The sequence below is a fragment of the Scyliorhinus canicula genome, chromosome 16 (genome assembly GCF_902713615.1).
Source record: "Scyliorhinus canicula chromosome 16, sScyCan1.1, whole genome shotgun sequence".
In the NCBI taxonomy this organism is placed as follows: Eukaryota; Metazoa; Chordata; class Chondrichthyes; order Carcharhiniformes; family Scyliorhinidae; genus Scyliorhinus; species Scyliorhinus canicula.
The window spans coordinates 80,950,229-81,094,407 of NC_052161.1; the positions used below are offsets into that span (position 1 = coordinate 80,950,229).

Consider the following 144,179-nt stretch of genomic DNA (forward strand, 5'->3'; position numbering starts at 1 on the left):
GAAGAACGTCCTGACCATATTCGGCATAAAACAGAACTTCCACATTGCGTATCACCCCCAGTCAAGCGGGATAGTAGAACGCATGAATCGGACCCTAAAATCGACCCTGAGGAAGATGGTACAGGAGAACAATTCGACTTGGGATTCAGTGCTCCCATTCGCACTAATGTTCATCCGAAATACAGTTTCATCATCTACAGGTTTCACCCCACACACACTCATGACCGGACGCCCTATGATAGGATCAGAATTCCTTTTAGGACTGGACATGACCAGCCCAGAAGTCACACATGAGAAAGCAGTCAAAGAATTAGTTGAAACTGTGAGGTCTGCACAGTTAGCAGCCGCAGTAACATTGGGAAAACGACGAAAACAGAGTTTTAACAAGAATGTACACCCCACAGAGTTTCAGGTTGGGCAACAGGTTATGCTATCTGTTTATAACCCCAGCACGTTTTTGACTCCTAAATTTTCCGACCCGTACTCAATTTCGGACAAAATCAGCCCCTCAGTATATCGGATAAAGTACCCCAACGGTAAGACTGCGTGGTTTCATATTAACCAACTGAAGGCTCATGGAACACAGTCAAACCACTCGCACCATGTCCTACTCGATGCAACAGAACACCTCGCCCCGCCCACAAGAGACACATTTCCACCCTCCCCTCACAGACCAGTTCCTCATCGGACTCGACCTCGACTCCGCCCACTGACTCCAGACCACGCCCCGGAACGCCCACAAGCTGCCACAGCAGAGACAGTGACTGTGAAACTGAGGACAGCCGCAGCACTCCACCCTACAGCCCCCACTTCAGCGACTACGACCCCGACTCCAGTGACCCCATGGAGATCACCTACATTAAAAATCCGGACCCACACCTACACCCACCACCCAACACTGACGACCCCGACAATGCTCCTTCAATTTTAGACCCCACGATTTGGCACAGGGACCATTCTTGGCGACTTGTCCGCAATGACGAGAGTGACCCCGGTCACACAATGCAAAGATTGCATGCCTGATCCATACAAGGGTATAGGATCCAGGAGAAGAGGAGGACTTGATGTCTGACTCCCGACACGGCAACCCCTTTGCGACCCTGTTCGCAGAGACTGAGGAGAAGTGAGGTGTCCAGATGATGTAAAAGAGGAACCGCTTGAGAGAAGCGATGTCCTTTCTGATGGAACCTGCACGGATGTTTGTTTGTTTGTATGTTAAATGTTTGATTGGAGATTGGCCACTTACTTTTCAGCTGAAAAGCTTGTGACCACCTCACATGCACGTTAGTTTGTCCGCCGAAATTTCGGTGAACTTCACTCAATTGAAATATCCTCTGCAGAACCGACAATGTTCACGACTTGTCTTCTGTTTACAGATGTTGGAGCATCTTGGCTCCTCCCTTTTTTTTAGGTGCCCCTCTATTCTGGGAATAGAGGCTGCAATTCCACTACGACTACATTCTTGCCCGTTCATTTCAGGTTGCTCAGGCAGTGGAGAAACGGCATTGAGGACCCGCCCTGTCTGAGGACCCCCCTTTGGTCAGCTAAGCTCGGCTACAGCACAGCATGCCCTACCCGGGGATCCCATACAAATCTTACCCGTAGCGGCCCACACGCAACCCATTCGGATATCTCATTTCTAACCTTTGGTTTCATTTTTGTTTAAGGTGGCCCTTCGGTCGCCATCCCATATGCTATTTACATCCAGGAACATTCGGATGGTAAATCGCAAAACCTGCGAGACGGCTCGCAGTGGCAAAGTTGTTAGGTGTATGTCTGGTCCTAAATTCGCTTTTGAAAAAAAAAATGAGGGGAGTCACAGGGTGTGACTTGGCCATTCATTTAAGGGACAATTGGAATGAGAGGACAGATACACTAACATTCCAGGTATTAAACGAATTATTGACAGATACTATGCTTGATCCCATAGCTTTCGAACAGTCGAAGGAAGGATCAGAGCAAGATCAGCAATACAAAAGGACAGAAGGAAGAGAAGGAAGAAGACCACGATGATAAACTACATGCTTTTAGTTACTGTTTTTGTATTTTTGCGCGCGGACGCAAACCATTTTTCCCCTATGACCCCCGCCGTTAATGTTTCCCACACACCGACTTCTCAAAGCCCAGTAATGAACAGCAAGGATCAGACCTGGTACATAAAATTCATGAACTGATACTCACTTTCGTATGTCATTGAGTCACTTTTGGTGATTGCAGTTCTCTGCATCATAGTGCAGACCCTCAGGATGAGGAAATAAGAACATAAGAACATAAGAACTAGGAGTAGGCCATCTGGCCCCTCGAGCCTGCTCCGCCATTCAATTAGATCATGGCTGATCTTTTGTGGACTCAGCTCGACTTTCCGGCCCGAACACCATAACCCTTAATCCCTTTATTCTTCAAAAAAACTATCTATCTTTACCTTAAAAACATGTAATGAAGGAGCCTCAACTGCTTCACTGGGCAAGGAATTCCATAGATTCACAACCCTTTGGGTGAAGAAGTTCCTCCTAAACTCAGTCCTAAATCTACTTCCCCTTATTTTGAGGCTATGTCCCCTAGTTCTGCTGTCACCCGCCAGTGGAAACAACCTGCCCGCATCTATCCTATCTATTCCCTTCATAATTTTAAATGTTTCTATAAGATCCCCCCCTCATCCTTCTAAATTCCAACGAGTACAGTCCCAGTCTACTCAACCTCTCCTCATAATCCACCCCTTCAGCTCTGGGATTAACCTAGTGAATCTCCTCTGCACACCCTCCAGCGCCAGTACGTCCTTTCTCAAGTGAGGAGACCAAAACTGAACACAATACTCCAGGTGTGGCCGCACTAACACCTTATACAATTGCAACATAACCTCCCTAGTCTTAAACTCCATCCCTCTAGCAATGAAGGACAAAATTCAATTTGCCTTCTTAATCACCTGTTGCACTTGTAAACCAACCTTCTGTGACTCATGCACTAGCACACCCAAGTCTCTCTGAACAGCGGCATGCTTTAATATTTTATCATTTAAATAATAATCCCGTTTGCTGTTATTCCTACCAAAATGGATAACCTCACATTTGTCAACATTGTATTCCATCTGCCAGACCCTAGCCCATTCACTTAACCTATCCAAATCCCTCTGCAGACTTCCAGTATCCTCTGCACTTTTTGCTTTACCACTCATCTTAGTGTCATCTGCAAACTTGGATACATTGCCCTTGGTCCCCAACTCCAAATCATCTATGTAAATTGTGAACAATTGTGGGCCCAACACGGATCCCTGAGGGACACCACTAGCTACTGATTGCCAACCAGAGAAACACCCATTAATCCCAACTCTTTGCTTTCTATTAATTAACCAATCCTCTATCCACGCTACTACTTTACCCTTAATGCCATGCATCTTTATCTTATGCAGCAACCTTTTGTGTGGCACCTTGTCAAAGGCTTTCTGGAAATCCAGATATACCACATCCATCGGCTCCCCGTTATCTACTGCACTGGTAATGTCCTCAAAAAGTTCCACTAAATTAGTTAGGCATGACCTGCCCTTTATGAACCCATGCTGCGTCTGCCCAATGGGACAATTTCTATCCAGATGCCTCGCAATTTCTTCCTTGATGATAGATTCCAGCATCTTCCCTACTACCGAAGTTAAGCTCACTGGCCTATAATTTCCTGCTTTCTGCCTACCTCCTTTTTTAAACAGTGGCGTCACGTTTGCTAATTTCCAATCCACCGGGACCACCCCAGAGTCTAGTGAATTTCGGTAAATTATCACTAGTGCATCTGCAATTTCCCTAGCCATCTCTTTTAGCACTCTGGGATGCATTCCATCAGGGCCAGGAGACTTGTCTACCTTTAGCCCCATTAGCTTGCCCATCACTCCCTCCTTAGTGATAACAATCCTCTCAAGGTCCTCACCTGTCATAGCCTCATTTCTATCAGTCGCTGGCATGTTATTTGTGTCTTCCACTGTGAAGACCGACCCAAAAAACCTGTTCAGTTCCTCAGCCATTTCCTCATTTCCCATTATTAAAACTCCCTTCTCATCCTCTAAAGGACCAATATTTACCTTAGCCACTCTTTTTTGTCTTATATATTTGTAAAAACTTTTACTGTCTGTTTTTATATTCTGAGCAAGTTTACTCTCATACTCTATCTTACTCTTCTTTATAGCTTTTTTAGTTGCTTTCTGTTGCCCCCTAAAGATTTCCCAGTCCTCTAATCTCCCAGCAATCATTGCCACTTTATATGCTTTTTCCTTCAATTTGATACTCTCCCTTATTTCCTTAGATATCCACGGTCGATTTTCCCTCTTTCTTCCGTCCTTCCTTTTTGTTGGTATAAACCTTTGCTGAGCACTGTGAAAAATCGCTTGGAAGGTTCTCCACTGTTCCTCAACTGTTCCACCATAAAGTCTTAGCTCCCAGTCTACCTTAGCTAGTTCTTCTCTCATCTCCTTGTAATCTCCTTTGTTTAAACACAAAATACTAGTATTTGATTTTACTTTCTCACCCTCCATCTGTATTTTAAATTCCACCATATTGTGATCGCTCCTTCCGAGAGGATCCCTAACTATGAGATCATGAATCAATCCTGTCTCATTACACAGGACAAGATCTAGGACCGCTTGTTCCCTCGTAGGTTCCATTACATATTGTTCTAGGAAACTATCGCGGATACATTCTATAAACTCCTCCTCAAGGTTGCCTTGACCGACCTGGTTAAACCAATCGACATGTAGATTAAAATCCCCCATGATAACTGCTGTACCATTTCTACATGCATCAGTTATTTCTTTGTTTATTGCCTGCCCCACCATATCGTTACTATTTGGTGGCAGATTGACTACTCCTATCAGTGACTTTTTCGCCTTACTATTCCTGATTTCCACCCAAATGGATTCAACCTTATCCTCCATAGCACCGATGTCATCCCTTACTATTGCCCGGATGTCATCCTTAAATAACAGAGCAACACCACCTCCCTTATCATCCACTCTGTCCTTCCGAATAGTTTGATACCCTCGGATATTTAACTCCCAGTCGTGACCATCCTTTAACCATGTTTCAGTAATGGCCACTAAATCATAGTCATTCACGATGATTTGTGCCATCAACTCATTTACTTTATTCCGAATACTACGAGCATTCAGGTAAAGTACACTTATGTTGGTTTTTTTACCTCTGTTTTGAATCTTAACATCTCCAGTTTTATTCCTTTTGTTATTACTGGGCCTATTCACTGAGCTCCCCTAAGTCACTGTACCTTGTACTGTCGCCCTTTTAGATTATTGACTATGTCTTCTCTGCCTTGCACTTTTCCCCTTACTTCCTTTTGCTTCTGTCCCTGTTTTACTACATTCCAACTTCCTGCATCGGTTCCCATCCCCCTGCCACATTAGTTTAAACCCTCCCCAACAGCTGCCCAATACAAAATGGAGAAGGAGAGCCTCCCGCTCTTGCGCCTCAACCATTTACAGAGTACAATCCCCTATTTTCGGATTCCACCAATCCCCCCCAACCCCTTGATGTATAATAAAAGATTTAATTTAATACGATCTGTAAATAAAGATTATTGCAGATGTATTATAATGTTCTGCGCTCGACTGCCGAGTCAGAAAACGAAATGTAAAGATACTGTTGTATGAATGAGTAAGGGTTTAGAATGTTATAGGATGTTTAAATGTGAGATGAGAATAGTTTATTGCGATAGTTAGAGGTACCCGATTCGAATTGGTAATGCATGTCCCCTTTGACATAGCGCCAATCAGAAAATGTTAGTAAAAAGTTTTTTTGCCATAGTTGAGGAAAGAATAGAAGCCATGGAACTCGCTGAGGTCAGGGAACACAAAGACACCGTACTTAGGTGATCCTGCATGATTTCTCATGAGGATCACAAGGAGGGAGTGTAGCCACCTGGGGTGGCCACTGCCCAATACAAAATGGAAGATTGCAAGGAATGCAGGGAAAATGGACATGTTGGAAAGCAAGCAGCTTGCAAGGCGATTGTATATTGGGACGACTGCAGAAACCAGATTTGACTGGTGCAGAAACCAGACAACACTGTGAAAAGAAACCAGTTAACATACTAATGAGGCAATACCGGGCAAGTCCCAGATACAATGGACACAAGTTAAGCACAAATCGATACATTCTATGGAAGGCCAGACCCTGTGGCGCCAGTAAAGCCCAAAACAATAGGTCCCAAGAACCGCCCCAGTGACCGAGGAACTGCCCTATGATTGGGGGGTTCAAACATATCGATTGGGAAGAGACCCAATCGATTCTAAGCAAGTAAGGGAGTCCGCCCAAAGGGGCGCGGACCCCCGGGACCTATAAAAGAAAGGTCCCACACATGGTTCAGTCTCCTGTCTCCTACTCCAGCCATCGAGCAGCAGCCACCAACAAGTGCCTAACGACGACCGCTACCAGAAATATGCACTCCTGACCCCCTTTTCAATTGATAACAATCTGAAGTCTGCAGACCAGAGCAGAGCAAGAGGCCTTGTTCCCTGACCCAGCAGTTCCTTCGAGATAAGTATTAGTTGTTTAGCGGTAGGAGTAAGTTTAATCCTTTAGTGTGTGCATGGGTAGTTATTATAATTGTATTATAATAAACTCTAGTTGTTTGGACTTACTAATTGGTGTACGGTTTTATTGCTTTGAACTTCACCTTGAAGCTTGTGGCGGTGTCTTAACGGCACCTGGCGACTCCAGAGCTTAGAACAAGAAACAGCCAAATTGAGTGTTAAGCACACTCAGCCAGAACGAGCAACAGTATCCAGTAAATAGCAGAACACTTAGGAGCATTGACAGACAGAGAGATCTGGGCATAGAGGTCCACAGGTCACTGAAAGTGTCAATGGAGGTGGATAAGGCAGTCAAGAAGGCTTACGGCATGCTTGCCTTCATCGGTCGAGCATTGAATATAAAAATTAGCAAGTCATGCTGCAGCTGTACAGAACCTTAGTTAGGCCACGCTTAGAATATTGGGTACAATTCTGGTCCCCAAACTACCAGAAGGATGTGGAGGCTTTGGAGAGGGTACAGATGAGATTTACAAGGATGGTGCCTGGTCTTGAGGGTATTAGCTATGAGGAGAGGTTGGATAAACTCGGATTGTTTTCACTGGAACAACAGAAGTTGAGGTGTGACCCGATAGTAGTTTACAAAATTATGAGTGGCATGGACAGGGTGAATATTCAGAAGCTTTTTCCCAGGGTGGAAAAGCCAATTACTAGGGGACATAGGTTGAAGGTGCAAGGGGCAAAGTATAGAGGAGATGTGCAAGGCAAGTTTTTTTTTAGACAGAGAGTTGCAAGTGCCTGGAACTTGTTGCTGGGGAAAATGCCAGAAGCAGGTACAATAGCGACTTTTATAAGGCATCTTGACAAATACATGAATAGGATGGGAATAGAGGGATACGGACCCTGGAAGTGCAGATGGTTTTAGTTTAGATAGGAATCATGATCGGCTTGGAGCGCCGAAGGGCCTGTTCCTGTCCTGTTCTATATTGTTATTACACTGCATTGAAGGCAATGTGGCCTAGCTGGATGCCCAGGATTGATGCACATTATGGGCTGAATGAACCTCTGCACTGTAAGGATTCTATGGTTCTAATGTCATAAATTAATTTTAATCAAAGAGAACTTCAGTCAAGCCTTCCTGCTGCTGGTCGTTACCCAGTAACATGGATGTTAGGAAAATAATTAATCAGCAATGTCCTCCGAATATCCTGTTGAGTGTCACTATCTGGGCTGATGCAGAGTCAGAGCCAGTGACACCAGTCACAGTGTACATTATAGACATTGAATTCAAGTGTAATTGGATACACTGGCAAAGACTTTATTGAATATAGAGGAGATACATTTTTCTGGATGGTATAATACATCTGAAATAACAGTACTTAAAATATTTCAATTTTTTCTTGATATCAGTCACAGACATGCAGGTAAATATTTGGCATTAACTGGCTTTAACTGTTCTCAGGCACTTTACAGGAAACTTTACCCCTACACTGTACCCTCACTGACAGTAACTGCATTGCAGTACAGGTCAGAGTACAGGCCCCAGTACAGTGCATGCTCCTTGGGAAATGAGGTGGGGTCCCCAGTGAGTTGGGGGAGGGGGAAAATGGTGAGGGAGATCAGAGATAAAAGACTGGGCCCTGGGCTCAGTGCTGTGTCTGCAATGCAGACAGAGAGAGGTTATATTGCTACCTGGAGCAATGCTGGGAGTTGGAACGTGCCACTTTTTTTTTACACCAAGCAAAAACAAAAATTATTAGTGAAACAGGACCATCACCAAACTTCAAAGAACAAAGAATCGGTATGCAAAAGGCTGAAAATATACAAACAATAAATATACTCTCAACATCTGTTCTCATCAAGCATTTGTCTGTTATGTTTGAAATGGAGGAGGTGAAATCTGATCGAAGCCGATTAAGCATCTGTACAACAGTAATTCCTGGGTTTAAATAAATCCACCACCATGCACAAGTACATACAGAACCATCAAACCAACATGTTGCTCAGTGTAGATTTTTAGTGCATAAGTTCAAACAAAAAATTGCAAAATGTGCAGTATAAAAAGCTAGCTTTAGAGTTCCAGTGTTTGAGAAACCATTAGTGACCTGCAGAAAGTTTAATATCACAAAGAAACTGTGGGATCACGCATAGCGACCATGTCTGTGGGAACAGAGATCTCGCTCACTCTTTCCTCATATTTCAGGCTGTTGAGCAGAGGCCTGTGGCTCTGGTGATTCCAGACGCTGATGGAAGTTGGTTCGTTTCCTCAACTTCTCGGGAGCTTTCCTCCACAGTACAATCTCCTGTCAGGGAATTAAAACAGACAGTTGAATGGCCAGATCCAAGATTTTCACCATTGATTTTTTTCTTGCTGGATGAGAGCCAGCTGGCAACACTGTACAAACATCCATCCATCCATCCACCCAGTATGAACCCAGGATCAGTGACAGACTATTTAATCAATAGGACTATTTAATCAATAGGATGCAGAGCTGGGCTGAGAAGTGGCAGATGGAGTTTAACCCTGACAAGTGTGAGGTTGTCCATTTTGGAAGGACAAATATGAATGCGGAATACAGGGTTAATGGTAGGGTTCTTGGCAATGTAGAGGAGCAGAGAGATCTTGGGGTCTATGTTCATAGATCTTTGAAAGTTGCCACTCAAGTGGATAGAGCTGTGAAGAAGGCCTATGGTGTGCTAGCGTTCATTAGCAGAGGGATTGAATTTAAGAGCCGTGAGGTGATGATGCAGCTGTACAAAACCTTGGTCAGGCCACATTTGGAGTACTGTGTGCAGTTCTGGTCACCTCATTTTAGGAAGGATGTGGAAGCTTTGGAAAAGGTGCAAAGGAGATTTATCAGGATGTTGCCTGGAATGGAGAGTAGGTCATACGAGGAAAGGTTGAGGGTGCTAGGCCTTTTCTCATTAGGAGAAGGATGAGGGACGACTTGATAGAGGTATATAAGATGATCAGGGGAATAGATAGAGTAGACAGTCAGAGACTTTTTCCCCGGGTGGAACAAACCATTACAAGGGGACATAAATTTAAGGTAAATGGTGGAAGATATAGGGGGGATGTCAGAGGTAGGTTCTTTACCCAGAGAGTAGTGGGGGCATGGAATGCACTGCCTGTGGAAGTAGTTGAGTCGGAAACGATAGGGACCTTCAAGCGGCTATTGGATAGGTACATGGATTAGGGTAGAATAATGGAGTGTAGATTAATTTCTTCTTAAGGGCAGCACGGTAGCATTGTGGATAGCACAATTGCTTCACAGCTCCAGGGTCCCAGGTTCGATTTCGACTTGGGTCACTGTCTGTGTGGAGTCTGCACATCCTCCCAGTGTGTGCGTGGGTTTCCTCCGGGTACTCCGGTTTCCTCCCACAGTCCAAAGATGTGCAGGTTGGGTGGAATGGCCATGATAAATTGCCCTTAGTGTCCAAAATTCTATGATTAACCTAGGATAAAAGTTCGGCACAACATCGTGGGCCGAAGGGCCTGTTCTGTGCTGTATTTCTCTATCTATCTATAATCACAGTCCTAGGCCAATATTTATCCCTCAATGTCACAAACAGATTATCTGGCCTTTGTCACCCCGCCTCGCCAGGTCAGTTTTTGGGAGTTTTGTGCGTGCGTATAGGCTGCTGCATTTCTAACAGTGACTACCCTTCAAAAGTAATTCATTGGCTGTAAGTGCTCAGAAATATCATGAGGTTACAAAAGGCACTATACAAGTGCAAGTCTTCTTTCCGCGTTGAATTTTAGAGGATATGATGGGGTGTGTGTGTGTGTGTGTGTGTGTGTGTGTGTGTGTGTGTGTGTGTGTGTGTGTGTGTGGAGTGGCCATTGGAGGGTGCTAGTCACAGGCTGATAGAGAATCCGGAGTACAGCTTGGTAAGAAACAGTGGCTCTAAATATCATTTCCAAAAATTAAGTGGAAAACTGATAGCAGAGGACTGGAGATGAAAAGTATGACTCCCCTCGCCAGGTCAGTTAGTTTGAACTGTTGTTGAAGAACTACAAAAGTTTATAATACAAAATACAGGGATGGTGCAGGCGGGAGGGATTCAGATTTCTGGATAACTGGGGCTCTTTCTGGGGAAGGTGGGACCTCTATAGACAGGATGGTCTACATCTGAACCTGAGGGGCACCAATATCCTGGGGGGGAGATTTGTTAGTGCTCTTTGGGGGGGTTTAAACTAATTCAGCAGGGGCATGGGAACCTGGATTGTAGTTTTGGGGTACGGGAGATTGAGAGTATAGAGGTCAGGAGCACAGATTTGACTTCGCAGGAGGGTGCCAGTGTTCAGGTAGGTGGTTTGAAGTGTGTCTACTTCAATGCCAGGAGTATACGAAATAAGGTTGGGGAACTGGCAGCATGGGTTGGTACCTGGGACTTCGATGTTGTGGCCATTTCAGAGACATGGATAGAGCAGGGACAGGAATGGTTGTTGCAGGTTCCGGGGTTTAGGTGTTTTAGTAAGCTCAGAGAAGGGGGCAAAAGAGGGGGAGGTGTGGCGCTGCTAGTCAAGGACAGTATTACGGTGGCGGAAAGGATGCTAGATGGGGACTCTTCTTCTGAGGTAGTATGGGCTGAGGTTAGAAACAGGAAAGGAGAGGTCACCCTGTTGGGAGTTTTCTATAGGCCACCTAATAGTTCTAGGGATGTAGAGGAAAGGATGGCGAAGATGATTCTGGAAAAGAGCGAAAGTAACAGGGTAGTTGTTATGGGAGACTTTAACTTTCCAAATATTGACTGGAAAAGATATAGTTCGAGTACATTAGATGGGTCATTCTTTGTACAATGTGTGCAGGAGGGTTTCCTGACACAATATGTTGACAGGCCAACAAGAGGCGAGGCCACATTGGATTTGGTTTTGGGTAATGAACCAGGCCAGGTGTTAGATCTGGAGGTAGGTGAGCACTTTGGAAACAGTGACCACAATTCGGTGACCTTTACGTTAGTGATGGAAAGGGATAAGTATACCCCGCAGGGCAAGAGTTATAGCTGGGGGAAGGGCAATTATGATGCCATTAGACATGACTTAGGATGTGTTGGTTGGAGAAGTAGGCTGCAAGGGTTGGGCACACTGGATATGTGGAGCTTGTTCAAGGAACAGCTATTGCATGTTCTTGATAAGTACGTACCAGTCAGGCAGGGAGGAAGGGGTCAAGCGAGGGAACCGTGGTTTACCAAAGAAGTGGAATCTCTTGTTAAGAGGAAGAAGGAGGCCTATGTGAAGATGAGGCATGAAGTTTCAGTTGGGGCGCTTGATAGTTACAAGGAAGCGAGGAAGGATCTAAAGAGAGAGCTGAGACGAGCAAGGAGGGGACATGAGAAGTCTTTGGCAGGTAGGATCAAGGAAAACCCAAAAGCTTTCTATAGGTATGTCAGGAATAAAAGAATGACTAGGGTAAGAGTAGGGCCAGTCAAGGACAGTGGTGGGAAGTTGTGTGTGGAGGCTGAGGAGATAAGCGAGATACTAAATGAATACTTTTCGTCAGTATTCACTCAAGAAAAAGATAATATTGTGGAGGAGAATGCTGAGACCCAGGCTATTAGAATAGATGGCATTGAGGTGCGTAGGGAAGAAGTGTTGGCAATTCTGGACAAGGTGAAAATAGATAAGTCCCCGGGGCCTGATGGGATTTATCCTAGGATTCTCTGGGAAGCCAGGGAAGAGATTGCTGAGCCTTTGGCTTTGATTTTTAGGTCATCATTGGCTACAGGAATAGTGCCAGAGGACTGGAGGATAGCAAATGTGGTCCCTTTGTTCAAGAAGGGGAGTAGAGATAACCCCGGTAACTATAGGCCGGTGAGCCTAACGTCTGTGGTGGGTAAAGTCTTGGAGAGGATTATAAAAGATACGATTTATAATCATCTAGATAGGAATAATATGATTAGGGACAGTCAGCATGGTTTTGTGAAGGGTAGGTCATGCCTCACAAACCTTATCGAGTTCTTTGAGAAGGTGACTGAACAGGTAGACGAGGGTAGAGCAGTTGATGTGGTGTATATGGATTTCAGTAAAGCGTTTGATAAGGTTCCCCACGGTCGTCTATTGCAGAAAATACAGAGGCTGGGGATTGAGGGTGATTTAGAGATGTGGATCAGAAATTGGCTAGTTGAAAGAAGACAGAGAGTGGTAGTTGATGGGAAATGTTCAGAATGGAGTTCAGTTACGAGTGGCGTACCACAAGGATCTGTTCTGGGGCCGTTGCTGTTTGTCATTTTTATAAATGACCTAGAGGAGGGCGCAGAAGGATGGGTTAGTAAATTTGCAGACGACACTAAAGTCGGTGGAGTTGTAGACAGTGCGGAAGGATGTTGCAGGTTACAGAGGGACATAGATAAGCTGCAGAGCTGGGCTGAGAGGTGGCAAATGGAGTTTAATGTGGAGAAGTGTGAGGTGATTCACTTTGGAAAGAATAACAGAAATGTGGAATATTTGGCTAATGGTAAAATTCTTGGTAGTGTGGATGAGCAGAGGGATCTCGGTGTCCATGTACATAGATCCCTGAAAGTTGCCACCCAGGTTGATAGGGTTGTGAAGAAGGCCTATGGTGTGTTGGCCTTTATTGGTAGAGGGATTGAGTTCCGGAGCCATGAGGTCATGTTGCAGTTGTACAAAACTCTAGTACGGCCGCATTTGGAGTATTGCGTACAGTTCTGGTCGCCTCATTATAGGAAGGACGTGGAAGCTTTGGAACGGGTGCAGAGGAGATTTACCAGGATGTTGCCTGGTATGGAGGGAAAATCTTATGAGGAAAGGCTGATGGGCTTGAGGTTGTTTTCGTTAGAGAGAAGAAGGTTAAGAGGTGACTTAATAGAGGCATACAAAATGATCAGAGGGTTAGATAGGGTGGACAGCGAGAGCCTTCTCCCGCGGATGGAGGTGGCTAGCACGAGGGGACATAGCCTTAAATTGAGGGGTAATAGATATAGGACAGAGGTCAGAGGTGGGTTTTTTACGCAAAGAGTGGTGAGGCCGTGGAATACCCTACCTGCAACAGTAGTGAACACGCCAACATTGAGGGCATTTAAAAATTTATTGGATAAGCAAATGGATGATAAGGGCATAGTGTAGGTTAGATGGCCTTTAGATTTTTTTTTCCATGTCGGTGCAACATCGAGGGCCGAAGGGCCTGTACTGCGCTGTATCGTTCTATGTTCTAAAATGACACTTACCGAAACAGGTTATAAAGGTCTGTCAGCATAGATTTAAAAAAAACAGGTAACTTGGCTAAGATAGAATTATTTGGACAGATACAGTTTACATGAATGTTCAAGTAGTATTTCACCAAATGCAAGGGATCCAGAATAAAATTAATAACCATGACTGCAGTGTGTACCGTCAAAAATGTGCACTACAGCAACTCAACGAAGTTTCTTCAGCAGCAACTCTCAAATTTATGACTAGCACCAACTACTAGGATTAGGGAACATCATCACTACTAAGATCCTCATCAAGCCACACACTAACCTGACTTGGAACTATGTCACTCGGTTAAAAGCCTTTCCCTCCCTCACAGCATTGTGGGTGTGCCTACACAACATGGACTGCAGTGGTTCAAGGCAGCGGCTCACCACCACCTACTTAACTGCAATTAGGGATTGGCAATAAATGCTGGACTTATCCCACAACCCAAAAATAATTTTGAAAGGGGGATTGTGGCCTGTTAGTCAGAAAGATTGTCCCCTACTGGCTAGCCCAGCCCAGAACCATCCCACACACCATGTGACAGAACGAGGCAGGTTGTAAAAGTGCGAACAGGTGTTTAATGTGACAACATACATACAGACACGTGCCCGAGCCCCGATCACTAAATGTGCCCTGCACCCGTACCAACTTAAGTGGTGTCTAATTTTCCAGCCTTATGGGTCCTAACGCTATGTCTAGGTGGATCGCCAGACAGCTTATCAGGAATGGAAGCGGCCTGCTGAGATTCCCATCCTGTGACCCGAGTCCCTGTTGGTAGCCGTCTTCTGGACGACCAGGCCTGGGTGCTGCTCGGGTATCCGGGTGGCGTGGTGCCTCCCTGATCTGCATACTGCTCCCCCTGCCACTGCCAGTCGTGATGGCCCGCTCTCGTCTCAGCCAGGGTCTGCATGCTTGCGGCCATGGAGCACAGAGAGTGGACCACCTCCGGCGGAATTGCAGCACATCACGCTGTGACTTTGACACCTTCTGGGTATGTGTAACCTCCCTCTGCATCTGTGTCACATTGGCCAGTGGCTGGGCAATGCCACCAACCCTCTGTGATGGCCCGCTGTGACCAGGTGGCTCTGGCTGCCTGTGAGAGGACAGCCCTGTCCTGGGCCTCGGCCACTGCCTGCACAGAATACCCCAGGCCTTGGGCATGCTGATCCATAGCCGCAACTCTCGCCCCCAAGGCCTCCACTGCAGGTTGTAACAGTGTTAGTCTGGGTGGCGCACATGGCTGGCACCACCACCTGCTCCTGCACATGGTTGGACACCTCCAGCTGTGCTTGCAGGTGGTGGCTGCTTGCCGACAACCCCTCATGTAGTCCCTGGCTCTGTGACTGCATCTCCATAATCGATGGGCCTGTCCGTTCTCCTCCAAGGTGGACGGCAGGGCCTCAAACTCGGCGTAACTGAATTGTGGGCCACGCATCTTTCTGCTAGCTTGTTGGCTGGGATGGTGTGTGGGGAGTGAAGTGTGTATATGAGGCTGCAGCTTGTCAGCCTCCCGAGTGTCAATTGTGAATCCGGTATCATTTCTCATTGGAATTTCGTGTTCCACCTGGTGCCAATGCTAGCTCCTTAAGTCGCTGAATCGGTTCAGGTGTGGCGCCAGTTTTGCTGTCGTGAAAGTTCACGTATCCTTATCCTACCTCGGTGTCAACACAATCTCAGGAACAGAGAATCCCACCGCCTATGCTTTTTTTCATGCGTAGAATGATCTCTCTGGACTGTCCGCAACAATGCTCGTCACTGTACCTTGGTACACGTGACAATAAATCTAAATCTAAATCTAAATCTGTGGAATAAGGAAATGGAAAACAAGATTTTAAATTGAGTGACTGGACCTTGTTTTGCAATGGTGAACAGAGACAGGAATTCAAAACCTGGCATGACAATTTATGAAATTTAGTTCATCACCTTGCAGCATCAGATTAAATGGCCAAGAAAATCTCACCTATTGAATAAGAATAATCTTTATTGTTGTCCTTACTGTGAAAAGCTTCCAGTCACCACACTCCGGCGCCGGTTCGGGTATAGAACATAGAACACAGAACAGTACAGCACAGAACAGGCCCTTCGGTCCTCAATGTTGTGCCGAGCCATGATCACCCTACTCAAACCCACGTATCCACCCTATACCCGTAATCCAACAACCCCCCCCTTAACCTTACTTTTATTAGGACACTACGGGCAATTTAGCATGGCCAATCCACCTAACCCGCACATCTTTGGACTGTGGGAGGAAACCGGAGCACCCGGAGGAAACCCACGCACACACGGGGAGGACGTGCAGACTCCGCACAGACAGTGACCCAGCCGGGAATCGAACCTGGGACCCTGGAGCTGTGAAGCATTTATGCTAACCACCATGCTACCCTGCTGCCCCTGAGAGGGGCATATAGAGAGGGAGATATATAGAGGGCATAAGAGGCCATAAGAGGGCATATAGAGAGGGAGAATTCAGAATGGCCAGTTTACCCAATATCACATCTTTCGGGACTTGTGGGAAGAAACTGGCGCATCCGGAAGAAACCCACGCTGACACTGGCGCACAGTGTCACTCCGCACAGACAGTGATCCAAGCCAGGAATCGAGCCTGGGACCCAGGCGCTGTGAGGCAATAGTGCTAGCCACTGTGCTACCATGGGGCAGAAAAGAGGTTTCTGCCCTTCCACTGCTTCTCAACTATGTAACCGGTGTGCAACTCTGCTGTTCTGTCAGCAAGCTGGTTGATCATCTCATTCTCACAACATATTCAGAACTAGGGATTGAACCCAATCTGTACAAAATTGTCCCCAGTCACACAGTGGACACCCAATAAGGCTAATTGAAATACCTGTTGTTTGAAATACCGTCTATCTTCTTCATCGACGAGAACCAGGTTTAAGAAGTAGCGCACAGAGAATTTTTTGTTGACGTCCCTCATTGTTGGGGTGAGATCATATCCTGCCAGGAAGAGTCTAATTGGAATGGATTCACCTTCATATACAAACAAAAAGATGTTTACTTTTGAATGAATAAGCCGGCTTTAGATAATATTGCTGCCGATATTTCCATCTCTCCCAAAGGCACTTGGATACAACTACACATAATTGCAATTGCTTCCTCAGAAGCAGTGGGTCTTCACACAAGCCTAGATTGAGGGGCAGTAAACAGACATGTGCTGCTCCAGCAGTAATCGCAGTAAACTGGATTCTGATTAGAAGAGTCTAAACCACTCATGGGTGGGGTGCTCACTGAGTGTGTACGAGTGTGAGAAGGCGCAAGTGGCCGCTTGAGGGGGAGGGCGTGCGAGGGAATGCGCAAGACATTTACTAGTACACAGCAAAGTAACAATCCAGAAAGAATGCTGTTCAGTTTGAGAGTTTGCAAATCAAGTCAACAGGTTTATGAAATCTGCCTTAAACTAAAATTCCACTAGTCCACAAGCCAGACACAACCTGATCAGAGTAACACACCATGGCTCACGTGGAATTTGAACATAACCCAGCATCTCGTTCACAGCTAATTCCATCCCACACTGTTTGTGCATTGAGAGCAATAAATTAATGAACGGCCTTGTGCCCTTCACCAGTCTATCCCACCTGTGTAGCTCTTACTTCCACCATGTAGCACTGGCAGATCAGCCCAGTGAGAATTTTTTATTGCCACCTCTGTGGTCTGCGATAGCACAGACCTTTCATTTTGTTCTTTTCCACCTTCGCCCATCCACATAAAAGCTATTACATTTCACCATTCTGATGAAAGATTATCGACCTAAAACATTTAACTGCTGAATATTCCAGCATTTTCTAGTTAACTATCTGGTCGGCTTTGACTTGTCCCATTATGGAGTTCAGGTTAATGGATTTAAATGGGAAATACACCTGCCTCTTTCTGACAATTTCAAACTCCCTCTGGGATCAAGATCTCATCAAAGCTTCCTCTGCACCGTTCTCTACCAACCCTGGTTCTGAACTGATCAGTCTGTCCAAATTCAATAACTATTTTGAAGTGTATTTTGGAATGTAAATGAGGGAGTTATTTGAATAAAGATTTTATCCCTCACTCTGATTATTTATTCACGAATGCAAAGATCAACAATTCCAAATTAAATTCCACTTTGCCCAAGTAGTAACTGCAGAGCTCCATATTGAATTCTCAGATGAACCAGTCATTCCCATAAAGGATCCCCAAAAGCATTATTCAAACATCAGTATCCAAGTCTGCTCGCAACACATCGTCCCCCGCTCCCCTCAACCAATAAACTAGATACCCAATTTGCAAGCTGGAATCTTGCTATGTGCAAAATGGCTGCCACATTTACCAATACAGCAGTCATGAAATTTAATTCTCTACCATAGAAAAGTTACAGCAGACTTCTGGTGGCGGCCATGAAGGAGTAGGTTGCACATTTGGTGGCTCCCGCCGCCGGGTCGAACCTTTGGACCTTTTCCCCCCGATTTCTTTCTCGGATTTTACTTGCAAAATTGATAGCGGACGCAACTGACTGTAAGGTGGAGTAACATACCACTGCATGGATAGGCAGACCAGGAGTGCTCTCATAAGGAAGAAATGGGCGAACAGAGGCCTGGGCTGAAGCTGCAGCGGGAAAAAGCATGGCGGACGACCGGAGTCCTGGCTCGACAACCCAGCGGTCGACGGAGCAGCTGATGAAGTTTATCAAAGATAACCAAGCAGAAACAGGAATGCTTTGACCCGATTAGGGAATCGATTGCTCGGCTGGAACAGAGATTGGATGCTCAAGATCGGGCGATCCAGAAAGTGGAGAAGGCACTGACCGAGCAGGAGGAACACCAAACAGCAATGGAGGTGCAGGTGGGGATGCTGAGAGACCAGCAGAAAAGGCTCCAGGAGAAGGTGGAGGATCTAGAGAATAGGTCCTGCCAGCAGAACTTGAGGATTGTTGGTCTCCCGGAGGGGTCTGAAGGAGCAGATGCATATATAGTGGGTATGCTCGAGAAGCTAATCGGGGATGGGACGTTCACCTGACTCTTGGAGGTGCCCCGCCCCCCTCCCAGAGGGCGATGGTGGTGAGATTGCACAGGTACCTGGATAAGTAGCGGTGGGCCAAGCAGACACAGAGCTGTAAATGGGAGAACAGCAACGTGCGCATTTACCAAGAAATGCCAGGAGAAGAATGGGATTCAACCAATTAAAGTCGACCCTTTTCAAAAAGAAGGTGAAGTTTGGACTGCTATATCGGGCCCGTTTTTGGGTCACCTATGAGGAGCAACACTTCTATTTTGAGTCGCCCGAGGAATCAATGAACTTCGCCAGAAGGACTGGCAGGGGACTGAGGTGTTTGAACTTTGCTGCAGGTTCACGTTAAAAATGTTTTTGTTTTTGCACTATATTTGTAATGCCTTCTGTATCGATTCTGGAGCTGCAGCGTACTTTTTTATTGAAAGTTAAAGTTTACATTTGTATTGGTGGGGAATTTTCGATGTGGGGTTTTTCTTTTCTTTTTGTTTCTTTCAGTTAACTGGGCTGGGACTGTTTTCTCTTGAATATGCGTGTCCCAGCAGGGGGGAAACAATAGGTGGGAAAATGGGCACCATGGGCAGGCTACCAAGCTAGCTGGGCGGGCTGGCTCACAGAAGTGTAGTGGGGGGTAAGCAGATGTTATGCTTGTTGAAGGGGGCGGTTTTTACTGTGCTGTTATTGAGAGGTGGGGAATTGCTCTGCTGACAGGGGAGGGACTGTTGCTGGGGGACAATAGGGACATCAGGTGGGAGGCTGTCTGTGGGCGGGTGCGAGCTATGGACCGGCCCAAGAAAGGTGATAGCTGATTGGCGGAGGGAGGGGTCACGAAGCCCCCCGACCAGGCTGATCACGTGGAACGTTAGAGGAGCGTGTTCGCGCATTTGAGGGGATTGAAGCCGGACGTGGCAATGTTACAGGAGACGCATCTTAGGGTAATCGATCAGACAAGACTAAGGAAGGGATGGGTCTGGCAGGTATTTCATTCAGGGCTTGACTCCAACACTAGGGAGGTCGCAATCCTGATTAATAAGCGAGTGCCATTTGAGGCGGGAAGAATAGTTGCGGATGTGGGAGGTCGGTACATCATGGTTAGTGGGAAGCTGGAAGGGCTGGTGGTGGTACTCGTGAATGTTTACTGGGATGATGTGGAGTTTATAAGGAGGATGTTGGGGAAGATCCCAGACCTGGACTCGCACAAGCTGGTCATGGTGGAGGGGAGACTTCAACACAGTCATTGACCCAAAACCAGACCGGTCAAGCTCAAGGACAGGCAATGGACAGGGTGCCAGCAATGGCAAAGGAGCTAAAGGGGTTTATGGAGCAAATGGGGGGAGTGGACCCATGGAGTTTGGGCGGCCGAGAGTGAAGGAGTTCTCTTTCTACTCGCACGTACATAAAATGTACTCCCAGATCGACTTTTTCATCTTGAACAGGGCTTTACTGACGGGGCCAGTGGACACCGAGTACTCGGCGATCATGGTCTTGGATCATGTCCTGCACTGGGTGGAGTGTGGCCAGCGCCCGCATTGGAGCTTGGATGTCGGACTGTTAGCAGATGAGGTGGTGTGCGGGTGGGTGAGGAAATGCATCTGACATGGGAGAAGTCTCGGCAGAAATTGTCTGGGAGGCACTGAAGGCGGTGGTCAGAGGGGAGCTGATTTCGATACAGGGAGAAGGGGGTGTCGCTGGGGGAGCGAGTAGAGGCGGCATCATGTAAGGGCACGAGTTTGAGGGCATTGGTAACGGCGCCTCTGCCATTCCCGTCGGCACGGTACTCCACCAGCCCCATGGTGGTGGCGGCCCTGAGAGTCTGGGGGCAATGAAGGAAACATCTGGGAGCGGAGGGTGCTCTGCAATAATTATTGGTTTCCCAGGGAGGCTGGATGGAGGGTTTCGGAGATGGCAAAGAGCAGGGATCGAGAGGTTGGGAGATCTGTTCATAAAGGGGAGGAAAAATTTGAATTGACGGGAGGGAATGAGTTTAGGTACCTGCAGGCGCGGGACTTCCTATGCAGGCAGGTCTCAACCTTCCCGCTCCTGATTCGACTTCCGGGCGACGAGCAGAGCGGTCGCACTAAAAGGGGGGCTCCCGCGGAGTGAAGAGGCCGGGGCGTTTATCTCCACAGCGGGGAGAGCAGGGCAGGGAATGGTACCCCCCCCCCCCCCACCACCCACCCACCCAACAATACGGCCGACAGAGGATCCTCAGCGGCGGCAGGTCCACACACACACACACCCCCCCCCCCCCCCCCCCCCAGCGGCACCAGAGCGCAGGCCAGGAGCGGAGCGGCAGCGACCCGGTCGGAAGCGGGGCCCAGCTTGCGGCAAGAAGGGAGCAGCGACCTAACCACCCCCCACCACCGGGAGAGCGCGGGGTGCGACCAGCGGCGACCCAAAAGGAGCAGCGGGGACCGACCCAACCCCCCCACCGGCAGCGACCACCACGAGGCAAGAACAAAGAGACTCTGAACCAGAAGCCTCTCTCTCTCTACCCTGGGTGAGTGAGGGGAAAGGAGGAAAAAGAGAAGAACTTTTACAAAAAGAAAACTGTTAAAGAGAGGGGAGGGGGAAATATATACATATATATATATTTTTATTACTTTTTTATTTTATTTTATTTATTATTTTATTTTTTATTTTTTCTCTCCTTGCACTCTCTTGTCCCATCCAAAATAAGCCCACCTAAGAGGAGTTGTATAAAAGGGGGAAAATAAAGTAGCAAAGGAAAGGAGGGAGGAGGGAAGAAAAAGGGAAGAGACAAAGAAAGATAGGGTGCAGAAAAGGGGGGGGGGGAAAGAAAAACAAGGGAAGAAGAAAGGGAAGTGGGAGGGAAAAAATGCCAGAAGAGAGCCAGATCAGAGGGGGAAGGGTCACCAGATACAGACCGGGCAAGGGGCGAGCCAGCTCAGGCGAGCGAAGCGGCGGAACAAAAGTATCGCCGCATCGAAAAGAGCTGGACCGACAAGTGCCCTCTCCCCCGGGGCCAGGGGGGAGCGGGAACTGGAAGGCACACTTTACTGAGGTGCTGAGGGAGCAGTTGCAGGTACGCAAGGCAGAGGTGAAGGCAGAAATAGAGGCCGCAATGCAGGCAGCAGTGGCCAGGGCCATGTCAGGGGTGCAGCAGGCCCTGACCAGACTAGAGGAGAAATTGGATACCCAAGGGGAGAAACTGGAAGCCCAGGAGGCGACCATTAAGGAGCTGGAGAAAGTAGCGACTGACGCGAGTGACCGGGTCACGGCCCTGGAGAAGGAGGTGGCGAGACTGGGCGCAACACAGGAGAGCCTGAAGGGCAGAGTAGACGACCAGGAAAACCGCTCAAGGAGGCAAAATGTCAGGATAGTGGGCCTGCCAGAGGGGAGCAAGGGTAGAAACCCCACAGCATACGTGGCTGAGATGCTGGGCAACTTAGTGGGGAGGAAAACTTTCCCCAGCCCACCGGAAATGGACAGAGCACATCGGTCGCTGCGCCCGAAGCCCAAGGCAGGGGAACAACCGAGAGCAGTCATAGCCAAACTGCACCAGTACCGGGATAGGGAGACAATCCTGCGCTGGGCCAAGGAAAATAGAGCTTGCAAATGGGAAGGGCACGCCATCCGAATCAATGAGGATCTTGGGGCAGATATAACTAGGAGACGGGCTGAGTTCAACAGAGCGAAAGCAGCTCTCCACAGGAGCAGAGTGCGTTTTGGTATGCTGTACCCAACTAAACTCTGGGTCACATACCAAAACAGGGAATATTTCTTTACAGCCCCGCTGAGGCGAATAGGTTCGTCGAGGGGCACGGGCTGGAAAACAACAAGGGGGGGTAGGGACGAGGGGCCCCTGGCAGCAGGCAACGACACGCCGACGGGGGGGGGGGGGGGGGGGGGGGAGGCAATGCCAGCCCCCCCACCCCGGCAGGAACACCCAGAACAAAGAACAAACCACTGCCCGAGGGACCGCTCCAGGTGGGAGGCCAGGCCCCAGCACGAGGGAACGAGAGTATTGGAGAAGGGAGAGCAGGCCAGAGGGGTGCAGGGTAGGGTGGGGGAAGAGCGGGCAGAAAACTGTAGAGGCCCGGCAGGGGAGAAGTGAGACAACAACCCCCGAGAGGAAAGCCACCGTACTAGCAGGAAAGCTAGCGCCGGGGGCACGCAACAAAGCAGGGCCGCAGCGCACCCCCAACAGGGGGGAAGGCGCCAGGCAGGGGAGGGGACACCCGTCAAAGTCGGGAGAGCAAACGGGGACAGGAATAGGGGATAGAGGGGCAAAGGAGGGGTATACGGGGGAGGAGGGAAAAGGGAGAGAGACCGGGGGGGGGCCCACACAGGGAGCGAGAGACCGGGGAGGGGAAATGCAGGGACGGAGGGACAAGAGAGGCCAGAAAAGGAACAGGGCTACAGAGTGCCACAACAAAGGGCTCGAAACAAGGAACCGCTGCAAGCACCCACCCAGTACGGTCTGTGGGTGAAGGGGCCCCCCAGAGTGCAGGGGACTACCTGCGTGGTGGAAACACAGTGGACGGCCATGGCGGGTGCCCCCGGGACAAAGGGAAACCCCGGAGCGCAGGGACCCGACCGCATGGGGAGAGCAGTGACTGCGGCCACCCTGGACGGCCCCCTAACAAAGGGAAACCCTGGAGGGCAGGGGCGCGTCCACCAGATAAGTATGGTTAATCCCACAGGAACAAGGGGGCAGAAGCCCCCCACCAGGATAATCACCTGGAACGTAAGGAGATTTAACGGCTCAGTAAAGAGATCCAGAGTCCTCACCCACCTTAGAAATATGAGGGCCGACATAGTCTTCCTCCAAGAGACGCACTTGAGGGAGCAGGACCAACTGCGGGTAAGAAAGGGCTGGGTGGGACAAACCTACCATTCCTGTTATGGGACAAGGGCCAGGGGGGTGGCGATCCTGATCGGCAAGAGGACAGTTTAGGGCGAAAAAGACGGTTACAGACCCAGGGGGGCGGTATGTCATGGTCAGGGGCACCTGGATGGGGCACCGGTAGTTCTAGTCAACGTGTATGCGCCCAACTGGGACGACACGAGTTTCATCAAAAAGACCATGGCAGAAATCCCAGACATAGCGACGCATCGACTAATCATGGGGGGGGACTTCGACTGTGTACAGGATCCAAAGACGGACAGATCAAACCCCAAAACGGAGAAAACCTCAAGCATGGCAAGGGAACTCAGTCACTTTATGGAGCAGATGGGAGCAGTGGACCCCTGGAGGTTCGCCCACCCGGGGGAGAAAGAATTCTCCTACTTCTCCCCAGTACACAACGCTCCACACTACATGGACATGAGGCTAGAGACGGGAAGGGCCCAGCGCCCCACATGGAGGTTGGACGGTGCCTTACTAGCTGACAAGGCCTTCAGCGAAAGGATAGCGCGGGCCATAGCAGAGTACACGGAGAACAACCAAAACGGGGAGGTCTCACCCTCCACGTTCTGGGAAGCGCTTAAGGCCGTACTAAGAGGGGAAATCATTGCCTTCGAAGCGCAAAGAGATAGGGAGGAAAGGGTGGCTAGGCAGAAGCTGGTCGACTCCATACTGGAGGTAGACCGTAAATACTCCGAGGCCCCGAACGTAGAGCTCCTGGCGGAGAGGAAAGAACTACAAAGGAACTTTGACCTGCTCTCCACCAGGAAAGCAGTGCACCAACTCCGCCAGGCGCGCGGGACCCTGTACGAACACGGAGACAAAGCCAGCCGCCTGTTGGCACACCAGCTGAGAAAGCAGGCAGCCACCAGAGAAATTGCGCAAATCAGGGGTACCGGAGGCACGTTGGAAACAGAACCAGAGAGGATTAACAAAACCTTCAAGGCCTTCTACCAAGAGCTGTACACCTCAGAGCTGTACATCTCTCTGCTGAACGCAGACGCCAAAATACTGGCCAAAAGGCTAGAAGACTGTGTACCCGAAGTGGTCGCAGAGGATCAGACGGGCTTCGTCAAAGGTAGACAGCTTACCTCGAACATCAGGCGCCTGCTAAACGTGATAATGACCCCCTCCCATGACTGGAAAGGGATCCACAAATGGAATCTCACCAGTCTGACGGAGGAAGTAAAAAAGGACTTGCAAAGATGGAACACATTCCCACTCTCCCTCGCGGGGAGAGTCCGGACGATCAAAATGAACGTACTGCCCAGGTTCCTCTTCCTGTTTAGATCTATTCCGATCTACATCCCCAAGGCCTTTTTCAAAGCGCTGGACAAACTAATCATGGCGTTCGTATGGGGGGGGGGGGGGGGGGGGGGGGGGCCTAGCCCTCCCAAACCTACAATTCTACCACTGGGCGGCAACAGCCGAGCGACTTAGGGGATGGATCCAGGAGCCAGAGGCCAAGTGGGTGCGTGCGGAGGAGGCCTCCTGCATGGGGACCTCCCTCCGGGCCCTCGCCACGGCAGCACTCCCATCCCCACCCAAAAAACACTCCAGCAGCCCACTGGTGACAGCCACCCTCCAATCCTGGAACCAACTGCGGCAGCAATTTGGCCTGACCAAAATGTCAGACAAGGCTCCCATCTGCAACAACCATAGGTTCACACCACCACTGACTGACGCCACCTTCAAAAGGTGGAGGCAGGACGGAGGGACACTGACAGTCAGGGACCTATACACGGACGGCAGGATCGTAACACTGGACGAACTGACAGAGAAATTTCGGCTAGCCGGGGGAAACGAGCTACGGTATCTGCAGCTCAAAAACTTCTTACAAAAGGAGACAAGGATGTACCCACAACCGTCACGACAGACACTACTGGAAGACCTACTGGACGCAAGTATCCTAGATAAAGGGAACTGTAGCGACATGTATGGCCGACTGGTAGAAAGGGCCGATACTGTACTGGACGCAACAAGAAAGAAATGGGAAGATGACCTGGGGATTGAGATAGGGTGGGGACTCTGGAGCGAAGCACTGCATAGGGTCAACTCCACCTCCACGTGCGCAAGGCTCAGCCTGACGCAACTAAAAGTGGTACTTAGAGCCCACTTAACAAGAAACCGTATGAGTAGGTTCTTCCCGGAGGTGGAGGACAGATGTGAACGGTGCCAAAGAGGCCCGGCCAACCACGCCCACATGTTCTGGTCTTGCCCCAGACTTGTGGAGTACTGGACGGCCTTCTTCGAGGCTATGTCCAAAGTGGTGGGGGTGAGGGTGGAGCCATGCCTGATAGTGGCGGTCTTCGGGGTTTCAGACCAGCCAGATCTATTCCTGGGGAGGAGGGCGGACGCCCTTGCCTTTGCCTCCCTGATCGCCCGCCGTAGAATCCTGTTTGGCTGGCGGTCAGCAGCACCACCCAGAGCTGCAGACTGGCTGTCCGACCTCTCGGAATCTCTCCAAATGGAGAAAATCAAATTTGCCATCCGAGGGTCAGACGACGGCTTCCACAGAACGTGGGAGCCATTCATGCAATTGTTCCGGGACCTGTTTGTGGCCAACGAACAAGAGGAAGAATAGTCGGGTGGCCAAGAATCAGGGGAAATGGACGGGAATCGGGGGAAGGTAGCCGGGGGGGGGGGGGGGGGGGGGGGGGGGGGGAGGGGGGGGGCTACGGGTTCGTTATGGGGGTTTGTTCTCATGGTTTTATGCTTATTTCTTTTTCTTGTTAATTTATTGTTTTTGTATTGGAGGGGAGGGGTTACTGTTTTTCTCTGTTGTGATACAATTTGCTGTTGAAAACTTGAATAAAAATTATTCCAAAAAAAAAGGAAGGACAAAGCCGCAAGCGGCAGTCTGATGGCAAGCTAAGGCCCAAACCAAATTGTAAATAAATGCCTATAAACATGTGCCTCGGCCATATTGGGGAATGTAAAATATGTATGCCGATTAAAGGGGGTGGTTATTATGAAGATGCTTGCCTGTAAATATACATGTTAATTTTTGCGTGTTTTTTTTTCTAATAATTTGTAATTTGTTGGATATAAAATATGAAAACTCAATAAAAAACATTTCCAAAAAAACCTTCCCGCTCCTACCACCAAGGAGGATACAGGACAGGGTAGTTTCCAGAATGTGGGTGGGAGAGGGAGGGTTTCAGACATCTCTAAAGAACTCATGGGGTCAGAGGAAATGCAGACTGAGGAGTTGAAACACAAATGGGAAGAGGAGTGAGGAGGAGAGATAGAGGATGGTCTCTGGGTGGATGCATTGCGTAGAGGCCACATCATGTGCCAGGCTCAGCCTGATACAATTTAAGGTCGTTCACCAGGGATAGAAGACTGGTGCGCAAGGTGTGCGGGAGGACCAGCAAATCATATTCATATGTTCTGGGCAGGGGTTTGCGGATGTCATGTCCAAGGAGCTTAAAAACAAGGGTGGCACCGAGTCCAGAGGTGGCGATTTTCAGTGTCGGAGGATCCGGAAGTCCAGGAGGAGAAAGAGGCAGACGTTTTGGCCTTTGCCTCCCTGGTAGCCCGGAGGCGGATATTATTAGCTTGGAGGGACACAAAGTCCCCGAAGTCAGAGACCTGGCTCACTGTCATGGCTAGCTTTCTCTGTCTGGAGAAAATCAAGTTCGCCCTGAGAAGGTCAATGTCAGGGTTCATCCGGAGATGGCAGCCGTTCGTCGACTTCTTTAGAGAAAATTAACAGTCAGCAGAGAAGGGGGGTTTGGTTTAGCTTAGTTTAGCATGTAAGAAAGTTGGGACCTGTGAGAGAGGGAGGCGGCCTTTGCACTATGTTTATATTTGTATGTATACTGTTTTTTTCTGTTATTGTTACAAAATCACAAATATCTCTAAAATGTTTTACAAGAAAGGTTACAGCACATGAGGCCATTCTTGTCCATGTCAACCAAAGGACACCCAGGTGCCCTTTCTAATCCCACCTTCCTGCACCCGGTCCATTGCCCTGTAGCCTACAGCACTTCCAGGTAATTTAAAAAGAAAAAGAGTTCGGGGTCTCTGCCTCCACCATCAACTCGGGCAGTGAATTCCAGGCATCCATGACCCTCTGCGTAAAAAAGTTCTTCCTCATGTCCCCTCTACACCTTCTGCCATTAGGCTGAATCTATGTCCCCTGATTCTAGAATTCTCCACCAAGGGAAACAATTTTACCCTGACCACTCTATCTTTTTCCCTCATAATTTTGTACACCTCCATTAAGTCACCCCCTCGATCTTCTTTGTTTCAAAGAAAATAATTTAAAAATTACATGTGAAATGTTTTAGTAACTAATGTGACCTACTTCTATCCAAGTTATTCTGCGAAGCATGTTGAGAGGATAAGGTAATATTGAAATGCAGCTGTAACATTTTCCTCTTCCGTTTCTCATTTTAAACAAGCCAAGCGACAGCCACAATTAATGTTCTGCAATATACAGGTTCTCCCAGCAGTAGGAAATCATACTTTAGCCTCTTTTCTTATCCCATCACTTCACCATCACCGGTGATGAGCACGGACCCACCAATATGTCACATTGCTGGTATATAGTTCAAAATAGCTTTTTGCAGTCACAGGCTGAAACTATGCTGTTATGTAGATCTACACAAGTCACTGAAATCCAGAGACCCAGCATCATGTGAATAGCAGCAGGAAGTTTACAAGACAAGGACGCGACCAGGAGTCATAGATGTTTACAGCATAGAAACAGGCCCATGTCACCCGGTTTCTATCACTCAGAAGCGGTATACTAGTATGTGGTCTGGTATGGAGGGCATTAGCTACGAGGAGAAGTTGGATGAACTCTATCTGTTCTCAATTCGGGCCTAGTTTTTCGTAGAATTTACAGTGGAGAAGGCGGCCATTTGGCCCATTGAGTCTGCGCCGGCCCTTAGAAAGAGCACCCTACCTATGCCCATACCTCCACCCTATTTGTACACCTCCAACCTATCCCCGTAACCCCACCTAACCTTTTTTTGGACACTATGGCCAATTGACCTAACCTGCATGTCTTTGGACTGTAGGAGGAAAGCGGAGCACCCGGAGGAAACCCACGCAGGCACGGGGAGAACGTGCAGTCTCCGCACAGACAGTGACCCAAGCTGGGAATCGAACCTGAAACCCTGGAGCTGTGAAGCAATTGTGCTAACCAGTGTGCTAACGTGCTGCTCAAAGCACTTTCAGGTGTTTCTAGTTAAGATAAATATAATACAACACACCTTTAACAGGAGCTCCATCCATTATTTCATACTTGGCAATAGTTTCCGTCTCTGTGGTTGTACTGGGCCCTAATAAAACAAAAGAACACTCATCAGGCAATCAAAATATCCTGATCGCAGACAACAGAGAATAAATGAACAATGCTCTCCTTACCAATACCAGTGATCTCTTTTTTGATCAGCTGAAGTTCCATATGCTGGATTTTGATTCTCACCAACAGGAAGTAGATCTTACCAACAATCACATCCTTCAAGTGATATCTATTAAAGAACCAAAATAACACAGGTCTGAGGACTGGGATGAGTAGCTTTTTTACATATATTCATATCATATATGTACACACACACGCACTTGAACCACTTGAGCAATGCTGTTATATGAATTTCTACTGATGTTTTCTTCTAAGTAATCACATTTATTGTAAACTGGATGAAATTCTAAGTTTTGTATCTTCTGCATTTTGAGATGAACGGGACTGTGTTGAACATATTTGGCAGTGGAAATCGTTAATGTCACAATGCGATAGTCCCAATCATAAGCACAAACTTATGGGGCCTCACGGTAGCATGGTGGTTAGCATCAATGCTTCACAGCTCCAGGGTCCCAAGTTCGATTCCCGGCTGGGTCACTGTCTGTGTGGAGTCTGCACGTCCTCCCTGTGTGTGCGTGGGTTTCCTCCGGGTGCTCCGGTTTCCTCCCACAGTCCAAAGATGTGCGGGTTAGGTGGATTGGCCATGCTAAATTGCCCGTAGTGTAAGGTTAATGGGGGGATTGTTGGGTTACGGGTATACGGGTTACGTGGGTTTAAGTGGGGTGATCATTGCTCGGCACAACATCGAGGGCCGAAGGGCCTGTTCTGTGCTGTACTGTTCTATGTTCTATGTTCTATGACAAAAGTTTCAGATTCTGGGCATCTGCCTTTTGCTGTGAACACAAATGCATAGTAGGAAGTGTTTTGTTGGGTTGTGGCTACTCGTGATGTATGACACCATTACCTAATCTTGGAGAAGTTACCAAGAAATCTTTATTAACATTACTCAACTATATACATATTTACAGCAGAGGGTAAGGGACAGAGAGGACTCCATGGCATGCCCTTACATGTTGGTACCTAGCTCAACACTGTGAACTAAGCACCATTGTGCAGTACTGTACTCAGTTTCAGGTTAGCGCTTAATGTACTGCATCCTTCTATTACACCTTTCCACCACCTCCTTAACACCCACCCCAAAGTCTTTATCTCCTGGATATGAACATAGAACATACAGTGCAGAAGGAGGCCATTTGGCCCATCGAGTCTGCACCGACCCACTTCAACCCTCACTTCCACCCTATCCCTGTAACTCAATAACCCCTCCTAACCTTTTTGGTCACTAAGGGCAATTTATCATGGCCAATCCAACTAACCTGCATGTCTTTGGACTGTGTGAGGAAACCGGAGCACCCAGAGGAAACCCACGCAGACATGGGGAGAACGTGTAGACTCCGCACAGACAGGGACCCAGCAGGGAATCGAACCAGGGACCCTGGCGCTGTGAAGCCACAGTGCTATCCACTTGTGCTGCCCATAAAATATGGACTGACAATATTTACTTACAGCTTGATTTAAGTTGTCTTATCATAAGTCTTGTGTACTTAACTGCACTATTACAAATAAGAACTAACTCTAAACTACTTTGGTTTTTAAAAAATAAATATGGAGTACCCAATTATTTTTTCCAATTAAGGGGCAATTTACCTACCCTGCACATCTTTAAGTTCTGGGGGTGAGACCCATGCAGAAACAGAGAGAATGTGCAAACTCCACACAGACAGTGACCCAGGGCCGGGATCAAACCTGGGTCATCAGCGCCGTAGGCAGCAGTGCTAACCACTGCGCCACCCTAACTCTAAACTACTTTGTGATTAACATTTTAATAGCATGCTTTAAGAGAGTTCATGCTACCCCATCTCCGCACTTCAAGTCCTTGATGTGGTCAAGATGTCATGTCCTCTGCCTTATCTCACTTGCGTCCAATTGAGAGGGTGGTAGGATGTAGGGGTTGTTCATCTTGGTGGTGGATTGTTAGTTGGAGCCAAGTGTAGGCATGGCTTCATGTGCTTTTTCCATTGACGAGTATTAATAATTATAATAATCTTTATTGTCACAAGACAGCTTACATTAACACTGCAATTACGTTACTGTGAAAAGCCCCGAGTCGCCTTATTCTGTTCTGGTACAGAGGGGAATTCAAAATGTCCAATTCACCTAACAAGTACTGTATTGCACTCCGCCTGGCCAGCCTGGTTGCTGTGGTGGTGGTTTAATACACTGAGTGGTGGTCACTTCTTTCTGGGAGAACGGGAGTGGTAACCATCTGGCTGTCAATTGCATTCCTTCTTTTTCCACGTTTCCACTGTCAGTCTTCTGGAGTTGAGGGGCAGCGGTCCTGAGGATGGAGGCAACTCACTGGTTCCAGTGGACTCTGGTTTCATCACACTTGCTGGTAGTTGTTGGGGCTGTGTGTAGTTCGTCATCTGAACTAACTGCACCATGGTCACTGTTGGAGACAGGCTTTGCAAAAAATCATTCTGGCTCTGGCGTCACTTCCACTGGAGGTACTGTGGTCACCCCCTGCATTACTTCGCTGTGCTTTTAGGGAGGGTGTTTCAGCAACAGTGGGTGTACTGACACAACACAGACTATAGCGGTTCAAGGCAGCAGTTCACCAATATTTTCTCACTAGCAATTAGGGATGGGCAATAAATGCTGGTCTCGCCAACAATATTGACATTTTCTAAAGTGCACAAAACTCCCAATAAAGTGACTGTTTCTGACTTCCACCCATAGTGACTTAGTAGACAAACCCTCCTCGATTACCTTCTTTTCTACAGCTGTGATGCACTCTCTAATTAAAAGTGCCATGCCCTCTCCTCTTTTAACTCCCTCCCTATTCTTCTTAAAACCTGTAAACCCCAGAACATCCAACAACCATTCCTACCCCAATGAAATCCATGTCTCTGTAATGGCCACAACTTTGTAGTTCTAAGTACTGATTCATGCTCTAAGTTCATCTCCCTTATTCCTGACACTCCTTGCAATGAAACAGACACACTTTAACCCATTCCACTGAATGCAACTTTGCCCTATCAACTGTCTATCCTTCCTTACAGACTTGCTGCATACTATTTCTGCCTGTTCAACAGCTACCCTATCCTTCGATCCGTAGCTCTGGTTCCATCCCTCTGCGAAACTAGTTTAAACCCTTCCGAAGACCTCTAGCAAACCTCCTACCCAGGATATTGCTGCCCCTCCAGTTTAGATGCAATCCATCCTTCATGTCCAGGTCCCAACTTCCCAGAAGATATCCCAATGATCCACATAACTGAAGCCTTCCCTCCTCCACCAGCCCGTAGCCACATGTTCAGCTGCAATCGCTCTCGGTTCGTTGCCTCACTAGCACATGGCTCTGGTAGCAATCCTGAGATCACTACTCTGCTCATCCTGCTCTTTAGTTTCCAACCTAACTCCCATAAATTACTTTTTAGATCCTCACTTTTCTTAGCTATATCATTGGTGCCAATGTGCATCATGACTTCTGGTTGCTCCCCCTCCCCCTTAAGAATCCTGTAGACACGATCTGAGACATCCCTGGCCCTGGCACCCGGGAGGCAACATACCTTCCGGGAGTCTCGTTCGCGACCACAGAATCTCCGATCCGTTCCTCTAACCATTGAGTCTCCTATCACTATTGCTTTTCTATTCGCCTCCCTTCCCTTCTGAGCTACAGAGCCAGGCTCAGTACCAGAGATCTGGCCGCTATGGCCTTCCCCTGGGAGGTCAGCATCCAAAATGGTATACTTGTTTTGAAGGGGAACGGCCACAGGGGATCCTTGCACTGTTTGCCTGTTCCCTTTCCTTCATCCGACTGTAACCCAGTGACTCTGCCGAAAGTTGTCATCTTTCAGATCAAATATTAAATTGAGGCCCTGTTTGCCTCCTCACATAGTTCTCCCATGGCACTATTTTGAAGACAAGCAGGGGAGTTATGTCCAGTTCAGGCCAATATTTATTCCTCAATCAAGACCATAGAAAATGGTTATCAGCTCTTGAACCTTGGGCGTGGCTACCTCTCTGTAACTCCTCTCTATCACCCACTCTGCCTTCCGGATGATCCAAAGTTTATTCAGCTCCAATTCCATAACGCGGTCTCAGAGGAGGAGCTAGAGTTGGGTGCACTTCCCACAGGTGTAGTCAGTGGGGACATTAATGGTGTCTCTTACCGCCCACATCCTACAGGAGGAGCATGAAACTGCCTTAACTTCCATCTCCTCTGATCTGAATTCCCCAAGAGGTTTAAAAGGGAAAAAAAATTAGCGATTAAACACCCGTAAATCCCTTAAAAAATAAAAATACTGCTGCTGCTCTCTCAAGTGAACCCTCTAAAATTGTGATTCTGCTGAATAATACTGTCATGTGAGAGTACCTTTAAGTGGGTATTCATAAATGGGTGTGTATATAAATATCTGTAGTGAGAGTACCTTTAAGAAATGGGTGTTTACTACTGCAGTGATGTCAGAGAGTGAGTGGAGCTGGGCTGTCTGTCAGCTTTTTACTTTCGTTTTAGGCTGTTTGCTGCAGGGTGTGTTTTTGGTTTCGTTTTCAGTGTTGCAGCTGAAGCCAGACCAAGCAGGTGTACTGCTATTCTCTCTGCCATCAAAAGATTATCGCTTGATCATTTGGTGAATTCAGAATTATAAATGTTCTCAGTAGTCGATGTAAACCTAATGTGCTTCTGTTGAAAGGTGTTTCTTTTGTCTTCTGGATGTTGTTTGGGAAGTTATTAAGGATTACTGAGTCTCATATTACTTAGTGTTGTATTCTTTGGGGGTTGTATCTGAATTGATGGTTGCTGAGTTCATTGATGGTTCACTGTATGTTTTAAAAAGGTTAACTTGAGTTCATAGAATAAACATTGTTTTGCTTTAAAAAATACTTTTCCATTTCTGCTGTACCACACCTGTAGAGTGGGCGTGTGCTTCCCATACCACAATCTATTAAAAGTTGTGGGTCAGGTGAACTCCATGATACACTTTGGGATTCTCTAAACCCTGGCCCATAACAATTCAAATATAGCTTCCTGCCTCCTAGAAAAAACAATTCTTATCTTACAGTACGTAGCTGAGATTCTGCCCTGTGATCAAGGTGGAACTCTGCCCTCCCACTCGGCTCCCAGTCAGCTGCACTCTTTGTAAACTCCTGGCTCCCCTCACACTCTCTGAGGAAATGTAGGAAATGAAAGGAGCACCTTGCTCCCTCCTCATCAAACTCCCTCAGTCACCGAACTCCCACTTCAGCACTCTAATGCAGCCTAAGGCAGCACTCCAGTGCTGTATAGTTACAGTTATAATGTTGGAAACAGGACAGCCAATAATTGATGCTCAGCAAAGACCAGATAGCCTGTTTCTATTATCTTGATTGAGGAATAAATATTGTCTGGAACTGGACATAACTCCCCTGTTAGTCTTCAAAATAGTACCATGGGAGAACTATATGAGGAGGCAGACACTTTAACATTTGATCTGAAAGATGACACCTTCGGCAGAGTTACTTTTTGTGTTCAAGCTCTGGAATGGGATTTGAACCCAGAACCTTCTGACTCAGAGATAAGAGCCACTCGTTCCAAGGACAAGTGCCAGAGTGTGGTGAATTGGGGATTTTCACAGCAACTTCACTGCAGTGTTAATGTAAGCCTGCTTGTGACAATAATAAAGATTATTTTTTTAAAATAAAAGTCGTAAAGAATCAAAACAAAATGCTGGCACGTGCAAGTGTCCCAGAACTGCAATGACTCACTTAGACTTGTTGTATTCAAACTCTATGTGTAAGCAATCTTCAATTCCCACTTCCATTTTGATGGAGTTGTTAACGTCTGGATATGTAGCAAGCTGGTGCACAATTAGATCATATTCCTTCACCAGATCACTCAAGCTCCGCACTATTGTCACTTTCAGGAAATACCTGGAGGGAAATCAATGCAATAAATTAGAACATGGGCTTACGAGTGAAGTGGAATCCCAGAAATCTTGTCAAAATAAAGCTGAAAACCCCAGAATCTCATTAACAAACAGGATGGGACTTTCCAGCGCCAGTTGGAAACAATGAAAAAAGCAATGCCAACACTAACAGCTGTAAATCTCAGGCCACTTCAAATTTCCCACTGCTGGTGTTCAATGTATGAACTCAGTCCCATAATCAGGCCACAGACTTCATCCTGTTTCCCACCTTCGAGTTTCAACATTAAGTGCTGTTGGGTGTTTGATAGAGGAGAGCATTACGACCAAGCATTTCTTTAATGCATACACATGATCAGGGTAGGGGGTCAGTGGTTCAAAAGAAGCCGGACAATTGGCGGTTGTTTTCCAACCAGGAAGACTGTTGCCCTGATGAAGATGTGATGTGGAGATGCCGGCGTTGGACTGGGGTGAGCACAGTAAGAAGTCTTACAACACCAGGTTAAAGTCCAACAGGTTTGTTTCAAACACGAGCTTTCGGAGCACTGCTCCTTCCTCAGGTGAATCCATTCACCTGTGGAAGGAGCAGTGCTCCGAAAGCTCGTGTTTGAAACAAACCTGTTGGACTTTAACCTGGTGTTGTAAGACTTCTTAGTGATGAAGATGGTAAGAAGTCTTACAACACCAGGTTAAAGTGGTAAGATGAACCAACCAAGCCGAATTCAAACAAAGGCCCCTCCTTTGCATGGTCCATTCTAATGTGTGGTTTAATTACTTCAAGGGGCTGATTTAGCACAGTGGGCTAAACAGCTGGCTTGTAATGCAGAACAATGGCAGCAGCGCAGGTTCAATTCCTGTCCCGGCCTCTTCAAATTTAGGATTAAAGCGATGTCAACTGTTATACTGGGCTAAAGACGACAGCTTGACAGCCAATGACATATTTTTGAAATATTGCCACTGCTCTAAAGAACAAAGAACAAAGAAAAGTACAGCACATGAACAGGCCCTTCGGCCCTCCAAGCCTGCACCAACCATGCTGCGCATTTAAACTAAAATCTGCTACAATTCTGGGGTCCGTATCCTATTCATGTATTTGTCAAGATGCCCCTTAAACATCACTATTGTCCCTGCTTCCATCACCTCCTCCGGCAGCGAGTTGCAGGTACCCATTACCCTCCCTATAAAAAAAGACTTGCCTCGTACATCCCCTCTAAACCTTGCCCCTCGCACCTTAAACCTATGCCCCCGAGTAATTGACCCCTCTACCCTGGGAAAAAAGTCTCTGACTATACACTCTGTCTATGCCCCTCATAATTTTGTAGACCTTTATCAGGTCGCCGCTCAACCTCCTTCGTACCAGTGAGAACAAACTAAGTTTATTCAACCTCTCCTCATAGCTAATGCCCTCCATACCAGGCAACATCCTGGTAAATCTCTTCCGCACCCTCTCCAAAGTCTCCACATCCTTCTGGTAGTGTGGCGACCAGAATTAAACACTATACTCCAAGTGTGGCCTAACTAAGGTTCTATACAGTTGCTACATGACTTGCCAATTATTATGCTCAATGCCCTGGCTAATGAAGGCAAGCATGCCATATGCCTTCTTGACTACCTTTTCCACCTGTGTTGCCCCTTTCAGTCACCTGTGGACCTGTACACCAAGATCTCTCTGACTTTCAATACTCTTGAGGGTTCTAGCATTCACTGTAAACCCCTACCTGAATTAGACCTTCCAAAATGCATTACCTCACATTAGTCCGGATTAAACTCCATCTGCTATCTCTCCGCCCAAGTCTCCAAATGATCTAAATCCTGATGTATCCTCGGATAGTCCTCATCGCTATCCGCAATTCCACCAACCTTTGTATCGTCCGCAAACCTACTAATCAGACCAGTTACATTTTCCTCAAAATCATTTATATATACTACGAACAGCAAAGGTCCCAGCATGGAACCCTGCAGAACACCACTAGTCACAGCCCTCCAATCAGCAAAGCACCCTTCCATTGCTACCATGTGGCAGCACGGTAGCACAGGGGCAGCACAAGTGGATAGCACTGTGGCTTCACAGCGCTAGGGTCCCAGGTTCGATTCTCCGCTGGTTCACTGTCTGTGTGGAGTTTGCATGTTCTCCCCACGTCTGCATGGGTTTCCTCAGTGTACTCTAGTTTCCTCCCACAGTCCAAAGACGTGCAGGTTAGGTGGATTGGCCGTAATAAATTGCCCTGAGTAACCAAAGAGGTTCGGAGGGGTTATTGGGTTATGGGGATAGGGTGGAAGTGAGGGCTTAAGTGGGTCGGTGCAGACTCGATGGGCCTAATGGCCTCCTTCTGCACTGTATCTTCTACTCTCTGCCATCTATGACATAGTCAGTTCTGCATCAATCACCTTTGTGACCTCCTCGAAAAACTCTTATCAAGTTAGTGAGACATGACCTCCCCTTCATTAAACCGTGCTGCCTCTTGTAAAAACGTCCACTTGCTTCCAAATGGGAGTAGATCCTGTCTCAAAGAATTCTCTCCAGTAATTTCCCTACCACTGACATAAGGCTCACACGGCCTGTCGTTCCCTGGATTATCCTTGTTACCCTTCTTAAACAAAGGAGCAACATTGGCTATGCTCCAGTCCTCCGGAACATCACCTGAAGACAGTGAGGATCCAAAGATTTCTGCCAAGGCCTCAACAATTTCCTCTCTAGCCTCCTTCAGTATTCTGGGGTAGATCCCATCAGGCCCTGGGGACTTATCTACCTTAATATTTTTCAAGACGCTCAACACCTTGTCTTTTTGGATCTCAATGTGACCCAGGCTATCTACACACCCTTCACCAGACTCAACATCCACCAATTCCTTCTCTATGGTGAATAGAACAGTACAGCACAGAACAGGCCCTTCGGCCCTCAATGTTGTGCCGAGCCATGATCACCCTACTCAAACCCACGTATCCACCCTATACCCGTAAACCAACAACCCCCCCCTTAACCTTACTTTTATTAGGACACTACGGGCAATTTATCATGGCCAATCCACCTAACCCGCACATCTTTGGACTGTGGGAGGAAACCGGAGCACCCGGAGGAAACCCACGCACACAGGGGGAGGACGTGCAGACTCCACACAGACAGTGACCCAGCCGGGAATCGAACCTGGGACCCTGGAGCTGTGAAGCATTTATGCTAACCACCATGCTACCCTGCTGCCCTGAATACTGATGCAAAGTATTCATTTAGTACCTCGCCCATTTCCTCTGACTCCACAATAGATTCCCTCCCCTGTCCTTCAGTGGGCCAACCCTTTCCCTGGCTACCCGCTTGCTTTTTATGTACGTGTAAAAAGCCTTGGGATTTTCCTTAACCCTTTTTGCCAATGGCTTTTCATGACCCCTTTTAGACCTCTTGACTTACTTTCCTTATATTCCACACAGGCTTCGTCTGTTCCCAGCTTTCTAGCCCTGATAAATGCCTCCTTTTTCTTTTTGACGAGGCCGACAATATCCTGGATTCCTTTCAACTGACACTTGAAAGCCTCCCACATGTCAAACGTTGATTTACCGCCTAATATTGTTATAATTAGCCTTCCCCCAATTTAGCACTTTCACCCGAGAACCACTCTTATCCTTGTCCATCAGCACTTTAAAAAACTTACTGAATTGTGGTCACTGTTCCCGAAATGCTCCCCGACTGAAACCTCTGCCACCTGGCCGGGCTCATTCCCCAATTCCAAGTCCAGAACAGCCCCTTCCCTAGTTGAACTATCTACATATTGTTTTAAGAAGCCCTCCTGGATGCTACTTACAAACTCTGCCCCGTCCAAGCCCCTAGCACTAATCTAGAAACAGCAGTAGTCAAATGCACAGAGCAAGATTCCACAAATAACAATGAGATAAATGACCAGATCACGTGTTTTGGAGAAGTCTGTTGAGAGATATTCATCAGGACATCGGAGGGAACTCCTCAGGCTCTTTTTCAAATAGTACCACAAGATATTTTACACATGCCTGATGCAGTCTCTACTTAATGTCTCATCTAAAATCAGCACATCCAGCAATGCAGCACACCATCAGCACTGTGTTGAGTGTTAGGTTAGGATTTGGTGCTAATTCGTAAACCCATAACCTTCTGATTCAGGTGCGAGTGCGACCCACTGAGTCACAGCTGATTATAAACTGCACATTATGAAGGTGAAATTAAGTCACCATAATCCCAGATGACCACCGGCTGCTTTCCCCTTTGAGGAGGAGAGCTGACTGGTGGTGATTTAACTGGAGGTTCATCACACCTCAGACGAGGGGCAAAGATGAGAATGCGGATCCTTCATGAATAACCTCAGCCAGTAAGAGAAACAAACTAGCTGTCCAGCCAGATGAAATAACCAACCCAATATGATAAAGGCACCAGTCATTGCCACAGACACTATTGTGGAATTGTCATAATTTTGGAGGCACCATCACCACAAGACCTCAGCAATCAAGAAGCAACCTAGTGATCTACAGCACAGAAATCTACAGCACAGAAAAGGCACTTCGGCACATTGTTCACCTAACTAATCTAATCCAATCTAATCCTATTTCCAGCACTGGGTCCATGTCTTGTATGCCTTGGGCTTGCAAGTGTACATCTAAATATTTTTTGAATGTTATGAAGGTTTCTGCCTCCACGACTCTTTCAGTCTGAGAGTTCTAGACTCCCACTACTCTCTGGGTGAAAAGGTTTTTCTTCACATCCCCACCTTAAATCTTACCTCCGTCTCTGTCCAGACTGGATAATAAATTCAGTCTCACCAGCATCACGAGAAAGTGATCAAACTTTCGAGGGCTTTGTGTGAAGTGGCCTTGGCCCATAACCCCAATCCTTGTTGCATTTGATGCTGAATTAATCTCATTCAGAAAAACAAGAAAGGTTTGTAAATCCTGGAATGTGCTGTTGTTTGAAATGAAAATCACTTATTGTCACGAGTAGGCTTCAATGAAGTTACTGTGAAAAGCCCCTAGTCGCCACATTCCGGCGCCTGTCCAGGGAGGCTGGTACGGGAATCGAACCGTGCTGCTGGCCTGCTTTAAAAGCCAGCGATTTAGCTGAGTGAGCTAAACCAGTCCCTATTTCTCTGAACTCCCACATTCAAATCTTTCCAATTAGGTTTCCATCTGACACATTACCAAACTCTTTAATCTCAAAGTTACAAATGACATCATGCGTCACTGGTTCAAGAGCAAACATTCCCTCCTAATCCTTCTCAACCTGCCTCCAGCCTTTGCCATAACTGACCCCACACAATCTTCCTCCAAAGTCTCCCCCCATTACAGCCCAGCTCGGTGGGACTGCTAAAACCTGGCTCCATCCTCATCTATAATTGCAGACAGAGAATCACTTGCAATACTTTTCTCTTCCTGTTCTCGCAGTATTACACAGCTAGTCCAACATCCTGTATTGGATGGAGTAGAAATTTCTTAAGATCTAAATGGAAGAATATGGGTAAAGTGACTGGACTAGTAATCCAGTGACCAGGCTAAGGTTTTGGAGACATGGGTTAGTAATTCAGACACCAGGCTGACGTCCTGGAGACATGGGTTAGTAATCCAGAGACCAGGCTAAGGTTCTGGAAGCATGATTTAGTAATCCAGAGACTAGGCTGACGTCCTGGAGACATGGGTTAGTAATCCAGAGACCAGGCTAAGGTTCTGGAAGCATGATTTAGTAATCCAGAGACTAGGCTGACGTCCTGGAGACGTGGGTTAGCACACAGGGCTAAATCGCTGGCTTTGAAAGCAGACTATGGCAGGCCAGCAGCACGGTTCGATTCCCGTAACAGCCTCCCCGAACAGGCGCCGTAATGTGGCGACTAGGGGCTTTTCACAGTAACTTAATTGAAGCCTACTCGTGACAATAAGCGATTTTCATTTCATTTCATTTCATTTTCAGACACCAGGCTGATGTTCTGTGGACATGAGTTAGTAGTCCAGAGACCAGGCTGAAGTTCTGGAGACATGGGTTAGTAACGCCTGAAACATCTAAATCCTGGAAAGTTTAGCTGCCAATCTGTACTTCCCTCAACCAGGTCCCTGTAATGTCAACAACATCATAGTTCCAAGTACTAATCCAAGCTCTAGGTTCATCTGCCTTACCCGTAATACTTCTTGCATTAAAACATATGCACTTCAGGCCACCAGTCCCGCTGTTTTCAGCAACATCTCCCTGTCTGCTCTTTCTCAGAGCCATACTGGCCCTATTCCCTAGCTCTCCCTCACTTGTTTTCACCTTGAATGAGTAGATTGGGAAACTGGAAAGTTAAAAAAGAAAAGAGCAAGGAAAAGGAAAGGAAGACGAGGGGGGGAGCAATACCCCCACCCCCAGCCACAGGAGTGACACAGCCGAAGCCGACGGGGGAGAAAAGGGAGGCAAGGAGGGGCAGGCTGGTGAAAGGCAGGGACGACTACACGCTGAGTGGGATGGCGACAGACTATGTAGAAAAATTTAAGGGAAGGAAAGGACAAATCTTTCTGTATTGTACAGTAAATGAAAATGAATGGCTATGTATCTAATTTTTGAAAAATCAATAAAAAGATCTTTTTAAAAAAGCACTGCAGCCTCACAGTGTCAGGGTCTCGGGTTCAATTCCGGCCTTGTGTGACTATCTGTGTGGAGTTTGCATGTTCTCCCCGTGTTTGCGTAGATTTTGTCCGGGTGGTGCTCTGGTTTCCTCCCACAGTCCAGGGATGTGCAGGTTAGGTGGGGTTACGAGAATAGTGTGGGGGAGTGGGCCTGGGTAGGATGCTCTTTCAGAGAGTTGGTGAAGACTCGATGGGCTGAATAGCCTCCTTCTGCACTGTTGGGATTCTAAGGGATACCCTAAGTGCAGGCCTTCAGATCGCAGAGACTTATCTGCCTTTAATCCCATTGGTTTATTCAATACCTTCTCCCAAGTGATGGTTATTGCACCAAGTTCCTCTGCATTAACTGCAGCTTTTGGAATTTTTAATTTTGAAATGATTAAGATGTATAAAATTATGAGGGGCATAGAGAGAGTAGACAGGAACAAACAGTTCCCCTTGGTGGAGAAATCAATGACCAGGGGGTATAGATTTAAGGTAAGGGCAGGAGGTTTAGAGGGGATATGAGGAAAAACATTATCACCCAGAGGGTGGTGGGAGTCTGGAACTCACACTGTCTGAAAGGGTGGTGAAGGCAGAGACCCTTACTGGGGCCGGTTTAGCACAGGGCTAAATCGCTGGCTTTGAAAACAGACCAAGGCAGGCCAGCAGCACGGTTCAATTCCCGTACCAGCCTCCCCGAACAGGCGCCGGAATGTGGCGACTAGGGGCTTTTCATAGTAACTTAATTTGAAGCCTACTCGTGACAATAAGCGATTTTCATTTCATTTCATTTCATTTTCAGACACCAGGCTGATGTTCTGTGGACATGAGTTAGTAGTCCAGAGACCAGGCTGAAGTTCTGGAGACATGGGTTAGTAATTCAGAAACCAGGCTGACGTTCTGTGGAGATGAGTTTAAGTCTCATAATGGCAACTGTGGAATTTTAATTTAATAAATAATCTGGAATTGAAAACCTAGTCTCAGTAATAGTGACCACTGTGGATCGTTGTAAAAAGCCATCTGGTCACAATGTATTTTCAGGAAGCATATCTGTTATCCTTATCCAGTCTGCACTACATGTGCTCTCCATGGGGTAAGCCAATTAGTTTATGGGCAATTGGGGATGGGCCTTGCCAATGACCTTCCCATATCCCACGAGAGAATAAAGGAACAAAATTGGGCAGACTGAAGTCACAGTCTTCAGTTGTTCCCGAGCTGCCAAATCAATGCCCCTCTCTGTTGAAAGTGTCTTCGGTTGCACCAGACTATTTGCAAACAGTGTGTCATTTATTTATTTTTTTTAAATATAATTTTTATTGGAATTTTTTACAGAAAATATAAAACGTAACGACAAACAATGAAATGCAACAAAATAACCCATAATAACTGTATCAACCCCAGACCGTATCGACTCATGTATCCCATCCCCCACCCCCCCAACCCCAATGAACAACAGAAGAACTTAAAAATTAATTTTAATCAAATAAACAAACATGGTCATCGTCCGCCGCCCCCCTTCTTTTCCCTCCCCCCTTCCCCCCCTTTTCCCTCCCCCCCTTTTCCCTCCCCCCTTCCCCCCCCTTTTCCCTCCCCCCCTTTTCCCTCCCCCCCTTCCCCCCTTTTCCCTCCCCCTTCCCCCCCTCCCCCCTTTTCCCTCCCCCCCCACCCCCTTTTCCCTCCCCCTTCCCCCCCTCCCCCCCTTTTCCTTCCCCCCTCCCCCCCTTTCCCTCCCCCCCTTTTCCCTCCCCCCTTCCCCCCCTCCCCCCCTTTTCCCTCCCCTTCCCCCCCTTTTCCCTCCCCTTCCCCCCCTTTTCCCTCCCCCCTTCCCCCTCCCCCCTTTTCCTTCCCCCCCTCCCCCCCTTTTCCTTCCCCCCCTCCCCCCCTTTTCCTTCCCCCCCTCCCCCCCTTTTCCCTCCCCCCTCCCCCCCTTTTCCCTCCCCCCTCCCCCCCCCCTTTTCCCTCCCCCCTCCCCCCCTTTTCCCTCCCCCCTCCCCCCCCCCTTTTCCCTCCCCCCTCCCCCCCTTTCCCTCCCCCCCCTTTCCCCCCCTCCCCCCCTTTTCCCTCCCCCCTCCCCACCTTTTCCCTCCCCCCTCCCCCCCTTTTCCCTCCCCCCTCCCCCCCCCTTTTCCCTCCCCCCTCCCCCCCTTTTCCCTCCCCCCCCTTTCCCTCCCCCCTCCCCCCCCCCCCCCCCTTTCCCTCCCCCCTTTTCCCTCCCCCTTCCCCCCCTCCCCCCCCTTTTCCCTCCCCCCTTCCCCCCCTTTTCCCTCCCCCTTCCCCCCCTTTTCCCTCCCCCCCTTCCCCCCTTTTCCCTCCCCCCCTTTTCCCTCCCCCTTCCCCCCTTTCCCTCCCCCCTTTTCCCTCCCCCTTCCCCCCTCCCCCCCTTTTCCCTCCCCTCCCCCCTTTTCCCTCCCCCTTCCCCCCCCTCCCCCCCTTTTCCCCCCCCCTTCCCCCCCCTTTTCCCTCCCCCCTTCCCCCCCTTTTCCCTCCCCCCCTTCCCCCCCTTTTCCCTCCCCCTTTTCCCTCCCCCCTTCCGCCCCCCCTTTTCCCTCCCCCCATTTTTTCCCTCCCCCCTTCCCCCCTTTTCCCTCCCCCCTTTTGCCCTCCCCCCTTCCCCCCCCTTTTCCTCCCCCCTTGTTCCTCCCCCCTTCCCCCCCTTTTCCCTCCCCCTTTTCCCTCCCCCTTCCCCCCCTCCCCCCCCTTTTCTCCCCTTCCCCCCTTTTCCCCCTCCCCCCCTTTTCCCCCTCCCCCCCTTTCCCTCCCCCCTTCCCCCCTTTTCCCTCCCCCCTCCCTCCCCCTCCCCCTTCCCCCCCTCCCCCTTCCCCCCCCCTTTCCCTCCCCCTTCCCCCCCTTTTCCCTCCCCCTTCCCCCCCTTTTTCCCTCCCCCTTTCCCCCTTTTCCCTCCCCCCCCTCCCCCCCTTCCCCCCTTCCCCCCCCCCCTCCCCCTCCCCCCCCCCTCCCCAATTCCCCCCCTCCCCCTTCCCCCCCCCTTTTCCCTCCCCCTTCCCCCCCTTTTTCCCTCCCCCTTCCCCCCTTTTCCCTCCCCCTTCCCCCCCTTTTCCCTCCCCCTTCCCCCCCTTTTCCCTCCCCCTTTCCCCCCTTTTCCCTCCCCCCCTTTTTCCCTCCCCCTCCCCCCCTTTTCCCTCCCCCTCCCCCCCCTTCCCCCCCCTTTTCCCTCCCCTTCTCCCCCCCTTTTTCCCTCTCCCTTCCCCCCCTTTTCCCTCCCCCTTCCCCCCCTTTTCCCTCCCCCTTCTCCCTCCCCCCTTCCCCCCCCTTTTCCCTCCCCTTCTCCCTCCCCCTTCCCCCCCTTTTCCCTCCCCCTTCTCCCTCCCCCCCCTTCTCCCTCTTCCCTCCCCCTTTTCCCTCCCCCTTCCCCCTTTTCCCTCCCCCTTCCCCCTTTTCCCTCCCCCTTCCCCCCCCACCCCCCCGGGTTGCTGCTGCTACTGTCCTCGTACCCTATCGTTGAGCCAGAAAGTCGAGAAAAGGTTGCCACCGCCTAAAGAACCCTTGTACCGACCCTCTCAGGGCGAATTTGATCTTCTCTAGCTTAATGAAACCCGCCATGTCATTGATCCAGGTCTCCACGCTTGGGGGCCTCACATCCTTCCATTGTAGCAAGATCCTTCGCCGGGCTACTAGGGACGCAAAGGCCAGCACACCGGCCTCTTTCGCCTCCTGCACTCCTGACTCCACCCCAACACCAAAAATCACGAGTCCCCATCCTGGCTTGGCCCTGGATCCCACCACCCTCGACACCGTCCTCGCCACCCCCTTCCAGAACTCCTCCAGTGCCGGGCATGCCCAGAACATATGGGCATGGTTCGCTGGACTCCCCGAGCACCTGACACACCTGTCTTCACCCCCAAAGAACCTACTCATCCTCGTCCCAGTCATGTGGGCCCGGTGCAGCACCTTGAATTGGATGAGGCTAAGCCGCGCACACGAGGAGGAAGAATTAACCCTCTCCAGGGCATCAGCCCATGTCCCGTCTTCGATCTGTTCCCCCAGTTCCCCCGCCCACTTAGCTTTCAACTCCTCTACTGACGCCTCCTCCGCCTCCTGCATAACCTTGTAGATATCAGATATCTTCCCCTCTCCGACCCAGACCCCCGAAAGCACCCTGTCGCTCACCCCCCTCGCGGGAAGCGAAGGGAATCCCTCCACCTGCCGCCTAGCAAATGCCTTTACCTGCAGATACCTGAACATGTTCCCCGGGGGGGAGCCCAAATTCCTCCCCACCCCGCACCAGACACCTCCATCTCCCTGACTCCCTCAACGCCATAGCCAAAGGTTCAATCGCCAGTGCAAAGAGCAAGGGGGACAGGGGGCACCCCTGCCTGGTCCTACGGTAGAGCCTAAAGTACTCTGATCTCCTTCCATTGCTAACTACACTTGCCATCGGAGCCGCGTAGAGCAGCCTCACCCATTTGATGAATCCCTCCCCGAATCCGAACCGCTCCAGCACCTCCCACAGGTACCCCCACTCAACTCTATCAAACGCTTTCTCCGCATCCAGCGCCACCACTATCTCCGCCCTCCCCCTCCACTGCCGGCATCATAATAACATTTAGCAGTCTCCGTACATTCGTGTTGAGCTGCCGTCCCTTGACAAATCCTGTCTGATCCTCGTGTATCACCCCTGGCACACAGTCCTCTATCCTGGTGGCCAGGATCTTCGCCAGCAACTTAGCGTCAACATCGAGGAGCGAGATAAGCCTGCATGATCCACACTGCAAGGGGTCCTTATCCCGCTTTAGGATCAGAGAGATCAGTGCCCGCGACATCGTCGGGGGCAAAGCCCCCCCCTCCCATGCCTCATTGAAGGCTCGCACCAACAGGGGGCCCACCAGATCCGCATACTTTTTATAAAATTCCACCGGGAACCCGTCCGGCCCCGGCGCCTTACCTGACTGCATTTGTCCAATCCCCCTGACTAGCTCCTCCAACTCTATCGGCGCCCCCAGACCCTCTACCAGCTCCTCTTGAACCCTTGGGAACCATAGCCTGGTCATGAAGCTCTCCATCCCCCCTCTCCCCATCGGAGGTTCTGACCGGTACAGTTCCTCGTAGAAGTCCCTAAAGACCCCATTTACTTCTGTCCCCTTCTGCACTACATTCCCACCCCTATCCGTCACTCCACCAATTTCCCTAGCCGCATCTCGCCTGCGGAGCTGATGCGCCAACATCCTGCTCGCCTTCTCCCCACACTCATATACCATGCCCTGCGACCTCCTCCACTGTGTCTCCGCCTTTCTGGTGGTCAACAAGTCAAATTTGGCCTGCAAACTACGCCGTTCCCCCAGCAACCCCTCCTCCGGTGCCTTCGCGTATCTCCTGTCCACATCCAGGAGCTCCTCCACCAGTCTCTCCCTCTCCTTCCTCTCCCTCCTTTCCCTATGGGCCCGGATGGAGATCAGCTCCCCCCGGATCACTGCTTTCAGAGCCTCCCAGACCATCCCCACCGTGTCGTTGGTATCAAGATACCCCTCAATACTTCCCCGGACCCTCCTACACACCACCTCATCAGCCGGCAGCCCCACATCCAGGCGCCAGAGCGGGCGCTGGTCCCGCGCCTCCCCCATCTCCAGATCAACCCAGTGCGGAGCATGGTCTGAAATTGCTATGGCCGAATACTCTGCATCCTGCACCTTCGGGATCAATCCCCTGCTCAGGATGAAAAAATCTATTCGGGAATAGACCCTATGGACATGGGAGAAAAAGGAATACTCCCACGCTCTCGGCCTCCCAAACCTCCAGGGATCCACCCCTCCCATCTGGTCCATAAACCCCCTCAGCACTTTGGCCGCCGCCGGTCTCCTACCTGTCCTTGAACTGGACTGGTCCAGTGGGGGATCCAGCACTGTGTTAAAGTCTCCCCCCATGATCAGGCCCCCCGCCTCCAGGTCCGGAATGCGGCCCAACAAGCGCCTCATGAGGCCGGCATCATCCCAATTCGGGGCATATACATTAACCAGCACCACCTTCTCTCCCTGCAGCCTACCCTTCACCATAATATATCTGCCCTCCTTGTCCGACACCACCTCAGCCGCCTCGAACGCCACCCTCTTCCCCACCAGAATCGCCACCCCCCGGTTCTTCGCGTCCAATCCCGAGTGAAAAACCTGCCCCACCCACCCCTTCCTCAGACGAACTTGGTCCGCCACCTTCAAGTGGGTCTCCTGGAGCATAGCCACGTCCGCCTTCAGCCCCTTCAGATGAGAAATTACCCTAGTTCTCTTAACCGGCCCATTCAGCCCCCTCACGTTCCAGGTAATCAGCCGGATCAGAGGGCAACCTGCCCCTCTCCCCCGCCGGCTAGCCATAGCTTATCGACAGCTCGCCACGCCTAACTCGTTCCCCATGGCGATAACGCCTCTCCTCTACTCCCCCAGCCCACGCCAGCTCCTTCCTGGCCATTCCAGCAGCAACCCGGTATCCCCCCCCCACCCCCCCAGGCTAGGACCCCTCCTAGCCGCGACGCACCCTCCATGGTACTTCCGTGAGTCAGCTGACTTCTGCTGACCCGGCAGCTCCTGCCAAAACCCATCTCCTCCCGGCATGGGGTCATCTCCCTCTTGCCACACCTCCTTGGCACCGCTTCAGCGTGGGAAAGAAAACCAGTAGAGGCCACGCCCCCACCTCCAGCTCCGCCCCCCCGCCCCGCAGCGCGGACAACCAGAGGAAAGCCCGCGCTTTCACACTGCCACACCCCACCCTTCTGACGCAGCTCCTCAAAATCCATTTCACCCCAACCCCCAGCCCCGTACAGAAGAGAACATATAAGCACATGCCCCCAACGTTCCCCACATACCCCACACCCAACAGACAAACCCACCCGGAAACAGAGCAAAAAGAAAACCAGCATAAAAAAAACACGTGTCAAAATTGAAGAACAGCAACAGCAAAAACAGCAACGGCCATAGTGTGTCCCTTATATGTCACCCACTGACGCGCAGGCTGCAGCATTCCAAATCTGACCTGCTTGGCATGCAGCACCGCCTTCGTCCGGTTGAACCCAGCCCGCCGCTTTGCCACCTCCGCACTCCAGTCCTGGTAGATTCGCACTACCGAATTCTCCCACTTGCTGCTCCTCTCTTTCTTGGCCCAGCGCAGCACACACTCCCGGTCACTAAATCGATGGAACCGCACCAGCACCGCCCGCGGGGGTTCATTTGCCTTAGGCCTCCTGGCCAGCACTCTGTGAGCTCCCTCAAGCTCCAGGGGCAAATGGAAGGACCCCGCTCCCATCAACGAGCTCAACATCGTGGTCACGTACGACGGGAGATCCGACCCTTCCAGCCCCTCCGCCAGGCCCAGGATCCTCAAATTCTTTCGCCTCGTGCGAACGTCCAGCTCCTCCAAGCGGTCTTGCCACTTTTTGTGAAGTGCCTCGTGCAACTCCACTTTCCCCACGAGGACCACGGCCTCCTCCTCCCGCTCAGCGGCCTGCTGCTGCAACTCCCGAATGGACACCTCCTGAGCCGCCTGAGCCCCAAGCAGCTTGTTGGTAGTCGCATTCAGGGAGTCCAGCAACTCAGCCTTCAGCTCCGCAAAACAGCGCAGAAGAGAGGCCTGCTGCTCCTGCGCCCACTTCCACCAGTCCTCGGGTGTTCCGCCAGCCGCCATTTTGTCTTTCTTCCCCCGCTTTTCTTGGGGAGCTGCTGCAGCTTTTTCCTTTGCCCCACTCCGGGTGAGCACCATAAATTATGGGGAATGCTCCTCTAGACACCTTCCCCCACCGGGATTCGTCGAGACAGCGCCGTTTGAGGCCCTCAAATCGGCCCAAAAGTCCTTAAGTAGCAGGAGCTGCGGTGCAGCTTAGCCGCAACTACAAAGCCGATTTTCTGACCGCTCCACTCCTAGTCCAGGCCATCCACCGGTGGAGAATCTGAGAAGGAGTGTTCCCACACGGGGAAAAGTCCAAACAGCACCACTACGAGCTCTTAAAAGAGCCCCAAAGTCCGAAAATAGTGGGAGCCACTGAACGTGCGTCTTAGCTCCGCATCACCGCTACCGGAAGTCCGTCTCCGCTTCTTCAATGGCCTTGGTGAGATCTCTTCACAGTGCTTCCCTCTGCTGCTAGAATTCAGCTTTCATAAAGGCCCTCAGGTCAGCTTGAGACCTATAAGCTGGCCCTTCCCCCGCTTGCATGGTTGCAGAGGCTTTCGTTTGCTGCTGTTCAGACAAATCTTGCACTGTTTCTGAGGGTCTGATAACCAAGAAACATCCTATTCCTGGGGGAAAATACTCCTTGAACCTTCACCCACGCCTTTTCATCGAAATTCCAACCCGTGCTGCCCAAAAAAGAGCTATTTTCTGCAACCTTAGGCAGGAGCTGCCTCTGTGTGCACACTCACTGCATGATGCACACCGGAAGTCTCAACAGTGTGTCATTTATGACCTCGAAACCATACCTAGGGCCATACGTAGGACCATTTATTTTCACCTCCATTTACCGGATTCCCCCTACCTTCGCTCGTCCGCTGCTGAAACAAATACACGATGAATCCAATGCATTCCTAGCCTTCTACATTCTACTCTCCATAAACTTGGAAGTCATCCAAAATTCTGCTGCCCATGTCCTCGTTCAGATTAAGTCCCAATGATGCAGCACCTCTGTGCTCACTGACCCACACTGGCTTCTGGTTAAACAGCAACTCAGAGAATGGTTACACCACAGGAGATCATTCTGCCATCATGTTTGTTTTGGTTTTTTTGGAAGGGCAACTCAATTGTAAAATTCTCATCCTTCCTTGGCCTCATCCCTCCCTATCTCTGGAATTTCCTCTCGCCCAACAACCGGCTGTAACATCTATACTTCACCAATTCTCATCTCTTAAACTCCCCTGATTTTAATCATTCCACCACTTGCAGTGTGCCGTCCACTGCCAAGACCCAAGTTCTATCATTTCCTTTCAAAACCACTCCCTCTCCCTACAGGTCATCTCCAGTGATATCTCCTTATGTAGCTCACTGTTAAAACGTGTTTGATGGGGCAGCACAGTGGTTAGCACTTCTGAGGACACGAGTTTGATCCCGGCCCCGGATTACTGCCCATGTGGAGTTCTCCTCTTATTTGTCAGAACACAAAATGTGCAGGGTAGGTGGATTGGCTACGCTAAATTTGCCATTAATTGGAAAAATAAAAGATAAAAAATAAAAATTGTGTTTGATGAAGCTATTGCAATGTGTCTCGAGACATTGCCAGGGCGTGTTATATAAAAATTGGCACGTCATGCTGCAGAATAAAGAACCTTAATTAGGCCGCACTTGGAATATTGCGTACAATTATGATCGCCACACTCCCAGAGGATATGCAGACCTCTGCCACGCTGCCGCGTGGAAGTGGTGGAAGCAGGGACGATAGTGATGTTTTTAAGAGGCACCTTGACAAATACATGAATAGGGGAATACGGACCCTGGGAGTGCAAGAAGGTTTTAGGTTAGAAAGACATCATGGTCGGCGCAGGCTTGGAGGGCCGAAGGGCCTGTTCCTTTGCTGTTCTTTGTTGTTATTACACTGCTTTAAAGGCAGTGTGTAAACACAGGTGGCAGAATTCTCCGATCCTGAAACTAAGCGTTGACACTGAGACAGGACTCGTTGAATTGGTCCAGGTCCAGGTCCACAACTGTTAAGGGTTCGCACTGGCGAAACATGTTGGAACACAATTGATTCCAATGACAAATGATGCTGGATTCACTGACTTGCGATTTACACTCAGGAGGGAGGCTGTCAAGCTGTAGCTGCATATACATACTCCACTGCCCCCCCACACATCATCCCAGCCAACAAGATGGCAACGAGGAGAGCGGCACCCCATTTCACAGACTGCAAACTCGACTGTGCTGGACACCGTGGAGGAGAGGTGGGTGACCCTCTACCCAGGGCGGGGAAGGAGTGGCAGAGGTGGTCAGCGCCATTTACTGGGCCTGGACACAGGTGGCAGAGGTGGACAGTGCCATGGGCAACACCAGACAGTGGTGTCTGTGTCCCTGGTCAGTTCATCCGAGGTCGATGAACCTGGAGGTGATCCGAGCATTCCGTGCGCGTTCACCCTCGTGCACATATTGTGCAGCCTCCCATGCCTGCTCAGATGCCTCCAGGCCCATGTCTTGACTCCCCCTCCCCCAGCATCCTCCTGGTCAGACAAAGCCTGGAATTCATCTTCCTCCTCCAGCATGTCGTCCATCTGCTGCGCAACGTTGTGGAGGATGCAGCCGGCCACCACTATGCGGGCGACTCGCAGTGTTATACTGGAGGTCCCTCCAGAGTGGTCCATGCATTTTCAGAAGCACCAACAAAGAACAATACAACACAGGAACAGGCCCTTCAGCCTTCCACGCCTGCACCGACCATGGTACCTGCCTAAACTAAAACCGTGTGCACTTACTGAGTTCCTTCCATTCCCACCCTATTCATGTATTTGTCTAGATGACCCTTAAATGGGCAGCACGGTAGCATGGTGGTTAGCATAAATGCTTCACAGCTCCAGGGTCCCAGGTTCGATTCCCGGCTGGGTCACTGTCTGTGCGGAGTCTGCATGTCCTCCCCGTGTGTGCGTGGGTTTCCTCCGGGTGCTCCGGTTTCCTCCCACAGTCCAAAGATGTGCGGGTTAGGTGGATTGGCCATGCTAAATTGCCCGTAGTGTCCTAAAAAGTAAGGTTAAGGGGGGGGTTGTTGGGTTACGGGTATAGGGTGGATACGTGGACTTCTATCAGGTCGCCTCTCAACCTCCGTCGTTCCAGTGACAACAGACCGAGTTTAACTAACCTCTCCTCACAGCTAATGCCCTCCATACCAGGCAGCATCCTAGAAAACCGCTTCTGTACCCTCTCCAAAGCATCCACATCCTTCTGGTAGTATGGTGAACAGAATTATACACAATATTCCAAATAAGGCTGAACTATGGTCCTGTACAGCTGCAACACGACTTGCCAATTTTTATATTCAATGCCCCCACCGTTGAAGGCCAGCATGCCGTATGCCTTCTTGACCACCTTATCCACATGCATTGCTACTTTCAGTGATCAGTGGACATTCACGCCCAGATCTCTCTGCCTGTCAGCACTTGCAAGAGTTCTACCATTTATTGTTTAATTCCTACATGCATTGGGCCTTCCAAAGTGCATTACCTCACACTTGTCCGCTTAAACTCCATCTGCCATTTCTCCGCCCAAGACTCCAACCAGTTTATATCCTGCTGTATCCTCTGTCAATCCTCTTCGCTATCCGCAACTCCACCAATTTTTGTGTTGTCTGCGAACTTACTAATCAGACCAGCTACATTTTCTTCCAAATCATTTATATACACCGCATCTGCAAGATGTGCCAGATCATCGACATGGATACGACCATTACATGCAAGAACACCACCCACCAGGTATACGGTACATCCTCGTGCGATTTGGACAACATTGTCTACCTCATACGCTGCAGGAAAGGATGTCCTGAGGCATGGTACATCGGCGATACCATGCAGATGCTGCTACAACGGATGAACGGACATCGCGCAAAAATCACCAGGAGGAATGTTCCCTTCCAGTCGGGGAACACTTCAGCAGTCAAGGGCATTCAGCCCTTGATCTACTGGTAAGCGTTCTCCAAGGCGGCCTTCAGGACGTGCAACAATGCAGAATCGTTGAGGAGAAACTGATAGCCATGAGTACGGCCTCAACCGGGATATTGGATTCATGTCTCATTACATTCACCCCCCACCATCTGGCCTAGACTTGCAAAATCCTACCAACTGTGCTGGCTTGAGACAATTCACATCTCTTTAACCTGTGATTATCCTTCTCTCCATACGCTCCATCTGGACCTGTAAAGACTTAATTACCTGCAAAGACTCGCATTCAAAGTATCATATTGCATCATTGAGTTTGTCTACAAATGTAATTGTGGAACCCACCTCTTCACTCACCCGATGAAGGAGCTGCGCTCCGAAAGCTAGTGATTCCAAACAAACCTGTTGGACTTTAACCTGGTGTTGCAAGATCTCAACCCAGGCATTGGTACAATGGAAATCAATGATAAGGGAGGTTGGAGAAAGATAGGTCAGATGCGAAAGGAGAAAACATTTGTCAGTTTTCCTATTGATCATCATCCAGCTCTGAGCTGGAACTGGGCAAGGGAGGATGGAGTTCAGTACTGGTGCCTCCTCAAGAGATCAGTTAGTCTCATCCTGCAAAACGCACAGTGTAGGGAGCTCATCACAGATTGGGCAATGGAATTGTCTGGAGTGGAGGGGTGGCTGCAAAGAATCAAATCAAAAACAGTTAAGCTGTGCTGAAAATAATTACCTCAGTCTGACATTGGCCCCTATATACGACTCATATGGCTTTTCCACCTGCATGAATTCAAACTCATAGGTTCGGCTCTGTGTCAGTTCTCCAGGCAAGGCCAGCTCCTTCACCAGGTTCACAAACTCATGTGTGTTACTCTTATCACTAAACAGTTCTGGAACATAGAATAAATAAAGGAAAGTGAAAGGCAGGTTTGCATTTTACACTTACAGGGAGCATTAAGTGTGTCAGTCGGTGGAATGTGAAGCTCACCATCAACAATAACCATCTGGCATTAAAGCTGGCTCCCAGTCAATTGAAATTTTCCTAATTTAGTGAAAAAAAGCTCCTGGGTCGCAGAAACTTGGAAACTTAAACAAACTGGAATTTAATGTTGATGATGGTCATCCTGACAACCCAGATAAGGAGGTATCAATGTCTTAGATTTTGGTATCACACCAAAGTAATTGCTGACTCCTGGTTGCTCTGTTATTACATTAATGAGATTTAGCAGTAAATTGGGGTCACATTTTACAAGCAAGTGAACATTTCCCAACCTTCAGATGACCAGTTGGTCATCACCATTTCCAGGCGAGTGCCCATTGTTCAGGGAACAGTTGCCGTTTCCCTGATACCACCCTTACTTGACCTCTGTGGCCCTCTCATTGTAAAATGGTGACACTTCACACTGACCAGTGAGTTCAGTGACCAGGTAACAGGAGGAAAGAAAACAGACCAGCTCATCAACTCAAGGCAAGCCAGACAAGTTACTCTGAAATTTTTTTGTACCTGTTCACATTTGCTCTCTTTCTCAGTTGTTGCTCCTCCAATGGCTCTCCTATCTCTAAACCTGTACTAGTTTTCCCCCCCTTCCCTCCATCTCGTCTCCCGGAGTAATTTAAAAAGTAAACTTTTTGCTCACTCTGCAGGCCCCACCTCCCTTCCCCAAGTCTGCTTCGTTCCCAACCTTTCTGCCCAGCTCCTCCAAATTCCAATTCATCTGAAAAGCTCTACCCCCATCTCTGCTGACTGACTCAGATGTACCATTAACCTTGGCACCGCTGGGGTAACAAGGTAGTAAAGAGGACCATTTAAAAAGCCAGTTCTAACTGTTATCCAGCGATTCCCACCAAAGGGTGTAAATACAGATAGCAAATGAGAGTGGAACCAATCTCCACTCTTCCCAGTTGAAAATCCTGCTTTCTTACTTCTTGACATCCTGGATGACTGGGTCCAGAAATTGTATCCCGGCACGAGCCAGTGCCTGGTGAGGAGGTTTGGGGGAAGTGAGATTAAACTGGAATAATTCTCATCATTGGGCACTGTAGTTGTGGGCAGTGTAGTTGAAGCCACGTTAAGAGCCCGTTTATCCAGCAGAGCTCAGATGAGGCTGGTGTCGTTCCCTAAACATTCACCCTGAAAGCTATCGTTTAGCTCTGCTGCACCATTACATATTCCAATGTCTTAATGAAATGCAGCAACTTCAGACTATAGGTCCCTATTAAATGTGACAGTCCAACATTTGTATCCCCTTCTGCTCTGCTCCCTTGCCCCTCGCTTCCCTTGCTCCCGATCACTCTCCTGTTCACTCCCTCTGCTCCACCTCCACTCTCACCCCTGCTCCTTGCACTCCCCTCATCTGCTGTGGTTGGTCCTGAACACTCTACAACAAACATCCCTATTTCTAACCTTATGATGGAAGGTCATTGATGGTTGGACCTAGAGATGTATGAGGCAAGTTTTTTTTTTATACAGAGGGTAGTGGGTGCCTGGATCTCGCTGCCGGAGGTGGTGGTGGAAGCAGGGACGATAGTGACATTTAACGGGTCATCTTGATAAATACATGAATAGGATGGGAATAGGGGGATCCGGAACCAGGAAATGCAGAAGATTTTAGTTTAGTCGGGCAGCCTGGTCGGCATGGGGTTGGAGGGCCGAAGGGCCAGTTCCTGTGCTGTACTTTTCTTTGTTCTTTGCTCTTTGACACTACCCAGAGGACCTTGTGCAGTGATGTGCCGGGACTGAGATGATTGAGCTCCAACAGCCTACGACAGAGGGAAATTGTCCCTTTTGGTGGAAGGACCAGAGGTCACCAATTTATGGAATTGGCAAAAGAACCGGAGATAATACGAGAAAAATCTTTTTATGCAGCGAGTGATTACGATCAAATGCACACCCTGAAAAGGAGGCAGATTTAATCATGGCTTTCAAGAGAAATATTGGGTAATTATCCGAGGATAAAAATTTGTATGGCTATGGGTAAAGGGAGTGGAACTAGCTGTGTTGCTTGAGCAGGCAGCCAGCGTGGACATGATGGGCAGAATGGTTCCGACTGTGGTGCAACCATTCAATGATTCAACCTGCAACAGGAGAAAAATTGTATAATTTCCCCTCAGCATTCAATGGTTACTACCACTGCTGAATCCCCTATTATCAGCATCCAGGGGGTTACAATTAATATTGTGATAACAGAAGCAAGATAGAAGCTTGGAATTCTGCAGTGGGTAACTCACCTCCTGACTCCTCAAAGCCTGTCCATCATTGTTAAGGTACAAGAGTCATTAATTTGCCAAGTAACAGCAGTAACACAAATTTAACAAGACATAAGGAGGGCAGCACGGTAGCATGGTGGTTAGCATAAATGCTTCAGAGCTCCAGGGTCCCAGGTTCGATTCCCGGCTGGGTCACTGTCTGTGTGGAGTCTGCACGTCCTCCCCGTGTGTGCGTGGGTTTCCTCCGGGTGCTCCGGTTTCCTCCCACAGTCCAAAGATGTGCGGGTTAGGTGGATTGGCCATGCTAAATTGCCTGTAGTGTCCTAAAAAGTAAGGTTAAGGGGGGGGGTTGTTGGGTTACGGGTATAGGGTGGATACGTGGGTTTGAGTAGGGTGATCATTGCTCGGCACAACATCGAGGGCCGAAGGGCCTGTTCTGTGCTGCACTGTTCTATGTTCTATAACAGAATGCGATCTGCCCAGCAACAGGTAGAAATCTGCCTAGCAACAGCAGTAACCCAGTATTTAAAAGGCAGGATGAGGTGCCCCTTTCCCAGTAATAGGATTAGGTGCGAATTGTCTATTCGTAGAAACAGCTTGCCTTGACAATCGGGCGATCAGTGAAGTATACACATGCCAATTTCTAGAGTCAAGGAATGTGAGAGGGATAGAGTGCCAAATACACAGAATGCAGAATCAAAGGGGAACAATGGTATTTCTGCCAGAACTGTCAGAAGCAGGGAGGGCAGTTTACATTCAACAGCTGAGGGGGCCAATTTTTACATCTAACAGCCTCCAAGTCTTAGAGCCTAGATACTGCAGAAAACCTTTGTAAAGACATTTAAATATCTACACCAGACCAGGAAAAGATATTTCCCAGACTGGATTATCCTTCCTGTATTGTGTGGTGACTATAAGCTGGTTTTGACTTTGATCCATTTCATTTGAATGTTGTGTGGGGGAAAGGGAAAGTCTTAAGGAGTTCAGGAATCATAGATATATTTTGTAACAGGGGTGGGTGTTCTACATAAACTGTGTTTGTTTAGTAATTCATTTACTAAATTGCTTTTGCAAAGTATAATCCTGTTTGTATGTATTTGTCTTTTCTTTAATTTAATAAATAAGTCTTTAATAAATAATTGTTACACAGTAACTGGGCTGTGTATTCTCACTGGGTTTCACTTGACTCCTCACACCATTCAAAAAATAAAACTATACACCCCCATGAACCGGTGTTCCAAGTTGGGACACCCTCGCAGATAACATCAGCGCGGTTTGTGACAAGTCAGGAGTATGATGGAAACTCTCCTCGTGCCTGGATGAGTGTTGTACCGACAATACTTGACATTCGACAACATCCAGGACAAAGGAGTCCGCTTGATTGGCACCCGATCCACCATCTTCAACATTCGCTCCACCAACCACCAATGCGTAGTGGCAGCAGTGTGCACAGTCTACAAGAAGCCCTGCAGGAATTCACCAAGGTCCCTCGTCAGCACATTACAAACCTCTACCTTCTAACAAAAAGGGGAGAGTGCAGGTCCAACATGTTCCCTATGGGGGGAAATGCAGGAACAGTAAGTTCAGGCTACACTGGATGTTTAGAAGAATCTAGGACTGGATAAGGGGGAAGAGAAAGGCTTTTAGCAAGTCCAAAGGGGAAATTCAACTGTGACCCTAGAAGAATATAGGAAGTGCAAGAGGAAACTTAAAAAAGCAATTAGAAGAGCAAAAAGGGGGCATGATAAAGGACTTGTGAATAAGATTAGAGAGAGCACTAAAATAAGCTATAAATATATTAAGGGGAAAGAGTAGGGCCCATTAGAGAACAAGGAGGCAATCTGTGTGAAGCCACAGGACATTGCTAGAGTGTTAAATTGATACTTCTCATCGGTCTTCACTCAGGAGAAGGACTACATAGGTACAGAATTCAGGAAATGGAACAATGAGGACTTTGAGCAGTTTGACATAGGGAGGAAGGAGGTATTGGGAGGCTTTGACGGGCTGAAAAATAGACAAATCCCTAAGCCCGGGTGAATTCCATCCCTGGCTGCTTTGGGAGGTGGAGCAGGAAATTGCAGTGGCTCTGACACAAGTTTTTAACTCCTCTCTGGCCACAGGGAAAGTGCCAGAGGACTGGAGAATAGCTAATGTTGTTCCACTTTTTAAGAAGGGTGCTGGAGAAAAACCCAAGGAATTACAGACCGGTGAGTCTCACGTCTGTGGTAGGGAAACTATTGGAGAAAATACTGAAGGAGAATTAATTTCAATTTGGAAAGGCACAGGGTTGCTTAGGGATAGTCAGCATGGCTTTGTCAGAGGGAGGTCATGTTTAATAAATTTGACAGAATTTTTTGATAAAGTGCTGTCACTTTAAGAAATGTTTTGTCTTCTCAAGTGGCTGTAGTGATGTCATTGTGTGGGTGGAGCTGGCTCTGACTCTGCTTTTTACTTTCGTTTTGAGCTGGAAGCTGTTTTTGGCTCTGAGTTTTAGTTTCTTTTTCAGTCGGAGAGCTGCATTCAAACCAAGGAGATTATTCTGGCCTCTCTCTCTGCAGGCTAAATAATGTCTCGAGATCACTTGATGATTTCAAAGTAATACCTGTTTCTGAAAGGAATGCAAATTTTTGTTTAAAATGGTCTTTGACTTATGGATGTTGTTAGGAAAGTTACTAAGGGTTACCTATAGAGTATTGTATTTTTGGGGGGAGGTATCAGTGTTAGTAATTGATAAGATGTTTACTGTGTGTTTATAAAATGTTAACTGGATTCATAGAATAAATATTGTTTTTGTTTTAAAATACTTTAGATCTCTGTTGCATCACACCTGTAAAGTGGGCCCTTGTGCTCCCCATAACCAAAATCTATTAAAAGTTGTGGGTCAGGTGAACTCCATGATATACTTTGGTGTTCTCTAAACCCTGGCCCATAATAGTGCCCAAGTATGTGGACGAAGAAAGTTGTTGTAGTTTATATGGATTTTAGCAAAGCCTTTGACACGTTCCCACATAGGAGACTAATTGAGAAGGCTGAAGTACATGGAATCCAAGGAAACTTATTGAGATGGATCTGAAACTGATCAGAGGAACAGATGGATCTTGGGGTACTTGTTCACAGATCCCTGAAGATGCCAAAGCTAGTGAATAGACTACTTAAGAAGGCATATGGGACCTTGCCTTTACCAGTCGTGACACAAGAGCAGGGAGGTTATATTGTTTAAGTCACAGCTGAGTACTGTCTGCAGTTCTGGTCACCTCCCCATGGTAAGGAGGCGATTGCACTGTAGGGGGGTACAGAGGAGATTCACCAGGATGTTGTCTGGGATGGAGCATCTGAGCCAGAAGGAGAGACTGGATAGGCTTGGATGTTTTCTTTTAGCAGAGAAAGGATATATGATTGAGGTGTATAAGATTATGAGGAGATTGGACAGGTTATCAGAAGCAGCTCTTCACCTTGGTTGAAGGGTCAATCATGAGGGGGCATAGTTTTAGAGTGGGGGGCAGGAGGTTCCGAGGGGATTTGAGAAAATACATACCATAATCTATTAAAATTTGTGGGTCAGGTGAACTCTATCATACACTTTGGGGTTCTCTAAACCCTGGCCCATAACAAGGACAATTAGGAATAGGCAACAAATTCTGGCCTAGCCGTACTCACAGGTTTGTTCTGGTTCAACAGGAGGAGTGAGGCATTATTGCTGGGTGCAACACTGCAGGGAGACTCTTTCTTCACTACAGCTACCTGACAATGTGGTCTTTGAGTAGAGGGGGCCTGGACACAGTTACATCACGCTGTCAGCCACATTGACATCTCTGTAGTGACCATTCACCTGTGAAATCCAACTACAGAAAATACGAATTTAGATAGGAACTGGTCAACAACTTACCAATTTGCCCAACAAACTCAATTCGAATGCCTTTGTGCTCCAAACGCTTGCCCAGTTGTTTAAAGGTAAGATTTACCTGGCAAAAAGAGGCAAAAATAGAGTCATACAGGTCCACAGTACAAAAAAGGCCCTTCAGCCTATCACATCTGCGCCATTCAAAAACAACCTAAACATTCTAATTCCATTTTCCAGCACTTGACCCATAGTATATCTCGGCATCACAAGTGCATATCTAAATACGCCTTAAATGTTAAGAAATGAAATGAAATGAAAATCGCTTATTGTCACAAGTAGGCTTCAAATTAAGTTACTATGAAAAGCCCCTAGTCGCCACATTCCGGCGCCTGTTCGGGGAGGCTGGTACGGGAATTGAACCGTGCTGCTGGCCTGCCTTGGTCTGTTTTCAAAGCCAGCGATTTAGCCCTGTGCTAAACCGGCCCCAGTAAGGGTCTCTGCCTTCACCACCCTTTCAGACAGTGTGAGTTCCAGACTCCCACCACCCTCTGGGTGATAATGTTTTTCCTCATATCCCCTCTAAACCTCCTGCCCTTACCTTAAATCTATACCCCCTGGTCATTGATTTCTCCACCAAGGGGAACTGTTTGTTCCTGTCTACTCTCTCTATGCCCCTCATAATTTTATACATCTTAATCATTTCAAAATTAAAAATTCCAAAAGCTGCAGTTAATGCAGAGGAACTTGGTGCAATAACCATCACTTGGGAGAAGGTATTGAATAAACCAATGGGATTAAAGGCAGATAAGTCTCTGCGATCTGAAGGCCTGCACTTAGGGTATCCCTTAGAATCCCAACAGTGCAGAAGGAGGCTATTCAGCCCATCGAGTCTTCACCAACTCTCTGAAAGAGCATCCTACCCAGGCCCACTCCCCCACACTATTCTCGTAACCCCACCTAACCTGCACATCCCTGGACTGTGGGAGGAAACCAGAGCACCACCCGGACAAAATCTACGCAAACACGGGGAGAACATGCAAACTCCACACAGATAGTCACACAAGGCCGGAATTGAACCCGAGACCCTGACACTGAGGCTGCAGTGCTTTTTTAAAAAGATCTTTTTATTGATTTTTCAAAAATTAGATACATAGCCATTCATTTTCATTTACTGTACAATACAGAAAGATTTGTCCTTTCCTTCCCTTAAATTTTTCTACATAGTCTGTCGCCATCCCACTCAGCGTGTAGTCGTCCCTGCCTTTCACCAGCCTGCCCCTCCTTGCCTCCCTTTTCTCCCCCGTCGGCTTCGGCTGTGTCACTCCTGTGGCTGGGGGTGGGGGTATTGCTCCCCCCCTCGTCTTCCTTTCCTTTTCCTTGCTCTTTTCTTTTTTAACTTTCCAGTTTCCCAATCTACTCATTCAAGGTGAAAAAAAGTGAGGGAGAACTAGGGAATAGGGCCAGTATGGCTCTGAGAAAGAGCAGACAGGGAGATGTTGCTGAAAACAGCGGGACTGGTGGCCTGAAGTGCATATGTTTTAATGCAAGAAGTATTACGGGTAAGGCAGATGAACCTAGAGCTTGGATTAGTACTTGGAACTATGATGTTGTTGACATTACAGGGACCTGGTTGAGGGAAGTACAGATTGGCAGCTAAACTTTCCAGGATTTAGATGTTTCAGGCGGGATAGAGGAGGATGTAAAAGGGGTGGCGGAGTTGCGCTACTGGTCAGTAATCTCCACAGGTCTACCACCCCATCTGCTCCATGAATGCTCCCAGTTCTTGAGCCTTGCCTGTCTTTTTTCCTGTACTGGGGTTTGATCGGTCGGTCAGTGGATCCTGTGCGCAGTTAAAGTCACACCCCCCCCCCCCATAGTCAGTTGGTGTGTGTCAATGTTGAGGATTTCCGCCATGGTCGAAAATTCTGTGTCATCCCAGTTGATAGCCTACACATTTACCAGCACCACTGGTGCCCTTTCCAGGACACTGCTGACCATGACATACCGTCCCTCGGGGTCCGTAACCGTCCTGGTCTCTGTAAATCTCGTTCTCTTGCTGATCAGTTTGGCTACTCCCTTTGCCCTCATCTGGTAACATGAATGGCACATCTGTCCCACCAATCCTTTCCTTACCAGCAGTCTGTCCTTCCTCAAGTGTGTCTCCTGTAGATGGACAATGTCCTGCTTCGCAGGTGGGCGAGGACTCTGGACCTTTTCACTGGACCGTTAAGTCCCCTTACGTTCCAGGTGACTATCCTGGTGGTGACCTATGTGCCCTGTCCAGCTCGAGGGGGTTTGGAAAGTTTTCCCTCCCAACTAGATTGCCCAGCTTCTTCACCACTGCCATGATCCTATCGCTCTGGTGTGTTGTCGCCTTCTCCAGGTCCAGGACCATCTCGTCCTTCCGTGCCAGGCCATCGCTTCTGTCACCACCTCCTTCACTACCACCTGGAACTCCAATTTGATTGCTTCCTTCATGATGGTCAGTTCCTTTAAGATGCTCCTCCATGTGGCCCACTGTGGGGGGGTGGGACACGCGCACACGCACGCACACACAGACCCGACCTTCCCCTCTCCTGGTTCGCCTGGGCCTCCGTCACGCCTCATGGGGCCGCTGGTCCATCTGCCCTTTGCTCCTGCCCCTTTCCCCCACTTTCTGCCTTCTCGCTGGCTCTTCGAACTGCCGTTTGCCACCATCTTCCTTCTGTGCGTTGATATTCGTGCCTTTTAGGTTGGGGGAGTTTTACGCGGCTTTTGGGGCGAAAAGCTCAAAACATTTCGCTGTTCTGGGTGCAATTGGGGCTGGTTTAGCACACTGGGCTCACTGGCTTTGAAAGCAGACCAAGGCAGGCCAGCAACATGGTTCAATTCCCATACCAGCCTCCCCGAACAGGCGCCAGAATGTGGCGACTAGGGGCTTTTCACAGTAACATCATTTGAAGCCTACTTGTGACAATAAACAATTTCATTTTTCATTTCAATTGAGAAGGGAGCCACCTGATGTGCGTCTGCTCGGCAGACCATCGCCACCAGAAGTCATTGTAAGGCTGCAATGCTAACCACTGTGCCACAGCAGGGGTGGCAGCAAATATATTGAATGCATTGGTTATGATATTTCAAAATTCCCTGGATTCTAGAACGGTCCTGTTGTATTGGAAAAATGTGAGTGTGACGCCCCTATTCAAAAAGGGAGAGAAGCAAAATGTATAGGCCAGTTAGCCTGAACTCTGTGGTGTGGAAGTTGCTGGAATCAATCATTGAGAAGGAGATGACTGAATATTTGGAAAGTCAAAGCCCAATCCACCAGTGTCAGCATGGTTTAATGAAGAGTAAGTCATGCTTGACAAACTTGCTCGAATTCTTTGAGGACGTAACCAGCAAGGTGGATAACGGGGAACCTGTGGATGTGGTATATCTAGACTTTCACAAGGCGTTTGACACATAAAAGTGCCGCATTAAAGACTGACCCAGAAGGTGAGATCACATGGGACTGGGGAAGAGAATTAGTTTGGACTGAGGATTGGCCGAATGACAGAAAGCAGAGGGTTGGGATAAATGCCTGGTTGGTGAACTGTAACTAGCGGGGTGCCACAGGGGTCTGTCCTCGGACCTCAACTGTTTACAATCTGTATAAATGATCTGCAAGCAGGGACAGAGTGTAACATAGCAAAACCTGCAGATGATACTAAAATAAGTGGGAAAACAAGCAGTGAACAGGAGATAAAGAGTTTACAGACGGATAGCGATAAGTAGAATTTAGATTTTAGAACAGTACAGCACAGAACAGGCCCTTCAGCCCTCGATGTTGTGCCGAGCAATGATCACCCTACTCAAACTCACGTATCCACCCTATACCCATAACCCAACAACCCCCCCTTAACCTTACTTTTTAGGACACTACGGGCAATTTAGCATGGCCAATCCACCTAACCCCGCACATCTTTGGACTGTGGGAGGAAACCGGAGCACCCGGAGGAAACCCACGCACACACGGGGAGGACGTGCAGACTCCACACAGACAGTGACCCAGCCGGGAATCGAACCTGGGACCCTGGAGCTGTGAAGCATTGATGCTAACCACTATGCTACCATGCTGCCCTAATGTAACTAATGTAAGTAATGGGCTTAAAATTTGGCAGATGGAGTTTAAAGTGAGAGGTTATCATTTTGGCCAAAAAAGTAGAAAGGCCTATTATTATCGAAATGGAAAGCAGATTCAAAATGTTTCTGGGTAGAGGGATCTGGGTGTCTTTGTTCATGAATCGCAGAAGGTTGGTTTGCAGGTGCAGCATGTACTAATCAAAGGCAAATGGAATGTTAGCATTATTGCAAAAGGACTGGAGTATAAAAGTAGAGAAATGTTGTTGTAATTGTATAGGGTATTGGTGAGACCATAACTGGAGTATTGTGTCCAGTTTTGGTCTCCTTATTTGAGGAAGGATGTGGTGGTATTGGAGGCAGTTCAGAGGAGGTTCACCAGATTGATTCCAGGGATGAAAGGGTTGACATTTGAGGAGAGATTGAACAGTTTAAGCTGATACTCGCTGGAGTTTAGAAGAAGATAGAACTGTACAGCACAGTACAGGCCCTTCTGCCCATGATGTTGTGCCGAACTAGTCTGAAACTAAGATCAAATCAACCTACTCCCAATCATTCTAGTGCACTCCATATGCCTATCCAATCACCGCTTGAAAGTTCCTAAAGTGTCCGACTCCACTACCATAGCTGGGAGTGCGTTCCACGCCCCACCCACTCTCTGGGTAAAGAACCTACCTCTGCCATCCCTCCTATATCTTCCACCATGAACCTTATAGTTATGTCCCATTGTAACAGCTACATCCATCCGAGGAAAAATTTGCTGAACGTCCACTCTATCTATCCCTCTCATCATCTTATACACCTCAATTAAGTCACCTCTCATCCTCCTTCGCTCCAATGAGAAAATCCCTAGCTCGCTCAACCTTTCCTCATAAGACCTACCCTCCAATCCAGGCAGCATCCTGGTAATTCTCCTTTGCACCCTTTCCAATGCTTCCACATCCTTCCTATAATGAGGTGACCAGAACTGCGCACAATACTCCAAATGTGGTCTAACCAAAGTCTTGTACAGTTGCAGCATAACCTCACGGCTCTTAAACTCAATGCCCCTGTTAATAAATGGCTTTCTTCTATAGGCTTTCTTCATGGCTCTATCCACTTGGGTGGCAACTTTCAGAAATCTATGGACATGAACTCCGAGATCTCTCTGCTCCTCCACATTCTTCAGAACCCTGTCATTAACCCTGTAATCCGCATTCAAATTTGTCCTTCCAAAATGAATCACCTCGCACTTATCAGGGTTAAGCTCCATCTGCCATTTTCAGCCAAGCTCTGCATCCTATCAATGTCTCTTTGCAGCCTACAATAGCCCTCCACATTATCCACTACTCCACCAATCTTGGTGTCATCAGCAAATTTACTAACCCAACCTTCAACTCCATCATCCAAGTCATTGATAATGATCACAAATAGCAGAGGACCCAGCACTGATCCCTGTGGTACACTGCTGGTGACTGGGCTCCAGGATGAAAATTTACCATCTACCACCACCCTCTGTCTTCTATGTGATAGCCAGTTACTGATCCAATTGGCCAAATTTCCCCCTATGCCATACCTCCTTATTTTCTGCATGAGCCGACCATTGGGGACCTTATCAAACGCCTTACGAAAATCCATGTATTCGACATCAACTGCTCTACCTTCATCTATGTACTTAGTTACCTTCTCAAAGAATACAATCAAACTTGTGAGGCAAGACTTATCCCTCACAAATCCGTGCTGACTATCCTGGATTAAGTTGTATCTTTCCAAATGATCATCAATCCTATCCCTCAGGACCCTTTCCAATAATTTACCTATGACCGAAGTGAGACTAACCGGCCTATAATTCCCAGGGTTATACCTATTCCCTTTCTGGAACAAGGGGACAACATTCGCCTCTCTCCAGTCTTCTGGCACTATTTCTGTAGACAGTGAGGACATAAAGATCAAAGCCAAATGCTCTGCAATCTCATCCCTCGCCTCCCAAAGAATATCCCATCAGGCCCAGGGGACTTATCTATCCTCAGCCTTCTCAAAATTTCTAACACATCTTCCTTGGAATATCTACCTCCTCCAGCCTACCAGCCTGTATCGCACTGCCCTCCTCAACAACAGGGCCCCTCTCCTTTGTGAACACTGAAGAAAAGTATTCATTTAGGGCCTCTCCTATATCTTCAGACTCCATGCACACGTTCCCACTGCTGTCCTTGACCAGCTCTAACTTCACCTTGGTCATTCTTTTATTCCTCACATAAGTGTAAAAAGCCTTGGGGTTTTCCTTGCTCCTATCCGCCAAGGACTTCTCATGCCCCCTCCTAGCTCCCTAAGCCCTTTCTTGAGCTCTTTCCTAGCGATCTTGTATCCCTCAAGTGCCCTAACTGAACCTTGTTTTCTCATCCTTACATAAGCCCCTTCTTCCTCTTGACAAGACATTCAACCTCTCTTGTAAACCATGGTTCCCTCCCATGGCCATTTCCTCCCTGCCTGACAGGGACATACATATCAAGGACACGCATTATTTGCTCTTTGAACAAGCTCCGCATCTCAATTGTGCCTATCCCTGACAGTTCCTGTTTCCATCTTATGCTCCCCAATTCTTGCCTAATCGCATCATAATTACCCTTCCCCCAGTTATAAACCTTGCCCTGCCGTATGTTCCCATCCCTCTCAATTGCTATAGTGAAAGTCACCAAATTGTGGTCGCTCTCCCACAACCAAATCAAACACTTGGCCCAGTTCATTACCCAGTACCAAATCCAATGTGGCCCGGCCTCTTGTAGGTCTATCCACATATTGTGTGAGGAAATCCACCTGCACACACTGGATAAAAACAGCTCCATCCAAACTATTCGAATTATAGTGCTTCCAATCAATATTTGGAAAGTTAAAGTCACCCACGACAACTACCCTGTGACTACCGCACCTACCCAAAATCTGCATTGCAATCTTTTCCTCCACATCTCTGTTACTGTTTGGGGGCCTATAGAAACCTTCTAACAAAGTGACCGCTCCTTTCCTATTTCTAACTTCAGCCCACACTACCTCGATAGGCAGATCCCCCTCAAACTGCCTTTCTGCAGCCATTCTACTAACCAGGGGCTGGTTTAGCTCACTGGGCTAAATTGCTGGCTTTTAAAGCGGACCCAGGCAGGCCAGCAGCACGGTTCGTTTCCCGTACCAGCCTCCCCGGACAGGCGCCGGAATGTGGCGACTAGGGGCTTTTCACAGTAACTTCATTGAAGCCTACTCGTGACAATAAGCAATTTTCATTTCATCCTTGATTAATAATGCTACTCCTCCACCTCTTTTACCACCTTCCCTACTCTTACTGAAACATCTCAACCCCGGAACCTCCAACAACCATTCCTGTCCCTGTTCTATCCACGTATCAGTAATGGCCACATCGTAGTTCCAGGTACCAAGGCAGCACGGTAGCATGGTGGTTAGCATAAATGCTTCACAGCTCCAGGGTCCCAGGTTCAATTCCCGGCTGGGTCACTGTCTGTGCGGAGTCTGCACGTCCTCCCCGTGTGTGTGTGGGTTTCCTCCGGGTGCTCCGGTTTCCTCCCACAGTCCAAAGATGTGAGGGTTAGGTGGATTGGCCATGCTAAATTGCCCGTAGTGTCCTAAAAAGTAAGGTTATGGGGGGGGTTGTTGGGGTACGGGTATAGGGTGGATGCGTGGGTTTGAGTACGGTGATCATTGCTCGGCACAACATCGAGGGCCGAAGGGCCTGTTCTGTGCTGTACTGTTCTATGTTCAATCCATGCTTCAAGCTCACCAACCTTATTCCTGATGCTCCTCGCATTGAAGTAGACACACGAAACGCCTTGCGTGGTCGACTCCGGGAGCATGGAGAGCTTTATTCATCCAGACATAGTAAAACGCTGCTCGCTCCCAATCTTCCCTTCACTGGCTGTAAAGTGCATGGGGCTTGCTGAGGCTGTAGATGCTATTACAATTACAGTTTCAGGTGCAACCTGATGAGGGGTGAGCTGATAGAGGATTCCAATTCCAATTTATTTTACAATTACAGGAACGCAGGAATATAGTGTTGCAGGTGGTTATAGAAATCCGCATCCTGTAATGATATGTATAGTGCCAGTGTGGTAAAGGGTTAACCTCTGAAACTATGCTTAAATCAAACACTAGATGGCGTTAGTAATTCACTGTATACAAGACAGCTTCTCTAGGAATTCTGGGAGAAGCTGAAGAGAACATGATGAGAGCAGAGAGAGAATTGAATGTAGAGATATAGCACAAGGTAAAGTCGTAGTGTAGTTTAACAGTTAGATTGAATATTGATCACTGTACTACAGATTCAGTATTACTAGTTTATTATCTGTTACTCAGTAAAATGTGCAAACCTAATCAAAGTTAGTAGTGTAAAATAAATTTGTTTTGATTCAAACTTATGTTCGTATCCTTTGTCAACATTACATATTATATCATAGAATTTTCAGTGCAGAAGGAGGCCAGTTAGCCCATCGAGTCTGCACCGGCCCAATCCACACCTCCACCATATCCCACAACCCAGTAACCCAACCTCACCTTTTTGGACACCAACGGCAATTTAGCATGGCCAATCCACCTAACCTGCACGTCTTTGTGGACTGTGGGAGCAAACCAGAGCACTCTGAGGAAATCCATGCACACTCCGCACAGACAGTGACCCAAGCCGGGAATCGAACCTGGGACCCTGGAGCGGTGAAACAACTGTGCTAACCACTGTGTTACCATGCCGCCCTCTCATCTCACCATATCAAACTGTGGAAATACCCGGCTCTTCTCACTGTTTTTAAACACTGAAACTCCCGGCTCTCCTCTCGCTGTTTTAAACACTGAAACTCCCGGCTCTCCTCTCGCTGTTTTAAACACCGAAACTCCCGGCTCTTCTCTCGCTGTTTTAAACACTGAAACCCCCGGCTCTCCTCTCGCTGTTTTAAACACTGAAACTCCCGGCTCTCCTCTCGCTGTTTTAAACACTGAAACTCCCGGCTCTCCTCTCGCTGTTTTAAACACTGAAACTCTCGGCTCTCCTCTCACTGTTTTAAACACTGAAACTCCCGGCTCTCCTCTCGCTGTTTTAAACACTGAAACTCTCGGCTCTCCTCTCGCTGTTTTAAACTCAAACTCCCGGCTCTCCTCTCGCTGTTATAAACACTGAAACTCCCGGCTCTCCTCTCACTGTTTTAAACATCTGGCTATCTTGGAGGAAAAGGCAAGGAATATAATACACCAAACATAGTAGGACTGCAAATCTGAAACATTGATCATTCATTCAACTTAGCACAGAATTACACTCTTCTGATAAAACATCTCTGGTTCGTAGGAACCTCTTTCGCCATTCATTACAATCTGGCCTGATTGGAGTCATTTCGTAAATGCTCCCCACATCCCTCAAACCTGGTCTAATCCCAGCCTTAAATATATTCAAAGGTGGAGCATCCACAACCTTTTGGGGTAAAGAATTCCAAAGATTCGTAACCCAAGTAATTTTTCCTCACCTCAGTTCTAAACAATCAGCGCCTTATCCTGAGACTGTGCCTTATTTAAGATTTCGCGACCAGCGGAAACAATCTCTCTTCATCCACCCTATCAAACCCCTTCAGAATTGGGTATATTTCAATAGGATCGCCTCGCATTCTACTAAACTCCAGAGAATATCAATCCAATTTACTCAGCCTCTCATTATAGAGAAACCCCTCAGCGCAGGTACCAATCCAGTGAATCTTCACTGTACCACCTCTAATGTGAGTATATCCTTTCTTAAATGTGGAGACTAGAACAGTATTCCAGCTGTAGTCTCACCAAAACCCTGGACAATTGTAGCAAGACATCTTTAACCATGCACTCTAATTTCCTTGCTCATTCTCAGAAGGCATTGCTCAGGTATCTTCGTTAACCAAAGTGCTTGTGGTGAAGGTGCTTCTGTGTGTTGTACAGAGATTTCCAGGACTCTCACCTGACAATGATAAAAGAATGACAATCTGGCTGGATTCTGCTCCTGTTAAACCAGTTAGCAGTTAACGTGACTCTATCAATAAGCCACTGTGCTTTCCTTCCAGGAATTTCCTGCAAGTACAAGGTGAGTTCAGAGCAGTAACACTATTCCTTAAAGATTTAATGTCACTGGGAAGGTGGGAAATTCATTGTTTAAGATACCAGAAACCAGGAGGCAGAGTGGTGCAGTGGTTAGCACTGCTGCCTCACCTGGGGTCGATCCCAGCCCGGGTCACTGTCCGTGTGGAGTTTGCAGTCTCCCAGTGTTTGCGTGGGTTTCGCTCCCACAACCCAAAGATGTGCAGGGTAGGTGGATTGGTCACGCTAAATTGACCCTTAATTGGAAAAAAATGGATTGGGTACTCTAAATTTATTTACATAAAGGCCAGTACCAGTGAAAGGGAACCACATGCTTAAGTAAAGCAGCCAACAGCGGTGTCCAAGACGTCTGATAGTACAGTTGCTTCAGTCTGACATTAAGTTTTTGTTCTGAACACACAACCTTTACCTCAGAACATGCAAAGTGCTGAAAAAAAAAAGACAGGTTGAAGCTTTTTATTTTGTGGATCAGATCATTTTGCGTTTTAGATCATGCATACTTATGAAGGGGCACGAGGCCATCGCTTTAGGCTCTGAAAAGTGCCCAGTCGATCTCAGATTATCCTGGATGGGCAAGGTATCACAAAAGTGTGAGCGACAGGTGAAGCTAGCTGATTGACGCTGCCACTATGCAGTAGCAACAAGAGTATTCACCACAATACTCTTGTATTGGGGGCCTCACGGTAGCATGGTGGTTAGCATCAATGCTTCACAGCTCCAGGGTCCCAGGTTCAATTCCCGGCTGGGTCACTGTCTGTGTGGAGTCTGCACGTCCTCCCCGTGTGTGCGTGGGTTTCCTCCGGGTGCTCCGGTTTCCTCCCACAGTCCAAAGATGTGCGGGTTAGGTGGATTGGCCATGCTAAATTGCCCGTAGTGTAAGGTTAATGGGGGGATTGTTGGGTTACGTGGGTTTAAGTAGGGTGATCATTGCTCGGCACAACATCGAGGGCCGAAGGGCCTGTTCTGTGCTGTACTGTTCTATGTTCTATGTTCTAATAGGATGCCGCCTTCAGTCCAAAAAGACATTCTGCCGATCACACAAATGAGTAATGTGGCAAATGAATTTTAGTGCTCGGTATGTCGGCCTTATGTCCCAATGACTGATAAATTGCAATAAATCAGCATATCCCAGCTGCTGTTCACAACAGGCAAGGTACTGACAGTATCCAACTAGTTCAAGCTTGCAAAGTTCAAAACAGTGTCCAACATTAAATATGATTCCACAATTGAACAACATTAGCTTAATAGTGTGCTTAATTAGTGTGCTTCTAATCAATTTAAGATTGTCAGTAAGGCTCACGGTGCAGTGCATTTGCGTGTAATTCATTACCCAAGCAATGCCTTGACCAACCAAGCTGCCTGGATTAAATTTCAAACAATGCCTGGCAGTTGTGTGCTAATGCCTTCTCCATGGCAACGTCTCTATCAGAGTCCACTAGCCAACCAATCAGCATTCTCTTCTTATACAATATAAATTATTGATTTCCCGTGATACTGGGATTCTTGTGAAGTGCCCTGATGAATGCAAGATGAAAAGCTTCGACATGTCTCTTTAGTCAGCAATACTCTTTACTTTTTTCGATTAACTGGTAACATTTCCAAATTCAACAAGCTGACTAATGTATCACAATTTCCTTGCTTTTTTTTCTTTTAGGTAGAAGCCACCGGTCTCATTTCAATCTCTTATTGTCCATTCCCAGTTCTCCATCCCTTGACCTGTTGCATATATCACTTCCGTGTGGAAAGGAAGCAAAATATTCATTTGGGTACTTTGCCAAGTTTGTATCGTCACTTACCACTGATCCATTTTAAAACCACATCAGCATCATCAATTCATTTACAGAGTTTTCGGCTGGTCTGACTCGCTGTTCGCCTTGTAATACTAGCCAGTATAGTGATCTTTAGGTGGTGGGTTGGACAATTTAATCTGCCTGCCCACATAAACAATCTTAATCCCTTTCTGTATCCTTGGTTCTCACTGCACTGCAGTATCATCCACAAACTGTTTCTCAACAATACTGAGAGAGAACACCACTGCTGCCAGAGTGCAGAGGTTCAGGACAAGACCCACCACCTTCACAGAGTATCCAGGGATGGGTTGTAAATGCAAAGTCACCACACACTGAGAAAAAATACAAACAATGGGGAAGAGATGGTAAGCATGTTCCAATAGTAATTCCATGTTTTCAGCTGTTTCGCAGCAACTTTCCTCATTTCCTCATTTGAGGAATTTCCTCATGTGAAGAACTAGTGTTTGAATCCCTCAAGTCCTCCCTTTTCAAAAGAGAATTGGTGGAAGAAATGACCATAACAAATAGTAAACGCTTACCTTCCCTGTTACAGATTCACCATCATAAAACAGATAATGTTTCTCTATTTTGCCATCTTCACTTTTAATCTCTGCTGTTTTCCTGGTGTCTGCATCATTGAGAACGATATTGATGTCACACACTGGAGTAAACAAACCGCCCAAGAAACTCTGGGGAAGACAGGAGAGACAAAAAAAACTATAACCACAATCTATGAGTCAATAGTGAATACAGTAGTTTCACAAAGAATGCACCATCTCAAATGCATTGATTTGTTTTTTATTAGTTTGTAGGATGATTAGTGGGCAGCATGGTGACACAGTGGGCAGCACTGCTTCCTCACAGCTCCAGGGACCCAGGTTCAATTCCCACCTTGGGTGACTGTCTGTGTGGAGTTTTCACTTCCTCCCCATGTATGGTGATTTGGAGTTGGGGACCAACTTTGTGTCCAAGTTTGCAGATGACACTAAGATGAGTGGTAAAGCGAAAAGTGCAGAGGATACTGGAAGTCTGCAGAGGGATTTGGATAGGTTAAGTGAATGGGCTAGGGTCTGGCAGATTGAATACAATGTTGACAAATGTGAGGTTATCCATTTTGGTAGGAATGACAGCAAACGGGATTATTATTTAAACGATAAAATATTAAAGCATGCCGCTGTGCAGAGAGACCTGGGTGTGCTAGTGCATGAGTCACAGAAAGTTGGTTTACAGGTGCAACAGGTGATTAAGAAGGCAAATGGAATGTTGTCCTTCATTGCTAGAGGGATGGAGTTTAAGACTAGGGAGGTTACGTTGCAATTGTATAAGGTGTTAGTGAGCTCACACCTGGAGTATTGTGTTCAGTTCTGGTCTCCTTACTTGAGAAAGGACATACTGGCACTGGAGGGTGTGCAGAGGTGATTCACTAGGTTAATCCCAGAGCTGAAGGGGTTGGATTATGAGGAGAGGTTGAGTAGACTGGGACTGTACTCGTTGGAATTTAGAAGGATGAGGGGGGTATCTTATAGAAACATTTAAAATTATGAAGGGAATAGATAGGATAGATGCGGGCAGGTTGTTTCCACTGGCGGGTGAAAGCAGAACTAGGGGACATAGCCTCAAAATAAGGGGAAGTAGATTTAGGAATGAGTTTAAGAGGAACTTCTTCACCCAGAGGGTTGTGAATCTATGGAATTCCTTGCCCAGTGAAGCAGTTGAGGCTCCTTCATTAAATGTTTTTAAGGTAAAGATAGATAGTTTTTTGAAGAATAAAGGGATTAAGGGTTATGGTGTTCGGGCCGGAAAGTGGAGCTGAGTCCACAAAAGATCAGCCATGATCTCATTGAATGGCGGAGCAGGCTCGAGGGGCCAGATGGCCTATTCCTGCTCCTAGTTCTTATGTTATGTTCTTATGTCTGCGTGGGTTTCCTCCGGGTGATCCAGTTTCCTCCCACAATCCAAAGATGTGGTTAGGTGGATTGGCTTTGCTAAATTTCTTCTTTGTGTTCGAAAGGTTTACAAAGAACAAAGAAAATTACAGCACAGGAACAGGCCCTTCGACCCTCCCAGCCTGCGCCGAACAAGATCCTTTATCTAAACCTGTTGCCTATTTACCAAGGTCTACTTCTCTCTGTTCCCCAACCGTTCATATATCTTTGGTTTGGTGGGGGTCATGGAGTTACAGGGATAAGGTGGAGGCGTGGGCTTAAGTAGGGTGCTCTTTTCAAGGGTTGGTGCAGACTCGATGGGCCAAATGGCCTCCTTCTGCACTGTAAATTCTTTGAACATTGTCAATGGCATAATGCAAATCCCAAACCAAACAAGAATCTTAAAATTTGGTGGGTGAGCTGACTTCTTGAACTGCTGCAGCCAATGTGGATTACAGTTTTTCTGGAGGTTTGATACAACTGAATGACTTGTTAGGCCAGAGGACAGTTAAGAGTCAACCACACTGTCCTGGGTCTGCAGTCAGACTTCTTCCAGAAAAGGTGTTTTCAGGACATGATCACAAATGCTTTTGCAATCTGTGTGGCTGTTAAGCAGCCTGATCGGTAGCTTTGATAAAAACACGTGTGCAGCGGTGCAAAAATAGTTAAAGGGACTGAACACAACTAAATTTTAAAGAGAACATTGATTTATCATCACTAAAACTAGACATATTTATATAAAATGAATTCCCCAACTGCTACCTGTGACTTCAACTTGAGTCTCCTGTTAGCCCTTAATGTCTTAATTGGTTAATCAAACAAGCTGAAGAGCGAGTTATCTCCAAGTCCAACACTTGTGCTGTTGTTAAAAGAGGACTCCTGTTTTCAGGAATAATTTAGGGCAGTTTGCTACTTCAGGTGTTAATCTATTCAGTTTGCCCATTGTGGCCCAAGGACGGAATATGAAATGGAAGATCGCCTTCTCTCTATAGAACACAATGTAGCAGGAAATTCTTTACTCAGGATTCACAAAGTATATTGCCTATCAAGACAAGCCTATCAAAAGCACCTCCTTTTGCATGTCCTTAATCCGGAAAAATATAAGGTAATGCATTTTGGTCGAACATATACCATAAATGGCAAAACTCTTCGGAATATAGAAAGTCTGGGCAGCACGGTGGTGTAGTGGTTAGCACCGCTGCCTCACGGCGCCAAAGTCCCAGGTTCGATCCCGGCTCTGGGTCACTGTCCGTCTGGAGTTTACACGTTCTCCCCGTGTTTGCGTGGGTTTCGCCCCACAACCCAAAGATGCATAGGGTAGGTGGATTTGACACACTAAATTGCCCCTTAATTGGAAAAAATGAATTGGGTACTTCAAATTTTAAAAAAGAGTAATACAGAAAGTCAGAGATCTGGGCGTACAGGTCCACAGATCTTTGAAGGTGGCAACACAAGTGGACAAAGTAGTCAAGAAAGCATACGGAATGCTGGTCTTCATTAGATGGGGCATCGAGCATAAAAACTGGCAAGTTATGCTACAGTTGTATAGAACCTTAGTAATGCCGCACTTGGGATATTGCACACAATTCTGGTCGCCACACTACCAGAAGGATGTGGAGGCTTTGGAGAGGGTGCAAGAGGAGGTTTACCAGGATGCTGTCTGGTCAGGAGGGTGTTAGCTATGTGGAGAGGCTGAATAGACTCAGACTGTTTTCATCTATGGAATTCCTTGCCCAGTGAAGCAGTTGAGGCTCCTTCATTACATGTTTTTAAGGTAAAGATAGATAGTTTTTTGAAGAATAAAGGGTTATGGTGTTCGGGCCGGAAAGTGGAGCTGAGTCCACAAAAGATCAGCCATGATCTCATTGAATGGCGGAGCAGGCTCGAGGGGCCAGATGGCCTACTCCTGCTCCTAGTTCTTATGTTTTCATTAGAAAGACGGGGGTTTAGGGGTGACCTGATAGAGGTCGACAAGATTATGAGGGGCTTGGATAGAGTGGATGGGCAGGCACTCTCTCCCAGGGTGGAGGGGTCAGTCACCAGGGGGCATAGGTTTAAGGTTGTGGGGCAAAATTTAGAGATGTGCGAGCAGTTTTTTGGGTTTTTTTTTTTTACACAGAGGGTGGTGAGTGCCTGGAACCCGTTGCCAGGGTAGGTTGTGGAAGCAGATACATTTACGCCGTTCCAAAGGCACCTTAACAAACATATGGATAGGATGGATATAGAGGGATACAGCACTAGGAAGTGCTGAGGGTTTTGGCCAAGATTGGTATCACGACAAGTGCAGGCTTGGAAGGGCAGAACGCCCTGTTCCTGTGTTGTGTTGTTCTTTTCTCTTCTGTTATTTCAAGCCTACCTCAAATCTTTCAGAGAACATCTCTCAAATCAATTGATATCCACTATCCACCCCAACGGTGGTGTAAAATCCGATAAAAGGTATCGTCTGGATGAAAGATTTGTATAAATTTACTCTATTCCTAATTTCCAACCCGTGTGCCCTGTAATTTAAGTTTTGTACAAATGTGTTTCTGTGCAAATCTTGCACTAATGTCAACTTCTTTAATAATAAACACACCTGTTGGCTTTAGCTGACTAAAATTAAAAGGATGCACTTGGTTATATGGCAACTGAAATGTGCTATGATGCCTTTATCACCATAATAATGATTCGGCTCAGCAGCATTAACTGGATCACCCCAACTGGATCCCAGGTCCCCTTCACCCCAACTGGATCCCACATCCCCTTCACCCCAACTGGATCCCACGTCCCCTTCACCCCAACTGGATCCAATGTCCCCTTCACCCCAACTGGATCCCACGTCCCCTTCACCCCAACTGGATCCCACGTCCCCTTCACCCCAACTGGATCCCACGTGCCCTTCCTCCAACTGGATCCTACATGCTCTCTCCCCTCAACTGGAGCCCTCCCCACCCCCAACTGGATCCCACACCCACTTCCTCCAACTGGATCCCATGTGCCCCCTCCCCACCCCACCCATACCACCTCCAACTGGATCCCATGCCCCCTTCACCCCAACTGGATCCCACACCCCCTCCCCCCTCCAACTGGATCCCCCCAACTTGATCCCACACCCCTCCCCTCACTGGATCCCACACCCCTCCCCCCCACTGGATCCCACAGCCCCTCCCCCCCACTGGAACCCACAGCCCCTCCCCCCCAACTGGACCCCACGCCCCCGAACTAGATCCCACACCTGTTGTCAACAGCATCTGCTTCTTTTACAGCATAACCCAGAGATAAAATAATACCCATCTTAAGATCTGAACTGGATCCCACCTGACGTGGTATTTACATGACTCCGTTTGTCTAGAATATTTTCAACATGAGGCCAGATACAAACTATAAAGTTTTATTCATAGCAAGAGACTGAATCAAGTCCAATCAATATACTTGGTTTTTTTATTATAATACAAAGTTCAAGAATACACCACATTTCCCTATACGAGTCTCAAACAGAAATCCTCTTCTAACTGTCCTGTATTCTTCTCAAGCCTGGCTGAAATTGCCTCTTGCAGTTTCCTGAAAAAAAAAACTGACTGACTTTGCAGCTTTCGCTGGGACTCTGACTGCTCATGTCAACGAAAATCACTGTTCACATTTTTATGTGGCAGTTTAACAAATTGATTTACAATCCTTGGTACGCAACTTTGAAGGCTTACTTTGAGCATTTTAAGCACCAGTTATCCGAGTTCAGATTATGTGCACGGATACACTCTCCTGTACACCCTTTATATGCAACTTCCGGAGGGAGTTCCAGGATTTTGACCCAGTGAGTGAAGGAACGGAGATATATGATGGTGAGTGACTTGGAGGGGAATTTCTAGGTGGAAGTGTTCCCTTGTCTCTGCTGCTCTTTGATTTTGGCCCAGTGACAGTGAAGGAACAGTAATATATTTCCAAGTCACAATGGTGAGTGACGTGGAGGAGAACTTCTGGGTGGTGGTGTACACTTGTCTCTGTGCTCTTGTTCCTTTAGATGGTAGTGGGTTTGGAAGTTGCTGCTGAAGGAGCTTTGGTGAGTTCCTGCAGTACATCTTGTGGATGGTACACACGGCTGTTACTGTGCCTCGGTGGTAGAGGGAGTGGATGTTGAAAGTGGTGGATAGGGTACCAAACAAGCGGACTACTTTGTGCTGGATGATGTTGACCTTCCAGTGTTTCTGAAGTTACACTCATCCAGGCAAGTGGAGAGTATTCCACCACACTCCTAATTTGTGCCTTGTAGATGGGACAGGCATTGGGGAGTCAGGACGCAAATCACTCGCTACAGGATTCCCAGCTTTGACCTGCTCTTGAAGCCACAGTATTTAGATGAATTAGACATTCTGAATTTTCCCTCCGTGTACCTGAACAGGTGCCGGAGTGTGGCGACTCGGGGCTTTTCACAGTAACTTCATTGCAGTGTTAATGTAAGTCTACTTGTGACACTAATAAAGATTATTATTATATGGCTGGTCCAGTTCAGTTTCTGATTAATGGGAACTTTCAGGATGTTGATAGCGAGGGATTCAGCAAAAATAATTACCACTGACTTTTGTTATGATCCCAGCTGATGTTACAACTAGAAAAGTCAGATTCCAGAGTGGAACCCGGATTGATAGATGCTAACTTTTAATTTAAATTTAGTTACGTGGAAAGCAGCAGCTGAACAATGTCAGAGGAGCTAGCTAATGAACTTTCAACTGAAGAATAAAACATTTATTAAGGAAATTAACTAAAATAACACTACTCCTCACTCCACTATACCATAGATATATACAGATTAGTAAGGAAGTTACAAAATCTACCTTATAGTCTAATGTTCTCTGTAAATACACAGTTTACATAAACTAGAAGGAAACTGTGGTCAGCCACCCCATAGTACGAAACCCAAAACAACTTCTACGGATTTCTCAGCAAATCACCCAAGACTCCTGTCACACTGTGAGTCAAGTGGTCCGACGGTTTCCAAACTCTACTCTCCAAGATATCTTTACCAAGGATCCATTGCCAAAGTCTTGAATCTATCCATATAAATGTTTTAAAGTTCTTTCATGGGTTGCAGGCATCACTGGCTGGGCAAGCAGTTCCTAATTGCCCTCGAGGGTCATTTTAAGACTCAGCCACATTGCTGTGGGTCTGGAGTCATACGTAGGCCGACCAGGTAAGGATAGCAGATTTCCTTCTCTAAAGGATATTTGTAAACGAGGTGGGTTTTAATGACAATGGTTTCGTGGTCACCTTTCATTTCCAGATTTTTAATTTAATTCAAATTTCACCATCTGCCATGATGGGATTCATTCTGGGTCCCCAGAACATTACCCTAGGTCCCTATAATATTAGTCAAGTGACAATTCCACTATCCCATTGCCTCCCTTCCCTGCCGTGGAATGTCACACGTAATCAAGCATCGCCTTCTCGAACACCACTGCCTCACAGCTCATAGTCAGGAGTCAACAACCTTTGGTGGTCTCCTCAAATCTTCTGCCTTTTTGCTTGATGTCCTTTTCTTGTAACTCTAGTCTCTTGAATTTGGAGTTTTTTGTCCGTTCCAATACTATTCGCTGAACAGGACCCGTTTTCCAGATTCCCATACCTTGTTCCTTGACTTCACCATCTTCCTCAGGCTTCCTTCTTCCCCATTCCCTGGTTTATGGTACTTTTTGATTTTTTTTAGTTTGGGACTTGCTTTCTGTTCCCTTGCATTAATCTGCCTGTGTTGACAAAGCCCACCAATGACTCTACTTTTTCAGAAGACTAAGGAAATTTGGCATGTCAGCTATGATTCTCACCAACTTTTACAGATGCATCATAGAAAGCATCCTTTCTGGTTGTATCACAGCTTGGTATGGATCCTGCTCTGCCAAAGACCTCAGGAAATTACAAAAGGTTGTGAATGTAGCCCAATCCATCACGCAAACCAACTTCCCATCCACTGACGCTATCTACAATTCCCACTGCCTCGGAAAGGCAGCCAGCATATTTTAAGGACCCCACCCACCCCGGACATACTCTCTTCCACCTTCTTCCGTCAGAACAAAGATACAAAGGTTTGAGGTCACGTACCAACCATACCAACAACAGCTTCTTCCCTGCTGCCATCAGACTTTTGAATGGACCTACCTCATTAATTTCTCTACACCCTAGTTATGACTGTAACATTATATTCTGCAGTCTCTCCTTCCTTCCCTATGTACGGTATGCATTGTTTGTATAGCATGCAAGAAACAATACTTTTCACTATATACTAGTACATGTGACAATAATAAATCAAATCAAATGTCTGTGAAATTGTGCATCCAACTGCACTGACCGTCTCTCAACTGAACCAACAACTATTGCTATCTCTGTGGGGCCAGTTTTTATTTTATATCCTCTGCTTGTTTTAGTGTCATTAAAACTTCAGGAAGTGCAGGCATCTAAACAACCCCACAAGATTTACAGGCAACATATAAAACTTTTAAATAAAAATTTAAGCTATACTTTATGCCCAGCACACAAATACAACTTACTTCCAACAATGTCAAGGGAATATGGTTGGATTCTTTCTTGCTGGAGGTAGTTATTGAATGGCACATGTATAGCACAGTTGTTACTTGCACCCTCTTTCCCAGGGTGGAGGGGTCAGTCACTAGGGGACATAGGTTCAAGGTCCATGGGGCAAAGTTTAGAGGAGATGTGCAAGGCAGGTTTTTTTTATTTTTTATTTACACAGAACAAAGAACAATACAGCACAGGAACAGGCCCTTCAGCCCTCCAAGCCTGTACCGGTCATACCACCCTTGGCCAAAACCCTCAGCACTTCCTTGTGCCTTATCCCTCTATACCCATCCTAGCCATGTGTTTGTCAAGATGCCTTTTGAATGCCATTAATGCTTCCACAACTTCCCCTGGCAATGCATTCCAGGCACTCACCTCCCTCAGCGTAAAAAACCTGCCTCGCACTTCTCCTCTAAACTTTGCCCCAGAGGGTGGTGAGTGCCTGGAATGTGCTGCCAGGGGAGGTTGTGGAAGCAGATACATTAATGCCGACATTAACGCCATTCAAAAGACATCTCAACAAATACATGGATAGGATGGGTGCGGAGGGTAACGGCACTAGGAAATGTTGAGGGTTTTGGCCAAGGGTGGCACCATGACTGGTACAGGCTTGGAGGGAAGGGCCTAGAGCTGAGATGATGGACCTCCAACCACCACAATCCTCTTCCTTTGTGCCAGATCTGACTCCACACAGCTGAGTCCACCCCCCCCCCCCCCCCCCCCCCCCCAGTTTTCCCAGAGCTCCTTGATGTCACACTCAGGCAAATGTTGCCTTGATTTTAAGGACAAACTCTCTTATCTTACCTCTGGTGTTCATGCTTGGATAAAGGCTGTACTGGAGTCAGATGAGTAACTTTGCAGGAACCCAAACTGAGCAGGTTATTGATGTGTAAGTGCCACTTAATAGCATGGTCAACAACACTGTCACTTTCCTGATGATCAAGAGTATTCTGATTGGGTGGTAATTGGTCGGGTTGGATTTTCCCTGCTTTTTGTGGACACTGTTGTAGATGTACTGGAACAAGCTACGGGCCTGATAAGTTCTGCAGTACAAGTCTTCAGGACTATTGCTAGAATGTTGCCAGGGCTCAGAACCTTTGCAGTATCCAGTGCCTCCAACTTCTTAATGTCATGTGGAGTGGTATCTGTGATGTTGGGGACACCAGCAGAAGACCAAGATGGATCTACCAACCACTCGGCACTTCATCGGATGATGGCTGCAAATGTTTCAGCCTTGTCTCATGTGCTCACTAATGTGCTGGGTTTCTCGATCATTGAGGATGGGATATTTAATTGTCCACCACCATTCACAACTGAATAGCAGGACTGCAGAGCTTAGGTCTGATCTGTTGGTTATGGTTTAGGGGCTGGTTTAGCTCACAAGGCTAACTCGCTGGTTTATAAAGCAGACCAAGCAGGCCAGCAACACGGTTCGATTCCCGTACCAGCCTCCCCGGACAGGCGCCGGAATGTGGCGACTAGGGGCTTTTCACAGTAACTTCATTGAAGCCTACTCGTGACAATAAGCGATTTTCATTTCATTCATTCATTTCATGGACGGTGGTAGTGCCACACAACACAGGGTGTCCTCATTGTGAAGACTGGTCTTTGTCTCCACAAGGACCCTTACACCTGCCACTCAATCTAGCAGTTATTTCCTTTAGATACCCGGCCAGTTCAGTCACTGGTGGGGCTACCGAGCCACTTTTGGTGATGGACATCAAAGCCCCTCACGCAAAGTACATTTTACCCCACTGCCACTGCCTCAGTGCTTCTTCCAATTGGTGTTTAACATAGATAAGAACGAACCTGGAGGGGAGGGTGATGCAGTAGACGGTAATCCGTAGACGGTGATTTCCTTGCCCATATTTGACCTTATGTGTAAGGCTTCATGAAGTCTGTAGTCATTGTTAAGGACTCCCAGGGCAACCCCAATCCCAGCTGTATATCACGGTGCTACTGTCGCTGGTGTTCTGCCCTGACCCACCGGCAGAACAGACCCAGGGGTGGTGATGGTGGTTCCTGGGGCACTAAGATATGATTCAGTTCCGGTGGCGACCATGGAGTGAACGGTCGCACATTCAGCAGCTCTCACCCTTCGTGGTTTTTTTTAATGGTTTTTAAGCCGGATTTTTCAGGAAATTTTTCAACATAAGTTGATCGAAGGGAGGGGAAAAGGAGGTGACCCTCAATTTATGGAATCGTGTCCAAATAAGGGTCGAAAAAGGAGAAACCTAATGATGAGTAAAAGCAAGGCCATCGAGCACAATGATAACAAGACAAAGCGTGCCCACGCCAGCTCACTGTCGATGGAGCAATGGGTCAAGTACCTGGATGAGAAGTTCACCAGGCATCGTAAGGAGTATGCAGATGACATAACCCAGATGATAGCCTCGATTAAGGAGGTGGTTGACCGGGGGGACGAGAAAATTACGACGCAGGGACAGGAGATTCAAAAGTTGCAGGAGCAGTCGTGTGAACGAGAGGCGGAGTCCATAGCAATGGCTTTGGAAATTAGCATACTACATGACAGCCAGAAACGACTGCTGGATAAGGGAGACTTGGAGAACCGGTCTCGCAGCAAAATATCCAAATCGTCGGGCTGCCAGAGGGAAAGGAGGGATCAGATGCAGGTACCTATTTGGGGAAGATGTTGCAGGAGATGGTCGAGACCGATGTGTTGACAAGCCACTGGAGGTGGACCGTGTACATAGGGTGCTCATACGTAAGCCCTAGGGTTGTGAGCCCCTGAGGGCCACGGTGGTGAGGCTACATAGATTCCTCGACAAAGAGCGTATCATGAAGTGGGCGAGGCAGACAAAACGGTATATGTGGGAAGAATCAGAGATCCGGGTGTACCAAGATTGGGCACCAGAACTCGCAAAGAGGAGAGCAAATTTCAACAAAAAGTTAAGGCAGCGCTGTTTGCGAAAGACATAACATTTGGACTGCTACACCCGGCTCGTCTTTGGGTGACCTACGAAAACCGGGAGCTGTACTTTAACTCTCCGGAAGAGGTAGCTACTTTTATGAAAGCCAATAATCTGGCTTAAGCACTTTTAAATTTAAATTGTGGTGGACTGAGCTTGGGGGAAGGGTTAAAGTGGGGGGAGGGGGGGAAAAGAGAGAAAAATAGTTGTGTTTTGTTTTGTCTTGTTTAAAGATCCCAGACCTCGAGACTCGCACCGGCTAATTATGGGTGGTGACTTTAATACAGCACTGGACCCGAGATTGCACCGGTCGAGTGCTAGGTCGGGGAAACTATCAGCAATGGGAAAGGAACTGCGGGGGTTCATGGACGCATGGGAGAGGTAGATCAGCGGAGATTTGAGAGATCAAGTAGCAGGGAATATTCATTCTACTCCCATGTACATAAGGCGTATTTCAGGATAGATTTCTTCGTGCTGGATAAAACACTGTTAGCAGGGGTTGAGGACACTGAGTACTCAGCAATTGTGGTCTCAGATCATGCACCACACTGGACAGACCTGTGGGCAGACAGGGGAATGTCCCAGCACCCACAGTGGAGACAGGATACAGGGCTGTTAGCGGATGAGGAGATCTGTGAGCAATGATGTAGTTGGAAGGAGTTTTAGGTATCTGGGGATTCAAGTGGCCAAGGATTGGTGGCAGCATCACAAGTTAAATTTGGGCAAAGCAGTGGATCAAATGAGAAGGGATTTCTGTAGATGGGAAATGCTCCCACTGACGCTGTCAGGGAGGGTTCAGACAGTGAAGATGACGGTCCTTCCGAGACTGCTTTTCATTTTTCAATGTCTCCCGATTTTTGTCCCAAAGGCTTTTATCAGAAGTATGAATGCGGCGATAATGAGGTTTATATGGGCGGTAAAACCCCCGAGAGTAAGGAGGGTACTCCTGGAACGGACCTACGGAGAAGGGGGCTTGGTTCTCCCGAGCTTCATTAACTATTACTGGGCTGCCAACATATCGATGGTTAGGAAGTGGGTAGTGGGGGAGGGGTCGGTCTGGGAACAGATGGAGGCAGCATCCTGCAAGGGTATGAGTTTGGAGGCTGCACTGACAGCGCCCTTGCCGTTCTCGCCGGCTCGGTCGTCTACCAGTCCGGTGGTTGTGGCAGCCCTAAGGGTGTGGGGGCAATGGAGGCAGCATATGAGACTGGAGTGTGGTCACCGATCTGTGACAATCACCAGTTTGTCCCAGGGGGGCTGGATGGGGGCTTTAAGGTACGGCAGCGGGCAGGGATGGAGAGGTTTGGGGATCTATTCATCCAGGAGGGCTTTCCGACCTTGGAGACATTAGAAGAGGAGTTTGATTTGCCGGGTGGGAACGGGTTTCGCTACCTTCGAGTGCGGGACTTTGTACGGAGGCAGGTCCCAAGCTTTCCTCGCCTCCCCCCGAGGGAACTACAGGATAAAGTGCTGTCAAAAACAGGGGTTGAGGGCAGCACGGTGGCCTAGTGGTTAGCACAGCTGCCTCACGGCGCTGACGTCCCAGGTTCGATCCCGGCTCTGGATCACTGTCCGTGTGGAGTTTGCACATTCTCCCCGTGTCTGCGTGGGTTTCACCCCCACAACCCAAAAATGTGCAGGATAGGTAGATTGGCCACACTAAATTGCCCCGTAATTGGAAAAAATAATTGGGTAATCTAAATTTTTTTTTAAAAACGGGTTGGAGGTGGGAAGGTTTCAGAGATATACAGGGAATTGTTAGAGTGGGAAGGGGCCCCTATCAGAGAGGTGAAGAGGAAGTGGGAAGAGGAGCTAGGAGGGGAGCTGGAAACTTAACTGTGGGAAAAAGCCTTGAAAAGGGTAAATGCATCCTCGTCCTGTGCGAGACTTAGCTTCGATTCAGTTCAAGGTAGTCCACAGGGCCTACATAACGGTAGCCTGGATGAGTAGGTTCTTCAAGAAGGTGGAGGACAGATGTGGACGGTGTGGGGGCACCCCGGCCAACCATGTTCATATGTTTTGGGCATGTCCAAAACTGAGGGAATTCTGGCAGGGATTTGCAGATGTTATGTCAGAAGTCCTTAAAGGTAGGGTACCTCAGAGTCCAGAATTGGCAATATTTGGGGTGTTGGAGGATCCGAGGGCAAAGGGGGGGGGGGGGGGGAGGCTGATATCCTGACCTTCTCCTCCCTGGCGGCCCAGAGATGGATCTTGCTGAGATGGAGGGACTCGGAGCCCCCGGAAACAGGAGTGTTGGTCAGCGATATGGGAGGGTTTCTCAGTCTTGAGAAAATCAAGTTTGCTCTGAGAGGATCAATACAGGGATTCGCCCGAAGTTGGCAGCCATTCATCGATTTCTTTAACAAAAATTGAATGTCAGCAGTAAGGGGGGGGAAAAAGGGAAAAAGGGGGAGGGATATAGGAGGCATGGTAATATTAAATAAGGACAGGAAACTCCGTATACGGGTAATTGGGGACAGGGCGGGAGAAGTGTTTTATTATTTGTGTTATTTAGGGGGAAATTTTGCGTGTCGACCCGCGCGGTTGTTTTAGAAATGTCAACATATTAAATTGTGAAAATTACAAATGCTTCAATAAAATATTTTCTAAAAAAAAAAAAGATATGATTCCATGAATATAGAACATAGAACAGCACAGCACAGAACAGGCCTTCATCACTCGATGTTGTGCCGAGCTTTGTCCGAAACCAAGATCAAACTATCCCACTCCCTGTCATTCTGGTGTGCTCCATGTGCCTATCCAGTAACCACTTGAAAGTTCCTAAAGTGTCCGACTCCACTATCACAGCAGGCAGTCCATTCCACACCCTAACCACTCTCTGAGTAAAGAACCTACCTTGGACATCCCTCCTATGTCTCCCATCCTGAATCTTATGGTTATGCCCCCTTGTAACAGCTACATCCACCTGAGGAAATAGTCTCTGAACGTCCACTATATCTATCCCCCTCATCATCTTATAAACCTCTATTAAGTTGCCACTCATCCTCCTCCACTCCAAAGAGAAAAGCCCTAGCTCCCTCAACCTTTCCTCATAAGACCTATCCTCCAAACCAGGTAGCATCCTGGTAAATCTCCTTTGCATCCTTTCCAATGCATCCACATCCTTCCCATAGTGAGGTGACCAGAACTGCACACAATACTCCAAATGTGGTCTCGCCAGGGTCCTGTACAGTTGCAGCATAACCCCACGGCTCTTAAACTCAAGCCCCCTGTTAATAAACACTAACACACTATAGGCCTTCTTCACGGCTCTATCCACTTGAGTGGCAACCTTCAGAAATCTGTGGACATGAACCCCAAGATCTCTCTGTTCCTCCACATTCCTCAGAACCCTGCCATTGACCCTGTAATACGCATTCAAATTTGTCCTACCAAAATGAATCACCTCGGACTTATCAGGGTTAAAGTCCATCCTCCATTTTTCGGCCCAGCTCTGCATCCTATCAATGTCTCTTTTCAACGTACAACAGCCCTCCACCTCATCCACTACTCCACCAATCTTGGCGTCATCAGCAAATTTACTGACCCACCCTTCAGCCCCCTCCTCCAAGTCATTTATAAAAATCACAAATAGCAGAGGACCCAGCACTGATCCCTGTGATACACCGCTGGTAACTGATCTCCAGTCTGAAAATTTTCCATCCACCACCACGCTCTTGTCTTCTATGTGATAGCCAGTTACTTATCCAATTGGCCAAATTTCCCTCTGTCCCACACCTCCTTACTTTCTTCATGAACTGACCATGGAGAACCTTATCAAACGCCTTACTGAAATCCATGTATACATCAACTACTCTACCTTCATCTACACACTTAGTTACCTCCTCAAAGAATTTATTCAAATTTGTGAGGCAAGACTTACCCTTCACGAATCAGTGTTGACTATCCCAGATAAAGATGCATCTTTCCAAATGGTCATTAATCCTATCCTTCAGGACCTTTTCCATTAACTTACCGACCACCGAAGTAAGACTAACTGGCCTATAATTACCAGGGTCATTCCTATTCCCTTTCTTGAACAGGCAATATGTTGTTGCTTAACTAGTCTGTGGGTCAGGTCTCCATTTCAGCAAAGTTCCCTAGATGTCAATAAGGAGGACTTTGCAGAGTCAAGAGGACCAGGTTTACAGTTGTAATTTCCATTTAAAAAGGTAAGAGAGAGGCCAAAATAGACATTGGACCACTGGAAAATGTGGTTGGAGAAGTAATAATAGGAAATAAAGAAATACAGAGGAACTTAACAGTTACTTTACATCAGTGTTCACGGTAGAAGACACCAGTGGGATGCCAGAGCTCCAGGAGAATCAGAGTGAGTGCAGTGACCATCACTAAGGAGAAGGTTCTGGGAATCAAAGGTCTGAAAGTGGATAAGTGACCTGGTTTCTAAAAGAGATAGCAGAGGAGATTGTGGAGGCATTGGCAGTGATCTTTCAGGAATCACTGGAGACAGGAAGGGTCCCAAAGCACTGGAAAGTTGGTAATGTAACATCGCTGTTTAAGAAGGGAGGGAGGCAGAAGACGGGAAATTATTGGCCGGTTAGCCTGACGTCATTGACAAGAATTTTGAGTCCATTATTAAAGATGAGATTGCGGAGTACTTGGAAATCCATGATAAAATAGGACTTAGTCAGCACGGCTTCGTCAAGGGAAGGTTATGTCTGACAAATCTGTTAGTTCTTTGAGGAAGAAACAAGGAAGTTAGACAAAGGAGAACCAGTGGACGTGATTTATTTAGATTTCCAGAAGGCCTTTGATAAGGTACCGCATAGGAGACTGTTAAATAAGTTAAGAGCCCATGGTGTTCAGGGTAAGATCCTGGCATGGATAGAGGATTGGCTGACTGGCAGAAGGCAGAGAGTGGGGATAAAGGGGTCTTTTTCAGGATGGCAGCCTGTGACTAATGTTGTGCCTCGGGGTCGGTGCTGGGACCACAACCATTCACAATATACATTAATGATCTGGAAGAAGGAATTGAAGGCACTGTTGCTAAGTTTGCAGGTGATACAAAGATTATCATAGAATTTACAGTGCAGAAGGAGGCCATTCGGCCCATCGAGTCTGCACCGGCTCTTAGAAAGAGCACCCTACCCAAGGTCAACACCTCCACCCTATCCCCACAACTCAGTAACCCCACCCAACACGAAGGGCAATTTTGGACACCAAGGGCAATTTAGCATGGCCAATTCACCTAACCTGCACATCTTTGGACTGTGGGAGGAAACCGGAGCACCCGGAAGAAACCCACGCACACACGGGGAGGATGTGCAGACTCTGCACAGGCAGTGACCCAAGCCGGAATTGAACCTGGGACACTGGAGCTGTGAAGCAATTGTGCTATCCACAATGCTACCGTGCTGCAAAGATCTGTAGGAGGTAGAATTGAGCAAGCAAGTGGGCAGCAGAAGGACTTGGACAGACTAGGAGAGTGGGTAAAGAAGTGGAAGATGGAATATAATGTGGAAAAGTGTGAGGTTATGAACTTTGGAAGGAGAAATGGAGATATAGACTATTTTCTAAATGGGGAAATGCTTAGGAAATCAGAAGCACAAAGGGACTTGGGAGTCCTTGTTCACGATTCTCTTAAGGTTAATGTGCAGGTTCAGTCGGCAGTTAAGAAGGCAAATGCAATGTTAGCATTCATGTCAAGACGGCTAGAATACAAGACCAGAGATGTACTTTTGAGGTTATTTAAGGCTCTGGTCAGACCCCATTTGGAGTATTGTAAGCAGTTTTGGGCTCCGTATCTAAGGAAGGATGTGCTGGCCTTAGAAAGGGTCCAGAGGAAGTTCACAAGAATGATCCCTGGAATGAACAGCTTGTCGTATGAGGAACAGTTGAGGACTCTGGGTCTGTACTCGGAGGTTAGAAGGATAAGGGGTGGGTAGGGGGAAGGGAGGGAGAGAGGGAGAGAGGGAGAGAGGGAGAGAGGGAGAGAGGGAGAGAGGGAGAGAGGGAGAGAGGGAGAGAGGGAGAGAGGGAGAGAGGGAGAGAGGGAGAGAGGGAGAGAGGGAGAGAGGGAGAGAGGGAGAGAGGGAGAGAGGGAGAGAGGGAGAGAGGGAGAGAGGGAGAGAGGGGAGAGAGGGAGAGAGGGAGAGAGGGAGAGAGGGAGAGAGGGAGAGAGGGAGAGAGGGAGAGAGGGAGAGAGGGAGAGAGGGGAGAGGAGAGAGGGAGAGGGAGAGAGGGAGAGAGGGAGAGAGGGAGAGAGGGAGAGAGGGAGAGAGGGAGAGAGGGAGAGAGGGAGAGAGGGAGAGAGGGAGAGAGGGGAGAGGGAGAGAGGGAGAGAGGGAGAGAGGGAGAGAGGGAGAGAGGGAGAGAGGGAGAGAGGGAGAGAGGGAGAGAGGGAGAGAGGGAGAGAGGGAGAGAGGGAGAGAGGGAGAGAGGGAGAGAGGGAGAGAGGGAGAGAGGGAGAGAGGGAGAGAGGGAGAGAGAGAGAGAGAGAGAGAGAGATCTTATTGAAACTTACAGTCACTGCGAGGCCTGGATAGAGTGGACGTGGAAAGGATGTTTCCACTTGCAGGAAAACGTAAAAGCAGAGGACACCATCTCAGACTAAAGGAACGATCCTTTAAAACAGAATTTCTTCAGGTGGTGAATCTGTGGAACTCTTTGCTGCAGAAGGCTCTGGAGGCCAAATCATTGAGCATCTTTAAGATAGAGATAGATAGATTCTTGATAGATAGGGGTTATGGGGAGAAGGCAGGAGAATGGGGATGAGATAAATATCAGCCATGATTGAATGGCAGAGCAGACTCGATGGGCCGAGTGGCCCAAGTCCTCCTACATGGTCTTATGCCTGGTTCAATGCCAGGTGGTCTGACTGGTTTCATTCATTTTAAACTTTGTAGAAATTACTGGGTGGCATGGTGGCTAGCCCTGCTGCCTCATGGCACTGAGGACCAGGGTTCGATCCCTGCCCCGGGTCACTGTCCGTGTTGAGTTTGCACATTCTTCCTGTGTCTGCAGCCCAAAGATATGCAGGGTAGGTGGATTGGGCACGCTAAATTACTCCTTAATTGAAAAAATAATAATTGGGTACTCTAAAATTTAATTTAACAAAAACTTGGTAGAAATTTGATACTTACTGGTTCGTTCAGTTCTTTCCAGGGCATTTAAGAGTCAATTGCCTTGGGTCTGGAGTCACATGTAGGCCAGACCAGGTAAAGACGGCAATCAAAATGGTTTCATGGTCATCATTACCAAGAATAGGTTTTAATCTCAGATTTTATTAATAGAATTCAGATTCCACCAGCTGCCTGTGTGGAATTTGATCTCATGTCCCCAGAACATTAGCCTGAACCTCTGGATTACTAATCCAATAACAAGACAATGACAATGACAATTGGGGGAAGGGTAAATACAATGCTGTCAGACAAGAATTGAAGTGCAGAAGTTGGGAACATAGGCTGTCAGGGAAGGACACAAGTGAAATGTGGAACTTGTTCAAGGAACAGGTACTGCATGTCTTTGATATGTATGTCCCTGTCAGGCAGGGAAGAGATGGTCGAGTGAGGGAACCATGGTTGACAAGAGAGGTTGAATGTCTTGTTAAGAGAAGAAGGAGACTTATGTAAGGCTGAGGAAACAAGGTTCAGACAGGGCGCTGGAGGGATACAAGATAGCCAGGAGGAAACTGAAGAAAGGGATTAGGAGAGCTAAGAGAGGGCATGAAAAATCTTTGGCAGGTAGGATCAAGGAAAACCCCAAGGCCTTTTACACATATGTGAGAAATATGAGAATGACTAGAGGGAGGGTAGGTCCGATCAAGGACAGTAGCGGGAGATTGTGTATTGAGTCTGAAGAGATAGGAGAGGTCTTGAACAAGTATTTTTCTTCAGTATTTACAAACGAGAGGGGCCATATTCTTGGAGAGGACAGTGTGAAACAGACTGATAAGCTCGAGGAGATACTTGTCAAGAAGGAAGATGTGTCGCGCGTTTTGAAAAACTGGAGGATAGACAAGTCCCCCGGGCCTGACGGAATATATCCAAGGATTCTATGGGAAGCAAGAAATGAAATTGCAGAGCCGTTGGCAATGATCTTTTCGTCCTCGCTGTCAACAGGGGTGGTACCAGAGGATTGGAGAGTGGCGAATGTCGTGCCCCTGTTCAAATAAGGGAATAGGGATAACCCTGGGAATTACAGGCCAGTTAGTCTTACTTCGGTGTTAGGCAAAGTAATGGAAAGGGTACTGAGGGATAGGATTTCTGAGCATCTGGAAAGGCACTGCTTGATTAGGGATAGTCAGCACGGATTTGTGAGGGGTAGGTCTTGCCTTACAAGTCTTATTGACTTCTTTGAGGAGGTGTCCAAGCATGTGGATGAAGGTAAAGCAGTGGATGTAGTGTACATGGATTTTAGTAAGGCATTTGATAAGGTTCCCCATTGTAGGCTTGTGCTTTCTGCACAAGCCTACAATGGGGAACCTTATCATATGTTATCCAACTGGCCACATTTCCCACTATCCCATGCCTCCTTACTTTCTGTAAGGAGGCATGGGATATTGGGAAATTTGGCCAGTTGGATAACAAACTGGCTAACCGATAGAAGACAGAGAGTGGTGGTGGATGGCAAATATTCAGCCTAGAGCCCAGTTATCAGTGGCGTACCGCAGGGATCAGTTCTGGGTCCTCTGCTGTTTGTGATTTTCATTAACGACTTGGATGAGGGAGTTGAAGGGTGGGTCAGTAAATTTGCAGATGATACAAAGATTGGTGGAGTTGTGGATAGTGAGGAGGGCTGTTGTCGGCTTCAAAGAGACACAGATAGAATGCAGAGCTGGGCTGAGAAGTGGCAGATGAAGTTTAACCCTGACAAGTGTGAGGTTGTCCATTTTGGAAGGACAAATATGAATGCGGAATACAGGGTTAACGGTTGGGTTCTTGGCAATGTGGAGGAGCAGAGAGATCTTGGGGTCTATGTTCATAGATCTTTGAAAGTTGCCACTCAAGTGGATAGAGCTGTGAAGAGGGCCTATGGTGTGCTAGCGTTCATTAGCAGAGGGATTGAATTTAAGAGCCGTGAGGTGATGATGCAGCTGTACAAAACCTTGGTCAGGCCACATTTGGAGTACTTTGTGCAGTTCTGGTCGCCTCATTTTAGGAAGGATGTGGAAGCTTTGGAAAAGGTGCAAAGGAGATTTACCAGGATGTTGCCTGGAATGGAGAGTAGGTCATACGAGGAAAGGTTGAGGGTGCTAGGCCTTTTCTCATTAGAACGGAGAAGGATGAGGGGCGACTTGATAGAGGTTTATAAGATGATTAGGGGAATAGATAGAGTAGACAGTCAGAGACTTTTTCCCCGGGTGGAACACACCATTACAAGGGGACATAAATTTAAGATAAATGGTGGATGATATAGAGGGGATGTCAGAAGTAGGTTCTTTACCCAGAGAGTAGTGGGGGCATGGAATGCACTGCCTGTGGAAGTAGTTGAGTCGGAAAAGTTAGGGACCTTCAAGCGGCTATTGGATAGGTACATGGATTAGGGTAGAATAATGGAGTGTAGGTTAACTTCTTAAGGGCAGCACGGTAGCATTGTGGATAGCACAATTGCTTCACCACTCCAGGGTCCCAAGTTCGATTTTGACTTGGGTCACTGTCTGTGTGGAGTCTGCACATCCTCCACGTGTGTGCGTGGGTTTCCTCCGGGTACTCCGGTTTCCTCCCACAGTCCAAAGATGTGCAGGTTGGGTGGATTGGCCATGAAAAATTGTCCAAAATTCTATGATTAACCTAGGACAAAAGTTCGGCGCAACATTGTGGGCCGAAGGGCCTGTTCTGTGCTGTATTTCTCTATCTTTACCCAGAGAGTAAAGGGGTTAGGTGGATTGGCCATGCTAAATTGCCCGTAGTGTCCTAATAAAAGTAAGGTTAAGGGGGGGGGTTGTTGGGTTACGGGTATCGGGTGGATACGTGGGTTTGAGTAGGGTGATCATGGCTCGGCACAACATTGAGGGCTGAAGGGCCTGTTCTGTGCTGTACTGTTCTATGTTCTATCTATCCAAGACCACCGTCCTTCACTCTTATTAAAGCCTTTTACGATTTTAAAGACTCTTATTAGGTTACTCTTCAACCATTTTTTTCCCCAAAAGACACCCAGCCTGTTAATCTTTTCCTGTTTTGCAAATGCACACAGAATCAGAATCACAGAATAATAAAGCACAAAAGAGGCCCTTTGGCCCATGGAGACTGCACTGATGCATGAAAAACACCTGATCTGCCTACCTAATCCAATTCACCAGCACATAGCCCATAGCCTTGAATACAAAGAACAATACAGCACAGGAACATGCCCTTCGGCCCTCCAAGACTGTGTCGATCACGTGTCCTATCTAGACCAACCGCCTGTATCCTTCTGTACCCCGTCTGTTCATGTGCCTATCCAGATAAGTCTTAAAGGTCGCTAACGTATCTGCCTCAACCACCTCACTTGGCAGTGCATTCCAGGCCACCACCACCCTCTACGTTAAAAACTTCCCCCGCACATCTCCACTGAACCTTGCCCCCCTACCCCCTCACCTCAAACTTGTGCCCCCTTGTCATTGTAATTTCCGCACTGGGAAAAAGTCTCCAACTGTTCACCCTATCTATACCCCTAATAATTTTAGAAACTTCTATCAGGTTGCCCCTCAGCTGCCGTCTCTCTAGGGAGAACAATCCCAGTTAATTCAATCTGTCCTCATATCTAATACCCTCCATACCAGGCAACATCCTGGTAAACCTTTTCTGTATTCTCTCCAAAGCCTCCACGTCCTTCTGGTGACCAGAATTGGACACAGTATTCCAAATGTGGCCGAACCAATGTTCTATATAATTGTAACATAATTCTCAAGCTTTTATACTTGATATCCCATCCAATGAAGGCAAGCATGCCATACGCTTTCTTTACCACCATTTCCACCTGTGCTGCCACTAAGGATCTGTGGACCTGCACTCCCAGATCCTTCTGTGTCTCTGTGCTCCTGATGGTTCTTCCATTTATTTTATTTTATGTTATGTCATGTCAACTGCTCATCCAGGTGCTTTTTAAAAGATGAGGTAACGCGCCTCTACCACCCTCCCATGAGACAATAAGACATAGGAGCACAATTAGTCTATTCAGCCCATCGAATCTTCTACGCCATTCAATCATGGCTGATATATGTTTCTCATAAATTGGTGAGCGGTGACCTTCCCCATACAAAACCATGCTGCCCGGTCACCAACTACTCCATTTATCTCCAAAAGCTTCCCCATCACTGATATCGGGCTCACTGGACAATAATTTGCTGGATTATCCCTGCTTCCTTTCTTAAACAAGAGAACAACTAGTAACTATAAATCAAATTTGGCACAGCCAAACCCTCTGAAGGACTGTTTTCAGAATTCTGGCTGCATTGCCGGCCAAATAAAAAACGTAATCAACCTCTCCACTCCCAGAAAAAATACTTTAGGCAAAAACATGGCCGGGACAAAAAATAAAAACCATGGTAAAATGTTCATCTTTATCGATTCAACCAAGCCAGCAAACAGCAGGGGGAGCTATTCCACCTCTGTAAATCCACTTTGACCCAACCCATCAGGTTCGTAAAGTTTAATTTACGGAGCCGGCCCCACTCTCGAGGAACCTGCACTCCCAGACATCTAAAGGGTGCGGTCGCCACTCAAACCACCCCCCCACGCAAATCTGCACCCTTCCCTAGCCCAGAAACCAAAAAAACACTTGCTCTTCTCCCAAATTCAGTTTATATCCCTAGAAAGCCCCATTATACCCCCCAGCATGGGGACCAGGTCCAAGAGGTACAAAAGGTCATCTGCATATAGAGAAACCCTATGCTCCAGCCCCCCCCCCCCCCTCATTATTCCCTTACCTAGCTGTGTTCCAACCATGGTAGAATACAGGTTTAGCATAACCTCACTATTTTTCAAATATATCCTTCTAGAAATTAAACCTAATCCTTGGTTTCTGTTTTTCTGGCTTTGCTAACCTGTGGTCCAACTTTTAGTGATTTGTATATTCCTTTGCTCCCCTTCCTTTTCTCCCCTTTTATTTTAAGTGCCCTGAGCTCATTATTCATGTCATTCAGAATCACGTCTACCTGTCTTATCCACCTAGTGAATACCAAAGTGAAATAATCATTTAACATTTCTGCCAGCTCGCCACAATCTGTGCTTCCATTCAGTCTATTCCTTCATGATCCTATTGTCATCACATTTTCCTTTTTTAATTGATGCCAAATTAGGGTTAAAATAGTTTACTATTTTATTTTCTGAACCTCTCTTTCTTCCCAACTGTTTTTTATTTTTCTCCTGGTGGGTTGTATTGAATAAACAAACTTGGAGGATAAAACCCCTGGTCCAGATGGATTGCATTCGAATATCTGATTGCATTCAAATATTTGAATGCAACATGGTGGTTAGCACAGTTGCTTCACAGCTCCAGGGTCCCAGTTCGATTCCCGGCTTGGGTCATTGTCTGTGCGGAGTCTGCACGTTCTCCCCGTATCTGCGTGGGTTTCCTCCGGGTGCTCCGGTTTCCTCCTACAGTCCAAGGATGTGCGGGTTAGGTGGATTGGCCATGCCAAATTGCCCTTAGTGTCTAAAAAATGTTAAGTGGGGGTTACTGAGTTAAGGGGATACGGTAGATGCGTGGGCTTCAGTAGAGTGCTCTTTGTAAGGGTGGGCCGAATGGCCTCCTTCTGCACTGTAAATTCTATGATTCTATGATTAGGGAAGAGATAACAGGCATTGCAATACATATTTAATAATTATTTCAAAAACGTATAGTACTAGAGGACTGGACGATCACCAATGTAATAACTGTTTTTTAGAAGGGAGGGGTGAGGAAGAGGACAAGCCCAGGGGATTATATACCAGTTAGCCAAACCGCAATGATCGGAAAAATCACAGAATCCTTCCTAAAGGAGAGAATAGAAGAACACCTAGAATTGAGAAATACAATAATGAATGGTCAGTGTAGATTTGCTCGACCAAACTTAATGACTTCTCTCCTAATCTCCTCATATTTTCTTTTTATCAGGCAAACAATGCTATGTGCCTAACGGGGTGAATGCTAGCTGCACTTTGTACCAAGTGTTGTTGTTGTCCAGCTCCTGTTGTCAGCTGGCCAGGCACCCTACCCTTAACCCTACAATACAAAGAATAAAGCAGCTAATCCAAGGGCACTTCCCTGAGGAATTCCGGCATGGATATCCTTGGGCAGTGATGATAGTTTTGGCTCAGCTCCTTGATGCTTTAATGTAAAGGACTGGTCTATCTTCCACTTTGACTAGTCATTTTTTGAAAATAACTAATTGTTTTCTTCTAGTTATCTGAATTGTTTCACTTCATCTTCCAATAGAGATAACGTAGAAAAACTAACACTAAATATTTCCATTGCACTTTATCCTCACCTTACATCATTTAACATTCTCACTTCAATCAGTCTTTTCTTTTTCATACTTGGGTCAACTGTATCATCGGAGTCTGAAAGTTCAAGCCCCACACCAGAATTTGAGACAATAATTCAGACGGACTCCTCACTGCAAACACTGAAGGGATGCTGCAGAGGTGCTTTCCTTATTCTATTTAAAATCAGTCACATTATTTCAGAATACAATATATGTCTGGTTGCACAAAAGCTGCCACCTCAAAGAATGTGCCAGGAACCAATCACAAAGCGTGATAATTCCTGTGATAAACACACAATGAAAAGTTGGAATGATTCACTGAAGAAGCCTACTTCTCAAAGCTCTTCCCCAAGTTCCACATGTGTCAACTTGAGCTCTTCATACCAAATGTTCAAACTACAACTGAAAGGATAAACAATAATTTACTTGTCCCAAGCCTCCCAATACCATAAACATTTAGAACATAGAACAGTACAGCACAGAACAGGCCCTTCGGCCCTCAATGTTGTGCCGAGCCATGATCACCCTACTCAAACCCACATATCCACCCTATACCCGTAACCCAACAAGCCCCCCTTAACCTTACTTTTATTAGGACACTACGGGCAATTTAGCATGGCCAATTCACCTAACCCGCACATCTTTGGACTGTGGGAGGAAACCGGAGCACCCGGAGGAAACCCACGCACACAGGGGGAGGACGTGCAGACTCCACACAGACAGTGACCCAGCCGGGAATCGAACCTGGGACCCTGGAGCTGTGAAGCATTTATGCTAACCACCATGCTACCCTGCTGCCCCGCCATGCTACCCTGCTGCCCCGCAGGGCAACCCACATCACAAATTCAATGATGCTAAATGCCTCCAATTCTTGCACTAAGGATCTCTGTGTTTACCCGAACCAGTAGTTACCACCTAACCATAATCCCAATCATCAGTGATGGAAGGAGCTGTCGACAGTGCAATGAAGCAACACTCACCATTTGTCCAATTCAAGCGTATAATCTTTGGTTAGAGCTCAGGACTGAGTAACTTAGATATTGAAGATAGTATAAAAGGAGTTAAAGGGGGAGGGATGCAGTGATTTTTCCTTTAAGGGCAACATAGCAGAGGAGGATCACCTATCCTGAGGGACCAATTGGGAATGAGAGTGGCTAATCACCCCAGAGGACGGAGTCCACTCTCAGGTAGAAGACATGTAGGGACTTGGGCTGCCCGGAGTTGCCTCAGTACAATTTTTCTTATAATAAATACCTTCTGTGTTCCTAACAAAAAAACCTGCTGACTGATTCTCAGTTAGAGTTCCAACCAGGATCACTGGGCTCCAGCCTTATTCAAAACAATGACAACACAGCCCAGTAAAAATTAAGTCAATGAGGATCAGGGGGAAGATTCTCCACTGGTTGGAGCCGTACCTAACAAAATGGAAGATGACTGTGACTGTTGGAGGTCAATCATCTTAATCCTCAGGGTAGTGTCCTGCTTAGTTCAATGACCTTCTTGTCATCATAAAGGTAGAAATGGCAATGTTCACTGATGATTGCACAATGTTTCACACCATTTACAACTCCTCAGATTCTGAAATGGTCCATGTCCATATGCATCAAGACCTGGACAACATTCAGTGTTGAGCTGAGAAATGGAAAGAAACATTCATGCCACACAAATTCCAGGCAATGACCATCTCCTAGAAGAGAGAATCTATCTCCCTCTGATATTCAATGGCATTACCATCACTGAATTCCCTACCTTTAACTTCTTCAGGGTCACTGCTCACCAAAAACTTCAATGCACCCAGTCAAATAAATGCCACGGGTACAAATGGCTGGGTATTCTGTGGTCAGTAACTCACTTCTGGACTCTCAAAGCTCTCCACTGTCTACAAGGTACAAATCAGGAACACTCGCTGGGTGAATACATCTAGAGTTTTGAATCACAAGTAGTACAACTCAGGAGGCCTTTCGGCACATGAAAAGTTATGTTCCGTTCTGAAAGAGACCATTCAGCCCATTGTGTTGGCCACAAAAAAAGAGAAAACAAAACTAGCCGCTTATTTTAATCCCATTTTCCAGCACTTGCACTTGGTCTGTAGCCTTGCAGGTTCTAGCATTTCAGATGCAGATCCAGGTACCTTTCAAATGAGTTGAGCATTTCAGCCTCAATCTCCAATTTAGGCAGTGAATTCCACCACCCTCTGGGTGAAAATGATCTTCCACGTCTCCCCTAATCCTTCTACCTATCACCTTAATCATGCCGCTGGTAACTGACCTCTCGAATAGGGGATAAAAGCAAATTACTGCAGATGTTGGAATCTGAAACAAAAGAGAAAATGCTGGAAAATCTCAACAGGTCTGACAGCATCTGTAGGGAGAGAAAAGAGCTAACGTTTCGAGTCCAAAGACTCTTTCTCTAATACCCTGTCTTGGCCCCTCATAATTTTGCACATCTCAATTACATCCCTTAGCCATCTCTGCTCTAAGGAAACAACAAGAGCCTACCCCAAAGCATTTTATTCATATGTAAGGAGCAAGAGGGTAACTAGAGAAAGGATTGGCCCACTCAAAGACAAAAGAGGGAATTTATGCGTGGACTCAGAGGAAATGGGTGAGATTCTTAATGAGTACTTTGCATCGGTATGCACAAAGGAGAGGGACAAGACGGATGTTGAGGCTAGGGATGGATGTTTAAATACTCTAGGTCAAGTTGTCATACGGAAGGGGGAAGTTTTGTGTATTCTAAAAGACATTAAGGTGGACAAGTCCCCAGGACCAGATGGGATCTTTCCCAGGTTACTGAGGGAAGCGAGGGTCGAAATAGCTGGGGCCTTAACAGATATCTTTGCAGCATCCTTGAGCACGGGTGAGGTCCCGGAGGACTGGAGAATTGCTAATGTTGTCCCTTTGTTTAAGAAGGGTAGCAAGGATAATCCAGGGAATTATAGACCTGTGAGCTTGACGTCAGTGGTAGGCAAACTGTTGGAGAAGATACTGAGGGATAGGATCTATTCACATCTGGAAGAAAATAGACTTATCAGTGATAGGCAGCATGGTTTTATGCAGGGAAGGTCATGTCTTACAAACCTAATAGAATTCTTTGAGGAAGTGACAAAGTTAATTGATGAAGGAAGGGCTGTAGATGTCATATACATGGACTTTAGTAAGGCATTTGATAAGGTTTCCCATGGCAGGTTGATGGAAAAAGTGAAGTCGTATGGGGTTTAGGGTGTACTAGCTAGATGGATAAAGAACTGGCTGGGCAACAGGAGACAGAGAGTAGTGGTGGAAGGGAGTGTCTCAAAATGGAGACGGGTGACTAGTGGTGTTCCACAGGGATCCGTGCTCGGACCACTGCTGTTTGTGATCTACATAAATGACCTGGAGGAAGGTCTAGGTGGTCTGATTAGCAAGTTTGCAGATGATACTAAGATTGGTGGAGTTGCAGATAGCGAGGAGGACTGTCAGAGAATACAACAAAATATAGATAGATTGGAGAGTTGGGCAGAGAAATGGCAGATGGTGTTCAATCCAGGCAAATGCGAGGTGATGGATTTTGGAAGATCAAATTCAAGAGCGGACTATATGGTCAATGGAAGGGTCTTGGGGAAAATTGATGTGCAGAGAGATCTGGGAGTTCAGGTCCATTGTACCCTGAAGGTGGCAACGCAGGTTGATAGAGTGGTCAATAAGGCATACAGCATGCTTGCCTTCATCAGACGGGGTATTGAGTACAAGAGTTGGCAGGTCATGTTACAGTTGTATAGGACTTTGGTTCGGCCACATTTGGAATACTGCGTGCAGTTCTGGTCGCCACATTACCAGAAGGATGTGGATGCTTTGGAGAGGGTGCAGAGGAGGTTCACCAGGATGTTGCCTGGTATGGAGGGTGCTAGCTATGAAGAAAGGTTGAGTAGATTAGGATTGTTTTCATTGGAAAGACGGAGGTTGAGGGGGGACCTGATTGAGTCTACAAAATTATGAGAGGTATGGACAGGGTGGATAGCAACAAGCTTTTCCCAAGAGTGGGGGTGTCAGTTACATGGCGTCACGATTTCAAGGTGAGGGGGGGAAAGTTTAAGGGAGATGTGCGTGGAATGTTTTTTACGCAGAGGGTGGTGGGTGCCTGGAACGCTTTACCAGCGGAGGTGGTAGAGGCGGACACGATAGCATCATTTAAGAGGCATCTAGACAGGTATATGAATGGGTGGGAACAGAGGGAAGTAGACCTTGAAAAATAGGAGACAGGTTTAGATAAAGGATCTGGATTGGCGCAGACTGGGAGGGCCGAAGGGCCTGTTCCTGCGCTGTAATTTTCTTTGTTCTTTGTATCCAAGCTTTCCTCATAGCTGCAATCTTCCAGCCCGTACAACATTCTTGTAAATCTCCTCTGCACTCGCTCCAGAGCAATTTTGTCCTTCCTATAATGTGGTGACCAGAACTGTACACAGAATTCTAGCTGTGGCCTAACTAGTGTTTTATACAATTCTAACTGTATATCCCTGCTTCAATATCCCGGCCGATAAAGGAACGCATTCCATACTCAAGAGATATGGGGGAGTGAGGGGGGGGGGGGGGGGGGGGGGGGGGGGAGGAGGAGGAGGAGGAGGAGGAGGCTACTGATCAGCCATGATGATAATGGATAGTAGAGCATGCTCAAATTGCCGAATGGCCTCCTCCTGCTTCTGTTTTCTACGTCTTGTTCACAATCTTGTCCACCTGCCCTACTATCTTCAAGGACCTGTGAACAACACTTCCTCAACCCATAAGACCATTAGACACTAAAATATAGAAACAGATATAGGCCACTTGGCCCATCTAGTCTGCTCAGCCATTCAATCATGGCTGATATTTTTCTCATCCCATTCTCCTGCCTTCTCCCCATCAGCCCTGATTCCATTATTAATCAAAACCCTATCTATCTCTGTCTTAAAGACACTCAGTGGTTGGCCTCCACTGCTTTCTGCGGCAAAGAGTTCTCCAGATTCACCTCTGGCTGAAGAAATTCCTCATCTCTGTTTTAAAGGATTGTCCCTTTAGTCTGAGATTATGTCCTCTACTTCTAGTTCTTTCCACGAGTGAAAACATCCTCCCCACATCCATTCTACCCAGGCCTCGCACTGGTAATGCATGGTCTGATTGATGCGCTCTGTGACACTGGCAAACCAGTCCTGAAATGACAGGCTCACTTGGGGTTCATCGATCGGTTGACTCACAGTTTATGTCGTCCATTTTCATCTTCCTTGCTTTCGAAACTGCACTCACTGCACCCTGGGTGTGGGATCCTGGGGATCCACACATCCAGACATAGGAACAGCCTCAAGACTCCTCAACGACTCCACCTTGGACTAATCTGTTCCCTGTAGGAACACATTTCACAACGCCCGATGCTGCTCTTGCTCATGGATGTACTTTGTTTGGCCCCTTGTTCCACACTGAAACCATGGGCAGCACGATAGCATAGTGGTTAGCACAGTTGCTTCACAACTCCAGGGTCCCAGGTTCGATTCCCAGCTGGGTCACTGTCTGTGCGGAGTCTGCACATTCTCCCCGTATCTGCGTGGGTTTCCTCCGGGTGCTCCGGTTTCCTCCCAGTACAAAGATGTGCGGGTTAGGTGGATTGGCCATGATAAATTGTCCTTACTGTCCAAAAAGGTTAAGTAACGGTTACTGGGTTACGGAGATAGGGTAGATACGTGGGCTTGAGTAGGGTGCTCTTTGTAACGGCCGGTGCAGACTCAATGGGCTAAATGGCCTCCTTCTCCACTATAAATACTGTGATCTATGATCACTGTTTGTCGATGTACCAAAAGTCAATGTTCTCTGTTGATTATTCTTTTTGTCTACTATGTACGTACCGTGTACGTCCCTCGGCCGCAGAAAAATATTTTTCACTGTACTTCGGTACAATGTGACAATAAATCAAATCAAAATCCTTTTAAGTTTCAATAAGATCCCCCTCTTCCTTCTAAACTCCAATGAGTACAACAACCCGTCAGAATATCTTCCCGTTTATTGAGTATTCCCTTCTTTTCCTCGTCTTCCCCAATGCATTACCTCCCGTTTTCCCGGATTGAATTCAATTATCCTCTTCTCTGCCAACTGAACCAAACATAAGAACATAAGAACATAAGAACTAGGAGCAGGAGTAGGCCATCTGGCCCCTCGAGCCTGCTCCGCCATTCAATTAGATCATGGCTGATCTTTTGTGGACTCAGCTCCACTTTCCGGCCCGAACACCATAACCCTTAATCCCTTTATTCTTCAAAAAACTATCTATCTTTACCTTAAAAACATGTAATGAAGGAGCCTGAACTGCTTCACTGGGCAAGGAATTCCATAGATTCACAACCCTTTGGGTGAAGAAGTTCCTCCTAAACTCAGTCCTAAATCTACTTCCCCTTATTTTGAGGCTATGTCCCCTAGTTCTGCTGTCACCCGCCAGTGGAAACAACGTGCCCGCATCTATCCTATCTATTCCCTTCATAATTTTAAATGTTTCTATAAGATCCCCCCTCATCCTTCTAAATTCCAACGAGTACAGTCCCAGTCTACTCAACCTCTCCTCATAATCCAACCCCTTCAGCTCTGGGATTAACCTAGTGAATCTCCTCTGCACACCCTCCAGCGCCAGTGATATAATTCTGGAGTCGATAGCTAACCTCTTCACTATCAACTACATGGCCAATTTTTGTGTCATCTGCAACTTCTCAATTATGCCTCCCACCTTTAAGTCAAATTCATTAGAACAAAGAATAATACAGCACAGGAACAGGCCCTTCGGTCCTCCAAGCCTTGTAATGGTCATGATACTACCCTTGACCAAAACCCTCAGCATTTCCTTGTGCCATATTCCTCGATACCCATCCTATCCATGTATTTGTCATGATGCCATTAACGTATCTGCTTCCACAACCTCCCCTGGCAACGCGTTCCAGGCACTCACTACCCTCTGTGTAAAAATCCTACATCGCACATCTCCTCCAAACTTTGCCCCACGGACCTTAAACCTATACCCCAGGTGACTGACCCCTCTACCCTGGGAAAGTGTGCTCACTCACATACTCTATCCATGCCCCTCAATCTTGTAGACTTCTATCAGGCTATCGCTCAACCTCCGCCGTTCTAATGAAATTCAGCCTCTCCGAGTAGCTAACAGACGAGGCAACATCCTGGTAAACCTCCTCTGCACCCTCTCCAAAGCCTCCAGTAAATTTGCTGATGACACCAAGATTGGCGGAGTAGTGGATGAGATGAAGGGCTGTTGTAGGCTGCAAAGAGACATTGATAGGATGCAGAGCTGGGCCGAAAATTGGCAGATGGAGTTTTACCCTGATAAGTGCGAGGTGATTCATTTTGGTAGGAAAAGTTTGAATGCAGATTACAGGGTCAACGGCAGGGTTCTGAGGAATGTGGAGCAACAGAGAGATCTTGGGGTTCATGTCAACAGATCTCTGAAGGTTGCCACTCAAGGCAACCTACTAAGGTTAAGGGGGGGGGGGGGGGGTTGTTGGGTTACGGGTATAGGGTGGATACGTGGGTTTGAGTAGGGTGATCATGGCTCAGCACAAAATCGAGGGCCGAAGGGCCTGTTCTGTGCTGTTCTATGTTCAAGTGGATAGAGCCGTGAAGAAGGCTTATAGCGTGTTAGCGTTTATTAACAGGGGCCTTGAGTTTATGAGCCGTGGGGTTATACTGCAACTGTACAGGACCCTGGTGAGACCACATTTGGAGTATTGTGTGCAGTTCTGGTCACCTCACTATAGGAAGGATGTGGAAGCATTGGAAAGGGTGTAAAGGAGATTTACCAGGATGCAGCCTGGTTTGCAGGATAGGTCTTATGAGGAAAGGTTGAGGGAGCTAGGGCTTTTCTCTTTGGAGTTGAGGAGGATGAGAGGCGACTTAATAGAGGTTTATAAGATGATGAGGGGGATAGATAGAGTGGACATTCAGAGACTATTCCCTCGGGTGGATGTAGCTGTTGCAAGAGAGCATAACTATAAGGTTATGGGTGGGAGATATAGGAGGGAAGTTCGAGGTAGGTTCTTTACTCAGAGAATGGTTAGGGTGTGGAATGGACTGCCTGCTGTGATAGTGGAGTCGGACACTTTAGGAACTTCCAAGCGGTTATTAGATAGGCACATAGAGCACACTAGAATGACAGGGAGTGGGATAGCTTGATCTTGGTTTCGGACAAGGCTCGGCATAACATAAGAACATAAGAACTAGGAGCAGGAGTAGGCCATCTGGCCCCTCGAGCCTGCTCCGCCATTCAATTAGATCATGGCTGATCTTTTGTGGACTCAGCTCCACTTTCCGGCCCGAAGCATACAAAATGATCAGAGGGTTAGATAGGGTGGACAGCGAGAGCCTTCTCCCGCGGATGGAGGTGGCTAGCACGAGGGGACATAGCCTTAAATTGAGGGGTAATAGATATAGGACAGAGGTCAGAGGTGGGTTTTTTACGCAAAGAGTGGTGAGGCCGTGGAATGCCCTACCTGCAACAGTAGTGAACTCGCCGACATTGAGGGCATTTAAAAATTTATTGGATAAGCATATGGATGATAAGGGCATAGTGTAGGTTAGATGGCCTTTAGTTTTTTTTTCCATGTCGGTGCAACATCGAGGGCCGAAGGGCCTGTACTGCGCTGTATCGTTCTATGTTCTATGTTCTATGTTCTATGAACACCATAACCCTTAATCCCGTTATTCTTCAAAAAACTATCTATCTTTACCTTAAAAACATGTAATGAAGGAGCCTCAACTGCTTCACTGGGCAAGGAATTCCATAGATTCACAACCCTTTGGGTGAAGAAGTTCCTCCTAAACTCAGTCCTAAATCTACTTCCCCTTATTTTGAGGCTATGCCCCCTAGTTCTGCTTTCACCCGCCAGTGGAAACAACCTGCCCGCATCTATCCTATCTATTCCCTTCATAATTTTTAATGTTTCGATAAGATCCCCCCCTCATCCTTCTAAATTCCAACGAGTACAGTCCCAGTCTACTCAACCTCGCCTCATAATCCAACCCCTTCAGCTCTTGGATTAACCTAGTGAATCTCCTCTGCACACCCTCCAGTCCTTTCTCAAGTAAGGAGACCAAAACTGAACACAATACTCCAGGTGTGGCCTCACTAACACCTTATACAATTGCAACATAACCTCCCTAGTCTTAAACTCCATCCCTCTAGCAATGAAGGACAACATTCCATTTGCCTTCTTAATCACCTGTTGCACCTGTAAACCAACTTTCTGTGATTCATGCACTAGCACACCCAGGTCTCTCTGCACAGCGGCATGCTTTAATATTTTATCGTTTAAATAATAATCCCGTTTGCTGTTATTCCTACCAAAATGGATAACCTCACATTTGTCAACATTGTATTCCATCTGCCAGACCCTAGCCCATTCACTTAACCTATCCAAATCCCTCTGCAGACTTCCAGTATCCTCTGCACTTTTCGCTTTACCACTCATCTTAGTGTCATCTGCAAACTTGGACACATTGCCCTTGGTCCCCAACTCCAAATCATCTATGTAAATTGTGAACAAAACATCGAGGGCCGAAGGGCCTGTTCTGTGCTGTACTGTTCTATGTTCATACCCTTCTGGTAGTGTCGCGACCAGAAATGTGCTCAACATTCCAAGTGTGGCCTTACCAAGGTTCTGTAGCATGTCCAACTGCAGCATGATTGCCAGTTTTTATACTCTATGCCCATCCAATGAAGGCAAGCATTCCATATGCCTCCTTGACTACCTTGTCCACTTGTGTTGCCGCTTTCAAAGATCGGTGGACCTGTACACCCAGATCTCTCTGACTTTCTATATTCCTAAGAATTTTGCCAATTACTCTATCTGTCCCCCCTCTGTGTGACCTACCAAAATGCATTAACTCACATTTGTCCGGATTAAGCTCCATTTGCTATTTCTCTGCCCAAATCTCCAATCTATGTCCTGCTGTATCCTCTGACAATCCTCAACGCTATCTGCCGCTTCACCAACCTTGGTGCCATACAAACTTACTAATCAGACCAGCTACATTTCCCCCCAAATTGTTTATATATACTACAGACAATAGAGGCACCTGGGCCCTGTGGAACACCACTGGAAACTGTTTTCCATTTGCAAATCATCGATTGACCATTACCCTCTGTTTCCTGCCATTGACCAGTTTGGGATCCAACCTGCCACGTTACCCAATATCTCACGAGGTCTCACTTTCCTGGCCAGTCTGCTATGTGGGATCTTGTCAAATGGCATATTGAAATCCATATAAACAATATCCACTGCACTACCCTCATTAATCCTCCTCGTTACTTTCCAAAACAAAAATCTATTAAGTTAGTAAAACATGATCTTCCCCTAACAACACCATGCTGACTGTCCCTGATCAATCTATGCCTTTTGACAGTTTATCCTGTTTCACAGAATTATTTCCATTATTTGCCCACCACTGACTGACCAACCCATAGATTTCTGGTCGAACTCTTGCACCTTTTTAAAATAATGATGCAATGTGTGCAGACTTCCAATCTCTACGACCTCAGCTGCATCTTGAGAGGACTGGAAAATTACCCTCAGAGCATTAGCTATTCCCTCCATGGCTTCCTTCAACAGCCTGAGATACAATCCATCTGGCCTTGGTGAATATCCACCTCCATACATTCCAGTCCCTCCAATACATCCTCTCTCACTATGTGTATTGTATCTAATATTTCTCACTCCTCCTCGCGAACGAGGATGTCTGAATCATCCCCCTCCTTAGTGATAACAGAGACAAAGTGCTCATTGAGAACCCTGTTCACATCTTGAATAAACCCACAATGGTGAAGTACATCTCTGATAGCCCTACCTTTTCCTTAGTTCATGCAAGGACTAATTTTAGGCTGCATTTTAGGATTTCTTTGATTTTACCTGCCACTATTTTTTCATATCCTGTTTTCCTATTCATATTTTTACTCCCCCCCCCTCTAGGTTTTCTACAATATTAAGTATTTTGTGACTGTCATAAGCTTTCTTCTTCTACTTTATCTTGACCTGTATGCTTCGGGATAACCAGGGGGCCCTGAATTTGATAGTACCACCCTTTTCCTTTATGGGGACAGTCAGTGTTGGCGCTTGCAAAGAGCAATTCAGTTTGTCCCACTCCACTTCTTCAATAGTCCTTGCATGATCTAACCACTCTCTAGGTAAAGACATTTCTCTTAAATTATGAATGGCCACTTATATTTATAGCCCCTGCCTCTGGTCCCATCTTCTCTGCATTCAACTTAGTCTTTTATTTTCCAGGGAAAAGAGCCCCATCCTATTTAGTCTTTCCTGATTGTTTGATCATCCTAGTAATTATTTCCTGCACCTCCGTCAGTGCCTTTCTATCCTCATAAAGAGGAGACCAGAAATGTGTTCAGTTTTCCCAAGTATGGTCTAACCAAAGTTATAGAGTCAGAGTCATTATAGCGCAGGAGGCCATTCATCACATTGTGTCCATGCTGCCTCACTACAGATTTATTCAGTCAGTCCCATTCCTCCACTCTATCCTGTATCTGTTTCCCTCAAGCACCCGTTCCGGTTCTGTTTTGAAATCATTGATCATCTCCATTTCCATCACCCTCACAGCTAATGGGAACAGTTTTGTCGGCCTCATCTATACCTGTTATAATACTGTACCCCTCCATAAAATCTCTCCTCTTTGCACCAACTTAACATTGTAACTGGTAAATTTCCTGTTCACCCTCGTAAGGATCCAAACATCCTTCCTAAATTGGTCTGGCCAGAACTGAATACAATTCTCTAGTTGTGGTTTAAAATTAGCTTCATAAATTTTCAGCATAACTCCTATTCTTTTCATGAGATGTGATTTCTTGCCCATTCCCAATTGCCCTTAAAGGCAATGATGGACCTCGTTGTGCTGCAGGGCACCGCAGCACCTTTGAATTTGTACTCAATACTTTTATTTATGAAGCTTAATATCCTGCCACTTTCAAAGATCGATGTACATGAACCTGTGGTTCATGTACACCAGTACTTGGGCAGCACAGTAGCATGTTGGTTAGCACAATTGCTTCACAGCTCCAGGGTCCCAGGTTTGATTCCCGGCTTGGGTCATTGTCTGTGCGTTGTCTGCACGTTCTCACAGTGTGTGCGTGGGTTTCCTCTGGTGCTCCGGTTTCCACCCACAGTCCAAAGATGTGCAGGTTAGGTGAATTGGTCATGCAAAATTGCCCTTAGTGTCCTAAATTTCCCTCAGTGTTGGGTGGGGTTACTGGGTTATGGGGATAGGGTGGAGGTGTGGGCTTGGGTAGGGAGCTCTTTCAAAAAAAAACGAGCCTGTGCAGACTCGATGGGCCGAATGGCCTCCTTCTGCACTGTAAATTCTATGATTCTATGATTCTTGGTCTCTCTGGCCCTTCTCACTCTTCAAAACTGTGTCTAACCCTTGTGCTAAAATGTTTCACTTCACACTTCTCAACATTAAATTCAATCTATCACGTTAATGCCCATTCTTCTGGCCTATCTGTACCCATAGAAAAATAGAAAATAGGAGGATGCCATTCGGCCCTTCAAACCTGCTTCGTCGTATGATCATGGCGTTCAATACCCCGAACCCACCTTCACCTCCATGGAGTAGGGACAGGGTACTAGGACATGGAGTAGGGACAGGGACAGGGTACTGGGACATGGAGTAGGGAAAGGGACAGGGTACTGGGACATGGAGTAGGGACAGGGTACTGGGACATGGAGTAGGGACCGGGACAGGGTACAGGGACATGGAGTAGGGACAGGGACTGGGACATGGAGTAGGGACAGGGACAGGGTACTGGGACATGGAGTAGGGGCAGGGACAGGGTACTGGGACATTTATTTAATAATAAAGACTTATTATTAAAAGGCTGGAATCAGTGAAATAATGAATTGTTGTGTAAAAAAACTCATTCACAGAGACCCCTTTAAGGATGAGGAGGGGGCACCTGTCATCTGTCTCCAGTCTGGCCTATAATTGAATACTTAATTTTATTTATTTTTAAATTAAAAAAGCAATTTGCAGCCTGGATATGTGGGATAAATAATAAACACCCGAGGGACACAGAGCAGTTCCTGGTCAACATGCTCACCAAGGGCAGCTGTCCGAGCCCAAGGCCGCTGCCCAACCCAGAACAGCTTTCCCAATCCAAATACCCCCTCGATGTCCCACTCCCAGTCCCCTCTCCAAGTACCAGTCCCCATTCCCGCCGTCCCCCGCTCCCTGTCCCGTCCCCCGCTCCCAGTCACCCAGTCCCCGCTCCCCGCTCCCACTCCCAGTCCCCGCTCCCTGTCCCAGTCCCAGTCCCCGCTCCCCGCTCCCACTCCCAGTCCCCGCTCCCTGTCCCAGTCCCCACTCCCGGTCCCAGTCCCCACTCCCCACTCCCCACTTCCCACTCCCCAGTCCCCACTCCTACTCCCGGTCCCCACTCCCGGTGCCGGTGCCAGTCCCGGTGCCAGTCCCGGTCCCAGTCCCCACTCCCGGTCCCAGTCCCAGTCCCCACTCCCGGTCCCAGTCCCAGTCCCCACTCCCGGTCCCAGTCCCCACTCCCGGTCCCAGTCCCAGTCCCCAGTCCCAGTCCAAAGCAGTTTATTCCCCATGATACAACCCTCAGGATAATCTCTCAATTCCTGAGCAATTTCAACCACACTGGATTATTATTCAATTCACACAGTCTCCATTAAATGTGGAAGACCTTCCCCGAGCCGCCTGGATCGTATCCACTGGAACAAGCCGGGGCCTCAGTCTCTATCTCACACATATACTCACTCTCTTTGTGTTTGTCTATTATTTTATTTCTCTTTATTACACTCACCATTTCTCCGTTTGTCTTCTCGCGACCTCTGATACTCACGTGACCCAATTAAAGGGCCAGGCTCAGTCACGTGACTGGCTCTTAAGGGGACAGAGCGCCCTTAATCCCGCCCTTCACAGAAACACTGATCTCCAGGCTGTTGTCTGCTTTTTCAACCCAGCAACTCACGTTCAGCAATGTGTGAGGTTAAAATCCCAAACTCCTCTCCGGCTCTTATTTACACAAAGTGTGAGGAGGAGTGGGGCTGATGGACGGGGAGGGGGATTCACACAAAGTGTGTGAGGAGGATTGGGCCTGATGGTTGGGGTTGGGGGGGTGGGTGGATTCACACAAAGGAGGAGTGGGCCTGAAAGAGTTTATACAAAGGGTGTAATTCTCCAGAAAGATTTCTAAGTGTGGTAGCGAGCGGGAACTGGCGCTCAGCCGTGCAAGGCCAGCAACACTTCAGCGTTAATTGACCAGCTTAATTGCCAGCAATTGGCCAGCAACATCCTACCAACTGTTCGGGCTTGAGACAATGTACACCTCTTTAACCTGTGATTATCCCTCTCCCTGGATCTGTAATGATTTGATTACCTGCAAATGCCTGCATTCCAAGCATTGTCCAGCATCTCTGACTTTGTCTATATAAATGTTTCTGGAACATACCTCGCCATTCACCTGAGGAAGGAGCTGCGCTCCGAAAGCTCGTGTTTGAATCAAACCTGTTGGACTTTAACCTGGTGTTGTAAGACTTCTTACTGTGCTCACCCCAGTCCAACGCCGGCATCTCCACATCACAGCTTAATTGGTGTTAAGGATAGAGGATTAGCTGACTGGCAGAAGGCAGAGAGTGGGGATAAAGGGGTCTTTTTCAGGATAGCAGCCGGTGACTAGTGGTGCCTCGGGGGCCTGTGTTGGGACCACAACCTTTCACAATATACATTGATGATCTGGAGGAAGGAACTGAAGGCACTATGGTTACGTTTGTAGATGATACAAAGATCTGTAGAGGAGCAGGTAGTGTGTTATGTAATTTGGAATAACACAAGCTGGCACTGGATGCAGTTTTGAGTAAAAGATGCTCCAGCCTTTGAAGTTCAATGTGTTTTATTGAACTACTGACACAGTTCTCAATGAGTTCAACTCTCTGCTAATTTAAATGTAGTAACTCAGTCTAACTGAACCAGCCTTGCTCTAAGCCACGTGCTGGGGTGTGATGCTGAGGCTGCACCCTGTCTCACTCTGTAGATGTTGGTCTGTGGAAAGAGGCGGGGTGTGAGTGCCTCATCCCTTTTATAGTAAGATACCACCCCTGAGTGTCCTGACTGCTCATTGGCCGTGTCGTATTATATGTGTTCATTACCTGCATGTTTGCATATCATGACAGGTAGTATTGAGGAAGCAAGGGGCTGCAGAGGGACTTGGACAGGCTAGGAGAGTGGGCAAAGAAGTGGCAGATGGAATACAATCTGGAAAAGTGTGAGGTTATGCACTTCGGAAGGAGAAATGGAGGCAAAGACTATTTTCTAAATCGGAAGATGCTCAGGAAATCAAAAGCACGAAGAGATTTGGGAGTCCTTGTTCAAAATTCTCTTAAGGTTAATGTGCATGTTCAGTCGGCAGTTAGGAAAGCAAATGCAATGTTAGCATTCATGTCGAGAGGGCTCGATTACAAGGCCAGGGATGTACTTCTGAGGCTATATAAGGCTCTGGTTAGACCCCATTTGGTGTATTGTGAGCAGTTTTGGGGTCCGTATATAAGAAAGGATGGGCTGGCCTTGGAAAGGGTCCAGAGGAGTTTCACAAGAATGATTCCTGGAATGAAGAGCTTGTCATATGAGGAATAGCTGAGGACTCTGGGTCTGTGTTCGTTGGAGTTTAGAAGGATGAGAGGGGATCTTATTGAAACTTACAGGATACTGCGTGGCCTGGATAGAGAGTACGTGGAGAGAATGTTTCCACTTGTAGGAAAAGCTAGAACCAGAGGACACAATCTCAGACTAAAGGGACGATCTTTTAAAACAGAGATGAGGAGGAATTTATCCAGCCAGAGGGTGGTGAATCTGTGGAACTCTTTGCCGCAGAAGGCTGTGGAGATCAAATCACCGAGTGTCTTTAAAACAGAGATAGATAAGTTTTTGATCAATCAGAGGTTATGGGAGAAGGCGGGAAAATGGCGATGAGAAAAATATCAGCCATGATTGAATGGCGGAGCAGACCCGATGGGCCGAGTGGCCTAATTCTGCACCTATATCTTATGGTCTTATGATCTATGATCTTATGGTCGTAACGAGGCCTCAAGGGCTTCTCGCCACAAACATAGAACATACAGTGCAGAAGGAGGCCATTCAACCCATTGAGTCTGCACCGACCCACTTAAGCCCTCACTTCCACCCTATCCCCTTAACCCAATAACACCTCCTAACCCATTGGACACTAAGGGCAATTTATCATGGCCAATCCACCTAACCTGCACATCTTTGGACTGTGGGAAGAAACCGGAGCACCCGGAAGAAACCAACGCAGACACGGGGAGAACGTGCAGACTCCGCACGGACAGTGACCCAGTGGGGAATCGAACCTGGGACCCTGGCGCTGTGAAGCCACAATGCAAGCCACTTGTGCCACTGTGCTGCCCATGACAGGCGGCATGGGTTTGTATAGAGAAGGCCATGTCTCACCAACTTGATTTGAGTTTTTTGAAGAGCTGACAAAGAAAATTGATGAGGGAAGGACTGTGGATGTAATTCATATGGACTTCAGTTAGGCGTTTGACAAGGTCCCACATGGCACACTGGTACAAAAATTAAAATCAGATGGGATTCGGGGTGGGCTGGCTAGATGGATACAGAACTGACTTGGTTATAGAAGACAGAGAGTAGCGGTGGAAGGGTGTTTTTATGAATGGAGATCTGTAGCTATTGGTGTTCCGCAGGGATCAGTGCTGGGACCTCTGTTGTTTGTAGTATATATAAATGAACTGGGGGAAATGTGGGTGGCCTGATTAGTAAGTTTGCGGATGACACAAAAATTGGCGGAGTTGTTCATAGTGCTGAGGATTGTCAGAGGATACAATAAGTTATAGATAGATTGGAGACTTGGGCACAGAAATGGCAGATGGAGTTTAATCCAGACAAATTTGAGGTGATGCATTTTGGAGGATCAAATCTAGGTATGAATTGTACTGTAAATGGCAGAACCCTTAGGAACATTTAACGATTAGAGGAAAATATAGCCTGTCTGATTAGTAAGTTCACTGATGACACCAAAGTTGGTAGAGTGGCAGATAGCGTTGAGGATTGTCAGAAGGTACAGCAGGTCATAGATAGGTTGCAGACTTGGGCAGAGAAATGGCAAATGGAGTTTAATCTGGAAAAATGTGAGGTAATGCATTTTGGTAGGTCTAATATAGAGGGGAAATTAGAACATAGAACAGTACAGCACAGAACAGGCCCTTCGGCCCTCGATGTTGTGCCGAGCAAATGATCACCCTACTCAAACCCACGTATCCACCCTATACCCGTAACCCAACAACCCCCCCTTAACCTTACTTTTTAGGACACTACGGGCAATTTAGCATGGCCAATCCACCTAACCCGCACATCTTTGGACTGTGGGAGGAAACCGGAGCACCCGGAGGAAACCCATTTGATCCTCCAAAATGCATCACCTCAAATTTGTCTGGATTAAACTCCATCTGCCATTTCTGTGCCCAAGTCTCCAATCTATCTATAACTTATTGTATCCTCTGACAATCCTCAGCACTATGAAATATACCGTAAATGGTAAAACTCTTAGGAATATAGAAAGTCAGAGAAATCTGGGCGTGCAGGTGCACAGATCTTTGAAGGTGGCTACACAAGTGGGCAAGGTAGTCAAGAAAGCATAAGGAATGCTTGCCTTCATTGGACGGGGCGTCGAGTATAAAAACCGGCAAGTCATGCTACAGTTGTATAGAACCTTGGTATGGCCACACTTGAAATATTGCGCACAATTCTGGTTGCCACACTACCAGCAGGATGTGGAGGCTTTGGAGGGGGTGCAGAGGAGGTTTACCAGGATGTTGCCTGGTCTGGAGGGTGTTGGCTATGTGGGGAGGCTGAATAGACTCAGACTGTTTTCATTAGAAAGACGGAGTTCAGTCGGTCAAACTGGACCCGAGCTCTCGGGAGGCCATATTCAGGGTGTCGGACCAGCCGGGGTTGAAAATGGGCGCGGAGGCAGATGTTATAGCCTTCACTTCGTTGATCGTCCGAAGGCGGATCCTGATGGGATGGAGAGCAACCTCTCCACCCTGTGCCCTGGCGTGGCGGGGGGATCTGTTGGAATTCTTGAGTCTTGAGGAAGTTAAGTTTGAATTGAGGGGAAGGATGGAGGGGTTCTACAAATCATGGGCGTTATTCATAAAGCACTTTCAAGAATTGGATAACATCAAACATTAGTTGGGAGGGGGAGGGTTGGGGGCAGGGGGACTGTATGTGTTAATGCTGACGATGCTTGATTTTGGATTCCTTTTTGTCATTTGTTTATGGTAACATGCGGGCTAATGTTTGGGGGTTTTGTGAGGGCCACGAAGAATCCAGCACGAGTTGAAGGACAGAAAGAAATAAAAATTTATTTACATAACATATATATATATATATATATATATATAGCAGCAACTATCTTGCTGCTCACTCCCCTCGAGCTGGTTCCAAACTGACCAGCTTTATTTATGCAGGGAATCTGCTAATGATTTCTCCGCCCCCCCCCCCCTCCCCCCTCATAGGAGAAGCTCATATTCCCAAAGGATTGTGGGAATGCCATTAGTCCGCAGCCAGCGGTAAGCAGGCAGGTTATAACATCCCTCCCCCTCCAAAGTCCAAGGAATCCACCGAAGACCCTGGCGAAGGAGGGCGTCGGACTCATTTTGCTGCAGGCCGGACACCATTTGCACAAGGCGCTGGATCGGGCGGCGTGTAATGGCACTTCTGAAATGAATGGCGCAACGGTTGTACATCCATGGGCCTGAGGACTCCCCCTCTGAGGCGTACTGTGTCTCCATCTCGGAGTCGGAGTCCGCTGCCTCCGTCATCTCGGCGTCTCTATCTCCGCGCGGTTCTGCAACGACCTGCACAGGCTGTGAGGGAGGCACCAGAGGAAGATTGTGAGGAATACTCTCCACTGTGTCTGGTCTCTGTGACTGTAGAAATGAGCTCCGGGGGCGGGGAATCTTTGGAAGAGATGGTCTTCTGGACCGAACGTGGTCTACATACTTGACTGGAGATGACCCCTCGGCTTGCAGCTGGTAAGAGATAGGGCCTGTTCGGCAAAAGATAACGCCAGGGACCCACTGAGCACAACCAGCAAAATTTTGAACAAACACTGCGTCACCAGGCGCAAACTGCCGATTTGGCCAATGCCGAGAAAAACCATATCCCATCCCCGTTGGCAGCTTTGTGAGGGCCACGAAGAATCCAGCACGAGTTGAAGGATAGAAAGAAATAACATTTATTTACAATAACATATATATACAACAGCAGCAACTCGCTTGCTGCTCACTCCTCTCTAGCTGGTTCCAAACTGGCCCCTTTATTTATGCAGGGAATCTGCTAATGATTTCTCCGTTTCCCCCCCCCCCCCCCCTCATTGGGGAAGCTCATACTCCCAAAGGATTGTGGGATTGCCAATTGCCATTAGTCCCCAACCGGTGGTAAGCAGGCAGGTTATAACATGGGGTTTGGTGGGAGGATAGGATTGTTGTTGTTGATATGGGGATTGACATTATATTCGTCACTGCTTATTGTTTATTGTTAGTGGGTGCAAATTTGGGAGAAAATGTGAAAAAGGAGAATAAAAATATATATTTTTAAAAAATATTTTTATTGAGGTATTTGTAAAATGTTATAACAAAACAGAAAAAGAACAGCAAACATTAAACAGTAACATGGTGCACAAATAGATATTGGCACTTACCCCTAGCACATGCTGAGGAGGGATTGACCCCACTTCGGGCTTCCGCCCACAGACCTGGCTCTAACTCTCCTCCTCACTCCTCCTCCCATTTGCCCTTAAATTCCTCCATCGGGGTTTCCTCCGCCTCCAACAGCTCCTGGTAGATATCCAACACCTTCCCCTCCCCCACCCAGGTACTGGAAACTGCTCTATCCTGTATCCCTCATGGCGGCAGAAGTGGGAAGGCCACCACCTGTTTCCTCAGGAAGGCCTGTACTTGTAGATACCTAAAGCCATTCCCTGGCGGCTGTTTAAATTTGTCCTCCAGCGCCTGCAGGCTGGGAAAGCTCCTACCTATAAACAGGTCACCCATCCTTTTGATAACCGCCCTCTGCCAGCTCTGGAACCCGCCATCCATCCTACCCGTCAGGAACCTGTGGTTATTACATAACAGGGTCCAGACTGACGTTCCCTCCACCCTCTTGTGTCTCCTCCACTGCCCCCAGATCCTCAGAGCCGCCACACCACCTGATTTGTGGAGTAACGGGCCGGCGAGAACGGCAGAGGTGCCATTACCAGCGCTCCCAAACTGGTGCCTTTGCATGACGCTACCTCGAACCGTTCCCATGCCAACCCCTCCCCCAATACCCACTTCCTAATCATGGCTATATTGGCCGTCCAGTAGTAGTTGCAAAAGTTCGGCAGCGCCAGCCCACCCTCCCCCCCGACTGCGTTCCAGCAGCACTCTCTTCACTCGCGGGGTTTGCCCACACAAATCCCAAGATGATCTTATTAACCCACTTGAAAAAGGCCTTAGGGATGAAGATGGGAAGGCACTGGAATACAAATAAGAACCTGGGGAGGACCGTCATTTTCACGGTCTGTACCCTCCCCACCAGTGAGAGCGGGAGCATGTCCCATCTTTTAAAGTCCCCTCCATTTGTTCCACCAGCCGGGTCAGATTAAGCTTATGCAACAAATCTCACTTCCGGGCCACCTCTATACCCAAGTAACGAAAGCTCTTCTCTACCCTCCTCAGCGGCAGCTCTCTCAGTCTCTTCTCCTGCCCTTTAGCCTGGATCACAAACAACTCGCTCTTCCCCACGTTCAATTTATACCCCGAGAAATTGCCAAATTCCCTGCAGAGGGATTTGGATAGGTTAAGTGAATGGGCTCGGGTCTGGCAGATGGAATACAATGTTGACAAATGTGAGGTTATCCATTTTGGTAGGAATAACAGCAAACGGGATTATTATTTAAACGATAAAATATTAAAGCATGCCGCTTTTCAGAGAGACTTGGGTGTGCTAGTGCATGAGTCACAGAAGGTTGGTTTACAAGTGCAACAGGTGATTAAGAAGGCAAATGGAATTTTGTCCTTCATTGCTAGAGGGATGGAGTTTAAGACTAGGGAGGTTATGTTGCAATTGTATAAGGTATTAGTGCGGCCACACCTGGAGTATTGTGTTCAGTTTTGGTCTCCTTACTTGAGAAAGGACGTACTGGCGCTGGAGGGTGTGCAGAGGAGATTCACTAGGTTAATCTAGGATTAACTAGGATGAGGGGGGATCTTATAGAAACATTTAAAATTATGAAGGGAATAGATAGGATAGATGCGGGCAGGTTGTTTCCACTGGCGGGTGACAGCAGAACTAGGGGGCATAGCCTCAAACTAAGGGGAAGTAGATTTAGGACTGAGTTTAGGAGGAACTTCTTCACCCAAAGGGTTGTGAATCTATGGAATTCCTTGCCCAGTGAAGCAGTTGAGGCTCCTTCATTACATGTTTTTAAGGTAAAGATAGATAGTTTTTTGAAGAATAAAGGGATTAAGGGTTATGGTGTTCGGGCCGGAAAGTGGAGCTGAGTCCACAAAAGATCAGCCATGATCTAATTGAATGGCGGAGCAGGCTCGAGGGTCCAGATGGCCTACTCCTGCTCCTAGTTCTTATGTTCTTATGTTCTTAAGATCCGCATGACCTCCGCCATCCCCTCCAATGGGTCCGAAATATACAGGAGGAGATCATCCGCATAGAGCGAGACCCGAGGCTCCCCCCCCCCCCCCCCCCCCCCCGCCCCAGACCAGCCCCTGCCAAGGTCCTTGAAGCTCTCAGCGCTGTGGCCAGCGGCTCAATGGTGAGAGCAAATAATAATGGGGACAGGGGGCACCCTTGCCTCGTCCCCCGGTGCAATTTAAAAGCCAGTTTGTATGCATGCTTGCCACAGGCGCCTGGTACAGCAGTCGCACCCACCGGATAAAGCCCTCACTAAACCCAAACCTATCCAGCGCCTCCCATAGGTAATCCCACTCCACCCGATCAAAAGCTTTCTCTGCATCCATCGCTGCCACAACCTCTGCTTCCTCCCCTTCTGAGGGCATCATAATAATATTTAAAAGCCTCCGCCTATTAGCATTAAGTTGCCTGCCCTTAACAAATCCAGTCTGGTCTTCCCCTATCACCCCCGGGACACAACCCTCTATCCTCATGGCCAAGATCTTAGCCAATAGCTTGGCATCCACATTTAGCTATGAGATTGGCCTGTAAGACCCACACTGTTCAGGGTCCTTCTCCCATTTCAGAATGAGGGAGATTGAGGCCTGTGACATTGTCAGGGGAGGATTCCCTTCTCTCTCGCCTCATTAAAGGGCCTCATCAGCAGTGGGCTCAACACCTCTGAAAATATTTTTTTAAATTCCACCGGAAGCCATCCGGACCCGGCGTTTTGCCTGACTGCATGCCCTCCAGCCCCTTAATAATTTCTTATATCTCGATCGCTGCCCTCAGCCCCTCCACCAGACCCTCCTCCACCCTCGGGAACCTCAACTGGTCCAGAAATTGCCTCATCCCTTCCGCACCCGCCGGGGGTTCCGACTCATATAGTTTGCTGTAGAATTCCTTAAAAACTTAATTCACCCCCTCCGGGTCTGAGACCAAGCTGCCCTCCTTATTCTTTACTCCCACAATCTCCCTAGTTGCCTCTCTCTTCCTAAGCTGGTGCACCAGCATCCTGCTCGCCTTCTCCCCATATTCATACACCGCCCCCCTCCCTTCCTCAGCTGTTCTACCGCTTTCCCTGTGGTCAATAATTCAAACTCCTCCTGAAGCTTGTGCCGCTCCCTCAGGAGTCCCAAATCCGGGGCCTCCGCATATTTCCTATCCATCCGGAGTAACTCCTCCACCAATCTCTCCCTCTCCGCCCTTTCCCTCTTTTCTCTATGGGACCGGACTGATATAAGTTCCCCTCTAATAAGTGCCTTCAGGGCTTCCCAGACCGGCGCTGCCTATACCTCTCCCATGTCGTTTGTTTCCAAATAGTTCTGGACACCTGCCAACCACCTCGTCCGCTAACAACCCCACGTCCAGGCTCCACAGCGGACGCTACCCTCTCTCCTCCCCAAGCCGCAAATCCACCCCATGTGGGGCATGATCCAAGACTGTAATCAGCGAGTATTCCATCCCCGTCACCTTTGGGATCAATGCCCTGCCCAGAACAAAAAAATCAATACGGGAATAAACTTTGTGGATGTGGGAGAAGAAGGAAAACGCCTTTACCCTCGGCCGTGTAAAATGCACGTCGTCCCAGTTTGGGGCACGTTCCAAGTAATCAGCCTGGACGGGAAGCTGCCAACCTCCCCCCCCCCCCCCACCAAGAAAATTTCTCCCTTGCCCGCAGAACAGCCATCCCCCCTCCCCCCCACCCCCATCCCCAACACAAGAAACATAATCTCCCAAATCAAACACCAACTCAACACTAAGTCACCCCCCACCACGCTTCCGAGAGTCAGCTGATCCATGCTGACCCCGATAGCCCCTGCCCCTCGCGCCGATCAGACTATCGCCCTATTGTTCGGACCCGTCTCCCCACAAAGAAAAAACTCATTTACAAGATCACATTCCCCTGAAAGTAAACATCAGCTCTCCAAAATCCATGAGCATAACCATAAAGCCGAGCAGACACACTCACTTAAAACAAAACCCAGTCCCCCGAAAGGTAATGCTAGATTAATTAAATAATTAATCCCCCCCCCCCCCCACATATCAACCACCTTCTAAACAAAGCGCGTCCAACTGTCCCTCCAACCTGCTCTCTCGCCCATGACTAACCACAGTCTTGTTTAAAACAGAACACAATTAGGAACCGCCACCTCCCATTCTCGAAGCATTAAGTGCCTCTTAACTCGAGTCCACCTTCTTCTCTTTAATAAATGTCCAGACATCATCTGGCGACTCACAATAATAGTGTCGGTCCTCGTGCGTTACCAACAGTCTCGCTGGGTATAGCACCCCAAACTTCACGCCCTTCTTAAAGAGGGTGGCCTTTGCTCGGTTGAACCCTGCACATCTCTTGGCCAGCTCCACTCCCAGTTCCTGATAGATGCTCACCTCATTATTCTACCACTTGCTGCTCCGTTCCTTCTTACTCAGGGGAACGACCGCAGGGGGTCCCTGCACTGACTGCTTCTTCCCAGTCCCTCTTACAGTTACCCATCTATCTCCAGTCTTTGGTGTAACTACTTCCCTGAAGCTCCTATCTATGACCCCCTCTGCCTCCCGAATGATCCGAAGTTCATCCAGCTCAAGCTCCAGGTCCCTAACACGGTTTTTTGAGGAGCTGGAGTTGGGTGCACTTCCCACAGATGAAATCAGCAGGGACACTGACGGCGTCCCTCACCTCAAACATTCTGCAGGAGGAGCATTGTACTGCCTTCCCTGACATCACCTCTAGATTTAAAAAAAAAACAAGAAAAAGAAAAAGAAAGGAAGAGCTTACCTGATATTACCTCAAACCCTGCTCCCGCTGAAAGTTAAGCAAATTATGATGTCTCGGATCGTGTTTTCCGGGTCCTTAAGGGGGAGGGGGAGCAGCCCCAAGTCGTAGTCCACATTGGCACTAAAGACATAGGTAGGAAAGGGGACAAGGATGTCAGGCAGGCCTTTAGGGAGCTAGGATGGAAGCTCAGAGCGAGAACAAACAGAGTTGTTATCTCTGGGTTGTTGCCCGTGCCACGTGATAGTGAGATGAGGAACAGGGAGAGAGAGCAATTAAACACGTGGCTACAGGGATGGTGCAGGCGGGAGGGATTCAGATTTCTGGATAACTGGGGCTCTTTCTGGGGAAGGTGGGACCTCTATAGACAGGATGGTCTACATCTGAACCTGAGGGACACCAATATCCTGGGGGGGAGATTTGTTAGTGCTCTTTGGGGGGGTTTAAACTAATTCAGCAGGGGCATGGGAACCTGGATTGTAGTTTTGGGGTACGGGAGATTGAGAGTATAGAGGTCAGGAGCACAGATTTGACTTCACAAGAGGGTGCCAGTGTTCAGATAGGTGGTTTGAAGTGTGTCTACTTCAATGCCAGGAGTATACGAAATAAGGTAGGGGAACTGGCAGCATGGGTTGGTACCTGGGACTTCGATGTTGTGGCCATTTCAGAGACATGGATAGAGCAGGGACAGGAATGGTTGTTGCAGGTTCCGGGGTTTAGGTGTTTTAGTAAGCTCAGAGAAGGGGGCAAAAGAGGGGAGGTGTGGCGCTGCTAGTCAAGGACAGTATTACGGTGGCGGAAAGGATGCTAGATGGGGACTCTTCTTCTGAGGTAGTATGGGCTGAGGTTAGAAACAGGAAAGGAGAGGTCACCCTGTTGGGAGTTTTCTGTAGGCCACCTAATAGTTCTAGGGATGTAGAGGAAAGGATGGCGAAGATGATTCTGGAAAAGAGCAAAAGTAACAGGGTAGTTGTTATGGGAGACTTTAACTTTCCAAATATTGACTGGAAAAGATATAGTTCGAGTACATTAGATTGGTCATTCTTTGTACAATGTGTGCAGGAGGGTTTCCTGACACAATATGTTGACAGGCCAACAAGAGGCGAGGCCACATTGGATTTGGTTTTGGGTAATGAACCAGGCCAGGTGTTAGATCTGGAGGTAGGTGAGCACTTTGGAAACAGTGACCACAATTCGGTGACCTTTACGTTAGTGATGGAAAGGGATAAGTATACCCCGCAGGGCAAGAGTTATAGCTGGGGGAAGGGCAATTATGATGCCATTAGACATGACTTAGGATGTGTTGGTTGGAGAAGTAGGCTGCAAGGGTTGGGCACACTGGATATGTGGAGCTTGTTCAAGGAACAGCTATTGCATATTCTTGATAAGTACGTACCAGTCAGGCAGGGAGGAAGGGGTCGAGCGAGGGAACCGTGGTTTACCAAAGAAGTGGAATCTCTTGTTAAGAGGAAGGAGGAGGCCTATGTGAAGATGAGGCGTGAAGTTTCAGTTGGGGCGCTTGATAGTTACAAGGAAGCGAGGAAGGATCTAAAGAGAGAGCTAAGACGAGCAAGGAGGGGACATGAGAAGTCTTTGGCAGGTAGGATCAAGGAAAACCCAAAAGCTTTCTATAGGTATGTCAGGAATAAAAGAATGACTAGGGTAAGAGTAGGGCCAGTCAAGGACAGTGGTGGGAAGTTGTGTGTGGAGGCTGAGGAGATAAGCGAGATACTAAATGAATACTTTTCGTCAGTATTCACTCAAGAAAAAGATAATATTGTGGAGGAGAATGCTGAGACCCAGGCTATTAGAATAGATGGCATTGAGGTGCGTAGGGAAGAAGTGTTGGCAATTCTGGACAAGGTGAAAATAGATAGGTCCCCGGGGCCTGATGGGATTTATCCTAGGATTCTCTGGGAAGCCAGGGAAGAGATTGCTGAGCCTTTGGCTTTGATTTTTAGGTCATCATTGGCTACAGGAATAGTGCCAGAGGACTGGAGGATAGCAAATGTGGTCCCTTTGTTCAAGAAGGGGAGTAGAGATAACCCCGGTAACTATAGGCCGGTGAGCCTAACGCCTGTGGTGGGTAAGGTCTTGGAGAGGATTATAAAAGATACGATTTATAATCATCTAGATAGGAATAATATGATTAGGGATAGTCAGCATGGTTTTGTGAAGGGTAGGTCATGCCTCACAAACCTTATCGAGTTCTTTGAGAAGGTGACTGAACAGGTAGACGAGGGTAGAGTATTTGATGTGGTGTATATGGATTTCAGTAAAGCGTTTGATAAGGTTCCCCACGGTCGGCTATTCAGAAAATACGGAGGCTGGGGATTGAGGGTGATTTAGAGATGTGGATCAGAAATTGGCTAGTTGAAAGAAGACAGAGAGTGGTAGTTGATGGGAAATGTTCAGAATGGAGTTCAGTTACGAGTGGCGTACCACAAGGATCTGTTCTGGGCCATTGCTGTTTGTCATTTTTATAAATGACCTAGAGGAGGGCGCAGAAGGATGGGTGAGTACATTTGCAGACGACACTAAAGTCGGTGGAGTTGTAGACAGTGCGGAAGGATGTTGCAGGTTACAGAGGGACATAGATAAGCTGCAGAGCTGGGCTGAGAGGTGGCAAATGGAGTTTAATGTGGAGAAGTGTGAGGTGATTCACTTTGGAAAGAATAACAGGAATGCGGAATATTTGGCTCATGGTAAAATTCTTGGTAGTGTGGATGAGCAGAGGGATCTCGGTGTCCATGTACATAGATCCCTGAAAGTTGCCACCCAGGTTGATAGGGTTGTGAAGAAGGCCTATTGTGTGTTGGCCTTTATTGGTAGAGGGATTGAGTTCCGGAGCCATGAGGTCATGTTGCAGTTGTACAAAACTCTAGTACGGCCGCATTTGGAGTATTGCGTACAGTTCTCCATTATAGGAAGGACGTGGAAGCCTTGGAACGGGTGCAGAGGAGATTTACCAGGATGTTGCCTGGTATGGAGGGAAAATCTTATGAGGAAAGGCTGATGGACTTGAGGTTGTTTTCGTTAGAGAGAAGAAGGTTAAGAGGTGACTTAATAGAGGCATACAAAATGATCAGAGGGTTAGATAGGGTGGACAGCGAGAGCCTTCTCCCACGGATGGAGGTGGCTAGCACGAGGGGACATAGCCTTAAATTGAGGGGTAATAGATATAGGACAGAGGTCAGAGGTGGGTTTTTTACGCAAAGAGTGGTGAGGCCGTGGAATGCCCTACCTGCAACAGTAGTGAACTCGCCAACATTGAGGGCATTTAAAAGTTTATTGGATAAGCATATGGATGATAAGGGCATAGTGTAGGTTAGATGGCCTTTAGTTTTTGTCCATGCCGGTGCAACATCGAGGGCCGAAGGGCCTGTACTGCGCTGTATCGTTCTATGTTCTATGTTCTATATATTTTTATTGAAATATTTTGAAAATTTCATAACAAAACAGAAAAAGAACAATATTAAACATTAACATAGTGAAAAAATAGATATTTCTCCGAACGGATCTGTCTTCACAGACCACCGAAGATAACAGAAAACAAACAAAACACTAACCCCCCGCCCCCCCTCGGAAAGCTGCTACTGCCGACATTTTAAATTAAATTTCCCCAAGGAAGTCGATGAACGACTGCCACCTCCGAGAGAACCCTAACATTGATCCTCTTAAGGCAAACTTCATTTTCTCGAGGCTGAGAAACCTAGCCATTACTAACCCAGGTCTCTACACTCGGGGGCTTCAAGTCCCTCCACAGTAATAGGATCCGTCACCGGGCTACCAGGGAGGCAAAGGCCAGGACGTCGGCCTCTTTCACTCCCTGAACTCCCGGGCCTTCTGACACTCCAAAGATCGCCACCTCTGGACTCGGCACCACCTGTGTTCCTAGCACCTTGGACATTGCCCTGGCAAACCCCTGCCAGAGCCCCTCACGCTTCGGGCATGCCCAAAACATATGGACATGGTTTGCTGGGCTCCCCGCACACCTCGCACATCTGTCTTCTACCCCGAAAAACTTGCTCATCCTCGCCGCCGTTATGTGCGCCGGTGAACCACTTTAAACTGTATTAGACTGAGCCTGGCACATGATGAAGAGGAATTGACCCTACTTAGGGTTTCCACCCATAGTCCGGCTCTAACTCCTCTCCTAACTCCTCCTCCCACTTGCCTTTAAGCTCCTCCACCGGGGTTTCCTCCGCCTCCAACAGCTCCTGGTAGATATCCAACACCTTCCCCTCCCCCACCCAGGTACCGGACACTACTCTATCTTGTATCCCCCATGGCAGAAGCAGGAAGACCACCACCTGCTTTCTCGGAAGGTTCGCATTTGTAAATACCTAAAGCCGTTCCCTGGCGGCAATTTAAACTTGTCCTCCAGCGCCTGCAGGCTGGGAAAGCTACCATCTATAAAGAGGTCACCCATCCTTCTAATACCCGCCCTCTGCCAGCTCTGGAACCCGCCGTCCATCCTACCCGGCAGGAACCTGTGGTTATTACATAACAGGGTCCAGACTGATGCTCCATCCACCCTCTTGTGTCTCCTCCACTGCCCCCAGGTTCTCAGAGTCACCACTACCACCGGACTAGTGGAGTAACGGGCCGGCGAGAACGGCAGAGGTGCCGTTACCAGTGCTCCCAGACTGGTGCCGTTGCATGACGCCGCCTCCAACCGTTCCCATGCCGACCCCTCCCCCAATGTTGGCCGCCCAGTAGTAGTTGCAAAAGTTAGCAGCGCCAGCCCACCCTCCCCCCGACTGCGTTCCAGCAGCACTCTCTTCACTCGCAGGGTCTTGTTCGCCCACACAAATCCTGAGGTGATCTTATTAACCCGCTTGAAAAAGGCCTTAGGGATGAAGATGGGAAGGCGCTGGAATACAAATAGGAACCTGTGGAGGACCGTCATTTTCACGGTCTATACCCTCCCCGCCAGTGACAGCGGGAGCATGTCCCATCTTTTAAAGTCCCCCTCCATTTGTTCCACCAGCCGGGTCAGATTAAGCTTATGCAACAAATCCCACTTCCAGGCCACCTGTATACCCAGATAATGAAAGCTCTTCTCTACCCTCCTCAGCGGCAGCTCTCTCAGTCTCTTCTCCTGTCCTTTAGCCTGGATCACAAACAACTTGCTCTTCCCCACGTTCAATTTATACCCTGAGAAACTGCCAAATTCCCTTAAGATCCGCATGACTTCCCCATCCCCTCCAATGGGTCCAAAATATACAGGAGGAGATCATCCATGTAAGCGAGACCTGATGCTCCACCCCCCCCCCCCCCCCCCCCCCCCCCCCCCTCCCCCCGGACCAGCCCCTGCCCGTTCCTTGAAGCTTTCAGTGTGATGGCCAGCGGCTCAATGGCGAGAGCAAATAATAATGGGGACAGGGGGCACCCTTGCCTCGTACCCCGGTGCAATTTAAAATACTCCGCCCTAAGCTGGTTTGTATGCCCGCTTGCCACAGGCACCTGGTACAGCAATCACTGTACTGGATAAAGCCCTCACCAAACCCAACCTATCCAGCGCCTCCCACAGGTACTCCCACTCCACCCCGATCAAAAGCTTTCTCTGCATCCATCACTGTCACAAACTCTGCTTCCTCCTCCTCCGAGGGCATCATAACAATATTTAAAAGCCTCCGCACATTAGCATTAATGTTGCCTGCCCTTAACGAATCCGGTCTGGCCTTCCCCTATCATCCTGGGGACACAATCCTCTATCCTCATGGCCAAGATCTTAGCCAATAGTTTGGCATCCACATTTCGCAATGAGATTGGCCTGTAAGATCAATGTTCAGGGTCCTTCTCCCGTTTCAGAATGTGTGAGATCGAGGCCTGTGACATTGTAGGGGGGTGGATTCCCTTCTCTCTCGCCTCATTAAAAGTCCTCATCAACAGTGGGCTCAACACCTCAGAAAATGTTTTTTTAAATTCCACCGGGAAGCCATCTGGCCCTGGAGCTTTCCCCCACTGCATGCCCTCCAGCCCCTTAATAATTTATTCTATCTCGATCGGTGCCCCCAGCCCCTCCACCAGACCCTCCTCCACCCTCGGGAACCTCAACTGGTCCAGAAATTGCCTCATCCCTTCCGCACCCACCGGGGGTTCCGACTCATATAGTTTGCTGTAGAATTCCTCAAAAACTTCATTCACCCCCTCCGGGTCTGAGACCAAGCTGCCCTCCTTATTCTTTACTCCCACAATCTCTCTGGCCGCCTCTCTCTTCCTAAGCTGGTGCACCAGCATCCTGCTCGCCTTCTCCCCATATTCATACACCGCCCCCCTCCCCTTCCTCAGCTGTTCTACCGCTTTCCCTGTGGTCAACAATTCAAACTCCTCCTGAAGCTTGTGCCGCTCCCTCAGGAGTCCCCCGTCCAGAGTCTCCACATGTTTCCTATCCATCCGGAGTAACTCCTCCTTCAATCTCTCCCTCTCCGCCCTTTCCCTCTTTTCTCTATGGGACCGGATTGATATAAGTTCCCCTCTAATAAGTGCCTTGAGGGCTTCCCAGGCCTTCGCTGCCGATACCTCTCCCATGTCGTTTGTTTCCAAATAGTTCTGGATACTCTTATTCACCCACCCGCAATCCACCTCGTCCGCTAACAACCCCACGTCCAGCCTACACAGTGGACGCTACCCTCTCTCCTCCCCAAGCCGCAAATCTACCCCGTGCGGGGCATGATCCAAGACTGTAATCGCCGAGTATTCCATCCCCGTCACCTTTGGGATCAATACGGGAACAGATACTACATGCCCTTAATATGTATGTCCCTGTCAGGCAGGAAAGAGATGGTCGAGTGAGGGAACCATGGTTGACAAGAGAGGTTGATTGTCTTGTTAAGAGGAAGAAGGATACTTATGTAAGGCTGAGGAAACAAGGTTCAGACAGGGCGCTGGAAGGATACAAGATAGCCAGGAGGGAACTGAAGAAAGGGATTAGGAGAGCTAAGAGAGGGCATGAAAAATCTTTGGTGGGTCGGATCAAGGAAAACGCCAAGGCCTTTTACACATATGTGAGAAATATGAGAATGACTAGAGCGAGGGTAGGTCCCATCAAGGACAGTAGCGGGAGATTGTGTATTGAGTCTGAAGAGATAGGAGAGGTCTTGAACGAGTACTTTTCTTCAGTATTTACAAATGAGAGGGGCCATATTGTTGGAGAGGACAGTGTGGAACAGACTGGTAAGCTCGAGGAGATACTTGTTAGGAAGGAAGATGTGTTGGGCATGCTGAAAAACCTGAGGATAGACAAGTCTCCCGGGCCTGACAGGATACATCCAAGGATTCTATGGGAAGCAAGAGATGAAATTGCAGAACTGTTGGCAATGATCTTTTCGTCCTCACTGTCAACAGGGGTGGTACCAGGGGATTGGAGAGTGGTGAATGTCGTGCCCCTGTTCAAAAAAGGGAATAGGGATAACCCTGGGAATTACAGGCCAGTTAGTCTTACTTCGATGGTAGGCAAAGTAATGGAAAGGGTACTGAGGGATAGGATTTCTGAACATCTGGAAAGACACTGCTTGATTAGGGATAATCAGCACGGATTTGTGAGGGGTAGGTCTTGCCTTACAAGTCTTATTGAATTCTTTGAGGAGGTGACCAAGTATGTGGATGAAGGTAAAGCAGTGGATGTAGTGTACATGGATTTTAGTAAGGCATTTGATAAGATTCCCCATGGTAGGCTTATGCAGAAAGTAAGGAGGCATGGGATAGTGGGAAATTTGGCCAGTTGGATAACGAACTGGCTAACCAATAGAAGTCAGAGAGTGGTGGTGGATGGCAAATATTCAGCCTGGAGCCCAGTTACCAGTGGCGTACCGCAGGGATCAGTTCTGGGTCCTCTGATGTATGTGATTTTCATTAATGATTTGGATGAGGGAGTTAAAAGGGTTGGTCAGTACATTTGCAGACGATACGAAGATTGGTTGAGTTGTGGATAGTGAGGAGGGCTGTTGTGGGCTGCAAAGAGATATGGATAGGCTGCAGAGCTGGGCTGAGAAGTGGCACATGGAGTTTAACCCTGAAAAGTGTGAGGTTGTCCATTTTGGATGGACAAATATGAATGTGGAATACAGGGTTAATGGTAGGGTTCTTGGCAATGTGGAGGAGCAGAGAGATCTTGGGGTCTATATTCATAGATCTTTGAAAGTTGCCACTCAAGTGGATAGAGCTGTGCAGAAGGCCTATGATGTGCTCGCGTTCATCAGCAGAGGGATTGAATTTAAGAGCCGTGAGGTGATGATGCAGCTGTACAAAACCTTGGTAAGGCCACATTTGGAGTACTGTGTGCAGTTCTGGTCGCCACATTTTAGGAAGGATGTGGATGCTTTGGAAAAGGTGCAAAGGAGATTTACCAGGATGTTGCCTGGAATGGAGAGTAGGTCTTACGAGGAAAGGTTGAGGGTGCTAGGCCTTTTCTCATTCGATCGGAGAAGGGGCAGCAGGGTAGCATGGTGGTTAGCATAAATGCTTCACAGCTCCAGGGTCCCAGGTTCGATTCCCGGCTGGGTCACTGTCTGTGTGGAGTCTGCACGGCCTCCCCCTGTGTGCGTGGGTTTCCTCCGGGCACTCCGGTTTCCTCCCACAGTCCAAAGATGTGCGGGTTAGGTGGATTGGCCATGCTAAATTGCCCGTAGTGTCCTAATAAAAGTAAGGTTAAGGGGGGGGTTGTTGGGTTACGGGTATAGGGTGGATACGTGGGTTTGAGTAGGGTGATCATGGCTCGGCACAACATTGAGGGCCGAAGGGCCTGTTCTGTGCTGTACTGTTCTATGTTCTATGTTCTATGATACGGACTGACTTGATAGAGGTTTATAAGATGATCAGGGGAATAGATAGAGTAGACAGTCAGAGACTTTTTCCCCCGGTGGAACAAACCATTACAAGGGGACATAAATTTCAGGTGAATGGTGGAAGATATAGAGGGGATGTCAGAAGTATGTTCTTTACGCAGAGAGTAGTGGGGGCATGGATTGCACTGCCTGTGGAAGTAGTGGAGTCGGAAACGTTAGGGACCTTTAAGCGGCTATTGGATAGGTACATGGATTACGGTAGAATGCTGGGGTGTAGATTGATTTGTTCTTAAACTAGGACAAAACTTTGGCACAACATCGTGGGCTGAAGGGCCTGTTCTGTGCTGTATTTTCTATGTTCTAACACTTAAAACAAAACCAAAAAACACAGACACAGCCAAACTTTTCTCAAAGTGAAACTAAAAAGCATCACTGCAGTAACATGAACAGCCAAACATTTCTTTTTTTTTAAATATTTTTTATTCTCCTCCTTTTTCACATTTTCTCTCAAATTTACACCCACCAACAATAAACACTAATCAGCAACAAATATGTCAATCCAAATATCAATAACAACGATCCCATCCTCGCCCACATGTTCACATAAACAAATGATAAAAAGGAATCAGGAATCAACCATAGTCACCATTAAGACATATAGTCCCCCTCCCCCCAACCCTCCCAACCCGCCCCCCCCCCAACTAATGTTTAATGTTATCCAGTTGTTGAAAGTGCATAATGAATAATGCCCATGAATTGTGGAACCCCTACATCCTACCCCTCAGTTCAAACTTAACCTTCTCAAGAGTCAAGAATTAGGGCACAGGGTGGAGAGGTTGCTCTCCAACCCATCAGGATCCGCCTTCGGGCGATCAACGAGGCGAAGGCTACAACATCTGCCTCCGCACCCGTTTCCAACCCTGGCTGGTCCGATACCCCAAATATGGCCTCCTGGGGGCCCGGGTCCAGTTTCACGTGCACCACTTTAGAATTTACCCTAATAACCTCCTTCCAGCAATCCCCTAGCTTGGACAGGGCAAAACATATGAACGTGATTAGCGCCCCCCCCCCCCCCCCCCCCCCGGCAAAGTTCACACACATCTTCTACTCCTTAAAACAACCGGCTCATCCTCGCCCTCGTGAGGTGTGCTCTGTCTACCACCTTCAGCTATATCAGCCCCAACCTTGCACACGAGTTGAAGGCATTTACTCTCCGGAGCACCTCACATCAGAATCCCTCCACCATATCCTCTCCCAATTCTTTCTCCCACTTTGCTTTGATCTCTTCCCGTGGTGCCTTCTCCTCTTCCAAAATAGCCCCGTAAACCGCTGACACTACCCCCTTCTCCAGTCCCCCTGTCATCAGCACCTCCTCCAGCAATGTGGAGGCCGGCTCCTCCCGTAAGCTCTGTATCTCCTTTCTGGCAAAATCTCGAACCTGCATGTATCTAAACATTTCCCCCGCTCCAGCCCATACTTCGCTTCCAGCTCCCTCAATCCTGCAAACCGACCCCTGAGAAACAAATGTCTTGATCCCCTTTTCCTCCCATTTCCGATAATTCCCATCTCACCTCCCTGGCTCAAATCTGTGGTTCCCCCGAATCAGCATTTCCCTTGACCCTGCCCCTAACCCGAAGTGTTGGAGAAACTGCCTCCAAATTCTCAATGAAGCGATTATTAGCCAAACATTTCTTAAAGCGACATTCTCATGGCACCTCCCCCCAAGAAAAAAAAATAAACCATAAACTTCAAGATGATTTCATTTTTCACCTTTTCACTATCCTTTAAGAAATGCACACAGTAAATATCCCTTGTAATTCTCCAACACATGAGCATTGGTTATCACAATTTTCAGGCAGTCAAAATCCTGTTGAAAGTCTGCTGTCCACTGAAATTTTCTTCAGCAAGCCCATCAGTGGAGCAATCACGCTACAAAACGTTTGCACAAATGTTTGATCAAATCCACTCATGCCAAGAAATCACATTATTTCCCTTCGTCTTGAGAGTATCGGAAACTCCTCAATAGCTGTTGGTTTCACATCCCGTGTGACCATTCGACCCTGTCCGCTTGTATGGCTAAGGAAAGTGACCAGATCGTCGATGTATACCGCACAATTGGGTAATCCTGAAACAACTTTGTTAGTTAACCGTTGAAATGTGACTGGGGCGTATTTCATGTCAAATGGCATAACATTGCCATCTGGAGTCACAAAAGCTGAAATCTCTTTTGCCCTTTCGGATAAAGGTACCTTTAAGTAAATGCAGTTTGGAAATAAAAGCTGATTGTCCCACTTTCTTAATGAAATCCTACAAACATGGGATGGAATAAGAGTCCATTCTTGTAACTGCATTAACCTTTCTATAGTCCACACACAACCGTTGGGTACCGTCTGGTTTAGGTACCATCACTATGGGTGAGCTCCATTGGCTGCAGCCCACTCCAATTATGCCATTTTTAAGCATACTCTCAATCCCTTTGTTAACCTGTGCCAATTTTAAAGGGTTAAGTCTATATGGATGTTGTTTGATTGGAACAGCATTTCCCACATCTACATATTGTATAGCCTCATTTTCCAATTTAATTGAGGTATGTCAAATTCACAGTCATCTGGATTTGGTTCGTCACTTTGAGTTAGAATCATTAAAACCTCCTCCTTTGTCTCTCCTTCTCTTTCTAAGCACCTTTTAAGCATATTCACATGACACACTCAGTGAGTCTTCCTTCTATCTGGTGTTTTTAACCACATAATTCACCTTACTTAATTTCCTTTCGATTTGATAAGGTCCACAAAACCTAGCTTTTAAAGGCTCACTACCATTGGTAACAACACAAAAACTTTATTTCCAATGGTAAAACTACGAACTTTGGATTTCTTGTCTGCTACCCATTTCATCACATTTCATGCAACTTTTAAATGTTGTCCAGCCAATTCACCTGCTCTATTTAATCATTCCCTAAAATTTGACAAGTAATCCATTAATGTAATTTCTGATTTCTCACTCACCAATTTTTCCTTAATCAATTTAAGTGGTCCTCTTACCTCATGACCAAAAATTAGTTCAAAAGGACTGAATTTGGTTGACTCATTAGGTGCATCCCTAATTGCAAACAGTATGAAGGGAATTCCTTTATCCCAATCCTCTGGATAATCGTGACAATAAGCCCTCAACATTGTCTTTAATGTCTGATGCCACCTTTCCAACGCTCCCTACGATTCTGGATGGTACGCAGTTGATTCAAATTATTTTATTCCTAAGCTATCCATAACTTTTTTGAATAACCTTGAGGTAAAATTTGATCCTTGATCCGATTGTATTTCTGTGGGTAGTCCATATCTCGTAAAGAATTTAAGTAATTCCTCCACAATCTTATTAGCTGTAATATTATGTACTAGAATGGCCGCTGGAAACCAAGTAGACACATCCATTATCGTCAAAAGATATTGATTCCCACTTTTTGTTTTAGGAAGCGGTCCTACACAATCAATTTGGACCCTGGTAAAAGGTTCCTCAAATGCCGGACCTTATCACTTGAAAGGGGCTGGTTTAGCACAGGCCTAAATAGCTGGCTTTGAAAGCAGACCAAGGTTCAATTCCCGCACCAGCCTCCCCGAACAGGCACCGGAATGTGGTGACTGGAGGCTTTTCACAGTAACTTAATTTGAAGCCTACTTGTGACAATAAGCGCTTTTCATTTCATTTTCATTTCATGTGTGACATGATTGACATAATTTAACTACATCTTTATGTAGTCCAGGCCAATAAAAATATTTTTGGATTTTAGCTTGAGTTTTCTTTATTCCCAAATGACCTCCCACTGGTACGTCACATGCAACTCGCAACTCCTCCTTTCTATACCCTACCGTCAATACTACTTGATGAACTTCTGCCCACTTTTCATCCGCCTGCATCATAAAAGGTCTCCATTTTCTCATCAAGACATCACTTTTACGGTAATAACACTCTGGTATACACTCAGATTCCTCTTCCGTGTATGCTTTCTGTTACATCCATTTTAATTCTACATCTTTCTGTTGTAACTCCGCCAATTTTCCTGAACTAAAAATATTTGCCACATCCTCCACCTGTTCTTGTTCTTTTTCAAGATCAAAAATCGTTTCTGATAATTGCACTTCAACTTCATCTTCACTCCTGTCTTTCTTTTAAAAATAATTTAGGGCAGCACGGTGGCCTAGTGGTTAGCACAACCGCCTCACGGCGCTGAGGTCCCAGGTTCGATCCCGGCTCTGGGTCACTGTCCGTGTGGAGTTTGCACATTCTCCCCGTGTCTGCGTGGGTTTCGCCCCCACAACCCAAAAAAAAAAATGTGCAGAGTAGGTGGATTGGCCACGCTAAATTGCCCCTTAATTAGAAAAAATAATTGGCTAATCTAAATTTATAAAAAAAAAAAAAAAAATAATAATTTTTATTGAAAAATTTTGTATTTATATAACAACAACGAACCGCAATAAAATACCAACAATAACAATAATGATAACAGTCATAAACATTCGCCCATCCTCAATGAACAACTAAACATATTAACAACAACTTAAATTAACACAATATTAAGTTAAATAACCATAGAAAAAAATAGAAACAATAAAGAACACCCGCCTTCCCCCCCCCTTACTAGGGACGCAAAGGCCAGAACACCGGCCTCTTTCACCTCCTGCACTCCCGGCTCCGTCGCAACTCCAAAAATCGCGAGTCCCCAACCTGGTTTGACCCTGGATCCAACCACCCTCGACACCGTCCCCGCCACCCCCTTCCAGAATCCTTCCAGTGTCGGGCATGCCCAGAACATATGGGCATGATTCGCTGGACTCCCCGAACACCTGTCCTCACCCCCAAAGAACCTACTCATCCGAGTCACAGACATATGGGCCCGATGCAGCACCTTAAATTGGATGAGACTAAGCCTCGCACATGAAGAGGAAGAGTTGACTCTCTCCAAGGCATCCGCCAAAGTCCCATCCTCTATCTGCTCCCCTAGTTCCCCCTCCCATTTAGCCTTCAGCTCCTCCACTGACGACTCCTCCACCTCCTGCATTACCTTATAAATGTCAGACACCTTCCCCTCTCCGACCCACCCCCCTGAAAGCACTCTGTCCATCGCCCCCTCGCGAGGGCAGCAAAGGGAATCCCTCTACCTGTCGCCTAGCAAACGCCTTTACCTGCAAGTATCTGAACATGTTCCCTTGGGGGAGCCCAAATTTATCTTCCAATTCCCCCAGGCCCGCAAACCTCCCGCAAATAAACAGGTCCCTCAGTTTACTGATGCCCACCCTATACCACCCCCTAAATCCCCCATCAGTGTTCCCCGGGATGAACCAATGATATCCGCCTAATGGAGCCTCCATCGAGCCCCCCGTTTCCCCCCTATGCCGTCTCCACTGTCCCCAGATTCTTAGGGTCGCCGCCACCACCGGGCTCGTGGTATATCTCTTAGGAGAGATCGGCAACGGCGCCGTTACCAGGGCACCCAGGCACGTACCTCTACAAGACGCCATCTCCATTCTTTTCCACGCCCCCCCCCATCACCCATTTACGCACCATTGACACATTGGCTGCCCAATAGTACCCCAAAAGGTTGGGCAGCGCCAGCCCGCCTCTATCCCTCCCTCGCTCCAGGAAAACCCTCTTCCCTCTCGGAGTCCCATGTGCCCACACAAAGCTCAAAATACTGCTAGTCACCCTCCTAAAGAAGGCCCTGGGGATGAAGATGGGCAGGCACTGAAAGAGGAACAAGAATCTAGGAAGCACCGTCATTTTGACGGACTGCACCCTCCCCGCCAACGACAATGGCAGCATGTCCCACCTCTTGAACTCCTCCTCCATCTGATCCACAAGCCTGGTGAAATTATGCTTGCGAAGAGTCCCCCAGTCCCTGGACACCGGCACCCCCAGGTACCTAAAACTCTCCCCTGCCCTCCTAAGCGGGAGCCTACCAATTCCCTCCTCCTGGTCCCCAGGGTGCATCACAAACACCTCACTCTTGCCTAGATTTAGTTTATAGCCTGAAAAGGTCCCAAACTCAGCTAGCAGCTCCATCACCCCCGGCATCCCTCCCACCAGGTCCGCCACATACAGTAACAGGTCATCGGCATACAACGACACCCTATATTCCTCCCCACCACGCACCAAACCCCTCCACCTTCCTGAATCCCTCAACACCATCGCCAACGGTTCGATTGCCAATGCAAACAACAAGGGGGACAGGGGCCAACCCTGCTTGGTCCCTCGGTAAAGCCGGAAGTACTCCGACCTCCTCCCATTCGTGGCCACACACGCCATCGGGGCCTCATATAGCAGCCTCACCCATCTAATAATCCTTTCACCAAAACCTGTCTGGTCCTCGTGTACAACCCCTGGCACACAGTCCTCTATCCTGGTGGCCAGGATCTTTTCCAGCACCTTGGCATCCACATTAAGGAGAGATATGGGCCTGTATGAACCACACTGCTGGGGGTCCTTGTCCCTCTTTAAGATTAAAGAAATCAGCGCCCGCGACATCGTCGGGGGCAAAGTTCCCGTTCCCACGCCTCATTAAGTGTCCGCACCAGCAGGGGGCCCACTAGGTCCACAAACTTTTTATAAAACTCCACCGGGAACCCATCCGGCCCCGGTGCCTTCCCTGACTGCATCTGCCCGATCCCCTTAACTAGCTCCTCCAGCTCAATCCCCCCCCCCCCCCCCCCCCCCCCCCAACCCCTCCACCTGCTCCTCCTGCACCTTCGGGAAAGATAGCCCGTCGAGAAAGCTCTCCATTCCCCTCCTCTCCCCCGTTAGCTCCGACCGGTACAGTTCCCCGTAAAAGTCCTTGAAGACCTCATTCACCTCTACCCCCTTCCGCGCCACATTCCCACTCTTATCTCTCACTCCAGCAATTTCCCTAGCGCATCCCGCTTGCGGAGCTGATGAGCCAGCATCCTACTCGCCTTTTCACCATGTTCATACACTGCCCCTTGTGCATACCTCCACTGCGCCTCCTCCTTTCTAGTGGTCAACAAATCAAATTTGGCCTGTAGGCTGCGCCTCTCCCCCAGCAATCCCTCCTCTGGTGCCTCCGCGTACCTCCTATCTACCTCCAGGATCTTCCCCACCAGTCTATCCCTCTCACTCCTCTCCCTGTGTGCCCGGATGGATATCAGCTCCCCACGAATCACTGCCTTCAGGGCTTCCCAGACCACTCCCACCCGGACCTCCCCTGTATCATTCACCTCGAGGTACCCCTCAATACTTGCCCGGACCCTCCTGCACAGCTCCTCCTCTGCCAACAACCCCACATCCAACCGCCACAACGGACACTGGTCCCGCACCTCCCCCATCTCCAACTCCATCCAATGCGGAGCGTGGTCGGAGATTGCAATGGCCGAATATTTGGCCTCCTCCACTCTCGGAATCAGTCCCCTACTCACCACGAAGAAGTCTATCCGAGAATAAACTCTATGTACATGGGAGAAGAAAGAGTACTCCCATGCCCTCGGCCTCACAAACCTCCATGGGTCCACCCCTCCCATCTGGTCCATAAACCCCCTCAGCACCTTGGCCGCCGCCGGCCTCCTACCCGTCCTTGAACTGGACCGATCCAGTGAAGGATCCAAGACCGTATTGAAGTTCCCGCCTCTAGATCCGGGACCTGTCCCAGCATACGCCTCATAAAGCCGGCATCATCCCAATTTGGGGCATACACACTAACAAGTACCACCTTCTCTCCCTGTAGCCTGCCCCTTACCATAACAAACCTACCCCCCTTATCCGCCACCACCTCATATGCCTCAAACGACACATTTTTCCCCACCAGAATCGCCACTCCCCGGTTCTTCACTTCCAACCCGGAGTGGAAAACCTGCCCCACCCACCACTTCCTCAGACGGACCTGGTCCGCCACCTTCAGGTGGGTCTCCTGAAGCATTGCCACATCTGCCTTTAGCCCCCTCAGATGAGCAAGTACCCTAGACCGCTTCACCGGCCCATTCAGTCCTCTCACATTCCAGGTGACCAACCCCCTCGCCCCCCGCCCCCGTCGACTAGCCATAACCCGTCGACTGCTCGCCCCAGACCAGCACCCCCCACCCGACCCAGTCCCCACGGCGACAATACCTCACCTCTGTCCTCCCGGCCCACACCAGCTCCTTCCTGACCCTGCCAGCAGCAACCCGGTATTCCCCTTTCCCCCCTCCCTCCTCCCCCCAGGCTAGGAACCCTCCTAGCTGCGGACCGTCCTCCATTGTACTTCCGTGGGTCAGCTAACTTCTGCTGACCCCGGAAACTCCCGCCAAAAACCCGACCCCTCCCAAAGTGGGATCATCCCCCATCCTGTCACTCCTCAAGGCACCGCTCCATGCGGGGAGGAACCAGTTAAGGCCCCCCCCCCCGTCATCATCTCCACCCCCCAGCCCCGCAACGCGGGAAACCAGAGGAAAGCCCGCGCTTTCGCACTGCCCCTCCACACTCTTCTGACGCAGCTCCCAAATACCAGCCCCACTCCATGCCCCCAACCCTATGCAGAATACAACAAACCCCCCAACCCCCCCCCGCAAAATACAAAACTCAAATAATGCCCCCCAACAAAAAACAGAACAACACCCCAATAAATAACCATATCAAAATTACAAAAGTACAGAAAAAAAACAGCAACAGCAGAAACCAGCAATAAAGCATTACAACCGACCCCGCAACCCCCAACCCCTAGTTCGAGTCCAGCTTCTACGTCCGCACAAAGGCCCACGCCTCCTCCGGGGAATCAAAATAATAATGCTGCTCTAAATAAGTCACCCACAAGCGCGCAGGCTACAACATTCCAAACTTTATTTTTTTCTTATAGAGCACCTCCTTCGTCCGATTAAACCCGGACCGCCGCTTAGCCACCTCCGCACTCCAATCCTGGTAGATCCGTACTACCCCATTCTCCCAATTGCTGCTCTTCACCTTCTTGGCCCAGCGCAGCACACACTCCCGATCACTGAACCGGTGGAACTTCACCAGCACCGCACGCGGGGGTTCATTCTCCTTAGGCCTCCTGGCCAGTACTCTGTGGGCTCCCTCCAGCTCCAGGGGCAGATGGAGAGACCTGGCCCCCACTAGCGAGTTCACCATCATAGCCACGTAGGTTGTCAGATCCGACCCCTCCAGCCCCTCCGCAAGGCTCAACATCCTCAGATTCTTCCGCCTCATGCGGTGATCCAGCTCCTCAAAGCGTTCCTGCCACTTCTTGTGGAGTGCCTCGTTCCCCTCCTCCTTACTCACGAGGACCACGGCCTCCTCCTCTCATTCAGCGGCCTGCTCCTGCAACGCCTGGATGGCAGCACCCTGGGTCGTCTGAATCTCCGCAAGCTTTTTATTCATTTCCTGCAGAGAGCTCAGCACCTCAGCCTTAAAATCTGCAAAACAGCGCAGGAGAGCAGCTTGCTGCTCCTGCGCCCACAGCCTCCACTCCTCTGGAGCTCTGCCGGCCGCCATTTTGGAATACTTCCCCTGTTTTTTCTGGGGAGCTGCTGCCGTTTTTTTCCCGCTTTCCACTCCGAGTTCGAGGCATGAAATGTGGAGAAAGTTGATCACCACACCTTTTCCCACCGGGAGACGTCAAAAAAATTCAGTTTTGGGCTCTAAAAAGAGCCGAAAAGTCCGTTTGAATCGGGAGCTCCCAAATGTGCGGCTTCCGACGTCATCGCCGCCACCGGAAGTCATTCTCCTCTTGTCTTAAAATGTGACTTTGCGACCTTGTTCCTACACAATCCGGAAAAATCCCAGGGTACTCGTCCTTCAATACTTCATTTGTCGGATTTTTCACTGGCTTATCAACCACAGTAGGCATCACTCCCACCTGCGATCCAGCTATATCATTACCCAAGATAAACTGTATTCCTGGACAAGATAGTTGATCTATTACTTCTACTACCACTTCACCTCTCTTCACTGGACTTTCCAACCTTACCTTATATAATGGAACACAACTCCTCTCACCCTGAATTCCACATATTACCACCTTTTCTGGCAACATTCTTCCCAAACTACATAAATCCTTATCTCTCACCATTAAAGATTGACTAGCCCCTGTATCTCTTAAAATTGTGACTTCTTTACCTGCTCCTCCTGATACACAGGAGTTACCCACACAAGTTAATTATTTAAAGAGATCTGGCACCTTCTTATCAATCAGCTCTTGATCAGGCTGTACAATCTTTTGCACCTCCTTCACTTCACTTGAGCTTTCCTTTCCCACTTTAACAAATCCCACTGTCTTATCCTGTTTTACCACATCAGCCTTTCCGATGCGTTTCTTCACCCACCAACTCTGTGACTTTACATGGCCTAGTTTATTACAGTGAAAACATTTGAAACTTTTCATTTCTTTTCCACCGTTTTGGATTTATTTTTTAGTCTGAGGTACACTCTCCTTATTATCTCCCATCAGATCACCTTTACCTTTACCACTTGAGTATTTCTCATGTCCCAGTTTCTATCCCTCACAGGCTAAAACTGATGTCGGAAACCAAACTTTGATTTATGAACTAATTCATAATCATCTGCCATTTCTGCTGCTAATCTTGCAGTTTTAACCCTCTGTTCTTCCACATGAGTTCTCAGTACATCAGGAATTGAATTTTGAAACTCCTCCAATAGTATAATTTCTCTGAGACCTTCATATATTTGGTCTATTTTCAAAGCCTTTATCCACCTATCAAAATTACTCTGTTTGATCTTTTCAAACTCCATGTATGTTTGACCAAATTCTTTCCTTAAATTTCTAAACCTTTGTCTGTAGGCTTCAGGCACTAGTTCATATGCACCTAAGATGGATGTTTTCACCTCCTCATATGACTCAGATACCTCCTCCGGTAGTGATGCAAACACTTCACTAGCTCTACCTACCATCTTTGTTTGAATCAGTCATACCCACATGTCCTGTGGCCATTTCATTTGTTTAGCTACCTTCTCAAATGAAATGAAAAAGGCTTTTACCTCCTTCTCATTATTCCTTGGCAATGCGTGGACATATTTAAATTGATCCCCACCAAGCCTTCGACTATGATGCTCTTTATCACTATCCTCATCACTATCATCCAACTGTACGTTTCCCTTTATGCCTGCCAATTTTAACTGACTGTCATGTTTCATGGCCATTTTCTGAAGTTTAAACTCTCTCTCTTTATCTTTTTCCGTGATCTGTATCTCCCTTTCTCTTTCTTTTTCCTCTCTATCTCTTTCATATTCAAAATGTTTTAATTCTTTCTCATGTTCCATTTGTTTAATTTGTAACTGAATTTTTGCCATTTCCAATGAGTCAAACTGTATCTAAGGCAACTTTAAATGCTTAGCCATCGCCATAATTACCTCAACTGCAATGTTTTTTGCCAAATCCTAACAGTCTGCTTTTAGTCTCTGGCCGTAAGGTACTGCGTGTGACCGTCTGCACCCCCAAAAACCTCTGAGCCTCTGAAAGAGCCATTGTCCACAACACACTCCCTACTTAAACTAGAATGCCACACCTGAAAAGCAACCACAATATGCTCACCCCTCACTGTCTTTAAGTTCACTTAGCCAATTTAGTAGGTAGACTTTTATGCCGGACGAGCCCCCAATTTGTTATGGACCAGGGTTTAGAGAACCCCAAAGTGTATCATGGAGTTCACCTGACCCACAACTTTTAATAGAGTGCAGTATGGAGAGCACACGGCCCACTCTACAGGTGTGGTACAGCAGAAATGGAAAAGTATTTTTTAAAGCAAAACAACGTTTATTCTATGAACTCAAGTTAACCTTTTTAAAACATACAGTGAACAACTTAGCAACCATTAATTCAAATACAACTCTCAAAGACTACAACACTAAGTAATGCTAATGCTGTCCTTTTAACATCCAGAAAACTTACAAAAAACATAGGGCGGAATTCTCCGCCCCCGCGATAAATCGTGAAGGCCGTCGTGGACGCGGCCGAGTTTCACGACGGCCTCGGAGGCCGCTCCTCTCACCTTATTCATCCCCACCAGGGGGCTAGGAGTGGCGCTCCGTAACTCTCGGCTGCCGGGCCTTGACGCTTGCGTCAAGGCGGCGTGCCGAGAATGACGCAACGGTGGCGCCTAAGTGATTTCAGCCGCGCATGCGCATGTTGGCCAGCTCCAACCCGCGCATGCGTGGCTGACGTCACGACGGCTGACGGCTCAAACCCGCGCATGCGCTGTTGCCGTCTTCTCCTCCGCTGCCCCGGAAGACGTGGCGGCTGGATCTTGCCGGGCGGCGGGGGGGAAGAGTGCGTCGCTTTTAGACGCCGTCCCGATGATCGGTGGGCACCGATCGCGGGCCAGTTCCCTCCCTAGCACGGCCGTGGTGCTCACTCCCCTCTCCGCCCCCACAAGCTTCAAACGAGCATTTGCCGCCCATGTTCACGACGGCAGCGACCAGGTGTGGTTGCCGCCATCGTGAACCGGTCGGGAACGGCAGGCCGCTCGGCCCGGCCGGACCGACGAATCGCCAGATGCCGTGAAAAACGGCGAGCAGCAATTCTTCCGAGCGGGGGATTGGAGAATCGCGGGGGGGGCGCCAGGGGGGCGTGTCGTGAGTCGCCCGGCCCTCCCGCGATTCTCCCACCCAGCGTGGGGAGCGGAGAATTGCGTCCATAACCTTTAACAGAAGCACATCAGGTTAAAGTCACTACTCAGAACATTTATAATTCTGAATCCACCAAATGATCAAGAGATAGTCTTCTCATGGCAGAGAGAACAGCAATACACCTGCTTTGGCTGGCTTCAGCTCCAACACTGAAAATGAAACCAAAAAACACAGACACACTCAAGCTTTTCTCAAAGTGAAACTAAAAAGCAGAGCCAGAGCTCAGCTCCATCTACACTCTGACATCACTGCAGTAACATGAGCAGCCAAACATTTCTTAAAGCGACATTCTCATGACAAGAGAAATAGAAATAGGGTCAGATTTATGGCCCTATTGGGATGTAATTCAGGATGATATCGCTGCTTGGGAGGTGTTAGTCCAGTATGTAGGCCCAAGGTTGGGAGCCTCGTCCACCAAAAAGCCAACAGAAAAGCCCACCTAAACCACCCAAGGATGGTGCAAACTCTTCCATCAATGTTCAAATGTTCCAGATGCAGCACTAACAGACAACGTTACCTTGAAGAATGCCCAGCAGAGGGAGCTGAATGCTTTCCCTCTGACATGACTGTTCACTTTAAACAGTTTTGTAAATCAAAAACAACATTCAAGGGCAGAAAGCTGGAACATTTTTTCAGCCAGTTTGAGACCTAAGAAACAGGAAATCTTTCTAACCTGATGATTTCCTCTGAGATATCAAAGAAGCAAATAAACAATTCTACTCTGTGGAGTTGAAAGTTGAAGGCGACAGGACAAAGTTTAAACTCGACACCAGACAAGAGTCTCTGTCTCATCAGACAGATTGGACTGGCTTTCAAAGAGGCTCAAAGAAGTCAAAATTGAACCATTTGATCAAAAGTTAAAAGATCATGGAGACACAGCTCTCCAAGTGAATGTCTCCACCCGGTGACATGAAGAAAAAGAAATGAACAATACCTTATTTTATAGAATCGGCCAATTCCTCTGGTTTTATACAGAAGTTCTACCACGTCAATTTACAGGTCAGTGAAGTAACATTCGAGGAGGAATTTCCAAAAGTTGATGAAAGGACCAATAAACTTCAAGTCAGCAGCAACATGTGAAGTTTATTCATTATGTAATAAGTCACTCTTTACTATTGAATCACCATCCACTGTACCACAAGAGGAGATTGCAGATCTTTTGGTCCTTTTCCCAGATGGGCTAGAAAGTGCTGAAATAGGGGGCGCGATTCTCCGCACTCACGACGGGTCGGAGAATAGCGGGCGTCGCAAATTTTTACGGCGACGCTGGTCCGACGCCCTCCCGCTATTCTCCGAACCCCGCACAACTCCGAGTCGCCATTCCCGCCAAACGCCTCCATTACGCCCCCGACACGACCAGAATCGCTACAAATTGCCTCCCCCCCGCTATTCACCGGCCCGGATGGGCCGAAGTCCCGACTTAATCGCGCACTGTTTACACGGCGTGAAACACACCTGCTTTTTAAGTTCGTCAACCAGTCGTGCTG

General features: G+C 47.8%; 1 protein-coding gene across 6 annotated transcripts; it reads right to left on the reverse strand.

Annotated features, from left to right (window-relative positions):
• Positions 1–7,817: 7,817 nt before the first annotated feature.
• vps26a (VPS26, retromer complex component A) lies at positions 7,818–110,727 on the reverse strand. 6 transcript variants are annotated; one of them, XM_038821934.1, is made up of 10 exons: positions 110,603–110,726; positions 72,512–72,661; positions 60,046–60,121; positions 53,686–53,842; positions 34,643–34,807; positions 28,960–29,066; positions 28,806–28,874; positions 16,564–16,706; positions 13,709–13,727; positions 7,818–8,823 (listed from the first exon to the last, which is right to left on the reverse strand). In XM_038821934.1, exons 1-10 carry the CDS (start codon positions 110,603–110,605, stop codon positions 8,720–8,722), a joined length of 993 nt encoding a protein of 330 aa, XP_038677862.1. In that variant the 5' UTR covers positions 110,606–110,726; the 3' UTR covers positions 7,818–8,719. The 6 variants fall into 6 exon arrangements, with proteins under 6 accessions (XP_038677862.1, XP_038677868.1, XP_038677864.1 ...); XM_038821937.1 differs by lacking the exon at positions 7,818–8,823 and adding an exon at positions 10,531–10,559 and having other exon boundaries at positions 13,700–13,727; XM_038821940.1 differs by lacking the exon at positions 34,643–34,807 and having other exon boundaries at positions 110,603–110,727.
• Between the last annotated feature and the right edge of the window lie 33,452 nt (positions 110,728–144,179).

Bases quoted from the DNA above. Each gene is read 5' to 3' on its own strand.
- vps26a (XM_038821934.1), bottom strand. The intron at 34,808-53,685 runs GTAATTATTTTC...ATTTCCCTCCAG, and splicing joins GGGGCCAATGTCAGACTGAG to GTATTTCCTGAAAGTGACAA. The intron at 16,707-28,805 runs GTGTGTTGTATT...TTGTATATGAAG, and splicing joins GGATGGAGCTCCTGTTAAAG to GTGAATCCATTCCAATTAGA.